At 37.1% G+C, this 142,374-nt stretch overlaps 6 protein-coding genes and 1 long non-coding RNA gene across 10 annotated transcripts; all 7 read right to left on the bottom strand.

Annotated features, from left to right (window-relative positions):
• Positions 1 to 310: 310 nt before the first annotated feature.
• Positions 311 to 3,255, bottom strand: LOC118272207 (uncharacterized). The gene is made up of 2 exons (XR_007705336.1): positions 2,855 to 3,255; positions 311 to 1,149 (listed from the first exon to the last, which is right to left on the bottom strand). It is a non-coding gene; the product is annotated as an uncharacterized LOC118272207 (long non-coding RNA).
• A 23,328-nt stretch (positions 3,256 to 26,583) lies between these two features.
• Positions 26,584 to 32,978, bottom strand: LOC118272266 (uncharacterized). The gene is made up of 6 exons (XM_035588658.2): positions 32,624 to 32,978; positions 31,745 to 31,862; positions 30,923 to 31,635; positions 30,622 to 30,844; positions 30,265 to 30,304; positions 26,584 to 30,084 (listed from the first exon to the last, which is right to left on the bottom strand). Exons 1-6 carry the CDS (start codon positions 32,694 to 32,696, stop codon positions 26,626 to 26,628), a joined length of 4,626 nt encoding a protein of 1,541 aa, XP_035444551.2. The 5' UTR covers positions 32,697 to 32,978; the 3' UTR covers positions 26,584 to 26,625.
• A 539-nt stretch (positions 32,979 to 33,517) lies between these two features.
• On the bottom strand, positions 33,518 to 38,956 carry LOC118271879 (U1 small nuclear ribonucleoprotein 70 kDa). 3 transcript variants are annotated; one of them, XM_035588130.2, is made up of 7 exons: positions 38,790 to 38,956; positions 37,403 to 37,586; positions 35,807 to 36,045; positions 34,528 to 35,056; positions 34,370 to 34,441; positions 33,955 to 34,116; positions 33,518 to 33,643 (listed from the first exon to the last, which is right to left on the bottom strand). In XM_035588130.2, the coding sequence occupies exons 1-7, from the start codon at positions 38,869 to 38,871 to the stop codon at positions 33,604 to 33,606; spliced, it is 1,308 nt and encodes a 435-aa protein (XP_035444023.1). In that variant the 5' UTR covers positions 38,872 to 38,956; the 3' UTR covers positions 33,518 to 33,603. The 3 variants fall into 3 exon arrangements, with proteins under 3 accessions (XP_035444023.1, XP_035444024.1, XP_035444025.1); XM_035588131.2 differs by having other exon boundaries at positions 34,528 to 34,975; XM_035588132.2 differs by lacking the exons at positions 35,807 to 36,045; positions 37,403 to 37,586; positions 38,790 to 38,956 and adding an exon at positions 35,135 to 35,335.
• A 7,558-nt stretch (positions 38,957 to 46,514) lies between these two features.
• LOC118272022 (3-oxoacyl-[acyl-carrier-protein] reductase FabG) lies at positions 46,515 to 47,365 on the bottom strand. Its single transcript, XM_035588315.2, has one exon. The coding sequence runs from the start codon at positions 47,333 to 47,335 to the stop codon at positions 46,565 to 46,567; it is 771 nt and encodes a 256-aa protein (XP_035444208.2). The 5' UTR covers positions 47,336 to 47,365; the 3' UTR covers positions 46,515 to 46,564.
• A 927-nt stretch (positions 47,366 to 48,292) lies between these two features.
• Positions 48,293 to 105,832, bottom strand: LOC118272021 (uncharacterized). 2 transcript variants are annotated; one of them, XM_050693953.1, is made up of 5 exons: positions 105,568 to 105,832; positions 97,935 to 98,417; positions 54,848 to 54,966; positions 51,996 to 52,089; positions 48,293 to 51,562 (listed from the first exon to the last, which is right to left on the bottom strand). In XM_050693953.1, exons 2-5 carry the CDS (start codon positions 98,085 to 98,087, stop codon positions 51,401 to 51,403), a joined length of 528 nt encoding a protein of 175 aa, XP_050549910.1. In that variant the 5' UTR covers positions 98,088 to 98,417; positions 105,568 to 105,832; the 3' UTR covers positions 48,293 to 51,400. The 2 variants fall into 2 exon arrangements, with proteins under 2 accessions (XP_050549910.1, XP_035444205.1); XM_035588312.2 differs by lacking the exon at positions 105,568 to 105,832 and adding an exon at positions 102,582 to 102,765.
• Positions 105,833 to 106,300: 468 nt separating this feature from the next.
• Positions 106,301 to 108,855, bottom strand: LOC118272111 (uncharacterized). Its single transcript, XM_035588454.2, has 3 exons — positions 108,649 to 108,855; positions 108,284 to 108,388; positions 106,301 to 106,711 (listed from the first exon to the last, which is right to left on the bottom strand). Exons 1-3 carry the CDS (start codon positions 108,793 to 108,795, stop codon positions 106,613 to 106,615), a joined length of 351 nt encoding a protein of 116 aa, XP_035444347.1. The 5' UTR covers positions 108,796 to 108,855; the 3' UTR covers positions 106,301 to 106,612.
• A 19,876-nt stretch (positions 108,856 to 128,731) lies between these two features.
• Positions 128,732 to 131,111, bottom strand: LOC118271982 (clavesin-2-like). The gene has a single exon (XM_035588265.2). The coding sequence runs from the start codon at positions 130,869 to 130,871 to the stop codon at positions 129,876 to 129,878; it is 996 nt and encodes a 331-aa protein (XP_035444158.1). The 5' UTR covers positions 130,872 to 131,111; the 3' UTR covers positions 128,732 to 129,875.
• Positions 131,112 to 142,374: the final 11,263 nt, after the last annotated feature.

Raw genomic sequence — 142,374 nt, 5'->3', positions numbered from 1 at the left:
AGTCCACCAGTGGACTGACACGGGTTGTTGTCACCATGTTGACCTGCATAATGTTATCAGATCACTGTCTCTAAGGATCTTACGAATAGCTATCACAACATAATAGTTCAAAATGATTTTCGAAATTCGTAGTCACAAGTCGCAAATCTTCAAAAGAATTTTGGAGGCGTATGCGTCGGTCCAGCTGACTGAACTAATATGTATATCAGGCAGGTATATGGGGTATGGGCTTAAATTATCTTCACAAAGGGTTCAATAACACTATAAAATGTTACACTATTTTTAAACGGTATTTTATTGTTCTACATAGTTAAAACTTAACCATCTAACAAAATTCATTTCTTCCATTTCTTGATATGCAAAGTACCTTTTAATGGTATCATTTTGGTATTTATTACTGTCGTCTTCAAGAGGAGAACAGAAAATTAACAAAATGCTTATACATATTTGAGTTCAGATTATCACTTGCTAACTACGAGCGGCATTACTATTGTACTCAGCAATCTAAGTAAGTAAAATATTTCATTGATGACCAATTTAATTAATTAATAACATTATTAACAACTAATAACAATCATAATCCCTACTTGTAAATACTAACAACAAGTACATAAAATTTAATGATTCTAGTTTTCCTATCCCTACAGTTTTTAGGCTATGACTCCACTGTCATTTGTAATATATAATTTAGGTATAGATGTGATTGAATAGGTAATCAATATGTTAAAGAGAAGTATCATTCTTACTGTTATATGGGTACTTAACCACTAAAAAGTTCTATAGATAGTAGGTATAGTATCCTGTTTTGGATTTTATTATTGAATCTTATCAAGTAACGACCCATCAATTTCAAAAATGGCAGTGGAGTTATAGCCTCATAAATTATTGCTAGACGCTTATGTCATGTTGATAATTGAGATAAGTTTTGGGAGAAGAATTTAGCAACCTTGCTTCATCATGAGGTCTGCTAGTTTAAAGATCCGTAGCCAGCCGAACGTCTCCGGCGGCTGAGCCGTGGATGTGGAAGCTGCGGGTGCAGTGGTCTCGGTGCCAGGTGCTGCGCGCTCTGGAGTGCGTGCTGAGTTTGTAGGCGACTTTTTCTCGGCCTTCTGGTTTTCCGGAGACTTTGTAATAGCTGGCGACGTCATTCTGAAAAAGGGAAGACAATGTTATTTTTATAAAATAATCAATTATTTCTCATGTATGAGTACTGGAGAAAGGTATGTTGAAGCTAAGGGAAGTAAGTTAGGTACTTTACAATACCTCTAAAGTTCAAGATTATGGTTCATAATTGTAATTATATTGCTCTATAAAATCTTGTAGTCCAAGATTAAAGTACTAGGAGTTGCTGCTTTGAAAGCGGAAAGGTTTATGTTTCATCTGCACTAGCGTGACGGGAACAATGGGCTGTTCCAGGGGTAAGCACGGGTTCACTTACTACCAAATGCTTTTTATTTGTTTTTGTATGCGACATTTAGTACTTTACTTCTCTTATCAATATACCTATATCGTTAAGAACTTCATAATGCATTAGGATGGGTATGTGAAATGTAAACTAAATAGGGTGTAAATGCCAGATTATGTATTTACATATTTTAAGAAGCAGCAATTCTTGGACTTCAGATTCTATGTATTCCTATAACATAGATTGTAATGCAGAATTTTTTGACACGTTGTCTATTCGTACAGGTACACTAGACATACATTAGGTACATTGTACATGCGCCCAACATTAATGTGTCGCGTTATAGGCGTACTGGACAACCGTGACCCGATTAGACCATTGATTGATGAAAAATAAAACGTTTTATTGGCATACTCGTACATTGTTGATTGCAATGGTAAACCACATGGCCCGATGTGTTTTATATTTGCTAGAACGCTTTATTTAGTAAGTATTATATATTCTTTCCATTTCTCCTTATAAGTCGAAGTAATCGAGATAGTTCAAAATTAGTTTTAACTGTGGAGGTCAATTTAAATTCAGGAACTTGTTTCTGTGATTGCTAGAAGCTGCATGTAAGTGAGCAGTAGGTATATTTATGTATGCATGTATACAATGTGATAGGCTTGGGACTTCTAACCCGTTAAGGCTGAGTACTACATCTAATATTATCGACAAAAAAAATAATATGGGGGGTTGAACCCCTAATTGAAAATATAGGAAAATAGTGATTTTTTGGGTAAGAATAATTCAGAAATTATTGTTTTTCTCACCAAAACATTATCAAACATATGAAAAAAGTAATGAATTAGTTAGCCAAGGTTATTAGCTACCGTTTGTCGTCTTTTTTTTGTTTCTACGACGCATACAACCTTTGATATCAAAAAAAGTAAAAAAAATATTAAAATGGCCATAATTTTTAGGGGAGGGGATTCGACCCCTTCGACCCAGGACTTTTGTCGTTAAAATTAGATGTAGTATTCAGCCTTAACGGGTTAGAAGTCTCGCCCCTATCACATTGTATATGTGTACCTAGTACTTATAATATTTCTCTTTGACCTACCATTAGAAGTAGAGCAATGACCTCGTTGCGAGGTGGCGAGGATGGAGAAATATGTTTGTGACCTATTTGGAACTCTTTCGTATCTGTAGATAACCGGATAGGCAAACACGACACAAATATTGGTACCTGTTCATATATGCATGTATAATTTATAGCATAGATACATTTATTCATTTAATATTTTTATGAAAAGAAGTGTTGGGTAATTCTGTTTCGTATTAAAATTATGCAAGATAGTTTCACGCGATTAATTTATTGTTTGTTAATAACTCTAGTGTTATTTTATGTCGTAAATGAAATCGTTTTATTATTAGTAAAAATTAAAAAAATAATATTTCGTAACTTACATAGAGATTTCAGTGCCTAGTAACTTTAGCTTTTTTATCGAAGTCTGGATTCTGGGAATAATTTCGTCCAAAAATTTTATGCACTTATATTATTCCTACGTTTAATTTGGAATAGTGCCACATGTACGATACAGCTTCGCGATATGCGCCCGCGCGTCTTTATGGGACGGCGTCGTGCACCGTGTTTAGTTTGCGACTGGCTTCATTGTTGATAGTCAGGGGCACGACTCAGACGACTCTGTAGCGAGTAGCGAGTATAGCTACTGTTGTCACTTCTCTGTATAGGATGTACCTTCGAAATTGATGTCAAATGTGTTGGCGGGAATAACGATTTCGTCAAACTCACACAGGTACATAGTAAGTGTCGTAACGTAGCGTAGCGTTATGGTGCTTTTGGGAAATCATTTATTTTTATTTATTTATTTTTATTTATTTATTTAAGGACAACCAACAAAGCATACACCAGAAAATACATGTTATAGCACTCACATAAATACATTTTGTAGTGTAGCCTTAATTAAAGGCTGCCACGGCATGCATTAAACATAGGAGTAACAAACATTTACAGAACTTATTAATGGATTGACATGTGTCAATCCATTAATAAGTTCTGTGTCATACAGCAATGTCTTACATTGACATATTAAATAATTATTGATGAATTGAAAGTAAGTGATCATGTAAATTAACGCTGATTGTTCGATGTAACTACCTTGCGCTGACCTGTGCTATCGAAAAATAACAGAAAGGATGAAGAAAAAACCTAAACATCTTCTAAGTTTCTAAGTTAAAAAAAAAACAATAAAAAAAACAATAATATACCAATTTCACCTTTATGATAATGCCCTGTGTATGGTAGACTTGAATTTATGTAAAGAGTAAGACATGTCGATATCTACGTTGCGTGAGCTTGACAGACGACTAAATTGAACCTGCATTCTATTTACAGTTGAAAAATGGCCCAGATTGGTTTTAAAGTTCTTAGCGCTAAACAACCGATATCTAGACTTCCGAGCGAGTTTGTAAGGCACGTTAATATTTATTTGATTCAGCAACCGTGGACAATCAATGTGATTATTTATTATTTTATATAGGATTTGATTAATTAGAAAATGATGTACCTATGCTAACTTGTTTTTGCTTGTTACATGTTAGTTTTATAAAGAGTTCCCCCCATTTGAATATCTGTGGTTGCGCTTTGTGTGACTGCTGCGTAGGATTGAACTGGGTCATGTTAGATACATGTTTGTTATAATAGAGAATAAATAATTAATTGGGTTATTAAAATGTAGATAATGAAATTTGTTACATGTGTTTTTCAACTAAGTTTTAATAGAATTGTTATCCGTACAATTTATTGGTTTGTGTTACAAATACAGTAGGTATGGTATCTATTTTTTAAATCTACAATTCTATTCAAGTGTGTGTAAAAACATCATACATATACGCAAAACAACTATTTAAAAAAATATTGATATTTTGCTATATAATAAATTGTGGGTACAAAATTGTAGTTTAATACTCCTATTCCATTAACAAAATTGAAATCGATTAACCAATATGTATTTTTATTTGCTCAGACAAGCTTATTAGAGTCGTTTGCTAATGTGCACATAGACATTGCATCGGCAGGCACCGATTACGTCAACGACTCGATTCTACACTAGTATTGCATTCGGGTACACATATACATACTGTACACATAATGGTGCGTGTCGCATTGAATGTTGATAACTTGCGGTACTGTTACAAAGTAAGAGAGCCGTGGGAACAACGGTTGTGGGTGGACCACCATATAACTAATAACAATAAGAACGGTTTATTTAAGGGATGGATTATGAATAAACAATAATAAAATATTTTTTATTGCGTTTTAAGAGGTCTTGTATCTAGATTAGACATGGATTTGAGTTTGATTATGATATCTAATATATAAAATTTTCGTGTCACAGTTTTCATATATAATTTATTGTGTTTATTATTACCAATTTCTGTTATTCTTGTAACGCCTCTGGTGTTTCGGGTGTCCATGGGCGGCGGCAATTGCTTACCATCAGGTGATTTGTCTGCTCGTTTACCGGCTTATACCATAATAAAAAATCTATAAACGATCCCACGACACAAGGGAGAGACTCACTTATAAATAAGTAAAGTAACAAAATAATAGGACAGCTGTACCTAACCTCTAATTAAATGTCTACAAAGCCAGTCGTAGATAACTTTCAAGTAATCAGAACCCTTACTTAGAAGGGGCTCTCTCAAGTTTAATGGCGCGGTAATGTCCACCCTGCTGCTTCAGCCAATCAAGTCTAAGTTTACTTCAGATTCCGTAGTTGAATTTAAAGATCGATTAGGACTCTTCGCTACAAGACTTATATGCTTTAGGATCCCATTTTCAAGTGAAGATATTATTTATTTTGCTTTTTTATATACGAAAAGATTGAGAAATATGAGCTACAAATTTAATCTTAACAACTTAATTTTAATATTGTTTGTTATTGATTTATTACATAATTAAATAAACATATTTAACTTTACTAACTTTAGTATATTAAATAATACTAAAGCTAGAACAATTCGACATCATGTAGAAAAGCGCGCTAAACTGAATCGACTAAATACGAGAGGTCGTTGACCTATTTCGTTCGTTCGTACGTAATCGTACAGCCTGTGGTCCTTTGAAACGTGTTACGAATTACGTACATAATATTATTGTGATTGTTGATAAGAGCACTTTGTGTAAAGTAATACCATGTAGGTTAGCTTTAGTCAATTATGTATACGTTTATATTTTTAGTAAAAACGGAATTACCAATTAGGTACCAAAACTTAGTCAATAATTTTAATTAAGTGTTGCTGTTTAACGTATTGATAAAAGTAAATATTTACTTATTGATCTGCCAACAATAATACTAACAAAGATGATATTTAAGACCATGTAGCTATGATAAGTTTTCCCTTTATAAGCTTCTTTCTGATTTATAAGTATGTAGTACAACAACACCGCATAAAACATCATAATAAAGTTACATAACCGACAACGACATAATGTAACAGCTATATTTACTATACATATAAGTATACACATAGATGTAAACAGAACGGTACTCATCCGATATAATTCGACCCACTGACACGGAATCGTGGATAGAACACACTGAGTAATAAATACACATTGAACTAAAGTGAATAATAATAAATATTATGTATTTATTGTTACCTTGGTTACTGTGCTGTGTTGGTGATGTGGGGTTTTATGGGAAGCTTGGTGTTTGCAGTGCAGGTGCGACACAGCGGAGCGAGCGAGTTGTGTGCGCGGTAAGGCGACAATGCCGCCCGCCCTACGGGTCTTTGCGCGCAACGCATCCGAACTGCGCACTACGATACCGATTCTACGTACTCAAAACGTTTTTGAGATAACTTACATAACGGGTCAAGTCGAAAATTGGTAGTGATTTTTGTTGATGTGGCAACATGAAAGTATGTTTCACGACTGAAATAGATTCTCTTTGTTTTGCTACAAGAGAAAGGGAACGCAGTTAATACATTTAAAGTTGTTGACCTAAATCTTCTATTGTAGTTATAATTTATGACAACATCGTATTCGCTAATAATTTATGATTTATCAACTTAGAAATAAATGTAGATCTAAAGCAATGGTAACGCACATGATAATCTCCACTTATCTAAACATATGGTGATTATACGACGACTAGTGTTCAGTATCTGAACAAAAACGACTAGTGTTACAGATACTCTGAACATAAAATTACACATTGACCTAACGCACCTCACATTAGCATTAAATACTTAGGTACGTTTCCGTAACATCAAAGCCAAGACTCTAATGTAAGGTTATCAGATAACTGATGTCGGTAATTACGTCTGGCTGGAGAGGATTTTACTATATTTAGTCGAGTAACAACTTGATCCTAGTTGGGTAACTAAACGAGGTCATTTAGGATAATTTCTTTGTAACCAATATGACCAGTATTTCTGAAAGGTATGTTGGTAAACAGTTATGTTCCCAACAGATAACAACTGTATAGCTACATAGCTAACAACATAGCTTTAAAGCTATACAATATATTATGTAAGTATTTATTTCCTCGCTCCAGTACCTACTAGATCACTAAGGAGCTGCGGACTACCTAGCGGGTTTACCGGGGCTCCGGTTCGAAGGGCAGGAGTAGGAACGGGGTGGTTTTTAGTCAGTAAGAGTCTGACACTACCTTTCGCCTCGAGAAGGCGGGAGAAGTCATTGGATGCATTTCCCTCCTTAAAAAAAGCATTAGATTACTAGATCGATGGGAAAACACGAGGAAGAGACTCTTAAACAAAACAACCTAAATTCTTACCTTTTTTAGCCACCCTGACGTGTAATGAGCCTTTAATATAAGTAGGACTTGTATAATAATATTGTCAATTGAATGACAGTGTGCGCGAACAGACCACGTTGATTGAACTAAATAGCTCTTTAAATTCGTATATGCCGATGCAACGAGTAAGGTAATAAGGTTCAATTAAAAATGTTCAGCGCTCGCCTCAATTGGAATTTATGAAGTTACAGGCACCCACTTAATTCAATTATTTTCTCTTGAAAGTAGAACATCATGCTCGTAGTTTAATGGTACTACATACTTAAATTCAGAGACGTCAAAGGTTTGAACATTTATCATTTTTACATACCTAATAAATATGTCAGTTATATCTTAATGAGCCTTTTAAATAAATTAATCTTGTCCCATAATACGAGCTTCTACCACACGCACAATTGTAGCTAAGAATTCTGTGACATAAATATACATATCATAGAAGACGCTCACAGAAGTGTTTATGTGCATACATTTTTATATTAAAAATGTCGTTTAGATCTGATCTAATAAGTATGCGAAATGATTCAATATCATTAGAACTTGAAACAGGATATTTAGAATGTTTATTAATTTATATGAGATTCCGATATTTTTGGCACTATTGCCGTCCACACCATATACTCCAGTTCATCCGTGATCAACACAGTGCAACAGTGCCGAAATATAGGAAACTCATAGAAATTAATAGAAAAATGACCCTTGCAACAGTGCCGAAATATCGGAAACTCATTTTTTTTACGTTTCTTTGCAAGAACTCAATAACCCAACTTACATCGCTCTCTAAGACTAAAGTTAACTTTTGTAAAGTAATACTGCGACTAGGTACCATAATGTCCATCTATTTACAAAGAAGATGGCGGAGCGACTGATTGACATTTCCGATGAATGAAGCGTTGCGGCGACTTTTACCTTGACCACACTTTACCCTGCCATTCTGTGGCAATGGCCGTATTGTCAGTGTAATTGCCGCGCGGTCAATAACGATATCAAGGAATGTTTTGATAGCGTATTTAATTTAGATAATTACTATAATTATCTCGATAATTACTTAATAGTAATTTTAGTATAAATGTTTCTAAATAAAGTATATACTTTGAAGAAACACAGCTTGCGTTTTTGTTTGGCTTCGTAGCTTTGCCGGCGTGAATTATGCCAATTATCTTTCTTCGTACGTCCAACTACCTACATGTGCGTAAAATTTGAAGAAGATGGGTTTAACAAGATAAGTAAAGGAGACAAAAACATTTTTTTGCATTTAGAAATGCGTTAAGATTTAGACGAATTTTGTGAATATTATGTAATTTACCTTCCTTAGCTCGTGCTACGAGGCAGATCTCGCGAGCCACAAGGAAGTGTCAGTGTAAATATAGCGTCGGTTAATTTTTAACGATATTTAGATCGGCGGCCCGTCAGTCTGTGGATCGTCACCAAACTTGGTCTATTTACAGATTCCGGTGATTAACGAGCTCTCCCTCTGATGTAGACAACTTTAGATGTGGCACACATTAATGTATCACGCAGTCACGCTGCATCGCTGCATTTTAATGTGAATTATGATTATATCTTTAAATTCTTATGCATTTTTTATGCGACAGAGAAAGATAAAACCTATATAGGTTCTGTTTAAAAAAATCATACTTATTTTGAACGTTGCGCGTATTCGTGGTTGGCATGTCTATATGGTCTACACTTTTGGACTATCATACTCGTAATGAAAACAGAATCATTGATTTAGATTTTATTTTTTCAAATAGCACTGTAGTAGGTTCCGTAAACGTAACGTACCCAGGTTAACAGTACGAGTTGCCTACACGCCGATGCACAAAAATAGCGAATATTGAGCATGTGTTGTAAACAAATCTCTGTCTCTGTAACATAGCTTGTCTGTCGAGTCGCCTGTCGAGCAGAAAAGCGGCCATAACATCCTTTTCTCGAAGCAAGTCAGGTTCTTTTCAACCCTTTGTAACCTTTTCACTAAGAGTTCTACGCCCGAATACTCAAACGCTACCCAATTTTAAGTGGTACTTAAATATCGTGCTATCACTGTCGTTTTATATGTCATTTGATAGTGACAGTACTACATTTGAGAGCGTCTTAAAATTGATTAGCGTTTGAGTATTCGGGCACTAGTCTACTTTTATCGACCTATAATAATATTTGCTCACTGAATAGCCGTAAAGTCGTAATTAAATCAAGTGCCCTTTTGAGAACTAACGGTACTCTACACTCAAGGCTTGCATTTAGTAAACTTGTGTCCAAGTGATGACGTAAACGTAAATAATGTACATGTTAGGTAATACATAACATATGGTACTTATAAAGGTACATTTGTGTCAAGGTAGGCGTTTAGAGATGAGCACGTTTGTAAAGTAACTGTGTAAACTTTGATTTGTATGGGTTTTTATTCTAATGGAACTGCTAGTTGAATTCTGTAATTTGTATGTATTTATAATGTAATTTGTATTTCTAGAGATTACTTAAATTACTGCTTTGCTGGTCCTGAATGGTTACCAGTGTTATTTATTGTCGAGCAAGAGTTTACAAGTGCGTAGCTACCGAGGAAGAGATTATGGATTCGACTCCTAGGTCGGGCGATTGGGCTTACTCCCAAACTCTATGCTTATATAGAACTGATAACTTAATATGTGAAAAGTTAAAGTTACATAATCATAAATGTTGCCACTGTACTCTACCTTATATAAAAACATTAAAATTTTGACTGAAATAAGTAATTCTCTACTGGTAACAGTCCTCTATCGAGCACATTTAGAACTATTCATACATACACGCTTACCGAAGAAAACTGTAAACCGTAACTTATCCATGCGTTGCTCAACCGCAAGCATTCTTAGTTCCAAATAAAATCATGAGATGGCGCCACTCAGGCACTAGCTACATATTTAAACCGAAAGTCCATTTCGTGATACTGAAAGTTGTGAAATTCGTTTCATGAAAGTGTCGAAGCGTTTTTGGTATTCACCACTGGATGGCGCTGTGAGTATTTCGTCTTGAGTTTTAGTTATATGTATTGAGATTCATTTTCGTTTTATTATCACAAAGAGTATAATATAGGGGAATATTATCATGAGTCAGTAGGATTGTAATTTTTTATTTTTATTAATGTTTATCCTTTAAGTTTTTTCATAATTATAAGCAATCATAATTCTTACGCAGCGTAGTAGTGTGTCTATAGCTGGGTACCTAATATTTTGCAGTAAAATGGTTTATGGTATGTAAATACTTATTTTCATAACGTAACGTAAAAATTGGATGTCAAATCTAATGTGTGCAGCACTTCCTACCAAATCAATCCCTGAACTTTGCTAAACACTTGCATTAAAAACCGGCCAAGTGCGAGTCGGACTCGCTCATGAAGGGTTCCGTAACAACAAGTAGATGACATAATATAAAAGTTGTAAAATAACTTGGTTTTACATAGTGTTTGTATGAACGACAAAGTTATATTTGCGGTTTTTGAAAATGTTTTATTTCTTAAAAACTAATAATGATATCTCGTTCAAACCAATTTTCGTTGTTAGTTTCCATTAAAATCTACAGCATATATTTTTTTCAGTTTTCTCACTCTCTTATTTTAAAAGTTAGAGGGGGGGGACACACATTTTTCCACTTTGGAAGCGTCTAACTTTCAAACGATTGATTTTGACGAAAAGTGGTTTTAGGAACCTTAATGTCTTTTTTAAATACCTATCCATAGACACCCATCACGGATATGTAAGCTGAAAAAAAATTTTTTTTAATCATTTCCATGTATGGAGTGCCCCCCTTTAATTTTTAAATTTATTAATTTTTATTCAAAATTCTAATAGCGGTTACCGAAATACACCATCTTACAAAGTTTCAACTATGTAGGCCCAACAGTTTCGGAAATAAATGGCTGTGACATACGGACGGACGGACGGACGGACGGACGGACAGACAGACATGACGAATCTATAAGGGTTCCGTTTTTTGCCATTTGGCTACGGAACCCTAAAAAAATCAAATCGTTCAGATATTTTCATTTGAAAACTCAGGTCTTTATGTACTTTCCTAAAACTGAGGAATATGAAATTTAATAATTAGGAACAGTGACTTTTGATGAACTTCAATGAAGAACTGCGTGAGGGGGGCTACATCAACAGATTCAGGCTTATCACCACTCTGTCAAGAGAAATGTTGAGAGAAAAAATTTCTGTAGATAAAAGACCAGTTTTTTTTTTACAGGCAGCAGTGGCGGATTAAAGGTCCAGAGCGCTCTAGGCAATCACTTTATCGGCGCCCCTGTACCAGCCATAAATGGCCATCCTAATACTAAAAATTTTAACTAGTTGTTTTTGCAATTACGATGACGTTGTATCATCAAACCCTAGACTTTAGTAGACCAGGACCCTTGTACTTACGCTAATGCTTGTAGATATAGATTGTGTAAAAGCTTAAATAATTTATTATTATTAATAAATGAAACAAAATAAGTTTTGTATATTTGTTTAATAAATAATTGTATCAATTTGCTAATTGAATGTAATATTATAGATGCATCCTTAACATTTGACGGGTGCCCTGCAAATTTTGCTATGGCTAAGATTTTAGGTTGTAATTTGGAGTCACCAGAAAATATCACACCCTTTTTCAAAGTTAATGGACAAGAGATTGTTATAATTCCAGACCCCGCGCACATGTTGAAATTAGTTAGAAATACACTTGGTCAAAAAAAGAATTATTAGATGCAGAGGGTCGAACCATTTCGTGGCAGTATATTGAAAAATTAAATGAATTGCAAGAAAGAGAAGGTGTTCATTTAGCTAACCGTCTCAAAAATCAGCATGTTAACTTTACAAAGCAGGTTATGAAAGTAAAATTAGCCGCGCAAACTTTCAGCAATTCTGTTGCCATTGCCAAACCATGAAATTGCCAGAGTTTTCAGGATCAGATGCCACAGTCGAATTTTAGTTCGATTTGTAAAGTTATCAAATCTACGTGCTACAATATTACTTAACCACCCGAAAGCTCCGCCAATGTTAACCGCCAGTCAACTGGATGGTATTAGAGATCTTATAAATACTTTAAAACCCATGGAAGCTGTGACAAAAGAAATATGTGTAGAAAAATTTGTAACATCAAGCAAAATTATACCAATAGTATCCTGTCTTATAAAAACATATAGTGCTATAAAGACGGAAACGGATGTTGGCTCTGCAACCAAAAATTATTTATATTATAATTATTGGAAGAATTAAGTAAGAGATTCAGTACAGTGGAACAAGTACATGTTTTAGCTACCACGACACTACTGGATCCGAGGTTCAAGAAAATTCATTTCTCTGACAAATTAGCATGCTCCAGAGTTATTAATAAAATTAATAATATGATTGTAACTTCAAAACAACAATTAGAGAACAATACAAATCATGAAAATCCAGAAAAAAATTTGGAAATCCAGATGAAGGAAGCAGAAGAATCTAACATTTGGGAATTTCACAACAAGTTGGTAAGAAATCAGCTGCAATCAGAAAGTCAAGGAGACGGTTTACAAGATGAATTAAAACATTATTTAACACAGCCTGTCGTCGACTTCGAAACGTCAGACCCTATCACATATTGGTATCAGCAAAGAAATTCCTTGTACGGCTCAATAACACCGATTGCCAACAAATACTTTTGCATAGTTGGAACGTCTGTTCCATATGAAAGGCTTTTTTCTGTTGCAGGCAATGGTCTCCGTATATTCTAAAAAGGTAGAAATAATTCTGTTTTTTTTCTGTGTTTCATGTTTAACCCGTTTTATTGTATTTTAAAGATTAACTAAAGATTTAAAAAAATCGTTAAGATTGATCAGTATTCTTCAATCTTTTTTTGGTATTCTTTTCTTTATTCTAGGCATTACGGTTCAGTAGCTATATAGGTTTTTTGTTACGATGAACTTGCGAGTCGCGCGCGGTTCGGATGCCGTGCGCGGCTGGACGTTAGAGAGATAAACGGTCGCGCGGGCCGGACGTTTGAGTGGTTATATGATGCACCACTAGGTTTCTTTTTTAATTCACTCATTCTTTGAGAAATACTCTAAAAGGTAATTGATACACACAAATACCACAGCGAGAAAGTAAACAATAGGAGCGTCGAAGCGCGCGTAACTGACTGACGACGACGCGACGTGACGACAAAACTTAGTTGCCGCCCCGCGCTAGCCGCGCCTCTACCCCGGCGGCAGGGATCTCCGGAATCTATTGCATGCAAAGTAACATCCGACGCTCGAGAACGATGCAACAAACGCGCAATATTGCATAATACGAGTATATCGATGCTTGTGTTGTGCAATATAATCTATTACAGATCAGCATTTAATTCTTAATCGTTGATATCTGGGGGCACGGTAGTGCCACGGTAGAGCCAAGCGAAGCGCAAGCGCAAGGGCACTACCTACCTTTTCTCGAAGCGCTTCGTCGTATTTTTGAACCTTCATAACTTGAGTTTGGGTTATACCAGATAAACAAAATTTTCAGGATATAATGTCAGTGGTAGATTTAATAAACCTCTAAAGTTTCAATTGCATAGCTCTTATACTTTAGATTTTATTGATATCTAAAATACCCCGATTTCGTCACTCACTCACTCACTCACTCACTCACTCACTCACTGATGATCAACAAAATTCTTAAGGTACTTCCTGAAGTCCTAGAAAACTGAAATTTGGTATGTAAGCTAGTATTAGTACCCAAACAACAAAAAAATCCTAAAACTTGGAACTTTTACCCCCAACCCCTTAAACTAGGGGGTGAAAGTTTGTTCGAGACTTCCGCAACTTTTGACGCTAGAGGTCTGAATGCGGCCGCGGAGGGGTAAAAATCTGAAATAGGGAAACTTAATTCCCTATTTCCTGCTTGAGATCTGAAAATTATACACAAGTACATAGAACACAAACTTTTCATCAAATCAAAACATTATCCTACCCATAAGTACTTAGATATCAATAATATTACTACACTTCACTTCGGTAATAAGTGTTTATTAATAAACCTATACTTTTGAACATAAGCATCGTAAGTATAGTATGCGCCAACGCCCGCCGCCTGCCCCCTCGTCCCCGCGCGGTAGCTAAAAATAATCGGCCCGTCAGCGAGCGCGGCACCCGAACGCGGGCAGACGCGCGAGGGCAGACGTCGTTGACGGTTGTCTCGTTGAATGAAAAATTTTCGGAATATTTCTATCTTTCTATCATAAGCAACCTACAAAAAGAAATGAAATCCCACAAAAACATTTCATGTTAAATGTTGCCAAGACGAGACCATATAGCTCGCACTGTCAAAAAGTAATCAGATCCCGTGTAGAGCCAAGTTTCTAACCCTACATGCCCAGACCTAAATCGATAAGCCCTAATTTCACACTCAAGTTACGGGGAAATTCTACAGCCATAGCTCGTACTGCGTAGTTCGTAGCGCGTAGCAGAGTTTTTACGCTATAATCTCGTAGGCGTGTAAACCTTGGACTATTCGTCATATGGGCTTGAGCTTAAAAAAAGTATAAAAGTCTATTCAATCTTCTAAACTCTTTCCGTGCGGCCAACTCGCCAGTTACGTCCAAGGTTTACACGCCTACGAGATTATAGCGTAAAAACTCTGCTACGCGCTACGAACTACGCAGTACGAGCTATGGCTGTAGAATTTCCCCGTAACTTGAGTGTGAAATTAGGGCTTATCGATTTAGGTCTGGGCATGTAGGGTTAGAAACTTGGCTCTACACGGGATCTGATTACTTTTTGACAGTGCGAGCTATATGGTCTCGTCTTGGCAACATTTAACATGAAATGTTTTTGTGGGATGTTATTGTCTTTATTTATTTAATAACTAGCTTCCGCCCGCGACTCCGTCCGCACGGATGTCGGTCTTCGCGTGGAAGTTTTATTTCTCCATTTTGAGTAACTCTGACAATGACATCTTATAAATATCTGTTGGACCCAAATACGGCGAAGCCCATAATAATTAAGGAGATCCCTCTATTGAGCTACTGCTGTTGAACTTAGGGCATTGAAAAAAATGTTTAAAAACGGACTTAAACTAACTTAAAACTAAAGAAAGCTACGAATTACGAATTTATAACAATTAAAAAAGAAACTATATTACAACCTATCCTCTATGCTATAATAACCAAGCTTAAACTAAATAATTTAAAAGAAACGACTTAAATCTAATCTAATTAATTTATAAATTAGACTTACAATTTTATTAAAAAAACTAACTACAGTAACTACTGATAATCGATATCAAACTAAACCTACGTTAAATAGTTTAACCAAAAAACCAGGAAAACCCAACAAATAAACTTATTAATTGACAAATACAACGAAACCAATTTAGAATATACGAAACAGCAGGACCACTACAGACAAATAATCATACGACTGATAATACACTTTTTCTACGATAGTACCGAAGCGCTCGGCCGATACCCAACCAAATGAATGTAACGAAACCATAGCGCGATCTATTTCGATCCCAACGCCATCTATCGAGGATAAAGACAACTTGGATTTTTTATTTATACTCCGTTCGGGCATTTTCTTTGTACTAAAAGTTTAATTATATTGATATTATTTTTTTCATACCTTTTTACTATTTATTTACTTTTTTTCGATGAATTAAAACAATAACATGAACCGAAGTCGTGTAACGATCAACATAGAATTATCTATACTCCGTTAGAGCATTTTCTTTGTACTAAATGTTTTATTATATTGATATTATTTTTTTCATACCTTTTTACTATTTATTTACTTTTTTCGATGAATTAAAACAATAACATGAACCGAAGTCGTGTAACGATCGACATAGAATTATTTATAAATAATTTATTTCTTATTTTTATTTTTTGATTTTTGAAATAAAAATATATCTATGTCCTTTCTAAGGTTCTAAACTATATCTGTACCAAATTTCAACCAAATCCGTCAAATAGTTGCGGAGATTAATGGTATAAGCATAGAATGTTCGACGTGATTCTTTAATTTAACATAACTTTTTTATTTATGAACCGATTGACATGAAACAAACACTAAATGTAAATTTAAGCATCCCACAATATATTCGTGAAAACCGCATCCAACTCGGATCAGCCGTTTCTGAGATTAGCGCGCACAGACGAACAGACAAACAGACAAACAGACAAACAGACAAACAGACAAAAAAAAAGTTAATTACATTTTTGGGTTCGACATCGACATAACAATAACCCCTGCTATTTTTTTTATTTTTATTTTCAATGTACAGACAGCACTTTTCTACGATTTTATTATATGTATAGATTCTGAGATCCCGCGCCCCTTGTAACTACGCGCCCCTAGGCACGTGCCTAGTTTGCCTTATGGATAATCCGCCTCTGACAGGCAGAGTTACAATTTAAAGCTTTCTGCGGCCAATCCCTGTCATAGATGTTGAGCTCGTCATCGTCCGTCAGAGAGGAGTGGAAGGAGGGTGAGGAGGCCTGTGCCCTGCAGTGGGACGATCATGGCTGAAATCTAAATCTAATCTAATCTGAAGTCACAATTAAAATATAGTAATTCAATACTAATTATTCAATCACAAAGCTATTATTTGAAAATGATTCAACTCCATACATTCGTTTCCCATTATCTTTAAACACAATTCTTATTATTCTAGATAGAATAATGCTAAATCAAACAATAACCTTTCAAAAATAGGTATATAATCGAATAAATCGATTATTCATTAAAATGACTCAACTTTATTATTCGGTTCCATCGATATTTACAAATAGACAAGCTACGGTACCTATAGCATTACCTAGAATACCGTTTGACGTCTCCACAAATATGGAGTCGTGGGTCATTTACATTTTAAAATGTTCCCGAAAGCTATCTCGAAGAGCTTAGGGCGACTTTACACTTGATTTATAGGCGCAGGTAACTGCTAAAAAATTCAAATTTCCCGCCGCATACTGTAGTTCTCATTTAAAAAGTTCGCTGTAACTTTGCGAAGCCGTCATAAACTCCATATATGAAGGGGCTCTTATAGCCGTGGAGTTATGGTGTACTGGTCCTAGGTCTCAGTTATCATACGCTTTGTAGAGTTTTGAGAACTTTTTCACAGCAATTAAGACCTGTAAAGTTATTGCTAGTTCATTTTAGGTTTCCTATTCTCTAGAAGAAGATCTTTCAAGGTTCATAACGTGAGCTATTTTTTTGTATTCTGTTCCACGAATTTTTCTATTAAAAATTATTACTTTCATGATTTTAAAGTACCTAAATGTTTAGTTGTAAATACATAGTAAATTATTCAATGAACTATTCCCATGTTATCGTCACAGAATTGAGACTGTATTGCATACGAGTGTATTAATTATAATGAGAAGGTAAAGCAAAGCGGATTGTGGTCGTGTTAGTAATTTATATTCGGTGTTGCTAACATCTGCTGTCTGCATATTCAAGCTTGTAATACAAACTTAGTTCAAGACATGCGCACAGACACTGATTATATTATTTGCTGGATATGACTAAACATAACATAGTAAAAAATAACCTTTTTGGTACATTATTTACGCAATTTAGGTTCCGAAATATTTAGGGATTTTCTTTTCAATTATGTATCTCTTAATTACGCTGGAATAAATCAAAACTTCAATTTTAGAACTATAGAAGGATCTTTTTAGCTGTCAATCCTTAACTACAATCTCAATTACGTTTGCAATAATAAATAATACATAATCTATTTGGCAGTATAGTCGACAACATAGACTCAGTTGCCATTAAAGGAAAAAAATAACAACATATCTATCTCTATCTAATGTGAACTTGAATGTAATTGAATCTTGTTTTATCGCCAGCTGGCTCCAGTAGTCAGTCTTGTAACATCTGTAAGATTAAGGAGCACTTCCAGCATATCTTGCGGTGGAGTTGTGGCGGCAACTTACTGGGGCCGGGGTGCAACGGGTGACTTATTAACTTACAGATATTACGTAACAACAACAGGTGCTTAGCAAAAACATTGGACGAGGTGCATTTAATTAAGTAATACGGTACTATCGTACATTTTAATGCAAGATATTGTTTAGAACAAGCTCATGTTTTATTCAGTTGAGCTATGATTTCACCCCTCTATTTCTAAGCGTTTTACTAAGGAATGTTTTGTGATTGAACTCTAAATTAATGCAAAGTGCACTTGCTACGTGGAATTGTTTATTTTTTTCTTCTTATTATGATAATACCATTGTTTTTTCTTTCAAAGGACCCTCTACCATTCTTGAAATAGATATTTGGGCAATATCACTACATTTGGAAATAAACGAACATTTGTACTGATTATTCAAGGCAATAACTCGTCCAAACTACTAATAAGTCGGGTCCGCTATTGATTAGAATGTGTGGCTGGATTGTATATGTTCAGTCCCTAATTGAGGTTGGTCCAATCCGGCCTCGGGCCTATCCGGGCCGCCTTTCAGTTCGACGTGGTAATAAAATAAGCAGTTTTTCCGATTCCACGTTTTATCTGTCGCTTCGTATTCTCCAGCGAACATTCGTTTTGAGGAAATCGAGTTCGATGCTCTCAGGAGATTTGTGCTCTGAAATTAGCTTACGCTACGCAAGTATTCCAGATACGACGCGACAGTTTTACTAGACAACGTTTCAACAGTGTTTAAATCTTTTTTATTCTAACATAATATTGTAGTCAAAAACGTAATGTTACTAGTTTACCTCACAACAAAAACAATAACACACTTTCATTATAGATTTTCTTTCACGATAATTGCGGAAATAAGCATGCTATGTGACGCAAAAATTATGTCATAACTTACAATATCGTACTTCATCATTATTCGTGACATTTTGTAATAAGTATTGAATTTGACTTATTGGAAATTACCTTATTTCATACATAATACATAGCAATCGTTCGACTGCTCGTAGGTTACCATGCCAATCTCTGTGCTCACATAAATAACACTTCTTTAAAGCCGTAATATACGTGTAGTATAAGCACATGAGCCAAGTTTTCACATAAATCAACAAGGACTTTGGAACATTTTCGTCGACGAAGCTCAGTGTCACCGTCAAGGGCTAAGGTGAAATTACGTTCGTTATTAACAAGTTAATTTGTATTTCGGAAAATTATACTACATACATGCTTCTGCCTGTGACATCACCCGCGTTTTTGGAGTAAAAGTAGCCTGTGTTGAATGTGTTACTCTAGCTAGACTATAATCTATACAGTGACAAATTTCTATCAGATCTACTTAGTAGTACGTGTGAGAGTAAAACTAACTAACAAATATACATGCAGTCATGCACTAAGGAGAGAATATCATCCAAAGGCTTTAGAGAGTCAGAATCTTACTGACTGAAAACCCACCCCGTTCCTACTCCTGCTTTTCGAGCCGGAGCCCCGGTAAACCCGCTAGGTAGTACGCAGCTCCGGGAATATACATGCATACATCCCTACAAACTTTCGCATTTATAATATTAGTAGGATATATGAAACAGTATGTATAGGTATAGGTATATGTAGATACCACGGTATGACGGTACTGCGTAAACAAACTCGATGTGATTGAGTTATAGAGTTGAACTTAAAGATTTGGTTGATTGCTCGTGTTTTGTTTATTTGTGTTGCCATCCTCTAGGGACGGACGTTCCTTTGTTTCCACTTGTTTTTATTCCTCTGAAGATAATATTTCGTGTCGATTGTACATCTTTAGCTTATGTTTTTGAGGAATAATATTGCGGTCATGTTTTTTATGTAGAGGAGATTAATAAATGATTAATTTATATTGTACTAGCGATCCGCCCCAGCTGTATTATTCATAAAAGCCTTCCTCTCTTGAATCACTCTATCTGATAAAACAACCGCATCAAAATCCGTTGTGTGGTTTTAAAGATTTATGCATACAAAGGGACATAGGGACAGTGAAAGCGACTTTGTTTTATTTATACTGTGTTCCTAGTGATATACAATTTTTATAATTATTACATGCTATAACTAATTGACTTATGTTTGTAATAATAGTGTAATAACCTGTTTTACTACACGATATCTAGAAGGTAGGTGTGTGGTTTCAGTTTTCAGAGTCATAGGACCGATAAATGGAATGTCCGCGCCAGAAATCTGAAGGGTACGGACGCTAGCACATCAAGCTACCCCCTACTGCTCATTTTCAATATATTTTCAACTTAATTACAAATACAATAAAGTTGAAATTTTATTACTTACAATACTTTTCAAAGTCGTGTTCGTATACTCGTAAAGGTATCTTGGTTTAAGTGTGGGAGAGTCATGCTTCGGTACGAATGGGTCGGCTCGACCGGAGTGATACCACGGCCTCACAGAAAACTGACGTGAAATAACGCATGCGTTATGTTTCGTTGTCCCAATTTACCCTTTTCCCATTCTTCCCGATTCCCGATTCCCTAACAACCTTTCCATTCTTAACCCCCAAAAGGCCGACAACGAACTTGTAACGTCTCTGGTGTTTCGGGTGTCCATGGGCGGCGGCGATTGCTCACCATCAGGTGATTCGTCTGCTCGTTTACCGGCTTATATCATAAAAAGGTACCTTAAACATATATGCGGTAAAGGTCTTATATCTCAGAGGTGCGATACATTGTATATTTAGTAGTCGATATGAATTATTTATACGCATACATCACCTTTTACGTGAAAGCAGCTATCTATACATTGACCTGATTGCTGAAGCTGTTTATGACTGTTATGTTTCTAAAAAGGTTAAGGTTTTATATATCAGTTACTATGATGAACTCTGTCTTTATTCCTGGTGAGATATTAAATTTTTTTGTCGATGGTGAAATCCTCACTAAGGATATGTTCCACTACCTTCGCTACCATAATTAGCTAATAAACTTATATGACAGATAGTTCATACAAATTACGTTCTATATTCAAATGTATCTAGTACATAATGACCTTGGCCCTTAGTAGTAGTGGACATCATCTTACTAATATTATAAATGCGAAAGTTTGTGTCTATGTTTGTTACTCCATCACGTCAAAACGGCTGAAGGGATCGGGATGAAATTTGGAGCAGCGATAGATTATGGTGTTAACCATAATTTACCGAATAGGCTTTTTATAAGAACGGGGGAAGCCGCTGGAAGAAGTTAGTGCTTAAAACGTTTTTGTGCAGGAATGGATAAAATACCCTATTTATTGTCTTTAAACTTAAATCAAAATTCTATTAAAGTCAAAGTCAAATCACTTATTTCAACTAAACCATGAACTGGTACTTTTGAAACGTGATCATCATCATCATTATTATAACCACCACAAAGGTCTACTGTTGAATATTTTAGGTCCAATGACTTCCAGATAAGATAAATTGGTCTTGATTTTATAAGTTAGTACGAATATTATTTAAAATACATGTAAACATGTTCCTCTAAAAGCACTCATTAAGAGTAAATAAATTAATTGGTCCCCCTTACAATTCGATACGTGAAAGTATTAAATCAAACCGGTACCATTAAATCATGAGGATCATATGAAATCTGAAAGGGTTCACTTTGGAACGAAATAAAATTTTCTACCTGAGCAATGCGAAACGAAATTGAGTTTTCAATTGGAATTACATTCACTGTATTACCCTAAAAACACAGGGCCTCATCTAATCCTAATTTGTTGGAGGATTTGGTCCGAGCGCGAAATCGTTTAAGGGCGAGAGATTCTGAGTCCAGCGGCTGAGAGGCTCTTCAAACTTCGCGTCGAGTAGGCACACTCTCATGCTAAATAAATATACAAATATTATGTGTATAGAATTATACCTAGGTAATTGTATTCGCTATCTGTTCTTGGAAGCTCATTCAGAATAAGAATTATATTTTACTAAAAGAAAATCCCATCCCATTTCACTTTCTAACTGAAATAAATCATATCAATCAACTGTTTAATACAATTCGAATTTCTTAAGAGCAGCCTTACAAAGTAAAGCCATTAGTCCGGGACTCCAAAACCAGATCCAACCCACGTAATATGTACACACCTACTTAAAAAAATCTACTTAACTTCTTAAGAAATATAGACGGTTATGAATGATAAGTAAGAAATGTTCCGTTAAGTTTTTCTTTAAATACATTTAGGCAATTCCAGTTCACTTTTACAGAACAAACACGGCTGTTGGAATTACTCTGGCTAAGTACCTGCGAGCCTATTGTTTCAACTTGGTGCCGTTTTCGTTGAGCTTAAAAGTTTTCCTGCAGAGGTTTTCTTTCTGTTTGTTATTGTTGTGTGTATAATTCGCTCGACATTTTGTCGGCAATGATGTTTGGAGGTGAAGATTGGGCTGTGCGCGGTGCGTCGTAAACACGCCTCAGGGAAATACCGCGCCGCCCGCCGGTAGCTGCGTCGTCGCCGGCAGCGCGCGGCGCCGCCTGAGACCACTTACTGCCGCCTGCTGACTAAGCAGGTGCTCATCGACGTACTTTACCTTACTTTAACTTTACTTTTTTCTTTTCCGCAATTGTTTCAGGTGTTATCGCTACCTGGCGGAGGCTGGGCCCTTCTAAATAACCTTTTATCTTAACAGACGTCGTTTAGGGACGCGTACTGATTCCGAGAATTGTAGTGTTATCTCGGGGTCTTGAATTTGGGTAAAGAAATAGGTTCTTTATTTTTATAATCGTTTAACATAAACAGAGATAGCTATTTTAAACAACACTAACAAGAATAAATGTCTATTTACACTCGTGTACTTAGTTTTATTCCAAGTTATGGTAGCATGAAATGTACCGATTACTTTACATCGCATCCCTATTTCGATAATTTCGCACGAAATACTTGAATATTGTATGAAACTGTTATATTCGCTGTACCGAAAGCTGTAAATCAATTCGGTTTCATAAAAATATCTGTAGGAGATTTACTAGATATCGGAGCCCGGCCCACCGTGGGAAATATGAAAATTGGAAATACATGCATGGCCCGATACGGCGCGGAATAAATTTCGACCCTATTTGTAAGCGAACCTCAATATCGCAAAGTGTAGTACTTGTACTCTCGAACACGTTGCTAGTAAACTACAGGGATTCAATTATTTCGATGACATTAAATGTTACTTGTATGGTACGAGTAATAATGCGACTATAGACACAATTCATAGTCATTTACATCTTTAGACGGTTTAAAGAACTATCATTAGAACTTGAGACGGGATATTTACCTTGTTTATTTATGTTCAACTGAAGTTCATCCGTGATCATGGCGCTTGCAACAGTGCCGAAATATCGGAAACTCATAGACATAAATAAACATGGTAAATATCCCGACTCAAGTTCTAATGATAGTGTTAGTGACCTTGTCAGTTTAAAATTTTAACATTATCTAAGCAATTGAATGTATGTATGTAGGTACAATGATTACTTTCGCCATGACAGTCTTAATCTACAGTTCCAGGTACAGGTAAGTAAGTATTGATCGAACAAAACTTAGTGACGGCGTTTTACTGAATTAGGCGACCGGTGTTGAATCTTTAATTCCAATTAATCAATAAAATGTAGGTTTGTGCCACTTCACTTGAAGATAAGCTCCAATCGAAGGGAAGTGTGCGGCGGGTACTCCTAAGTACTGTTCAATATAAAAGGATTAATCAGATCAAAGGTCCAAACAATTTATTTACTCAGTCATTTATCATTGATAACAATAAGCTTAGCGATGGTAAAGATGTTATCAACAATTCCAAAGAATAATTTTCCTAAGTAAATACCATTAAAAGGACATTACTTAAAACTTAGTAGAGCAACTGCCTATTTCCATGAGGTGTTAATTTATGAATGGTGGACGAAAATGTCCATGCATTTTCCTTTTGGGAAAATTTTCGTGGTTCCATCGTGTAGCATTGTAAGTAGGTACAGTAATAGACAACCTTTTATCCCCAGTCTGTTAATTCGACATGCGTGGGACGCGACCAGCTGATGCATTAACCTAACCTAGGCTTTTTGCTCCTCTTGCTATTTTCTAGTTAAAATGAAGAATTGTTTTGTTGTATTTTCTGTTGGTTAGATGCACCATTTGCAATGAGTATGAGCATTGGAACAGTTCGAGCATAAATTAATATATTTACATTTGTTAAAAACGATTTAGCATCGCTTTCTCACATGCCTTTCTTTTTGGTATAAAAATAAAAGAGAGTATTAGTTTTTCCTTGTACATTTCGCCAACGTAATGCTGAGAATCCAATCTTGTTCCACACAAGTCACTAAATGTATGAGGACTTCATGATAATTGATATTCTTGGTTCGACTTGTCACACACTTCCACTTCTGGGCATTTGTATACTCATTTAGATGTTTGTGCGACCATTAAACGTTTTATTATAAGGATAGAAAATGTATCAGGCAGTTTGCAATAGCCTTTGAGCTGTTTCCGTTAAACTTTGAAATAGTTTTTTTATGGAATAGGGACTTGATGTTTAGCGATCTTCGCTGCCCAACAACACCTGTAATACCAGAAGAGCGACAGGTGCGTTACCAGCCTTTTAAAATGGAATACGTTCTGTTCTTAAAGGTTTGAATAGTTTAACATTTTTCGTTTATAGAACAGAATCAATGAATCAGTAGATATATTGGAAAGGGTTTCTAATAAAATAAAAGGTTGTCGTTGCGGCGTGTGACCCAGTTCGGTCAGTGGGATTACAGAGAGGCGCAATGTTTTGGCCATCACAGTTTAATGTGCTCCCCCAAGTCCCTACTCATCCCGACGGTCGCCAAATAATTAGAATCTATTTTCTGTTTCCTTATTTGGACTTTTGGACTTCCACCTGCTTTATTTTAGACGAAGGTCATGTTATACGTTCCGACTGAACGGTAATGGAGATTTATTTTGTGCTTCAAAACGCTGGATTTTGTAAATGTATTATTATTTATTAGTCAAACAAAATGCTGAGTAATCTTGTAATGTTTAAAGTAAGTAGAAGTTAAAACAGTTTTAAAAATATTTGTTCTTAGTTTTAAGTGAGGTGTAATTTTGTGAGAAGTTGTAACATATTGTAGTATTTTAGCACTGTCGAGTTCCGTAGTTAGATTGCTAGGGATCTGATCGAATTTAAAGCTTACGCAATAGTTGAACCTTAACCCAAAGTCACATACAATATTTGTTATAGGCACCTGCTTGATAGTAAAATATTTGAAACATTATAAGGAAAAGGCAAAAGGCGGTAACGATGGTCGCTTAGTATTCAGCGGGCGAGTCGGCCGCGGTTGCTAACTCAGGCCCAGATTGTCGCGCAGGACATTTTTGGACACGTCGACTCGCTTTGTTTGGTTTCCCTCCTTTGAAGGACAATATTTGCTAGTTAGTTTTGTTACCTATTTTCCCTAGAAAGGGTAAGCTAAGAGGGTTGGTCAGCCGGACAGACTGACAGATTATTGTTATTTCTTTTATTTTTGACGTTTCAAAAGTAACTAAGTAGGTATAATTGGAATAAATGATTTGACTTTGACCAGTCTTTCACTGAATACGTCATAACAGCCCTATAGCTGATTAAATCATAATTTCAAATGTTTTTTAAGGGTTAGTACTCTTATTGGAAATTAAGAAAATCTAATGTTGTCTGACTGCAGTTCTGCGTGGTGACGGATCCACGATGATGGTGAGTAGGTACTTTTTCAGTACAGTACGGTATTCAATTTAATCTGAAGCAGTAGGAATGTTTTGCCTTGTCAAACTATATTGCATTGCCTACTACTTGCAGCAGCTTACGAGACAATTACACTAATCGATGGTACATTATCTGACATAGGTATCTATTTCGGGCTACCTTCAGTTTACTATTCTTTTTTAACTTATGTATTAGATTATGTATTAGATATTACTTTGTGTTACTATTACGAACTTTGTCCTAAGGAAGGACCATCGAGTTTGTTTTTAATATTGTACAACCGTTCGAATCCAACCAGTTAGTAATAGATGATGAAATGGGCTCTGCAAAATCAATTTTCTCGATAAAGCACTTCCCCTTCTCTGGTACTGATGGTACGTAAACAGGTTTGGAGCCGCACCGCACTGCCCGCTGCCAGGGCACACGTCCCACGTTATGAAATGGGAATTAAATTGTCTGTGAAGAATACAACGGGATTACCATTTATTCCTAACAAGAACCACTCCGTTTAAACCCGCTTGCTATAAATCCACTGCGTCTTTCTACTGTTTTTATACTTCGCATCTGCAATCCGAGCACCAATGTATACTAAAGCATTTGTAAGATCGCTACGACGTGCGCTGTTGCGAGCTCGTAGTTCGGAGGCATTCAGCAGTGCAGCGGGATAGAGTCTGGCACGGCGCGTACCCACGCCGGTTTGGCATAACGTAAACACGCGAAGGATTATAAATGGAAAATCTGTTTCAAAATGTTTGCATTTAATATAAAATAACAATATTATACAAATTAATCAAAATATTCATAATGATGTAGATGATGGTGAAAGTATGAAGGGTTGCCGTATTTTTTGCTGATTTGCCTTCTAAATGGGGCTAGAATGGGGTAAGCCTGTTTCTCGAACATGTAGTGGTATTTGTTGGGAGAAAAATAGTTATAGTTATGTTGATTCCTTAATTTTTGTTCTCGTTTCTGAGATGGGGGTTGTTTTATTACCGGCATACTGTTTAAGAATTGTAAATATTCATTACGCGGTGGCTTTGTGTTCATAAAGCTATTAGGGATTACTACGCCTACAAAAGGGGCCTGTCTCACTTGGTTTGTGGCTTGTATTTGATTGTGATGCTGCAGAGGCTTCAGGGTTGGGAAAACATACCCTGGTAATACTGGACTTTTCGTTTCTGTTTCCCGTTGAATAGCTTCCTGATGGATGTTATACATCCAGTAATCGCTGGATTGTGGAGCATTATTATTATCTGTATCTGGAGACACGGTTTTATTTGACATGGTTTTATTTGATGTGTTTGCCGGATCTGGCGATTCTACAAATTTCACTGGGTACAGGGCCTGATATTGTTCAGTGATATATTTTGGTTCGACCATCATAATAGATGGTTGTGGGGTGTGAGTTGGGGTCTGATTGTCTGCGTTATCCCCACCATATAGTCTCCTATAAGAGTCTCTGGTATACTGAGGTATCATGAGCGCATTGAAACTCTCGTTTGGTGGTTCTGGCTTTCCGAGAGAGTTCTTAAGTTGATTATAATATTGTGTATTTTCCATTGAGTTTAACATGCCTGTGTTACCAACCAATCTTCGATAAGTGGGCCTATCTCCAGCATACACAGGTATTGTATGCTCATTAAGACTAACGTTTGAAGTTTTCGGGCTTTCAGGTGGGTTCTTGAGTTGATAATAATATGGAGCCTTTTCCACCGGGTTTGCAACGTCTGCACTATCTCCATCATAGAATTTTCTATAATCGCCGTCGCCTTTGGGATACTTGGGTAGGAGATGTACATTGAGGCTAACGTTAGAAGATTTCGGGTTTCCGAGAGAGTGCATAAGTTGAAAATAATATTGTGCTTTTTGCGCCGGGCTTAAAATGTCTGCGTTACCAGCACCATATGATTTTCTATTAGGATTGTTGCCTCTGAGATACTCAGGTAAAAAGTTCACATTGAGACTGACGTTAGAAGATTTGCGGTTTCCAAGAGGGTTCATAAGTTGATAAAAATATTGTGTTTTTTGCGCAGGGCTTAAACTATCTGCGTTCTCCACACCAAATAATCTTCTATAAAGATTGTCGCTTCTGAGATTGTGGGTGTTTACATTCAGATTAAAATTTGAAGCATTCGGGTGTCCAAGAGATTTTATTAGTTGAAAATAATATTGTGCTTTTTGCGCAGGGCTTAAAATATCTGCGTTACTTGCACTAACTGGTTTACTATAAGTATTATCGCCTCTGAGATACTCAGGTAAAAAGTTTACATTGAGACTAAGGTTCGAAGTTTTCGGGTTTCCGAGAGGGTTCATAAGTTGATAAAAATATTGTGCTTTTTGCGCAGGGCTTAAAATATCTGCGTTACCGGCACTAAATGGTTTTCTATGAGTATTGTCACCTCTGAGATAATCAGGTAAGAACTTTACATTGAGACTAAGGTTAGAAGTTTTCGGATTTCCGAGAGAGTTCATAATAACTTGAAGATAATATTGTGCTTTTTGCGCAGGGCTTAAAATATCTGCGGTACCAGCACTAACTGGTTTACTATAAGTGTTGTCACCTCGAAGATCCTCAGGTAAGAAGTTTGCATTGTGACTAACGTTGGAAGATTTCGGGTTTCCGAGAGAGTTTATAAGTTGATAGTAATATTGTGCTTTTTGAGCAGGGCTTAAAATGTCTGCGGTACCAGCACCAAAAAATTTTCTAAAGGGTTTGTCGCCTCTGAGATACTCAGGTAAAACGTTTGCATAGAGACTGACGTTAGAAGTTTTCCGGTTTCCTAGAGGGTTCATAAATTGATAAAAATATTGTGCTTTTTGCGCTGGGCTTAAAATATCTGCGTTATCCGCACCAAAAAATCTTCTATAAGGATTGTTGCTTCTGATATTAGGGGTAAAGTTTGAAGCATTCGGGTGTCCAAGAGATTTTTTCAGTTGAAAATAATATAATGCTTTTTGCGCCGGGCTTAAAATGTCTGCGTTATCGACTTCAAACAATCTTCTATAAGCTTGATTGCCTCTAAGATACTCAGGTAGGAAATTTTCATTGAGACTAACGTTTAAAGATTTCGGGTCCGTGAGAGAATTTTTAAATTGAAAATAAACTCGTGTTCTGTCCTCTGGGTTCAAATTGTTCGCGTTATTCGCTCCAGGTAACCTTCTGTAATTGTGGTTATTTCTTAGATAATTAGGTGGCAGTTTTACATTAGGACTAAACTTTGAAGGATTTGGATTCGCCAAAGAGTCTTTCGATTGCAAATAAGCTTGATCCTTATCCGCTGAGTTTAAGATATCTTCATTACCTGGACCATATTGTTTCCCAGTAATGGTGTCCTCTTTAACATATTTAGGCAGGAGATTTACATTAAGGCTAATGTTTGAATGTTTCGGGCTAACCAGTGGATCTTTTATTTTTATTTGATCTTTTGTCTTTTCCACAGTATTTAATAGGTTTTCAAGATCTTGTAAACTTAAAGAAGGTGCAGTACTTACGTAAGTTTCAACTTCATTTTCGAGATTTAACAGGTTTTTTTCATTACTGTGTTTTAAAGTGCGTGATTCATCAAGGTAATTAGTGTTTGGCTTGTCGTCTGAAATCTGAGGGTATGGAGATCGTACTGATCTTTCCCAGAACGAACCAGGAGAATAATTATTTTCATTGAGAACGGAATGAAAGGGGACTGGACGAGATTGTTCTGTATGGAATGGCTGGTCTGATTTAGTGTCAGCGTTACGAATCATAGACGCGATCTGTCTTCCTAAGTTCGTGTAGTATTCCTCGTCAGTATTTGGTTTATTCAAATTTCTGGTTTGGTCTCCTGCATTTACTACTTCAGATTCAACACGGGTAGGTACTTGGCCGAGAGTATCAAAATTACGGCGTGTTTGCTGTGCCTTAAGATTTTGCAATTGTTTTAAAGCATTGTTGTCAAAAGGTAATGGCATTAGTGATGGTGGTATACCCCTAAAAGGTGATGGAGGTTTACCCCTAAAAGGTGATGGAGGTTTATTTCTAGGAGCACTATTATTTACTCTATGTATTAATTCTGATAAATATTTAAAATCAACATCTTTTAAATTAGGGATTTGTGGTTCATGCTTTTTAAACTTAGCTCTTTTAACTACTGGTAATGTATCTGATGCATTTGGTACATCATCTAGGTTTGCTGCCAAGTCGCTCTCGTCATCTGAGTTTGTTGGTACTTTTTTCCTTTTATCTTTCATTTTCTGACGTAGTTTTTTCATCTGTAAACAAATTGTTATTGAAATCATGTGTTTAATATTGGAATGAGCTCTTTTAAAACGCAGAGTTTTCTCTGTGTCTGCAGGAAACAAATAATAATTTGAAAATACATTCGTTTCGCTTTTGGTAACATAGTGGAAATAATTAGTGAATAACTTAGTAGTTGTTTCAAAAACACTTACGAGTTTATTTCGCTTTGCTTGCTTGAATTTTGTTTTTTTCCTGAAATAGTAAATAATAGTTTTAATTTTTGTTAGTAATGTTAAAACCTGAAATTGCCTGTAATTGCTAGTATAAAATGACACCATAATGGTCACCAACATATAAAAAACTTTAAAAGAATGATCTGCTATAGTTGTAGTATATAGTGTCTACCATTCACAATTCTTTAGTGGATTGGATAGCACACATATGTGATGCAGTGTAATTTAAAATTAATATATTTGCCATACACTGGCAGTATCTCAAAGAAATGGGAAATTGCTTTCACTTAGAATTTGATTCTGAAGCTGATCATTAAGACATAGTTATATTTGTACCCGGGTTCACTCGCTCGAAGCGTGAATTCTCCGTCATCTTCATCTTCATCATCATCTGAGTGTGTGTTCTGCTTTTCTAGTTTACTGCGTCTGCGATCCTTGGGGGGAGGAGGAGGTTCAGTTTCAGGTTCAGGTTCAGGTTCAGTTGCATTTGTAGCGGCCGTAGTCGGTGTAGTCGTTACGCTGGTCGTGGTGGTGCTATTTTCCTCATCACATTTTGTACCTTTAAGGCAGTCGTTTATATATATACATTAGGAATTAGTTAATGAGTAAAATAAAATAATAAGAGAAAAAGACATACCTGGGAAAGGGAACATAGGCGGACCCATGGGTGGCACTGGAACCATCGGGTACATTGGCATTGGTGGTGGAGGCGGTAAGCCTATGGGTGGGTAATATGGTGTATCCATATTTGGCAAGAAAATAAATGATGGCAATGGCGGTTTAGGTCTTCTATTGAATATTATAACCTTTTTATGACCATGGTCTTTTTCGCCGTCAGACCCAGATCCAGATTTCTTTCCATCACTCCCCTCACTCGAACCATCACTTTCACTCTCGCTATCGCTGGAACCGGAACTGTCGCTTGATTCGGAATCCGATTCAGAATCGAACAAACTATCATCTTCTGTAATACGTAGTAGCTTTCTTCTGAGTCCACGCACTTTCGTATTATGCTTCCTTTTCCTGCCGCGGCCGAACCGTCGAGTTTTCAATCTTTTTGTTGAACCGCCCACTGGTCTGCCATCTCCGCCACTTCTACGTGTTGGTGGCTTTTGATTATTATTTGGTTTTGTATTATTTGAATGACTTATTACTTGATTCTCAATAGTTTTAAAGAACTGATTGTAAAGCCAGTCGCCAAGTTCGTCAGTGTCCTTGGGAATATCATTAATTTTATTACCACTAATTGTAGGTGGATTGGGTTCAGTACTTGCAACGATGCTTGGCACATCGTAATTAGGTGTGGGCTCGTTGTAGTAATGCCGTCGGGCTTCATGTGTTAATTTTACACTGAAAAATGTATAGTTATTCATAAATTTTTATTTGGTATTCGTAGCATAATAGTAATAGTAAATAGTATCTCCTTGTTTAAGGAATTATAAAAAAATGTGTCAAGTACTTTGGTTCACATATTTTTGTGTCGGTATCGAAGTAGTATCCTGGATGGCAGTGACAGCCGACCACGCAGCCAGGGTACCCGTCCACGCAGTACTCGAATCTACCGTGCGGACCACATTCTGAAAATATCAATAAATTACCTTTATACTGACGATTAAATCACTACATAGTATTACAAAGTCGCTTTCTCTGTCCCTATGTCCCTTTGTATGCTTAAATCTTTAAAACTACGCAATGGATTTTGATGCGGTTTTTTTTAATAGATAGAGTGGTTCAAGAGGAAGGTTTATATGTATAATACATGCATAATATATCACCATTGCACCATGCGAAGCTGGGGCGGGTCGCTAGTATATAATATAATATGTATGTAATATACATATCAACTTGTAAAATCACTACTTATATAATTATAAGTATAACAGTACGTTATCGTGAAAGTTTTTCATGCATTACTATTACTATGGACTTAATTTCAATATCAAATTAACAGTTTTCGATTAGAGGTAACTGGTAGGTATAAGTTAAACATTTAAGTTTCAAATAATAAAGTAATGTTGTACCATTGGAATAGTGATTTATTTAGAAACTGTCTATCAGTCAGTATTGGCAGCATTGCCACGTTGCATAACCTTAGACCAAGGTAGAAGTCAGCCTTTTCAAAACACTTAAGCATACACCACAAAGCATCAAAATAAGAATCATCATCAGAGTCGTGAGGTAGGGTATCCAAAAGACTAGCAGTATTGCCACGTCGAATGACAATGCTTAACCTTTGACTAATGTAGTAGCCAGCCTTTCGGTCAACCATCCTTTTAACAATATCTTTGTAAAGGAGCTATGCACTTGGACCCCACGTCCCTAAAGTTAAATGACGTACCATATCGCACTTCTGTTGACATATAAACACCGCAGCATATCGCCAAAAAACACAACAAGACTGAAACACACATTAGAGTGGTGCGAGGTAAACTGTACACATTAGAGAATGTTATTATAAAACAAACAACATTTTTGTTATTGCTACCGAACCTATCTGAACACTTGTTTTACTAATTTCTTTTCACTTTTCACTTTGTTTTTTGGCAAAGAATACTAATTGTTGGTTTTACCATTGTTTCTATAGACGTAGCACTGAGTTTACACAACACGCTCGTCTATTTCAGAATCTAGGATATAAGTTTGAAAAATCTTAATCTGTTCACTAACAATGGCTTTATACTTTGGTGACTTATTGCAATGAACTGAACAATGGCACATTGAAATGATAAACTGGCGTAATGGACGCGAATTCTAAATCATATCAACTTTATGTATCTTTGGATGACGTCTTTTTATAATAGGTAGAAGATAGTTTATTTTGTAATTGAATTACTTATTCTGAAAATACTTTCTACTATCAAAGGTATTGCAATTTGAGTAGCAATAATTTCTATTGCACAATTGCTACGTAGATGACGTAGGCACTGTACATGCATTCGACTAGTAGAAATCAATAGAACGACAGTGGAGATATCTCCATTCTTTGACTGGGTATAAATTGTATCATAGTCAGGTGATATAGGTTACTCATTTCTTTAAAATCGTATTTATGTTAAATTCTGGCATATATATAGTAGTTTATCGAATGCATTATCTTAAACTTAGAACGTTACATAATATATACTACGTACGTCTCTTAGGCTTTAGAACTCTGACTAGGATTTTTAATTGAAATATCTGGCTAATTAATACCTATAAGATCTTTAAGTAATGAGAGAAATAAAACATAGCATTTATGTCAAAAACAATATATTAAGTATAAATAAGTATAATGTGTTACAATCGTATAAAATAATCCATAACATTTTATGATTTCTCTTAAATATCGTCGCCTAGATCCGGGATTCCTTTGAGGCCTCTGTAACAGAAAAAAAATTTTAATTACATTTTTGAACACATTTTATCATCATTATCATCTTTTTGATAATCATGACATTATACTTCATCTTTTTACCAGAAAGGACCATTGATACTTAGTTTTTTATGGAATAGTTTAATCAGACAGGGATAAATATTTTCGACTTTTAAAATTAAGGTAGCAAAGATTTTGTTCAACACAGGACTGATTGTCGCAGGATCCATAATATTTTTACCAAAAAAGTCTACGCCCACACCTTATTCCAAGGTAAAATGATGTAATTGTTCTTTAAGGGTAGTAAATGTTCATACTTGGTGCATTCTTCGGGCAGTACGCATTTGTGAGTCCTGTCATCGCGCACGTAGGGGTGTACGCAGATGCAGCCAGGCTCACAGAACGGGTAGCAGGGCCGCAGGCGATCGCGAGGGTTGTCGCACGTCACTGATGCACAGCCCGCAAAACAGCCTTCATACCTGTCAAGGTTAATACATTGAAATTAGATGAAAATACTCTTTTGAGAGGTAAAACAATAAATATGTGTAATCTATTGGTCGTTTAGTGAAGCTAAGTTTTCGTCCCAAAGTGTAATTTCTGATGAAATAACATTAAATTATATAGTCATTATTTAGGATTTTTTCAGCAGTTCTTTCTTAAATCTTAGCCTACTTTTTACAATGTTCGTACTAAACTGCAATAGAAAATGTATATTTGTATAAACTTAAGTACCTTTCATGTGGTCGTTCGCAGTTCATGGACGACTGTGGCTTCTTGTCTCTCTCAACATCTTTTCTGTCATCTCTGTAAATAAACGTAAGAAGATTAAATTAAATCATACTTCTCTCATCAACACGCACAAATCTGGATATTAGTTATGTATGACTTACAAGTATGAAATTGTATGTGGCACTTCTGAACTTTTTAATGTTTGCTGTGCATTAATTTTCTCTTCTTCGTACTGCCTTTGTCCTGGTCTGTACGGGGATGACACGTCTAATTCTCTTTGTCTATCCATGTCTCTTTGTCTATCCATATCTCTTTGCCTGTCCATATCTCTTTGCCTGTCCATATCTCTTTGTCTATCCATGTCTCTTTGTCTATCCATTTCTCTTTGCCTATCCATATCTCTTTGCCTGTCGATATTATCTCTCTGCCTGTCCACATTGTCCCTTGGTCTGTCCAATGCTGCACCAAACGACTTTGTTTCTGGCTCATCCATATACCTGTCTCGTTCTCTGGGATCTCTGGTCTCATACTCGTGTCTCCTTCTATCCCAATCCTTGGTCTCTTCTAAGGGTTTCATCAAAGCTTTCTTCCTCCAATTTCTCCTTTCATCTAAAAGCGAGTGTCTTTTATTGGTATCAACATCATCGTAATCATAACCAAGAGCTCTTGTTGCCATTGCTACGATATTATCTGTAACATAAAAACTTATTACCCATTATCTTTTTTCCAAAAAATATATACGTCACTATTTCGGTACACTACACCTACATAACAACAATGCCAGTAAAAGTAATTTCCGCATATTGTTAAACTTTTTGTGAACGTGTATCAGTTCATGGTTTTTCAAAATGGCTGCTGAATAAGTATCGCTCCGTTTCACTTTACGTCTTATTCGACACTAATCGCGGAAACATTGTCTGACAAAAAGAATGATATGAAACGGGGTGTGATTGAATTCATACCTTTATCGATACTTAATAAAAAAAAGACAACAAAGAAGATATGAATAAAAAATCTTGTATTTTTGTAGTTTTTTTCTAAAATGATAATCGGCTCCAATATCAATCAAATGCGGCTTTGTATGGAACGTTTAACAATTGCAGTAACTAGACGATGCAAAAGGATAACAATTGTTCTCTAGAGTGCACTTACCAAGAAACAAAAGAATGCTACGTGTGACGTAGGACTCTAGTTTACAGGCAATAGGTTAAAGTAATTACTGAATTACGTGCTTGTGCAGCTATATTGTATAAGGATACTATATAAAGAAAAGCGTGACAATTATTTATAAAATCTTTATTTTAGCTAAGACATTTAACATTACATCGTGTATTTAAGTCATTCGTTTGGCTCCATTTCTGAAGGCATCGTTTTGTAGGAGTTTTCTAGGTTGCAGGGCTTTGATGGGTGGTGGTGCTATGACAATATTGAAGTAATTACCCATGCGGGACACTTCGTTGCCGCGCTGTTTGAATGCGTCATCAGCTTTAGGGTTCACGTTGGTGCTGACACTGATGGGTGCACTGTTACTAATGGTGTTCGCTACATCGTTATCTACAAATTCCATTGCCTCTGTATCTGTGCGATCTGATCGCTTAGAGTGAGCTCGAACCACTCTGCCTTGGTATTTCGGTTTTTCTTGAGTCCTCTTGGCTGGCACTGGTATTCCCATTTGCGTTCTGTAATGTTATAACAATGTTAATGTTGTTTAGTATTCTACTTTTATTATTCTAATGTCGTCTACTTGTGTTAACTAATTACTGGATAAATTCTATCATGTATCAGTACTCAGATGAAAGGCTAAGGACTAACTACGATTAGTAAAGCTTTATTAATGTAATAAAACTGGACTGTCAGATGATTTACCACTGCTTGTTCGTCTGAGTCGTTCTATTACCTAGATCTGGAAGAAATTCATATTAGAACAACGAACCAAATGAGGCGATGTTTTTGACATGCGCATCAACACACTTTCTTTTTCTTCTTTTACACATAATATGATAATTTGGGAATAAATAATGTTCATAGCAGATGATTACCCATAATCAAGTAAGGACTTAGCTCTTAAACTTATGGTCTTTCCTTTGGAAGGCCAGTGGACATCTGAAGATGGTCATAATGATTATGATGATAACAATGACGATGGTGACGATGAAACCAAACAACTTACAAGTAATAAATAAAAAAATCCTTGAGTGTTAGAAGACTTTACCGAACTAGTTACAACTCGTATCGTCTTCAGTAAGTAAGCCGGTCTTACTATGTGTCAATTAGGTGAAAAGGTTCTAAGAAGGCTACTAATATTTATACTAGCGCTAACGTGTTAGGCTTTCTTTAGGAGAGTATTTTCACAGCTGCCCATTAACTGGCTTTCACCGTACTCTTGAATATATATACTTGTGTTTCTGTACTGTTTTACTTGTCTTTATTTTAATGTATTTTTATTGTGATTTATATGAAAAATGAAGAGCTGTTTACGTATTTACTGTTTCGATTGTAAGCAATGTTTTGCCTAAACATTATATTAAGGGCAGATACGTATGCAGATTGTCTAGTCAACTTTTTGTCTATTTTAATGAATAGGAATAGTAATAAGAATACACAATCGAATTTTATGATTGTTGGAGTAATTGACAAATGATCTTATTGTAATTCTGTTACAAAGAGATCTTTTGTATATTGTTTGATGAAATCACTTCGTTTGTTTTCTATATCAGTGTAATACGAGTGAAGATGATTAATGATAGAGATGCCATTTTTTATGATGTCTACGAAATCAACTTGAAACTTTTAAATCTGAAAGACCCATTTCTTATTATATTAATATATGTTATTTTACAGCATATTTATGAAAATATGTTGCATATCAAAAGGAGTATGTATAAGAACTAGTATCGGAGGGTTGGTCCTCCAAAAGACCTGAAATGCACTTGCAACACGGATGTAATTCATGGCTCTTCACTGCTAACTTACCATCAGGTGATCCATTTGCTCGATATTCTAGAAAAGAAAACTTTAAGTAACATGAATACGCACGGTGAGCAATCTTGAGGCAGCACACACTGATGGGTCCGGTCATCGCGGACGTAGGGCTCTTCACACACACACCCGGGCTCGCAGTAGGGGTAGCACGGCCGCAGGTGGTTGCGAGGGTTGTCGCATGACACCTCGGCGCACCCGCCAAAGCAGGGCTCGTACGCCTCATTCGGCCAGTAGCAAGCTAGAAACACATGATATTCCACTTATGTTATTATTCTGTATTTGTAGGATAAAGTCGAATGGTTACTGATACTAGTTGCTTTAAAACTAAGGATACGAGGGAATTAATGAAAACAACATAGGTTTTTTTCGCTATGGTATTATAAAACATTGTATTTATTATATTAGTACATCTTTTTTAATATCGATAGCTTTTTTATTTATCACTTTTTTCTCCAATTAGTAGAGAAGGACAGCTTACCTTATTTGGATAGACTGTACTTTAGCACAAAATCCGCCTCTGTAGATTATTTGTGTACAAAGTATTAAACAAAAATTCAGGTAACGGAAACGAAAGACTAGGTGAAGACTTACTTGACTTTAGTACACATTACATAAATAGCCTATAAGTGGCCACTGCTGACCAAAGGCCTCTTCTCCCACAGAAAAGATTTGGACATTAATCACCACGCTTGCTCAATGCGGGTTGGTGATTTCTAACTTATAATAGGATTTTCTCACGATGTTTTCCTTCACCGTTTCAGTGGTGTCAAAATAATTTTATCTACATATAACTCGGAAAAAGTCACATTGGTACTTGCCGTTGGTCGATTTCGAACCCAGTTCGAAACCTCGTTTGAAAACGTCATGCGACGTGCAGAAGCGGGCGTTTTAAACCTCCGGGCCACCACGACATTAGCTTTAGTATATCTACTTTAAATTAGTTATAACGCCTTTGCAACAAAGAACAATCATATTGTCTTATAACATCAACAACAATGAAAAAATATTGACTAAAGGTCAATTCTCTTTAGCCACTTTCACAGGTAATAAGTTATTGATGAGGAATAAACTTTGTTTAAAAGCTTTTACGAGATACCGAACTAACATCTTAGGTCCCTTAGGATATTTTCAAAATACATTTTCCTTTTAAATAGTGCGCAATTTCTCACATCGGCACATTATTGGGTATCTAAGGGCACTAAATCTAGTTGCGGACTAGACTTTTCCTTTTGTAGTCGTTTCCACAGGTCCATTACTGCTCCCAGGGGCGCTACTTGATATCCTTCGACTTACACTAGTCGTTCTAAACTTAGACGGTGTACTTACTACAGATAAAATCCTATGTGGGAGACTAAAGCTCTTCCTACATACATTTACACATGTAACTACGAGTAAATAGCGTCGTTCTAGTGCATAGGTATATGGAAAGTAACAAAAATACCTTTCATAATTTTGTCTTCATCTCTACACGATCCGTATTGAAACCAACTTGTAAAAATCACTAAACAAATCAAATTATACATTTCTGAAAAATTGGCTCGACACAACTGCTCCCTGCGATAATCCGTGTGTGACTATCGGCGATTGTTTTCGAAAGGTTTTTTTTCCATTGTCTGTATTGAAATCCGTTTGAAAGTTGATTTTGATGATTATTGTTATTATTAATACGTCAGAGAGATGCAGTGTGGGAGTGAGAGGTCGTCATACTATATGATAAGGGTTACTGTATGATGTTTGGTAAACACCGGGAGAGGCGGGCTAAGCCTCGTTTGATTGAATTATTGCTTGCGTTGTAATTTCTATGCGAAACGTCACGTACGGACGATATTACTCATACGTTGATGTAGTTCTATAATGATGTGGCTGCAGATATCACGCCTTTTGTTTCCGAAAACGTAGGGCAGAGGGTTCAACTATGGAACACCCTAACTTATGTTAGGTATAACTAATGAGATAGAAAACAGAAAAAACCAATTTTAGGCCTAATCGAGAAATTTTTAACACCCAAAAGGCCGGCAACGCACTTGTAACGCCTTTGGTGTTTCGGGTGTCAATGGTTGGCGGCGATTGATTACTATCAGGCGACACATGTGCTCGTTTACAAAAAAAGTGTCTTTTTAATTATAACGTTTATTTTGTCTCGACAAGAGTACAAAATGCATTTGTAACTAAGTAATCCAACAACACAAACCCACCATTACAGATAGACAGTGTACTTATAATTATTATTCCATTGAGCGGTAATACGATTCCGTCCATATTTAATCAACTTACAAATACATTAATTACTGCTACTCCCAGCAACGTTCATTTATACGGGGCTGAACGGAAAATCGAACGTGTAATTGCTTATAGATTTGTGTTCAAAGCGATATTTGATTGATACAGACGTAGCTTGGAGATCGTATATGTATATAGGTATAACATTATATGGTGGAAAGGAAGGCGTCTTAAACTATGGGATTAGTATTGTATTGTTGATAATGTAGTAGTTTGTTTATACTTATGTTTTATGGTATAAGCCGGTAAACGAGTAGACGGGTCAGATGGTAAGCAATAGTCATCGCCCATGGACACCCGAAACATTAGAGGCGTTACGAGTGCGTTGACGGCCTTTGAGGAATCGGGGATTGGGAAGATCTAAACATTTTTATAATTATTTATTTTATTGTTTTTATATTTTTTATGAGATAACAAACTTTTATTTCATATTGACAGTCAAAAAAAAAATACTTGGATCAAGCAAGAGAACACGTCATTTGTTTTTTTTAATAATGGCTGACCCAGCGAATATCGTACCATCACACATATTTATTCCATCAATATAGGTTCGTAACTGATTAATCTACTTATATACTATGAAGTATATTTTATGGCGCATTAAACTAATAATATTTCAGCAGCCAAAGGCTACGACGGATCAGCTGTAAGGTCGGTCCAAAGTTCATTCATACATTTTTGATCATTTCTCAGAAATAGCAACTAGTCTGAAGTAGTAGTCGGTTTGGCACTTATACTTACATAACTGGCGTGGGAGTAAAGGTATTTACGATGGTCATTTACTAATATTATCGATTTATTTGCTTATAGAAATTCTCAGTATTGTACCCTGTGACTGGCATCATATAAATTACATAAGATACTTGTTTTGCCTGGACAAAGATCCCTTCTAACACGGAGAAGCAATGAGCATTAATCACCATATCATATCATGCGTGCTTAATGTGGTCCTATAATTATTCTAGAAGCATTTTTATTTTATTTTTATTTTATTTTATTTTTATTTTATTTTTATTTTATTTTTATTTTATTTTTATTTAATTTTTATTTTTATTTTTATATTTATTTTTATTTTATTTTTATTTTATTTTTATTTTATTTTTATTTTATTTTTATTTTATTTTTATTTTATTTTTATTTTATTTTTATTTTATTTTTATTTTATTTTTATTTTATTTTTATTTTATTTTTATTTTATTTTTATTTTATTTTTATTTTATTTTTATTTTATTTTTATTTTATTTTTATTTTATTTTTATTTTATTTTTATTTTATTTTTATTTTATTTTTATTTTATTTTTATTTTATTTTTATTTTATTTTTATTTTATTTTTATTTTATTATTATTTTATTTTTATTTTATTTTTATTTTATTTTTATTTTATTTTTATTTTATTTTTATTTCATATTTTTTAATTACGTATTTTTGACTGCACGGTTGGTGAGGTGGCTGGGTGATCGACTACCGTGCAACGTGTAATAGGTTCGATTCCCGCACGGAACAACTCTTTGTGTGATTCACAAATTGTGTTACGCGTATGTGAACTTGTATGTTTGTAAACGCACCGACGACGCAGGAGAAAATCCTTCTGTGGGGCAAAGGTTTACTAAAAAAGTTAATTATTATATATTTTTTTTTGTTAATCTTGAACCACTTATTTAGTCTCAGACAGACGACCTAATGCTCAAATGCCTGTCAATATTAAGTTACACTGGGATAAATATCACGTATTGTCTCTGCACTTTAAAATGTAGCAGGTTCGATTTACGATTTGTAGAAAAAAAAAGTTTTTGAGAGCGTTTTAAAATTGAGTAGCCTAGCTACGGTACTACGAACGAGTGAACATAGCTATGTTCGGAGTCTTCAATGTTTGGTCCTTCTTCCATATACATAAAGGTAAACCTTTATATATCTCTATATATGTCGTATGTTTCTACGGGCCACGTAGCAAGTGCGTTGTATCGTCAATAAATTTGTCACGCGCAGTGCTGAAGGGTCAAGCGGAAAAACAAAGGTGTTAGTTTTACGGGTTATATTGTAACTTACGATCGGTTTGGGGTGACTTTTACCAAGCATATATTACTCTCACCGACTCACTCTTTGATCTACTGGTCTTGGGTGGGACTGTTCAAGATGAATTCTTGGATTTTATTTATTCGAATGTCGTGGTGGCCATGCAGGAGGTTTAAGATGCCCGCTTCTCGTGTATGAGAATACGGGTTTGAAACGGCAAGTACCAATGTGACTTTTTCCAAGTTATATGTACTTTCTTAGATTATTTAGACACCACTAACAAATGGTGAAGGAAAACATCGTGAGGAAGTCTGGGCTTATAATTTCAAATTATATTCTCCGTGTGAGAAAAGGCTATGATCAGCAGTGGCCACTAATAGGTTGTAGATATTGAAATAATTTTATGTAACGTATGCAGATTAAGATATTATGAACACCATGGCATTGATATTTCAAATATCACTTGTCGAGTTTTCCTTTTACTTTATCTTTATTAAAAGTATCGTGTTTGAGTTTATAGTACTGTATTGTTAATTAAGTAAATTATGCAGTTTGGGCATAAAATTAAAAATGTTCTTTTTATTTTAAACAGTCAATATCTACGTAAAACGTTCTTTATTTTAATGTACTTCGTGTATAAAAACCTCTATGTACACATCATGCAGTACAGGCCGCAGCAGTCTGTCAATTTCTGTATTTATTGAGGCCCCACAGTTGAATAGGTCTTTCAAAATTTCATTCAACCATTTATATTTGGGTTCACGGTCGGTCTGCTATGAATAAAAACAACGAATGAGTGCTTTTTTGTTCCGAACCATTTGCCATTTTTATTTGCGAATTAGGTTCGTATGAAAATAGGCTATCAATTTTATTTCGCGCGTTAAACTCGTATGCTTGTATGGAACCTGTTAGGATTTCTTTTCAACTACGGCTTTGCATCAAAAAATATTATGTTTCATATCAAAAATATTTGATAACAGGAATTAAACAGAACACTTTTTTTCGCAGTCTATATTTATTTTGTCAATATTTATTGAACCATATAAATAAAAGCGTAAATGTAGATAAAAATATTATCAAAAAATGCAAGGGGTAGATAAAAGGCCTATCAGTTTTTGGATATTTAAAATGTTAGTAAACACTATTTTCAAAAATATTTGAAATGCTTATGTTCTTCAAATGAATAGGTAGGAATACCTAAAGAATGTATATAGAAATGCCCACTTCTGCCCATGTCTTCGGGGAACAAGTTTTCTTACAAAGTAACTTGCTTTTAGAAACTACAACCTCCTTATCATAAGAAGCCGTTCCATGTAAGTAAAGGGAAATTGAGGTGTTTTACAGGAAGGGAGGTCGGACAGTATCCACACGAGAAAAATAGCTTACTCGATAAAATATGATTGGGAGCGATCTTCTTTATTGCTGGGCTCTTCACCTGTGGGATACGGGTTCCGTGTTTGCAAATAATCAGTCTTTTGAGGTCAGTGGGTAAGTTATGGTGGTTACATGTGTAGTGGTTCTTTATTTAGTATTTGGAAAGTCGATTATACGGTCGGTGTAGTGGTTGGGTGATCGACTGTTGTGCAACGTGTCACTAGTGATATTTTGAGTATAATGACCATTATTTGTCAGGAGTCAAGAAGGGGTGCATCGAAAAGCTTAACTTCGGTCGTGTTGGTCTGCTATCCCATCGAGTTTAGAGAGTGAGGGCACTTGTGTACCATAGTATCTCCAGCGTAGTGGGCTAGTCTAGTTAGACTGGCCACCGGGATCGAAATCGATCTGGAGATTTATTTTGAAAGAATATTGCTACGTTACATGCTACAGTTTTCTCTTATGTCGTGGGTTGGATTACAAGCACAAATCGTAATTATTCCCGAAAGACAATCTGTATTAATACGTTATCAGTGGGATTTTAAGCACAGGAGTACCCAATTATCTACTTAGCTTTAGATTGGGCACAATGCCAGACTCCTATTCTAATAACACTTAAGCTAATTAAAGACTAAGGTGTTTGTTACACAACTATTAAAAATTACTTTAACTCATTAAGATAGCCTCATATGAACTTGAGAGTGAGAGAACTTATGAAATTGAGTGTAGGTACACTGAATCTAAATAATCCGCATATTTAGACGAAAGACGCCTCGAAATTCAGTCAAAGCAACATCTCTGAGACTGCTTATGGACTCGAAAATCAACTTCGAATGGAAATGGAATTGTTATCAAGCTGTTTATTTATCTTTTCGTCGGAACGTTGTGGAATATTCTCCGTATTCCTTCTAATTAACTCTATGCATATGCATAAAGTGTTCCGAGTAGATGATGCAACTTATATATTCCCAACACGCGCAATACAAATTACAAGTAAAACGATATGCTGTCCCTTTAAATAGACGTCTTTCGATTGCACATCCCTTTCCTATCAAAACAAATATTAGCTTGTTAAACCGCTAAACTAAACTCTTTATCTTAAGTCATAAGATTCAGTTTCGTGTGTACGTCGAGCCAAAACAAGAAATGATCACCTAGGACGGCAGTGGCCGGTCTCTAGGGGCCAAGAGTTCCAATATATTTGTGCGGGTTCGGGCTGGCAACTCTTCAAGATTACTGTCAGCAAATAGGACAGGCCGACGTGCTCTGAAAAGTAGATGGCCGATAATACGACCTAGTGCAACTTCCGATCATTTCCTTCACTCCTGGGTACTCTGACACTTGGGTGGTAATTCCTTTTTGATATACCCGTGTCGAGGTGTCCGGTAAATTCGATGACCAATGTAGTTTTTATTTATTATATTTCGTATCGGTTTTTACTTTACTTAGTAGCGAATGTGGATGTGTGTATTTTCGTCGGTAATTTTTAGGTTTGAGGTTTTAAAATTTTGCTATTCGTATTATAAGATTTAGATCTTAGAGCGATATAGTTACCTTATAATTTCAGGAAACAATTTTGTTTTGTGTCAGGTCAAGCAGTTAGGTCTAATTGTTAAGGTCAACTTTGTGGGTACAAAAGGAACTATTTCCACTTTTATTACGCTAAAATCATCTTCATACCCATTTAAATACAAATAAACAACAACAAACTTAAGCTTTAAAGTTTAAATAAATCCTTTATCTAACCAACTTGCCTCGAAGTCGCATCTAACAAATAACAAATGCATCGAACTGCATATTAAACGTTATTCTCAACTAGTTACAGAGTATAAAGTAATACGTAGTAACTGTCAAATGTTTGAAGTAACGATATCGACGTGAGTCCAAGGCTTTTTGGTACATTTATGACAGACACGCGCATGTAAAGCTACCCGAAAACATTAAAATAATTTAGTGATTTTCAACCTTAACTTGAAGTGTTAAGTTTGAATATCCTATTAACAGAATGGGGTAGTTTGACGTGCTGGTGTCTACTATTCTAATCGCATGACTCCCTGTTTATACCCCGCACGTGACACGTACGACTCCTAAGTGCATTGTCTAAGCAAATTGCAAGTAAACCTTTATAAAGCGCGCTTAAAGTTTATCTTTGTATCGAGGTTGTTTATACCATAATAGCGTCGAAGATTCTATTTAGTAATTTGTTTATCTCTTTGGAATAATGCCATAGATAGCTATAGATAGGTAAGTCATTTACATTCGGTTTATAATATGCCAGCAAAGGTTTAAGTTGTGGGTGGATATAATCAGCATAATAAAATATTAATTTTGTTTTACAAGATTTGATATGTTTTTATTTTTTGCTTATAAAAACGGAGAAGAAAATCCACTTGGTCTCTTTAAAACGAATTTCGAAGTAAAGCAACATGTGGCAGAAGGAACCGCGGCACTTAATCCCCATTAAACGTGATGAGAAACCGATAAACACGCAATAATCAACAGCAGCACGGAAAGAAAGATAATTACAGCAGTCGTTGAGTCGTTGAGTCGTTGACAAAGTTCGGATCGTGCGACGAGAGCAAAGTAATATCTGTGTGAGTGGCGGCGCGTAATTGAAAGCCGCGGTTTGGCCCAATAACAATGGGACCCCGTACAGTAACGTTCGCCGCGTATAAATTAGGGAATTATATTAATCGCGTATAACGCCGCCGGTCCCCCCCCCACCGCCGCGCCCCGCCCCGCTCCTAACGAGGTTACTCTTGTTGCGGATTACGTACTTGTAGCTGGAAATTACACTTTATTACGGTTACAGTCTAGGAATCCGAGAACTTTAATTAGAACATCCTCTATGTGGATATTAACGTTTAAATATTCTACTCCTAACATTTTTACTCTGTGTATAAAATTAAGCTACACTATCTTAACAACACTAAAGAAAATACCGGTGGAATTTTCTTCCTCGTAACAAGATTTTTCTGCGAGATTAATACCGAGATAAAAGGCTAGGTAATTTTTGCAAGCATTAACGTTCCCGGCGATATTATTTATAATTTAATTTTCAGTGCCGCTGCAGGGAGCACAATCAATTTGCGAGAAGATAATGCGCGGGAAATTAACGCAAGATAACACGGTGTTAGCGACCCACCTGGGGAAGGATTACGTATTCCAGATAAGTAAATATATTGCCCTCCATTACCAGAAAAGAACAGATATTCAAGGGAAAACACTGGAATGTAATTGTCGGTGCAATCTAAACGAGCCTCAATGAAACTCGAGGGAACATCTAGCACTGTTTATCAGTAGTACGTTCTGTGGGCCTTTTGTTTATTATGAGGCTCGATACACCGCGCCACATATTTTAATATTCTTAAGCCTTTGTTCTGGCGAACATCACTGGGACATTTAAGTTTCAACAAACTTATCACAGAATATTTGCAAGCACGGAAAGTTTGGGGTGGTTTTAGCAACGTAAACACAATGAATTTCAGACACAGCGAACATGATGTTATGATGTTCCGTATATTAAGATTTTTGTATGCATTCATCAATCACAAATTGCCGGCATCGCCCAGCATGAGTCCGCAGTCGATGACGAAGCAACTTCCAGTGATACAAGTTGCTCTATCACTCGCTAGGAACATCACTAGTTCCGCTACATTTTCGCCTTTTGTTGTTTTCTTCAAAGGAGCGCTCATTTCTATTCCAGCAAACATCCTATCGCAGTCTGTGTCAGTCATGCCTCCTCTTCTAAACATTTCTGTCTTCACAGGTCCAGGATTGACAGCATTGACTCTCACTCCTCGTGGGCCAAGTTGCAATGCTGTACATTTCGTCAGCATGTCGATGGCTGCTTTGGACATGCAGTATGGCGTCATGATGGGCAGCGGTTTGTTCGACAGGATACTGGAAATATTTACGACGTTCCCCTTCGTTTTGAGTAAGTACGGTGTCGCTTTAGTAGTGAGCAGGTACGTGGCACGTAGATTCGTCGCCATAACTCGGTCGTAAGTTTCTGCTGACGAATGTGTTTCGGGCACGGAGTTTATCCCGGCATTGTTGATTAGAACGTTTATTTTTCCGAATTTATTTGCTGTTTCTTCTACTATTTTATCTAGGTCAGTGTCTGATGTTACATCTGCAACTATTAGGAGTGGTTTTATACGGTTTAGTTTCTCGCAGAGGTGTCCGATTTTATTTAGGTTGTCTAGGTTTCGTCCTACTAGTGATAGTGTGGCTGATGACTTAGCGAAGGCAAGAGCGCAGGCAGCTCCTATCCCTGAGCTGGCTCCAGTGATGAGCACTACTTTGTCAGTGAACATGGTACGAGGGCTCAGTCGGTACTGAGTGAAGTAGTGGGAGAGCTCACAATATACGTAGTGGAGGCGGCAGTGAAACGTTTCCGCATGTCATGTGCGACCGCACGGTGAAACTGTGGGGATCTAATGTCAGTTCTGACTTCCTGGTGTATTTAATTTCGTCAAGTTTACTACTATACATAGTTATGTACGGCAATTTGGTTTGTATCAGTTTTCGCCACATTGGTACTTGCAAATATAATTTTGAGCAAAGGGCTTTGGGTTTGTTACCGGACTTGGGTGTTCTATTTCGATTTTTGAATTTTCTCAGTGTTAAAACTATACTTGCAATAAAATTTGAACATTAATAAATACAATACGGTAGACGTTGTCGTTTTAAATTTCTATAAACCAAGACTAGGTTTCAACGGTCGTTTGGTATCAGGCACCGTGAACGAGCCGGTGCCGGCGATGTCCCGGCACGATAGCGGTGACGGGCCGGCTGGTTTAATCTGTTATGACGCAACCGTGCCGGTAGTGCCGGCCGGCTTATGAAAAAACCATTTTAAACTTTTTATTTCATATTTGGTGCTTTCAACCAGACGAACTGGAAGTTATTGGGAGAGGCCTATGTTTAGTAGTAGATGGACGTCTTGGTGATTGAGTGCCTTATTTTTTTTTAAACATAACATTGATTCCCCATAATTTTCTTCTGCGTCGTGGGTACGTTTTCAAACTTATAAGTTCACATAATTTGCTTTGACGTTCAAAAGTGCCTTCCTGGTCTATTTGAAATAAATGATTTTGACTTTTGACTTAAATTAAGTTTACAAAAAGTTGTTCTGTGAGGGAATCGAACCGCGACACGTTGCGCGGCAGCCACCGCATCAACCGTGCAGTTATAATATAATATCTAATGATTACATTGTAATTTTAAATACTTTTTTGCTGAAAGGTTAAAGGAGACAAATGAAATACATGTTTAATTTTCGATACAATTTATTGGAGTCATCTCGATATACGAAAGACAACATTCAAAATTTGAAGCGAATTTTATTATATTTACATCATCACTTATATCAAATCGAAACTTATCATAAAAGCTCCCTAAATTGTCTTTGGCACTTGCTTTACACTAATACGTAATTTAAATACATTTATAGATAGGGTAAAGAGAAGTTATGAATAGATGAGCGAGGGAAAAGCAGTAGATATATGTAAAGGTACGACACACAAAGACTCACAACCAAATTTTTAGATTTCCAACCATTTGAATGTGAAACAAATGTTTGCCAATTCAAGACAGGACAGGACATGCTATTGGCATACGGCCATCCTTTTGGATGCAAGGACATTTGTACACGTGTCCCAATGTTTTGAAAAGGAATTGGATGTTAGAACCCCCTCATCTCCGCAGGTGGACACCCAGCCTTAGCCAATAAGGATCGTGAGGCCAATACTTAAGGAGGGAAACGGTTTCACTCCCAAGAGGGATTTGTAACCGAATCATTTGCATATTTATGTTGAGACAACAATATTATCATTGCAGATTAGTTTTCGCTATGTGGCAGATATTAATAAATAAATTATTTCTAAAGGACCAGTTAATCTAGAGACGCGGAGTGAAGAAGATTTTGAGTGTAGAGATTTTGTCATTCATCGGACGATAATACTTTGTTCTCCAGGGAACATCTCGAGATTTTAGCGTATTAACTAATTGCATAAATGATTTTCGTAAAGTACCTTAAGATTTCTTTACGAATACAATACAATGCACCTAATGTAAAATCAGAGCAATTGAGTGAAAAAGATCTAGGTAAGTATGCATTGGTTATGTTCTCTAATGACAATAGAACTACTTGATATTAAAATGGATGATGAAAGCAGAATATTAACAGACTTCACTCGTCATTTAGGAACGCAGCAGAGATATGGGAATCGAAGATTTATTTCAAAGTGTTAAAGTTCAATTTTATTGCAACGCATAGTTCAAAGGATTTCGGTAAAATTGACCATCGAATTGGCATGAGTCAGCAATTTCATTTCCCACATTGGGTTGTATAAAATTCACGATTATGAGGCGAGTAAAATCTGTTAAATGCACTCTACCGTACACTAGTAAATATAGTCGAATAGTAGTGATAAAACACTCGTAACTTTGTACAAAAATGATGTGTGTAAACACTGGAGGGAGTGCGATACTGGACGTTTGTGTTATACCACCCTTTTACACTTAACATCTTATCGTTAACACGTACTTATAGTTACAGTCTAATTAAACTTAAGTACTTAGTAAGATACTTTTGACAGAGGAACTTAGCGGTAGGGTTGTGCGGCGAACTGAAGAGCCGCGTAAAGGTACAATCACACCAATATGCTGGGCTTACCACGGGTTCAGAGCAACACACGTTACTAACGTGGCACAGATCGTAAACAAAATGTTCCCGGTATGAAGTAGGGTAGCCCCGGTAAGGTCCGGTCGATACACGGCGGACCAATATATTAATATTTTGCCCACCGAACCGAAGAGGGGCATCAAAATACCTCGCTCACAACCATTTTTAAATCAATTTCGTCCAACTTATGAAAAATGTTTTCGATGAACTGGAAACTTTAAAAAAAGTAAATGCGCTAGTCTTACAAAATATCGCAAATTATTTTTCGCTTACATTTTAATTACACAATGTTCTCGAACAGGTACGTGTGACTCCCGGTCTTAAATTTTACATTGTTTAGTAAACAAAGGGGCTTACGTCAAAACACGAAGTTTACACCCTACTTAGTCTAAGTTACCCTTACAAATTGTGACATTGTAATCGACTACACAATAGAAAAACATACAGTTAGACAATTAATTCCTACGTAATGACTAAAATTTAGAAACTAGAACTTTTATATAAAAATAATCACATGTTTCTACAACTATCACTAGAAGCGGCTGTACATGTTAAAATTAAATTATTTACATCTACAACTGTATTCCATGCCGTACATTATACTAATTAGAAAAAATCTAGACGTCGACTAGGATCTAGACACAGAATATGAAAAAGACTACGTACATAGAATCGAACATCTAAGATTCGAGATCACAATATCGCTTGGCAATATAACTTACACATAAAGACTAGCAACCTACACGAGATCAACATTTAGAATGGCTTCAGATGTAAAATATGTATCGTTGATTAATCTTAATAAATAAGCTCACCGGATTAATTGCATACATATACGCAAATAATGCTTAAATATCCTTAGACCGACAGCCAATGAAATTATCCGTTGAAATTGTAAAAGCTTACGTATAAATGTACCTACTTAGATAATTGTATAAAGTTGGGAAATATTTTAAAATATGTCTACAAAATATGGCGATGTTGGCTGAATCAACCCTACATAATTAGAGGGCAACTCTAATTCAGTCATTAACCAGATTCAATTCCAGAGTAAATTGACTGACCCAGGATACAAACGGGTCAAGGCAGTTTATAAAATAATATCTACGATACACATGTATTTTATTCTACAAAAATAAATACAGTTTCAATGGCTGTCGGTATTTCTATGACATGTAATAGGGATGATGACTGGGTATGATAAATAAGACTCGGTAAATTACAAACACGATTTTTTTTGTTGCAATATAAAAACCTTCTTAAGAAAACGGATTTAAGTTTAGAATTCGCTAGGTCTTTGTTCAGTTTTAAAAATGCGGGAGTATGCCCCTCGGCACCATCATAGGACATTATAAATAAAGCCAAGGTTACACTAGGGGACAAATGTCCTGCGACACTTGTCGCCACCGACATTGTGTGAAGTAACGCGACGTTGCCGGCGTTGGTCGACATGGTAACATCAACGTTGCTGCGGCAAAATATGTACGTATGTCAGGCGAAATCGGTCGACTTAATTTGACATGTGGCCATTACATACCGTGGGACATTAAATTTGTCCCCTAGTGTATCCTTGGCTTAAATTATCAAGTGTTGTAAGTTTTAGTTTTCGTTAAAAACTGTCTCTTGTTTATAATATAACCTGATGTACAGAAAAGTAGTTTTTTGTCATCACCCCTATTTTATCTACTGGTGTCTAGGCATTCTTGAGATGATGTGCATCATGATCGCAGCGGCGTAGGACGGCAAAGTGCGTCATTTGGAAGGTGTTCGAGGATCGGGAGCCACGCTCCAGGGTGCCTGTCATGGTGTAGCCCATGTTGAAGTCAGCCTGCGTCACATTCGTCGTCAGATATAGCTGTTGACAAAGGAAGAAACTGTTAGACTTGTACTACACTGATAACTTACTGCTTCATGGTAAAATACAAACATTGCAAAAACAATCCCAGTAGGCAACAACCTGTCATTCGAAGATTTTATTATAACTTTCGTGAGACATACTAAATTAATTATTACGTTATCGGCTTACATGCGGCGGCGATTGTCGCGTTGCATGTCGCAGAATGCTGCTCATGAATATGAGCCTATAGCATGGCTTGAAACTAGTCGAGTTCCCCATCAAACAGTTACGTGAGTAAGCCGATAACATAATAATTGATTAGAAAATTTGTACCAATAATCGTAAGCTACTGATATCTGACAACAAGTTCAGCTCGGTTTTGTAGTAGTAGGTTAGTAGGAGATTTTTAGATATGAAGGTAAATCTGTCTGCTGTAGTGAATGATTTTCACCTTAAAGTCGGCATCAGTCCCCATGTGCTTGAAAGTGCCAACGATGTAGACTGCGTTGGCGCCGCTGATCACCATCCGGGCGTGGGTGCTGTGCCTGTAACAATTACACAGTTTCAACCAAATCTAACAAGACTACGGTAAATCTAGATTATTAAAAAGAAGAATGTCAAGACAGGCCTCGCTTGACCTATTTTAGTAACTATCAGCTGCTGAGTTGTAGTAAGCTATTTTAACCTACCAATCGGTAGATTTGCCTACCAGCGGTAGTATTTTGACATATTTTGTATGGAGCTTATGTCAAAATTCTACCGCTGGTAGGCAATCTGTCGGTAGGTTATTGTGCTAAATAAAGTCCTTAGGACTATAATAGAGATAGATACAACTTATAAAACATGAACAAGTACAGACATATATTTCGGTGTTCATAGGACAGATAATATGTGACCGTGTGACGTCACCGACCGTTTGTCACCGCGGCAAGAATTAGTTCGAGTTCTGCGCGACGGCGACGTTCACCTTAGCCCACAGCCACCTTGTAATACCCCACAGACACGAGAGATTTATCTCCGCTCGACTGCCTCATAACTACTACCCGTACGAATTATTTGCTCTACCACATTGGACACGTTGTACGAAGAAATATTGCCATCTACTTCCACGGATTTATTCGACGCTTTTACTATTATTATACGGCCAAACACGAATATCGACTTTTCGACGAAAACAAACTCGCCCACCTCCCGTAATGACATTGTCCTCCCATTGGAGAGTGAACGAGCAAACTGTCAAAGGCCTGTCAAGTTACGCAAACTAATTTGAAGAGAAAAAGTCACGTGTAAAGTTAGAAACTTGAGTCTTCCTGATGCATTTGCGAAGGTTGTGGACTCCGTATGCCGGTCACGTATCCCAGTTAGTAGGGCGCGAATCCAACACGTACCTCCTGAGGCTCTAACGGCCCTGTAATGGCCACCGCCCTATAATAACCCTGAACACTCTCGCCTCCGACTACCCACCACCAAATTAAAATCCCTTTATGCGTGCTCCGGCGTTACTTTCTTCCAACTAAACGAAATTAAATCGACGTTTCCAAAATTAGAGGCTGTGTTTGCAGTTCCGAAATAGGCACTAGTACGGAAGTTATTGTAATCGAATTGGAATCACATCGAATCGCAGACTCGGTAAAGAAGGATTCGGTCAGATAATCTTTAATTTAAACTATAAACAAAAAGATTTTACCCAAGCTTTAAAGGATGATGAAAATAACAAAGCCATCAATTATTACGAATTCAAAAGAAAAGTAAAATGATACTTTTTTACTCGATTTAAAATAAACAAAAGCCCAATTAAGACCCGCGGCTGGTCGGCAATTATGTTTTTTGTGGAAACATAATAAACGTAACTTTCAGGCTGAGGTTTATCTACATTGGAAATAGGCAAGCACGAAGCGAAGCTATCAGTGAGGAGTATCGTGAGATACATCTCATTTACGCAAAATAGTGGGACGACTGGCAATAATCGTTAACACTAACTGCTCCGTTTAACTGTCGCGTCGTAGCTTCGACGTTTTTCTCCGACCAAATTTGTTTTCCACAGTTTCCCCGGTACGAGGATACATTTCACTAATAGCTGCACTTCGGGCATCTGCGACTAATATTGTGGCTACAAACTGATATTGATCATTAGTTTGAACAGTTTAACGCTCCGCATCGACACAGCGGTTAAACTGCTGAACTTTGTATCGTTAACACCCGTGAGACCATCTAATTTATAAAATAAAGCTGTTCAGTACCCGTTAAATAAATACTTTATGTTGTAGTGGTGTGATAATAAATAGCACCTCATTCGCGCTAAGCCCTTTAGCATCCGCCATCTTTATTTACGGCACGTTCGCGCCACTTCTCAGTGCGATCGCGCGATAGTGGCGCCGACCACTTCCCGCCGTTTGTCAAACAACGGCTTAGCGCGCTCACCTGAACCACGGCGCGCCGGTTAATTGCGAAAAGCACGTTAACGTGCAACAAACATGATATAATGTTTCCTCTCCGTGGCGAAAACCTTAATTATATTTTCCACTCGAAACCCCAGTTTTCTTAAAAAAACGTTGTTTAAGATTTTTTAAAAACAACGCTTTTAATTTTTTCATTTAGCCCGCTGCAATATGTGCACCCCACTGTTTAGCGGCTTGATTACGGTAATATTCGTGTTTTTTGTAACGTAGATCAACATAAGGAAAAGTCGTACTGAAATGCATTATTGCATTAGGTAAGTACCTCGTGTTTGTGGTATGCTCGTAAAAGTGCAGTGAGGGTGGAACACGTGTCAATAACGTCTGTAGCTACATAAAACCGATGCTATTTGTGGTCATATGTGATAAATTCACTTTTATTCGAAGAGAAAGCTAAGAACATAAATGTATGTTTATTTTTAATGACTGCCTCGTTGGTCGAGTGGTCGCAAGTGCGACTGCCGAACAAGGGGTCTCGGGTTCGATTCCCGGGTCGGGCAAAGTATTACTGGGCTTTTTCGGATTTTCGAAAATTTCTCGGCAGTAGCACGGAGGAATTGTGTCCAGTATATGGCAATAGGCTCACCCCCTATTACATGGGACTTATAACACAAGTGGTGAAAAGTGGGTGTACATTGCATAGCGGCATTACGTGCCGTAATGTGCACCTCTGCCTACCCCTTCGGGGATAAAAGGCGTGAAGTAATTTCTTGTGTGTGTGTGTGTGTGTGTGTGTGTGTGTGTGTGTGTGTGTGTGTGTGTGTGTGTGTGTGTGTGTGTTGGGAACTATGTGTGTGTGCGGGCAAAAGCTATTTTTAATAAATCGTGGTTTAATGTTGTAACTCACCGCCTGGTTCCTGCGACCTCGACGACCTTGCAGCGCGACCGGCGCCACCAGCACGGCTGCAGCGTCCAGTAGGAGGAGGACGCGCTGCGAGCCCAGCCCTCCTCCGGGAACATCAGCACCTACGCACAAACACAATGTTTTACTTACATCGCCCTACTTTACTTGGCAAACTCCGCGATTGAAACAGACGGTTTATTTACATTTCCAAGTCCGCATAAATTAATTTGATAACTTCTCCCGCGTCAATACCGAGGGATTGCTCGATTGATGTTGTTTTAACAATCGTCGTATTGTTCGCTCACCAATATTTTACGAGCCCTGTCTTCAACCTAAGAACCTGAACGAGCGCTTCACGAAACGTTGAGTACGAATTAACTAAATTACAAAACTTTACAAGCCTTTCGACGGCGGGTTGAAAAATAGCTTTCTGACTAAAACTAATATTGCAGCCCAGAAACAAAACAGAGCGGAGTTGTAACGAAGTTGTTTCAGACTGGCGAGTTTACAACCGCGGGCGTAGGAGTGTGTAACCCGTTCCGTGCTCGTTTACGTTTACAGCGGGTGCTGTTCCGTCTACAGCGTCATCGATAACGTAAACGCGGAAGCATATTGCCGCCGAGACTCGTTCGGTCGATTGGCTCCTGGCATTCCGTCCTCATTTTCTTCACCGCGTCTCTGGCAATATTTTTTTTCGTAAAATGTTTTCCTGCTTTCGACAATATTGCGCCAGTTTCAAAGGGGCGGAGTCGTCGAGGATAAAATCGCTTTCACATTGAGTGAGCACACTAATGATTGAGTTCCGTGCGGTGCGGCCGGCGTGTCTCGTCGCGCGCCGGCGACGCGGGCGATGTCTAGCACGGGGACAGTCCACGTCCGCTCACCCTATCCTGCAGCCCTTTGATCAATGTACTTCACTGTTTAATGGTTTTAAAAGCATTTCATTGTTACGGATTTCGAAATGGATTTGATTTAAGCCAACTAAATTGGAATGTCTACAATTCTACGTTGTTGGTAGGGAATTGAGGTGGACATTATTCATGTCGTTGACCCGAGAATATGTAACACGGTACTGTAACTTTGATCCCTGAAAACTTGTGTACGTAGGTACAGTTGGACTTGTGTGTCAATAGAACTGTGGCCAAATTAATACAGCTGTTTAATGTTCAAAGTACGTCGGTGGCTCTGACTGCTCGTAATATAAAGCTCTGCGGGATAGTTTGAATTTGGAAAGTCACGTCTATTCTCTGTGGTGTGTGCCAACTCGCCGATGGCCATTACGAGTTTGGGGCAGATAATATTCGGTAACATTTGACATAAGCATTCCGGTAACTCTAAGCGGAACGTCCATAAACCTCTAACAACGTTATTCAGGGGAATTATTATTCATCTTGTAGAGCACTAAAGTTAGAAACGTCTAAAATATTGAGCTCAAACGCAATTATTATACGGAATATATTTGAAATTGTAGAGTAAATGGTCATCTAATTATAGTTTTTGTTTCGCTAATCATTTATTCCTAAGACCTACATCTCTTAGGGTTACATTTTTATAAAAATCACATTTCTAGCAACGCACACGAGCCTTACAATATAAAAACATTCAATAAATACGAGTAAGTATTGAGCATAATGAAGTCACATAAATTCATGCCCAATTTTCTATTAAGGCGAGGTTTTTTACACGCGACCAGACAAAAGCACTTCAGTGACACCCATTAATATTCAAAAGCTCTCGTGGCGCCATCTATCAACACCTTTTTATATGAAGCAATCAATTCGCGGCTCGAGAGTCGTCCAATTACGAAGCGATCTCGAACCGATCTATTAATTACTTGGTGACTGCGCCTGATTCTTCTATAGTTCATGTCGGTATATGAATTATATAATTATAACGTCGTGAAATAGTTCTTGGTCTTAATTAGTGTGCCTTCTAGGTGGAAGGGACGTATGCCTTCTACCATAAAAATGTAGGTACATTTTTAGGGTTCCGTACTCAAATGGCAAAAAACGGAACCCTTATAGATTCGTCATGTCTGTCTGTCCGTCCGTCCGTCCGTCCGTCCGTCCGTATGTCACAGCCATTTATTTCAGAAAATGTTGGGCCTACATAGTTGGAACTCTGTAGGTTGATGTATTTTGGTAACCGCTATTAGAATTTTGAATAAAAATTAATAAATTTAAAAATTAAAGGAACTCAATACATGGAACTGATTAAAAAAAAATTTTTTTCATCTAACATATCCGTGATGGGTGTCTATGGATAGGTCTTTAAAAAAGACATTAAGGTTCCTAAAACCACTTTTCGTCAAAATTAATCGTTTGAAAGTTAGACGCTTCCAAAGTGGAAAAATGTGCCCCCCCCCCCCCTTTAACTTTTAAAATAAGAGAGTGAGAAAACTGAAAAAAATATATGCTGTAGATTTCAATGGAAACTAACAACGAAAATTGGTTTGAACGAGATATCATTATTAGTTTTTAAGAAATAAAACATTTTCAAAAACCGCAAATATAAATTTGTCGTTCATACAAACACTATGTAAAACCAAGTTATTTTACAACTTTTATATTATGTCATCTACTTGCTGTTACGGAACCCTTCATGAGCGAGTCCGACTCGCACTTGGCCGGTTTTTTTATATGGTTTCCTCGTTAATTAACTGCTGATTCAATCCAAACTGTGGGACAAACTAATAGTGAATTTCCATTTTCTCTAATAAGTGCATGGTTGGTGAAAAGGTTATAGAAATACTATTATTTGATTTGACGAGGCAATGTAAAAATCTTCTTTCAAAATCTGCTTTAAGTACTTTAATATAGGATTGGAAATGGATTGCAAATAAAAAAATGCAGCGGAATAGCTATGCTGATTCTGAAGCCGTCTGGAGTTGCTGAATAGTTTGGCAGGCTTCCCCGACGTGGGGTGCGGTGCCAGAAGACCTCCCCGTGGTGCACCCTGGGTACGGGTGATAGTCTCCCTAACGGGGGTGATAGGGTTGGAGTGGCTATTGCCCGTAGCTAACTTCTGGACGGGGCGGGCGAACCCAGGATGGGTTCTGGAGGCGGCGGGCTTTGTGTTGGCACGAGGCCTGTGCTTCCGTGGGGACGTTTTTCCGCCCGTTTCTCTGAGTTTAGCAGAGAACGTGGTGGAGAAACAAGGGCGGTGCTCGTTGTGCATTCACCCTGCCAACGAGTAGCATCGGGACACAAGTAGTGCCTCGACTGCAGCCGTCGAAGTCGTAATCCGGGAAGAGTTCATGGTTGCATGACTTGGAACGGGACGACGGTCTTGGCTTGGTCGCCCGGACCGCGAGGAAGATAACCTCTATAAAAAATTCCTCCAATACCAAGTTCTGGTGCGCGGCGAGGGTATGCATGGCTGAGGAGTATGTCAGTCGCGAGCGCACCCCCAGCTAGGGGACCGGTGGACCCTCTAGTTGAGTACTAAATGTACACTTACCCAGGTACAGGGGGCACTGCCTGGGCGGACCGTTTATTTCCCCCATACTCGTGGGACTTATATGGAGAAGTCAAAAAATAAAACCTTTTTAAAACCACCATCGAATGAGGAGGAGAGGGCAAGTGAGGTCAGCTCGCTTGCTGTTGCTGGAGAGAGCCGGAGTGGCTCTGTTTCCCTTGGGCCCGTACGGGCCCAAGTCGGAGGGTGTCGGGCTCTGAGTCCGATACCTCATCCGCATCTGGCGCTTGCTCACTGCGCAGCGTGAGCTCGCAGCGCCCGAAAAGGGGACGTTTAAACGTCCCAGGATGGAGGAGGGTCGAGGGCCGTCCTCCAACGAGCAGGAGGCCCCAGCCCCTAAGATCCCTACGGCTTCGCGGGGAAGGGGTAAAAGAAAGGGCAGTGAAAGGCTGGTACCCACTACTCAGGCCGAACCAACGGAAGCCGACTCCTCTGAAATGGAGGTGTCTGGTGGTGAGGACTCAGTAGGCCAGAATGTTGGTGTAACTGGCGAGGTCAGCCTTCGCAAGGCGGTTATGGAGGCACTCCGTATGGTGGCTGGACAGAAGTCCCAGAACGCCCGAAACGGAGTGCTGAGACACGCGAAGGCGACTATTATGAAGGCCGCTCGGCAAAACGGGGCGCCTTTAGCAGCAGGGCGGCAGATGACCGCCTTGCAAAAAGAGCTGGGGGAGATGCGGCGGGAAATGGCCCGGTTGACAGCCTCCAATGCGGCTATGGAGGCCGAGCTTCGGTCGGCTAAGGCCGAGCTCGCCGCTGCTCGCGGAGGTCGAGGCCAGCCTTCACAGTCAACGGAGGCTGACATGATCGGCCTAGTGCGGCGGGAAATGGCTGCGTTCCAGCAACGTTTTGACGTGCTGGAGGGCAGGATCCTCCGCCCCCCACTAGCAGCGAGTCAAAGAGCACCAAAAACCTTTGCAGCTGCAGCGGCGACCAATTCTGGTCAGTCAAGCCGCTCTGCTCAAGGCCAACCGCCGGCGAGAGAGTTGGTAGCCTCGCCAGCGCAGGCTCCGGCTGCACCGGCTGCCAAGGCGCCGATAGGTCGTAGGCGCAGGGGCACAGTGAATCAGCCGGCTGTTGCCCCAACCGGAGTAGAGCCTACCCCAGTCTCAGATTCTCCTGCTGATGGCGGCCAATGGCACGTGGTTGGAGAGGCTAGGAGGGCCGCCAAGGAGGGACGAAAGCGCCGCAAAAAGGAACAGCGGCAGCGGCGGCAGCAGCGGCGCAAGGAGAAGCGCGCTGCGGCAATGCTTGTCGCCCCTAAAACCGCGGCGGTAGTGATAACGCTACAGCCGGACGCGGTTAAAAGGGGCGTCACGTACGGCGACGTCCTCGCCAAGCTGAAGGCGGCGGTAAATCCTGCGGAGTACGGGGCCCCAGACGGGTTTTCGATGAAAGTCACGGCGACTGGAGCCCGCCTACTGGAGGTCCCCGGTGCGGACAGCAGTCCATCCGCTGACGCTCTTGCCGAAAGGCTCAGGGCGTGTCTCGGGACCGACGAGGCTCGCGTGTCCAGGCCCACCAAGTGCCTAGACTTGCGCATATTGGGCCTGGACGACTCCGTAACGGCGGAGGAGATAGTGGCTGCTGTAGCCAGAACGGGAGGGTGCCCTGCAGACCAGGTGAAGGCAGGCACCATCCGTGCAGACAATTCGGGGCTACGAACGGTTGTCGTGAGCTGCCCCGTCTCAGCGGCTAAGAAAATAAAGGAGGGTCGAAGGCTCCTGGTGGGCTGGGTCTCGGCGCAGGTCAAACTGCTCGAGCCTCGGCCTATGAGGTGTTACCGTTGCCACGTGGGTCACCACGTGAGCGTTAAGTGCACCTCAGAGGTGGACCGCAGTGACTGCTGCTTCCGCTGCGGTCAGCCCGGTCACAGGGCCGGCTCGTGCTCCGCCCCGCTACACTGTCAAGCATGCGCGACAGTTGGTAAGCCGGCCAATCACCGGGCCGGGAGCAGAATCTGCTCCCCTCCTGCCAAAACCAGGGGCAAGGCTAGGCCCTCCGCCACCGCCGTCGTTCCCGCCGCCGCCACTGCAGTAGCAACCGCTTCCCCTACTGCTGCTGTCGCCGCGGCCGCTGCCGGCTGTAATGCCGCCGAGGAGGTCGTGATGGATTGTCAATAGTGACTCCATTACGCCTCCTCCAGGCGAACATCAACCACTGCGCTGCCGCTCAGGACCTACTACTCCAGAGCATGGCGCAGTGGTCGATTAATATCGCCGTGGTCTCCGAGCCCTATTTCGTCCCGCCCAGGGATCACTGGGTGGCGGACTTGGATGGCTCGGTGACCATCATCTCGTCGGCCGCCGCCGGTACCCCGACTCTTGAGGGTGCTCAAAGAGGCCGGGGTTGTGTCGCAGCACGGTTCGGAGAGATCGCTGTGGTGGGCGTGTATTTCTCTCCGAACCGAACTCTCGCCGAGTTCCACAACTCCCTGAGGGAGTTGGTTGACGTCGTCGTCGGGTTCCGTTCCCTCCCCGTGCTTGTCCTCGGGGACTTCAATGCCAAGAATCTGGCTTGGGGTTCCCGGATCACTGACACGCGGGGTAGGATGGTGGAAGACTGGGCTCTGGAGACAGGCCTAGTCGTCCTGAACCGGGGTTCTGTCCCCACGTGTGTGCGGATGCAGGGTGAATCGGTTGTGGACATTTCGTTCGCGAGCCCCGCTCTGTCACCGCGTGTCGTCGACTGGTGTGTCATGGAGGAGGTGGAGACATATTCCGATCACCGGTACATCCGGTTCGATGTTTCCGCTGAGTCCGCGGACCCACCGGTCAGACAGGCCCCATGTGGCCCGCGTTGGGCGCTGAGGCAACTGGACCGGGAGCTATTCCTGGAAGCCGCCATCGTGCAGGCCTGGGTGATACCACCGGACAGGCCTGCCGACATTAACGAGGAGGCACGGTGGCTCCAGGACGCCATGTACAGGATTTGTGACGTGGCGATGCCCCGGGTCCGTCCAGGACAGCGGAAGCGCCAGATGTACTGGTGGTCGCAAGAGCTGGCTGCTCTGCGCAGTGCGTGTGTTGCTGCGCGACGCCAGTACACTAGGCACCGCAGGCTTCGTATCCGTCCACCGGACGCGGAAGCTAGAGAGGCGGAGTTATATGAGGGGTACAAGGCGGCGAAAGACGCCCTAAAAACGGAAATCCGGCGGGCCAAAAACCAGGCCCGCCAGGAGATGCTGGAGACTCTGGACAGAGACCCGTGGGGACGCCCTTACCTAATGGTGCGTGACAAGCTCCGCACACAGGCTCCCCCGCTGACACAGAGTCTCCGGCCAGAGGTAGTAGAGGAGGTGGTCACCACCTTGTTCCCCCAATCACAGAGGGGCTACATCCCTCCGTGCATGACTCCGCCCCCTGCGGTGCCCGATGCGGGCCACAGCGACGACGACGATGACACAGCACCAGAAGTGACCGAGGCAGAGCTGAGAGTGGCGGTGCGCCGGATGGGCGCCAAGAACACCGCCCCGGGACCCGACGGATTGCCTGGCAAGGCGTGGGTCCTGGCTTCGGAGACTCTCAGGCCTCGACTAATTGGTCTCTTCAGCGCATGTTTGGAGAGGGGCCAGTTCCCGCTATCATGGAAGGTGGGTAAACTGGTCCTTGTGAAGAAGCCGGGGCGCCCTGCGGACTCTCCGTCCGCGTACCGGCCCATCGTGCTACTCGACGAGGTGGGAAAACTGTTTGAAAGAATAATTTCAAACCGCCTCGTCGCGCACCTGACGGGAACAGGGCCGGACCTCGCGGACGGCCAGTTCGGCTTCCGCAGAGGGCGCTCCACGGTGGACGCCATCATGCGCGTGAGGGACCTTACGACGGGGTCTGCAGTGTCCAGGGGTAAGGTCGTCGTGGCGGTGTCTTTGGACATCGCCAACGCCTTCAACTCTCTGCCCTGGAGCTGCATTTTGGAGGCACTACGGTATCATCGGGTGCCTACCTATCTCCGTCGTATAGTCGAGGATTATCTGACGGACAGATCCGTCATCTACCCCGGTCACCGAGGTGAGTGGAACCGGCGAGAGATGTCGCGCGGTGTTCCACAGGGATCGGTCCTGGGACCGCTCCTGTGGAACATAGGCTACGACTGGGTGCTGCGCACCGACCTCCCGAGGGCGTCAGCGTGGTTTGCTACGCTGACGATACGCTAGTACTAGCACACGGGAGGTCGCACCAGGTGGCGGCCGACTTGATGACGAGAGCGGTTGCGATAGTCGTTGCAAGGATCCGGCAGCTGGGACTCGAGGTGGCACTTCATAAGTCCGAGGCCATGTGTTTTTATGGCCGCGGGAATGCGCCACCTCCGGGTGGGTTCCAGATCATGGCAGGAGGGGTTTCCATCGGCATCGAGGTGACGATGAAGTACCTGGGACTCGTCCTCGACAGTCGGTGGAAATTCGAGGAACATTTCCGACGTTTGGCTCCCAAGTTGGAACGAACGGGGGCTGCTCTAAAGCGGCTCCTACCCAACCTCGGGGGACCAAACGCCTCCTGCCGGAGGTTGTACGCGGGGATTGTGCGGTCCATGGCCCTCTATGGGGCCCCGGTGTGGGCACCAAATTTAAGGCGACGACCAGCTCGCGCGCTGGTTTCATCCCAGAGGGTCATGGCCATTCGGATGATCCGTGGGTACCGCACAATCTCCGGGGAGGCGGCTAACCTCCTTGCCGGATTACCGCCGTGGGATCTGGAGGCGAAAGTGCTCGCGGACGTATATAGGTTACGTGCGGAGGCGCATCGCCGGGGCGAAACTCCGCTGCCGCGTCAGATCAGTGCGTGGCGGGATGAGCTCCGGCGGGATCTCATGGCGGAATGGAAGCAACGACTGTCGCAACCGAGGGCTGGGCTCGCTGTTATAGCAGCGGTAAGTCCCCTCTTTGAGGAGTGGCTAGAGAGGCGTCACGGCGTCCTCACCTACCGCCTGACGCAGGTGCTTACCGGACACGGAAGTTTCGGTAGGTACCTGTTTCGGATTCGGCGGGAGGAAACGCCCGGGTGTCGGCATTGCGTGGATCACCCGGAGGACACGGTGGAGCATACAGTAGCGGTGTGCCCTGCATGGGCTGAGCACCGCCGTGTCCTCAGGGATGTGATCAGCGACGGTGACCTCTCGCGTCCGGCTTTGGTTCAGGCCATGGTGCGGAGCGAGGGGGAATGGGACGCCGTCTCCTCCTTCTGCGAAGCAGTCATGCTAGCTAAGGAGGAGGCGGAGCGCGTGAGGGAACGATCCTCCTCACGCCCCAGCCGCCGCAGAAGACACTCCGGGCGTCGGGGATCGCGTGACGATCTCCGGCCACCGTAAGTGCGGGTCTGCGGACGGCGAGTAAGGGTAGCTCGCCGCCCGACCACAACCAGACCCGTGCGTACGGCGCGTCGCGTTCCGCGCGCGCCTCAAAGAGCCAGACCACCACAGATGGGGCCTAGTTGGGCTGATGCCTGATCCGGAGCTGCGGACAACGTAAAAGGTTACCGGGGCTCCGGCTCAAAGCAGGAGAAGGAACGGGGTGGTTTTTAGTCAGTAAGAGTCTGACACTCCCTCCCGCCTCACCCAAGGCGGGAGAAGTCATTGGATGATTTTCCCCCCTCAAAAAAAAAAAAAAAAAAAAAAAAGGCTTCCCCGACGTGGCTTATCATTGGTATCTCATTGTACTTATCAGATATTATTGCTACAAATATAGCAGTCAGAATAATTTCATTCATTTTCTGTACTCCACATACAGTGTTTACGTATAATATATATTTGATTGCATACTTTCAATTATACAATTTTAAATTCTATTCTCAGCAGTTAAGATAGAATTTGAATTAGCACATAATTTACCTTACAACACAAAAAAGTTCCATAACATAGGCCGCATCATCACTTACCATCAGGCGAGATAGCGGCCAAACGTCGGCCCATTTAACATTAAAAAAAAAACCTCACAAATCAATACTGGCCAACAACAAAATGCAGACACAAATCTCGTAATTCGAATTTTAAAATGTCGATGCAGATTCCATGGCGCGCAGTTGATAGTCACGCGCAGGCTCTCGAGTGGAGTGTTCGCGCCTCGACCCAGCAGCGTTTAGAGGCTCGCTGCCGACATGAGCAGCAATTTACTAGAGGAGCCGCCGAGCCAAGTGCAGACCGTACTTCACACCATATTTTAATAACATCTAAATATTTGCGACAGTCGCTAATGGAAGTGCTATGCGCTTGAGTTTGCGGTTTTTCCCAATTAACTTTTTTTATTGCACATTTGCGTTGCATTTTTCTTTTGTGCATACTGATAATAGGATTCGAGATTAAATGTGATTTTGTTTTCTGATACTGTTTATTCATTCAACTGCCTTTTAACACGTCTATGGTTAGGCATACAGTAGTTTACAGCATTTGGAATAAGGCATCGTATTACTATGTCATGAACATTTTGAATTATAAACCGTTATGGCTTTTTAGGGGAGAAAATCATCCAATGCCTCCTTTGCCTTGGACGAAGCGAGAGGGAGTGTCAGACTCTTACTGACTAATAACCGAGCCGGATCCTGTGTTCAATTCCTTACTACACCGATGAGACAGTCCATTCTAAGCTCATTTCAAAAACAAATCTAAATAAATTCAACAAACCTAACCTTTGGAGTCCGAACACCAACAATGGCGGAGTTGATATCATCAGCTGTCACGCACATGTAAGCCAGAGAACCTCAAGCGGTGTATTTATTCCCAGAGTGGTCCTATACAAATAGCAAAAACCTTTGCTATATACACGGGATTTATTACTTTGTTTCCTCTTTGATAAAAGCGAAAATAATATGACTGGCCGAAAATGTATAAGTGTGGCTTTATGTTATGTTATGGGGGGGGGGGGGTTGTTATGTAATTCCTTGTACTCCTAGTGTAGTGGGTTCGTCCGACGCGCTGTAATTGGATTTAGTCTGGACCCCGGAGTGCGGATTAGGGCTTTAAGGGCCATACTAATGATACAATTTTCAACTAACTACCGAAAGTTATCGAGTGAATAGTCTGGCTTTATTTGATTTTAGATCGTACGTGCTGTATTCGAAACATTGAGGTGATTTGTTTACTCTTTTTTTTTACTAAATTGGCTTATTGATGTATCGTTTTTAAAATTACATGTAGATATATTTTTTTAAATAACGTTGCGCCACATTACGATTTTCTCCTGTGTCATGGATGCGTTTACAAACATACAAGTTCACATACACATGACACTCAGACCCGAAACAACAATTTATGGATCACACAAAGAGTTGCTTCGTGCGGGAATCGAACCCGCTACATTTTGCGCGGAAGCCGGTTGCCCAGCCACCGCACCAACCGTGCCGTCAAGATTGTATTAAGTAGATGACCTTTTTTAAAAAATAAGCGACTATTGACAAAACTTTGCACAATACAAAATTGCCATTCTATAAAATAGGTTCTGCTACTTTTAATTAGTTCGTAAACTTTTTCTTTCTTTTCTAAAATAAACATTGTGTCCCACAAACACGGCCCCCATACTGTCCTATGCTGTTGATGGTATTTTGTTTTCCTAGGGATGAAGGTTTGCTTGGACATTATCATTCCTTTATATTGCGTATCTGTTTGCTCAAATATACGAGTTTGTTTAGGTCCCACCGATTGATTTATGACAATATCTATCTAGTCGACGTCTTCACGGCTTGAAATGTGATATTATCTATGACTATAGAAAAAGTTATTAATGTTTGTGTTGACAGGGGTATGGATTGTTCCTTTTTATAGTAATTTTATGTAGGTAATGTCGTTGCTAACATCAATTTATGATGTCTGCTAATTTGTGCTTCGTCCAATTATTAGGTATTCGTCGTAAACTTGGTTCATTTCGTATGAATTTGATTAGATATTATATTACTATTTACATGGTTATAAATTTATTTATATTTAGAATTGCGTAGTGTTAGATATCAATAACTCGTACGTTAACTAACTCGTTACACAGAAAAAGAAATCTAAACTTCATCAGATGCATTGTAACCAGATAGAGGCAAAACACACAGTTAACACGAACAACCAATAACAAATTAGCAAACATAGGTACACCAACAATTAATTAAAAAGTTTAAAACACCAAATAGAAACAATAACAAAACTACCTCTAAACTCTCTACCTTCAAAAGCCTTGTTATGCCATCCTTCAAAATACCCAACTCATGAGTAACTAGATAATTATGCATCTAATTAAAAGTTACGACTATTTTCTTTTTTCTTTACATGTGCGATGAAAGCATGAACTTAGGGAGGAAGTCAAGAAAACTTGGGAGGACTTGTGAGGAGTGATGCGGGTGGGAGGGCCGTGTTATCTGTGAAGTTCTCTCATTAACTTATACGTCAACATGACTACGTAAATAGTCCTCGTAAGACAGGCGTCGCACCGAGTTACTCTGGATTATTAGAACGAGTAAGTAACGTTGGTAAAACTAAGGAATTTCTTGAGGATAGAGTTGGATTTCTGTTCTGAAGGTGGAAAGTTTTTGAATGTGGTTATTCTTTACTGATTAGGGAGTAAGGCATAGAAGAGTGTGACCTTTTATAGTGCCACTGTTTTTGCAAGTCATTTATGAAATGTAAGAGTGATAGTGCCACTGTTATTATAAATTTTCTATGAAATATAAAGTTCTAACTTATAACGGTTTTACGTATCAAATCAAATCAATTTATTTGCTGAACAAAGATATAGTACATGACCACGGTCTTATATTGTTTATAGATCTCTTTGTTCTATCTAATAAGCATGCAAATATAAGGTATATAACATATAATTACTCTCACACAAATCTGTCATTAAATCAGAAAAAAACGAATCATAATAAAAAGTTACGTATTAAATGTATCATAAATCAATTAAAGTCATTATGAAAATTATTAAATCTGTCATAAATAGTAAGAAGAACTTTAAGAAATTCTGTGCGTTTATTTTACTCTTAGAAACATTTGTCACACGAATAGCTTTCAATAAGTCAGACAAAATAACAACACAAAATGATTGCCCGACATAACTTGAACGATCAACAATTAGTCCATTGAAATGTTACAATTTGAGGGCCGAATAATGCATTTCTTAGAGGACGCAATTTTATTTTTTGATCATGTAGGGGGGGTCAATAGAAGCTTAACTTGAAGTTTGTGGGGTCGCCACCCTTGTCCCCCGGCCGCCATCTTGGAAAAAGGGATGGAAACACTTTTTTTGCTATATCTCGGAAACTATGCATCGTAATAAAATTTTTAAAATCATAATTTGTAGAAAATTATTTTGCCTACAAATATGTTTATATACCTTTTTGCCCTAAATTAACAATTAAAGAAGTTATAAGTAAAAAAGTGAAAAATTTTTAACAAAATTTTCTCTTTTGCTCTATAACTTTTTTAAACACTTTATAAATAAATGGCTTCAGACCAATCTTGTAGAATATTTTTCGAGATTTTTTTTTCCCTACAACTGTTTTCAATTTCATTCATTAGAAACTCAGTTACAGCGCTCCGAAGTTAACCGGGTTCGTCAAATTAGTCCAGTCAAACAAGCTTAAATTAGGTAAGAATCTCGGAATGCGAGATGACCAGCTGTAAGTTTGTATATACTTGTATATTGATCCCCTAAAACTTGTCTCCAAACCATGGTATATATGGTAGGGTGTAAGCAACTCTTAAAATTCAGGGTCAAAGGTCCCAAAAATCGTTTTTTTTTTGCGGTTTTTTGGAAATAACTAGTTTCCTATGGGTTTTTGGTATTTGCATTTATTATCAATATTGTAGAATACAAAATCCTCTACAACTTTTGTCCAAAAATTTTTTTTATATGGTGAACCGTTGTCGAGTTAGAGGGCGGAGAACGCACGGTCAATTTTCCACTTTGGAAGCGTCTATCTTTCAAACAATTGAATTTGACGAAAAATGGTTTGAGAAACTATAACGTCTTTTTTAATGTCCTATCCATTACCAACCATCACGGATAGGTTAGCTGAAAAAAAATGTCTGATGTGATGCAGTGACCGCGCGTTCTTCGCCCTCTATCTCGAAAACGGTTCACCGTATAAAAAAAAACTTAGTCAAATTTGTAGAGAATTTTGTATTCTACAATATTAATAATGAATACAAATACCAAAAACCCAAAGGAAATGAGATATTTCCAAAAAACCGCAAAAAAACGATTTTTGGGACCTTTGACCCTGAATTTTAAGAGTTGCTTACACCCTACCATATATACCATGGTTTGGAGACAAGTTTTAGGGGATCAATATACAAGTATATACAAACTTACAGCTGGTCATCTCGCATTCCGAAATTCTTACCTAATTTAAGCTTGTTTGACTGGACTAATTTGACGAACCCGGTTAACTTCGGAGCGCTGTAACTGAGTTTCTAATGAATGAAATTGAAAACAGTTGTAGGGAAAAAATTTCTCGAAAAATATTCTACAAGATTGGTCTGAAGCCATTTATTTATAAAGTGTTTAAAAAAGTTATAGAGCAAAAGAGAAAATTTTATTAAATTTTTTTCACTTTTTTACTTATAACTTCTTTAATTGTTAATTTAGGGCAAAAAGGTATATAAACATATTTGTAGGCAAAATAATTTTCTACAAATTATGATTTTAAAAATTTTATTACGATGCATAGTTTCCGAGATATAGCAAAAAAAGTGTTTCCATCCCTTTTTCCAAGATGGCGGCCGGGGACAAGGGTGACGACCCCACAAACTTCAAGTTAAGCTTCTATTGACCCCCCTACATGATCAAAAAATAAAATTGCGTCCTCTAAAAATGTAAAGCTCATGTAACATTTCAATGGACTAAATTTGTAACGGTACGAAGTAATATATTTTAAAGTCAAAACAAAATCGACGTGTAATCTCGGATATTGGTTGAAAACAAAAGTTTTTCAACAAAAACTTATGTTCGAGACTTGGAGCTGAACTTAGCAGGAGTTTGGAAGTTTGAGCAGAGAAAGAGCAAAGCTGTAAACAAATATGACTGGTGTGGGTGTCATAGGGAGTTGACTCGAGCGAGTTGCGAGTCAATTCGAGTTAAACTCGGCTTGCGCATATTACGTAAGTAAATAAGCTACCTTAACGGCCAATTTCAATAACCTATCTATTTGTAGTTTTGCTTATTGAAGATCAACTTCGACATAAGCTCCATACAAAATGTGTCAAAACTGTATCTTTAGTAAGTAAATGTACAGATAAGTTACGTAAAATTACAATAACAAATACGGTAACGTTTTGTAATGTAATCATTGAAGTTTTGATTGAAGTCGATTGAATCGATTTAACATCACTATCAATGACCATTCACTACTCTACATGAGAGGGTTTGCCATAATACTACCTAGATTGGCAGACGGCTTGAAGATTGCAGTTTGAAATGGTTCAAATTTATCAGAGCTGAGCACGGGGGCTGATCGGGCGAGCCCAGCCTTTGTCAAATGTGTAAACTCTTAATTGGTATTTGTGGGAAGAGTAAAAGAGGAGATATACGTTTTCCATTCTAATATCACGTCTTCATTGCCTGTGACACAGGGCTTTCTTAGTAGAAGCATCTAACTTTATAAAGTCTGCATCGCTTATCTATACTTACTATTATAAAGCTGAAGAGTTTGTTTGAACGCACGAATCATTAGAACTACTATTTGGATAATTATTTTTGTGTTGGATAGTGCATTTATTGAGGAAGGCTATAGGCTATAAAACATCACGCTATGACTAAGAGGAGCCGAGCGGATTGGGTGAAACCGAGCGGAAGTAGCTAGTAAGGTATATTTGGTATTTAGCTCTTTTATATCATTAATAAATAAAGATTATTCTACCGCAAAACTATTAAATTGACAGATTACAGAACATTTTGATGAACTAGCTACTACTAGTATATGTACAGTTCCGCCGAAAATCCATATACAGACGGTTTGTGCATACGGCCGCGGCCATGAGTCCCGTGTTGAAATTTAATTAACCTGCCAGTTGAGCTGCAAACACGGCAGATGATGCGGCCGCAGCTCACTTCATTGCCTTTCATTAGGCGACTAGTCTCTACGTGTGTTTCACTAATAAACCTCGTGCCGACTGCTCTACTCATTTCTGTGTGAAACTCAATTAGTGTTGGGGATTTTTTCTCTGATTCCTGTTTTTTTAGGTGTAGAATTTAGATTTTTTTTGTATGGAAGAGTACCTACAAAATGGTCAATATAAACTCTGATTCACAATTTGAATTTAGATGGCATTTTTATTGAAAAAGTACCCAGAATTCATTAATATAGATAATATTTGTTTATTGCGCTATCTAAACATTGCTCATTTATGTATAGAAAATATCAAGTACATAGTCCAAACATTTGTTGTAGAAGGTAGACGGTGAACAGCGCTATACAATAGTAACAGATTGCTAGGCGAGCACTTAGGTACAAGTGACATTAAGCGGCCGGCTTCCCTCCATTAACTCCAACAATTTACATTGCATGTTAAACAGTGGCACGTAGATACTTAGCTACACTGCGGCAGGTAGTGCTGCAATAAGATGTCAAAAGTGTGAGTGAATACTCAACGATAAAACGAAAATTCCATCTAATTATATTATTTTGTTATTGTAGATACGGAGCTAAGCACATAGGCTAAAGATAAAGTCACAAGGGAAAAGCCTCGGATATAGGTATAAGTTAGTTCGAAATAAAAATAAAAAAGATTGCCTACTGCAGACAGATTTGTCCAAAATCAAAGCTGTTCTTTGACTATGAGAAACGAAAAAGAATCACAATATATTTTCGTTGTCACTTTCCTATAATTCTTTGGCAGCTGTGCCGTGTAGCGTAGAACAACAGAGTAGCATGTGTACCGAGCGTTTTATTTGCTGATGATATTTGCGCGGCCGCCCGCAGCCATACACGGGTAGCACTAGAAACTGCCAATTTGCAGTTTGATGACACGACAAAGGGTCGGGACGTAGTCCACCGGCCGTCCGAACGCACGATACCGATGTAACTCAATTCCAGAACCAAACCCAATTTGGTCACCAGGATTTTGGACACTATTGCTTTTTGGATTTTAACGTGGAATGGTAGAATCCAAGCATTGACAAGCGCTTATATCGCTTGTGCATTCGATTTCCGTTTGGAGAGCGCATCTGCATCAGATAGGTTAGTGGAAAACGAATTCGCAAATTTTTGAACCCCAAATTATGTAAAGCAAATGTGGGTTGGTTTTTTATTCTTCTGTTCTGTCTTGTTCGCGAACACCTGTGCCCGCGCTTCTACGAAAACTTTGATAACTGCCATTGGACGTGACCAAGAGAATTTATTGAACATATTAGAAAATAATGATAGAATTAAAAATAAAAGAATATGGATAAAGTTAGGTACTACACTTATTAATAATTTCTATCGATATCGATACTATTTGGGATGAATTATCGGCTAATGTTATTTGGAGAGAATAGGGTGCACGTTTGGTAACCAATGCATAAATTATGCAATTGCTTTGTGCATAATTAGTGAACACATCAATGGCATTAGTGTTTATGAGTAACTGTTTCATAAACAACTCGGTATTTATAGTACAGAGCTGACGCTAAGCTTTATTAGTTCGCGGCGCGCGGTCGGTTTCATACAACAGTTGAACAATACATAAAACATGTAAGTCTAGTTGTTCGCTCGCTAACAATTTCCGTTACTTCTTTTGCAGCCAACATACGAGGAAATTAAAGCCGCCAGACGTTCGCTGGCCAGACAATTGTGTTACAGAACGTTGATTCGACCAACAAATCAATTTTATACAACCGACACTTTTAATTGGTGGATAAAGAGAATAAATTGGAAGAAATAATTTCGTTTGCGGTTGATCGGGTGGGTTTGTGTAAGTTGCTAGGCAACGGGGTGTCAACGGAGATCGCCGGAGGCACGTCGCGACGTAGGGTGATGTGGCTTATCAGATAATTGACTGCAACTAGTGGTGACACGAGAGGAATTGCACGGCTCGCTCCCCGCGGAGCGCGGACTGATCTTATTTGTGTCACGTACTGAATTGACGATCACTCGATATGTAAATTGACTTAGTTCCCGAATAACCAGGTTATGTATGCTAAGTACAGAATAACTTATCAAAGTGACTGTACGTGCGTGCTATAGTTGTAATAAAGTAACGTTTCGCTCACAATTTCTTTCTCCGGAATACCACTTTCTATGTTAAATATTAGAGAATTATTTTTTACAGCACAATCCTTAGTCACATCAATACGTTTCATTTCAGGTTCGAAGATCTATGACTCTGCGTCAGTCTAGATTATATCTTTGACGATAGGTACTAGGTACTGTACCCTAAACATGACATACGAATATTAGCTTATATTATTTTCTGATGAACATAAGCTACAAGATATCCTAATGTTACTTTCGGAGTCGAGATAATCTCGTGAAATATGACACCGTATAATACAAGGGTTAATAAATCACGACAATCTTGGCATTCACATGTAAGTGAAAAAACTTGGCAAAAGTTCACATAAAGGGAATTCCTTACTGACGTATTTATATGTATATTGTACTACGTTCGTCCTTGCGTCGCGCGTCGCCATATATTTGGAACCTTTTGTACTGTGTATATTTTTTCTCCAAAGTTTGCCTGTTTAACTTAATATAAGTATCATAGAGAAGTTTAACATAGGCTTGATGTTATTTATTTCTATATACTGTTATTTTACGAAGGTTTAGATAGAGATGCACGGTACGGTGCACCTTTGTCTTTCGCCTGTTATGTTTGTGTCCCAAGTAATCTTTTTTTATATGAGAGTTCCATGCATCGGGTTCGATCCGGTCGGGAACATTACTGGGCTTTTTTCAATAGTAGCGGAGTCTGCAATTGTGACCGGTATGTGGCAATAGGCTCACTTTCCATTACATGGGACTATTATATAACGCAAATGGTGAAAAGTGGATGTGCATAGTACAGTGGCATTAAGCCGTAATGTGAACCTCTGCCTACCCCTTCGGGGATAACGTGACGATGCAGATACATGCAATAGCGAATAAGTCTAATGCTATGAACCGACTGTAATTCTAGATCCTATAAAATGTGAAATTAAACATTTAAAAGTTTTCTAGAAAGAACCTGAGTCCCTTCGTAATTATGGCAACTCAACCAGTAACAATTGAGTGTTTATTATGACTACAAACTATTTAGGTAAGCAGTATAAGCGTGTATTTACTGAACGTATTATCAGAGCAAATTACAATGCGCGGAATTAGTGTAAACGTACATTTTGTGGGTGCAATGCTTATTATTATAACTACATACATACATTTGTATTTAACAAAATACATTTTAACCACAATGTTTATTATTGTAAATTTACACAAATAATAGTAGTAAATAAGTTTATAATTACAACTAGGGTAAAATCCTATTTTATTTACTTGTATTTCACGATAACTACTCGTATGAAGAGATTTTCAATGATCTTTTATAGTTTTTTTTTTAACTCAATTAATTTATTTGAAGCAATGCTTTAAACTTATTTTAAATATTTATCTTATTGTGCAGTGTGGCTGGGCAACCGGCTGCCACGTAACGTGCAGCGGGTTTGATTCCTGCACGAAGCAACTATTTGTATGATCCACAAATTATTGTTCGAGTGCGAGTCTGGGTGTCATATATGTATGTGAAATTGTATGTTTTGTGACTGCACCCACGACACAGAAAAAATCCTAGTATGGGAAGAAATGTTTTTTATTAAAATTAAAAATATTGTTATTATAAAAGTACAGCTAAGTAATACTATACACATCGTTATAATAAATAGTGATGTGATATAGATATAAAATAAATTCGTAACACCTCCACAGCCCCGTAGGTGCGCAATCATACATCAGTGTGGGGGTGTAACTGTAACCTCATAACAAAATCAGCATATCAGAGATATTATAATGAGTGTACAAAGCTATGTAAAGCGAGCTAGTTGCCAACTAATATAGCTTCATCATGTATGCGGGAACTTCAGTGATTCCAATTCGTACGTCACAGTTGGAAGCTCTGTAGATAACTATCTGATGAGACTTGTCGATGAGTTTGTAATTAGAGGTAAGGTACTTGGCAATTTATTTGGAATAGACTTTGAAAATCTATATATATATTCTAAGATATTACCTTTTTGATCCAACAGACAAACTAGGTATAAAGTTTTGTCGGACTGTATACTAGTTTATAAGGTTTTTTAACATGTACCTCTTAACAAATAAATAAATAGATAATGAAGACTAACCTATTTAACAATGTATATGGAGTATCAGAACTGCAGAGTATGGTTAATATTAGGAATGTCACTGTCTGATTATTTGACGATTTGATGTTTTTTTGTTTACGTCGCAAAAATATGAGAGAAAAAGTACCGTACGGTATCTTGATTTCATTTTTGTTTCTAGAAATTAGGAGTCTTTTTTAGGGAACTATATAGGATTTTGGTAATCATTCAGTGACTTCTCCCGCCTTGGGAGAGGAAAGACGGAGTGTCAGACACTTATAGACTAAAAACCACTCCGTTCCTACTCCTGCTTTTGAAATTTTGAAATGAGGAGGCTGGGATGCAACATGGCTATTTCTTTTTACATTCGAAGCATAAAAATCTGTTAGCACTTTTCCTAAACCAGAATCTGATTGTGATTATACCTAATTAATTAAATCAAGTTACTTTACAATATTCGTTTCTTGTCGTAGTTGCAAATATTAAAACAAATTAAATGCAAGTCTTCTTTAAAATTAATCTGAGACGAATCAGGCAAAATAATTTATTCGCACACCGAAATAAAATCTACATTTTTATGCAAAATGTTCACTCCTGTCTGCGCCATGTCGCCGTAGCACTTGTTAATGTTTCCATCTGAATATTTTGACTTTAGTCGCTATTTTGGAAAACTGTTTAAAAGTTTACAGACCTTACTTAACATTAGTGCTGTACTTATAAAGAGTCAAACTCGTTATATGAAGTTAAAAGTAAATAAAGTATTTAAAAAGCAATAACACCGGCAAAGCATCAATCAATACAATAACTGTAATCATAATCTATTTATTTATTATTCATTTACACACATACAACATAATGGACAACACAATAAAACTGAAGTACATAGGTACCACAAAATCTTATTGTTATTAATTTATTTTTAACTGTCTTCCCAAAAAGCGGAGGTTCTTAATTTCGCGTGTTTTTTACTATAAGAGGTAACAACAAAGTGACCCGCATTCAAGTAAGCTGTAACCTTCAACCATGGCTAGTCGTAGCTTTAGTACACATGTTAAACCACAAGAATCACAACATTTAGGAAACTACATAATTGCGCTATAAAAAAAAAGAAAAAATCCTATATTTCACCACACCTAGTTGCCAAAAAATCGTCACTCGCGTCACTCCGATACCTTCAACATGGAATATTTAAAGCGCCATGAATAAAACGTCACAGCATCCATGTTTAGATGAAAATGTTATAAAAGAAACGTGAATTTTATAAATATCCGTGTGAAAGCGACCGTAAATCGGGACAAGTGGCGACAGGTGTCGATACGAGTGTCACATGTAATAACAAACACGTTATGGCGACAATAAAAACTACTTTTTTTCGCAACAATAATTGTAACTTTGCTTTTATTCATATTCGACTGAACTGTGCTTTAGTATTGGCTATTTTGTGAACATTTGTTAAATGGATTTACTCATGGACTAGTAGCTTACTGTTTTGTTTACTTTATTTCGGAAACACATAAAATATTTTTTATTTGTGGTTTCACCATCATTATTATCATCAGCCGAGAGACGTCCACTGCTGAACAAAGGCCTTAGTCCTTATTAGTGGTTTGCCATTTGGTAAATCTTAAAACTTTTGTGAGTACATTAACTATTATTTTTGGTTTCCAAACGTAATACATTTTTGGTTAGTTTCCAAACTTACTTCAACAACTGAAATTGTGAAAATAGCTAGATAAAACTATAGTCTTAGCAAGTTAAAGTTTCGTAGCACAAAGAGAGAACGATAAAATAGGGTCAACGAATGTACAAGATAGTGCAACGAAAGCTACTAAACTTGGTGGAAAAAGGAGCGAATATCAGTGTTACAAAAACGCTATAATTTGCCGTACATCATGGAACACGGGGGCGGAGCGGCCCCAGTGTCGGCCGCCTCAGGCACACAGTGTAATGCACAAAGGGCGCTAAGTGGCAGCGCGGTTCATCGATGAAACAAAGGGAAATATTACCCCGAACACTGGGAAAAATTCAGATATTCCCACACAAAGCGAAGTGGCTTGTAAGCCGTAAATGATTTTGTTTATGATTGTACTGCTCATGTTAAAAGCTACTCCGGGCGTTCGTTAGGAGCAGCCAGAAAAATATTTTTTTATTTTTGTTCATCAGAGCGTATTAGTACGTCCTTCAACGGATACGTTTTTTGCTCACATTTGAGTGTTTTACATAATAACGATATTTTATTTATGTTTTTTGTAAACATGGGTTACGTCGGGCAAAAACACCGTTGTTGGTATCATGTGTGTCAAGTTGGTGTTAATTTTAAGAACAGGCTTCATGCTAATTTTGCAAAGAAGTTTACTGTTAACTTAGAACCCAATTAGGTGTATTATCCTTCCATGCACATCCCAATTTATAATAATTGTGATTTAACCACCACAAAATTGTGAATCCAATAACCACAATATTTCCCAATAGCCCAGACCCCAACAATAACAAATTAGCCCAAACCGCACACTTCAACATCAACACATAACAATTACAATCAACTCCGGGCAAACCACTAATTGTAAGAGCAGCAATCAATACGACAATGGGAGATACAGCATCATGATTGTGCTACATGGCACTAACGACCGATTACCCAAGGAATAAAGGTGTATGTTGTTCCGAGCTGAATTTAACAGCTGAGCATAATTCAATTGTTCCAGCCTGTCGACCTGTGAAACTATATTCCTTTTACCCCCTACATAAATGACAACCCTATTATAAAGACACAGGGTGATAAAATAAACGTCATTTTTTTGTCAGTCATGATGATAATATAGGTAACGTTTTTAATGTTGATGAATAGTTTTTGTTTTGTCAGTCAATAGGTGAATCGCCTTTTGTCATAGTTTCATAATAGCCATTCAAATGCAAAATTATTGTTTATGGACTACGTGACGTGTAATGCTGAATCCCAGCGAGTATTTTAATGAAATGCAATCAATCGATGTAATGAATAGAGATGGTATCTGATACCAATTTATTGAACAAAACACTAATGAAAGCGTAACAGTAAACCATTGGGAATATATCAAACATTTATGTTATGTATTCGGAACGATTCATTCGCTGAATATAGATAAACGGGCAAAATATCGTAACATCTAACTTAAATGCGCTTCTGAAATAGGAAAAAGAATCAACGAAAGCTATGATTGTCTCTCAAGACGTTTAAATACAACATTTGGTGAGCGATGCACGTACAAACAATATCATAATAGCGGTCATCAAAATAAAATTGGGAATAAATGAGCGTCACGCGGGCGATACGTGGGCGCGTCTTATACGCGGGCGACGCCGGGGAGCGAGACAAATAGCGTTCATTTCAAGATATTGTCCGTAATGTATCGCAAAACGACCAAAACATGTTTATTGGGATTCCGCGCTCAAATCGGGGAAATGACGTAGCGTTTACGAAACAACCTCCCATTTACTATTCACTTATATTTACTATATTTATATTGTATGTAATATAATCTCCTACTTATTATAGCGTCGTCGTAGTTTGATATCATAGTTCTCCTTGAAATATAATATAAATAATATTGAGAGTACGTTTGAATTTAATAGATGTATACTCACTTAGGGCATTGAAAAAATAGTTTAACCAGCAGACGGACTTAAACTAACTTAAAACTAAAGCAAGCTACGCTTACGAATTTATAACAATTAAAAAAGAAACTATATTACAACCTATTCTGGCTATTAACCAAGCTTAAACTAAATAATTTAAAAGAAACGACTTAAATCTAATCTAATTAAAAAAAAAATTAGACTTACAATTTTATTAAAACTAACTACAGTATCACTAATAATCGATATCAAACTGGCCCTACGTTAAATAGGCTTAACCAAAAAAAGGAAAACCCATAAATAAACTTATTAATTGACAAATACAACGAAACCAATTTAGAATATACGACACAGCAGGACCACTACGTAACAAATGATCATACAGACTGATAATACCTTTTTCTACGATAGTACCGGGCTCGGCCGATACCCAACCAAATGAATTTAACGAGGCGATCTATTTCGATCCGAAATCGAAACCAACTTGGATTATTTATGTTATACTCCGTTCGGGCAGCTTTGTACTAAAAGTTTAATTATATTGATATTATTTTTTTCATACCTTTTTACTATTTATTTACTTTTTTCGATGAATTTTGACAATAACATGAACCGAAGTCGTGTAACGAGTCGACATAGAATTATCTATACTCCGTTAGGCATTTTCTTTGTACTAAATGTTTTATTATATTGATATTATTTTTTTCATACCTTTTTACTATTTATTTACTTTTTTTCGAAAATACAACAATAACATGAACCGAAGTCGTGTAACGATCACATAGAATATTTATAAATAATTTATTTCTTATTTTTATTTTTTGATTTTTGAAATAAAAATATATCTATGTCCTTTCTAAGGTTTAAACTATATCTGTACCAAATTTCAACCAAATCCGTCAAATAATTGCGGAGATTAATGGTATAAGCATAGAATGTTCGACGTGATTCTTTAATTTGACATAACTTTTTTATTTATGAACCGATTGACATGAAACAAACACTAAATGTAAATTTAAGCATCCCGTATATTCGTGAAAACCGCATCCATGGATCAGCCGTTTCTCAGATTAGCGCGCACAGACGAACAGACAAACAGACAAACAGACAAACAGACAAACACACAAAAAAAAATTTAATTACATTTTTGGGTTCGACATCGACATAACAGTAACCCCTGCTATTTTTTTTATTTTTATTTTCAATGTACAGACAGCACTTTTCTACGATTTTATTACATGTATAGATATTTATATTGTATGTAATATAATCTCCTACTTATCAAAGCGTAGTCGTATATATATCATAGTTCTCCTTGAAATTAATAATATCGTGAGTACATTTTCCAAGAACTAGCGTGCTAAAATCCATATTTTGTTGTTTTTTATTATGGTATAAGCCGGTAAACGAGCAGAAGATCACCTGATGGTCATGGACACCCGAAATATCAGAAGCACAAGTGCTTTGTTGGCCTTTTTGGGGTTAGGAATTTAAGGGACGAATTAATAGGGCCTCCTGTTTACCTGCACTCAGAAACCGACAACAACGCATGTGTTTTTCACGAGGTTTTCTGTGACCGTGGTATCATTCCTGTTAGCCAAGCATGGCTCTCCCAACTTAGAAGTTAGTTCCTATATTATTTTAATAGCAGATCATAGGTTACTAACGCCCTACGTACCTACGTACGTAACAATGATCTCTCAGCCTTATCCCAATTACTCGTATGTTAGGGCTCAAACTGTCCAACTTCGGTGGAATTTTACGAGGATCTGTTCCGATTCTAGGAAACTCCCACCAATGTTGTTTCAGGTTTCAAACGCAAAGCTTGTCAAACCTTTAATTTAGGACACAGTCACCATGTTGGTTGGGTTCCAAAGAATTTCGAAACTAAAATCTTTGGAAATCAAACTTAATAACTGTAGTCTAAAATCAATCCAAAAACAATTGTTAGGTTATAATAAAAATGCAACATGGTGAACACTTCAAAGTGAAAACACTCCCTATACAATTTATGTCTTCCATTTATGTCTCGTCCTTGATTCAGTCCGCAAGAATATTTTGTTACTCGTATGTTAAAGGGAAAGGGAGAATAAAACACTTCATTGAATAATGTAGAAACATGACTCTTTTACTTAGAACTGTTGATGTTTAAGCCATTTCACAGAATAGAATGGAAACTGACGTAATCTATATGAATGAATGGACAATAAAATATAAACATAATTATTGTTGTATTTCGTATTCTGAGAACGTATCTATGCTTTAGTAATTCTCAGTAGCTCGAGTAAGAACACTAGGTTTATAAATAGATACTAAAAACGAATACCTAAATAAAATACCCACACAGATTAACATGGAATTATAAAATATCTTTAATGAAATAGAGGCAATTTCTTATGACTTTCGAGGAAAGTACGTAGTTAATCACATCACATCCACAGCCTATAAGTGGCCACTGCTGACCAAAGGCCTCTTCTTGCACGGAGAAGGTTTGAGCATTAATCACCACGCTCGCTCAATGCGGGTTGGTGATTTCAAACTTATAAAATCCAGATTTCCTCTTCATGATTTCCTTCACCGTTAGTCAGTAGTGTCTAAATATGTTTAGAAAGTACATATAACTCGGAAAAAGTCACATTGGTCCTTTGCCGTTGGTAGGTTTCGAAACCGCACCCTCATGCATGAGAAGTGGATGGAATTAATACATTTGATTTATTAACGAACAGAATATTCCGGGAAAGCATATATTTTCGAAATGTTAAACAAACTCATAAATATACAGACATATTAATTAGAGGGCGTATCAAACCTAACGTTGAAATTGCACCCCTGTAGTATATTCGCAGCATCATAACCGCTTAAAAAGATAAACATGAAAGGAGGGTGGCGGTATTTGCTACATCAGCGGACAATCAGTCTCGTTAGGTCCCCGTTGGGCGCCAATTACAGATCGGTATTGGTCTGATTGCACGGAAAATAACAGCTCGGGAAACAAGATTTATACAGCGAACGTTTCCATCAAGTGCGCTGCCCGAATATTGGGGTTATTTCAAACAATGTGGCCCATAAAATTTTGAATTATGACTTTATTGTACTTTCAGAATTTTCGGTTGTAATAAAAATACCCTGGATTTGTCCCATTAAGTGATACTTTGTAGATAGCCTTGAATTCGTTTGTCGTCAAATCGCCTTCTCATGTAAACTATACATTCGACATTTTTGTGTTGTAAAACTTAGACATGATTTGTTGGTATTTCAAATGCTTTGTGTTGTTGAGTCACCACCAGACTACAATAGCTATTCAATTTACCGTCATGAAAGCACTTGTAATGTCGACAACATAAAAATAGAAAAATACGGCAAATAGAAGTAACAGCGAAGAGGACATAGAAAACATACTTTTTGGACCCAAAGTGCAATACCCAATAAGGTAAAATACACGATATGAATTACACTCAGTACGTTTCCTCATGCCGAAGATTTCTCTAATATTAAACCCGATCGCTAATATTTCGGACACCGAAACTCTCCCTATTAATGAGAATTTTCAAATTAAAAAGCGGAGGAATGTAAACCAGGAAGTTGGGCTGACTCAAGCTTGAATAATAATAACCCTAAATTAATTGAATTCAATTAAAGTTAAATTATTATCCTCAACCATACCATAATATATATTTAGAACTCGTTAAAATTGGGATAAATATAGTTTAGATTTGAGTTAGATGATTAAAAAGCTGTAGACTCATAATTAGTTGGAAATTCCTGCTTTATACACACTGGTATGTGTAAGATATACTGACTGGATATTTCTTAATTTTTTGATCATCCTACTTCTCATTTTCCTACCCAATATTTTTTTGTCACCATCCCCTATTAAACCGCAGCACACAAATGATATGTAAATGTACGGCCACCATTTTTCAGGGTGAGCCCGTCATAGCGTTTATAAAGTCCGATGCACACAGGAGGTGTAACAACTAATGTCCAATTTACAATTCACGCGTGTCTGTAATGTGATTTATCCGACCCTTTGTGACTCGGACCCGTATTCCGCATGGATACGTCGCCCTCAACAAAGTATGCTAAATTCATTCGATACCATTCGTTCATTCATTCGAGACCATTCGTCTACCATTCATTCACTTCAGTAATAAATGGGATCGGAATGTCCGGACTGTCGACAACTCTGTCTTTATTCTCTTACAATTGTAAGACAGTGTGAAGTTGTTATCTATATATGTATATAAAAATCAATTGCTGTTCGTTAGTCTCGCTAAAACTCGAGAACGGCTAGACCGATTTGGTCTTGAATTATTTGTAGAAGTCTAAAGAGGGTTTAAAAGCTGAAAAAATATGTTTGAAGCAGTACGAAGTTTGCCGGTCAGCAAGTATAGTAATTTAAATTAAATATTTTGGGATTGTGATGCACAGTATTGATTTATTGAAAGAAAAAAAATGTTTGTACTTATTTAATTAACACGGGACTTCGTTGCTTTGGACAAGATTTTGCAGAATTTTCACTCAAAACATAGAAGGACGTTTTGGTTAAAGTTCTTTTTAGCAATAAATTAAGGTACTTTGTCAAACTACGAGTAAAATCAAGATCAATCAATCATCTTAACAGTTCAAATAAGTTCTTGCCTGGATAGTGTAGGGCTGTGGAATTATCCTGAGCTTGGTTAAAAAATTCAATAAGCTTTCGAAACATTCCGTCAAAAAAATGTTGTACTAGTATCGTGAATGTGATGTGTGGTGAACATGAACATGGTATATAAGAGGTACCTACTCGTACATCGAACTAGCTCCCAACCCATGCACAAACGTGTCAGCTGTTGGTAACCATCGTCGCTCCCACGGCAAAACACATTATACCATTTTATTATGTACGCCGTACGTGCTTACCCGGCTTTTTTATTTCTTTCAGTGGTTTCTGGAAAATCAATACTTAACACCAATTCGTATATGTCGTTTGACGTCTCCTGAACAGTAGCGTCGTAAGTATAATGTCATATTTTCAAATGAGAGTAATAATTTATTGTTTTTCTGCTAAATCCAGTATTTTTGGCATACTTTTTAGATGTATTGGCAAATGTTATACAAAATATAGTTGTAAAATTTTTGTAATTTCTAATTATTAATTATTATTTTGTCGTAAAGTTCACCGGCCACAATAGAAAAAGTTTATACAATGTGGCATTTGGCATTTACAAAGGACGCAAACGTCAGGACCTACAAAAACCTTGTAATAGGATTAATTGTTTGTGTATTCCCAAATTTCGTTCTGGTAAAGTTTCGTCCATTTCATAGCCTTTGTGGGCCAAGTGACACAACTATTTTGTTAAAACCACTTTTCAATTATTAAAGGTTTCATAAAATCTTTAGATATTGTCACCACTCACCCCCTATTACATGGGACTTATAACACAAATGGTGAAAAGTGGCATTACGTGCCGTAATGTGCACCTCTGCCTACCCCATAGGAGATAAAAGGCGTGACGTTGCAGACATATTGTCACCATATTGTCATATTTTATTTACTAGCATATTACATTCGCGTAAGGCACGAGTACAGACAGCGCCATAGTGAATATAATGTTTTCATTACATTCTTCAGACGTTCAACGTTCCTAAATCGAGTTGAGCAAATGTTGTTACGCCTCGTTTCTCTAACTAAATAAGCATTCACTTCTCGAAAGGAAAACAGAACTTCGTAAGAAATTTTTAGGGTAAATATAACTAAAAGAAAATTGTAATACATCGCACAGATAAAACCCAGATGCCAGCAAAATACTTGGCAACGACGAACAAAGTGCTCAAACTCGTCGGCGAAATATTGAATTCGTATTGAAATGATCTTTATGAATACTCGATTGCTTCAAATAATCAGCGAATTTACTATGCACGGGTATACGGTACATCTATCTATTGGCAGATCGAATCTATGCTGATATTGGAAATAACATTAAAATTCATGGTTTTGAAAACAGACGGCGGCAATCCAAATGTTTGTTAGGCCACGCCTGTAGATTGGTATTTTTTGTGTGCCATTAATTTTATGAATGTTGGTAGTATGGCAGTTCACGAACTTAATACGGTCGTAACACACATTACATTGATTACTTATGCCATTAACGTAATGTTGGTGGCTCAGTGAGCATAAACACATTGCTGCCGCGAGTCGAGTCTCTTGGAATTAAATGTCGAGCGGTGGGTTACAGATAGTGGAGTGCTAAGATAACACTATGCAACACTTTGTTTGTATAATAAATGGGATTTTGGGATACGTTTTGTTTAGATACTTTCTTATAAGGAGTTTGTTTTCGGTTGAAAGTCAAAGTCAAATCATTATTCCAATTAAACCATAAATTGTAACAAAATACTTTTGAAAAGTCTGAAAATGTAGGTATAAAGGTCTATTTGGTAACCAAAGATAGACTAATAACAATTTGTTTGATAATGCAGGTGCAGAAACTTCGCACCTTGTATGAGATGACAAATAGTTTCTTTAATTGAACGCCCTTGCAACACGCAAAACTATTTCATGACGTGCAGAAAATATACACGCACACGCCATGAAACTACAGTAATGCAGAAAAGCACTAAATTTATCTTTAGACGTGTTCTTATTTGTTTTAGAAAGTATTCTTATAAAAAGAAAAAGGGTCAATCTCCAAAACGGATTCATGTGATCGCTCTGGTGTTTTTTAGTTATAGATATTTATAGAAATATTGTATTATGAATATCTTTTACTTTCATTTACCATTAGGTAAATATAGATCTATATCTGAAAAACGCCAGAGTACATTGATCCAAAAATACCTCATCTACGACATACTTAATTATACGAACATCTTTTACCATTATAAGATATAGGGTGATTGGTAAACAAACAAAATCTATCCAAGAAAACAAAATCTATATCAGATTTCATTCCCATAATAACTAACTAATAACAGAAACAAAAACAAAAACAAACAAAAGGGAAAATAATATAAAATGAATAAGCTATGTCTCAACAAGGTTATAACACTCGATAAGGAGAGTCGACCAGCGCCGTGACCCAACTTCCGTGTAAGAGAAACGATAGGAATTCGATTTAGTCCCTCCTCGGCCCTCAGTCCTTCCTGAATGTAAATTGAGGGTGAACTCGTCCTACTAAGATCTATTTTTAAATTACGGGAAAAAATTGTCATTGTTTTGCCCTGGCCCTTTCTTAAACGGTTATTGCAGGCTATTAGATTATTTTAGTTATCTATGAAAAAGGATTGGATATGGCCTAAAAAGATTGTTAAAACATAACATCTTTGTTAATCTTTTTTTTGGATTCCACATTTTTTTTTCTTTTCTACTAAGATTTAAACATTTACTAGTACATTGGTGTCCATAAGTAAGTATCTTTTGAAATTCTCAGACATTTCCTACAGCCAATCAAAATGCACGATATTTCTTTTCGAAATATTATGTGATGAATTCAAACATCAATGATTATGGAAATGTAATTGCCTTCCTGAAGCGATTGACGCTTGTTATTATATTCTGATATCATTTTTGCATCCTAATTCATTGCTCATAGTTAATTGCTATCTGAGATAACATTATCATTTTGTCACGACATCATTGTCGTAGTTTAAAAAGTTAACAAAATCAATCAACCAACGCTAAATTAAAACCTTTTTAAACTGGTATTAAGATCGAAAATTGCAAAAACGCACCTTAAACTCTCCTACAATTATAAAGTATAGCAATTTGTTATCAAAAGAGACCTCTCATTACCAGCTTCAGCCTCTAACTCAGAAATTCCTTAAAGAAAAATGCGACAAGAAAATAGAAAATGAAAGACTCAAGCATCATAAAACTAGCCGTCCATTTTTAAAAGCAGTTAGATTTTAAAATGGATATTATGATAATCGCCTCCTTTCTTCAGCTTTTCAAAAGGAAAATGTCTTTTAATGGTGAATTCTATATAGTAATATTATAAGGATGAAAGTTGTGGTTTTCTTATTTGACAGCGCTAATCTGTTAAACTAGCAATCGGGCTTGAGGAAAAGTTTTATATATTTTAGTCATCGACTTGTATACTTAATTCTTGAAAATAATTTGGTAAAACAAATGTGTAAGTGAAAAGTTAAATACTTACCAAAATTTTATTTTATGGTATAAACCGATAAACAGGTAGACGGATCAGGTGATGGTAATCTATCGCCGCCGCCCATGGACACTCGAAACTCGAAACACCAGAGGCGTTACAAGTACGTTGCCTTACTTTTGGGGGTTAGAAATTTAAGGGTTATTTGGGGGCCTAATTGAACCTCCGATATTGATAATGACTTATGAGTGATAAGTCGCACTGAAAATCTCTTATAAATAAATCAACTGTTGAGACATTCATATTGACACTAGACCACTAACTAATCAACCTTCCTAACACACACATATACACACCTAAACCAAATCATTAACATGAATAAATAATCAACAGTCCATTGATAGGATCATTAAGCTAACTACTGACTATCCGAGTATATCAACTGAATATTTAACAAAGGACCTATACAACCTCTTTAATTATAACTGGTAATTGACATTGTAATTATAAGCCAAGATGTCGTGTTTGACGAGTAGAAAATATTTGACTACATGGTTCGTGCGGTATTCTTTGTATGATCTACAAATTGTTATTTCTGTTATGAGTGTCATCTGTCCGTTTGTATAATGTCTTGACTCTTTGTAAAATTTGACTGCATTGAGCATGTGTGGTAATTAATGCTCAAACCTTCACCGTGCAAGTTGAGGCCTTTGATCAGCAGTGGCCACTAATAGGCTGTTGTTGTTGATGTTTGTAAACGCATCCACGACACAGGAAAAATTCCTAGTGTAGGGCAACGTTTGAAATGAGCCGACTAGGGGACTGAACACTTAACAGAGACATGGCAGCAGCACGCTGTGATAAACCTGAACCTTTTTAACTGCGATCTCTAACACACCTGCCAATCGTCGAGTTTATAGCAAACCCGTTAGACTATAGGCTTTCCATAGTCCACCGATGATTATAATCATCAAAGGCTATGTCATAATGTTTGTGAACCAATAGAACTCAACTCATGCAGGAGTAGTCATAGACCACACATACTAATTACAGAGAAGGTTCAACTGATTGGTTCTCATGTAATTTGCTCGGAGCTGCCGACCGCTATATGTTTCCCCGTAATACCCATGTCTTGAACTAAATCTTATTTAACATCTTGTACCGGCTTTACTCGTTATGTATGTTGGTTAATGTATATTATGTGTTTTAGAAGACATAGGTAGCGTGTTTAGGTGCCTTTCTATTAAAATGTAGACTGGTGTTAACTAAATAGAGAAGGTAATTTATTTAATGTTTGAATTTTGTTCGAAATAAAAGTATCACAACAATTGATATTCATATTTATTCTATTTCCAAGGTAAGTTTATGTTTAATACTTTGAAGTAATATTATTGGAATAATAACACCGGATCAAAAAAAAAAACAACAGGACTAGTTTCTCTATTTCTGTACTCTCAGTGCGTAGGTGTAGACCCTTTATTATCATTTTAATCATTACTTCTACAAATGTTTTTCTTCGTATTTCAATATTTTAACTAATTTATTTCATTATAATACGACACAAAGCGATGATTACAATTTAATCCGGCCACTGATTAAAATTCAATAAAACTACCGGTGTCGCATAAACGTATCGTAATTTACGTTCGGATTACACAACTGTTTCAACGTAACATAAATAACAGTGAAATCCAAGCGGATGAAGCAATGGAAATATATATTGTGCGGCCGCAGACAAACATGTTTACAAGATGTTTGTTTGCCTGGCAAAAGGCAAGTGAAATCAAATTGAAGTTATTGTGACTCCTCCGCATTGTTATTCCCGTTTTGTGAATGCAGCAAATAAATTTCACCCCAGCGTTTATTTTGCGGCTGACGAGGAACTTATGTTTTCAGGCAATTTAAGTTGTTCGGCTGACTCGCGGCCCCGCTACGCCGTAGCTCCGTAGCACGGCTACGACGCGGCGCATCGCTACGGGCTACGATACCCTAGTTGTGCTCGCCATTATATTCACAAAGTTTAAGTCGAACTTGTTCTTTATTTAAGATACGGATCCATGTTGCAGATGGGATGCTCATTTAGTCAACCTTTTACTTTCTTATTGCTGTTGTGGTACTGGAGACGAACTTCATTAGAAAGCCGGTTTCGAACATTATACCTAGTTACAAACTTTCTACTATTTATTTTTCTACACAATTCTAATTTAAATTAAAAAGAAAAATAAAATAGTACCCATTATCGAATCGGTGCTAATTAAGACGACATTACCTCCGATTTTCCGTAAATAGAACAAAATGAAAATAAAAGCTAGAAGAAAGTATTTTCGCAGAAAACAATTTGTAGCGAAATCTATTCCGGTACATTTTGTAGTTGAATGTGACTTGGAAATATTTTCATTTGTTGCTCGGCTGTGGCCACGTAATAGCGTTCTTTGTCGCGGAATTAGCAATCAGCCGACGGCACTCGGCAGTCGCTGAAAAAAACACAGCCTCCGAGGTTTTTCTTAATTGCTGCGCAGATAAGCTTTACGCCACAGCCCGTGCCGCACAAATTACTAATATTTATCTAACGACTCGACTAAATGAAAATATGAAAAATGCGCGCCCTTCCTCACGTAACGGCTCACTCCACTCGCCATACGCTCAACTAGAATTAACCCCTATTGCCGGCTCGAAGTGTTTAAAAATATTAAATCGCCCGCCGGAATCCTTTTAACCGCCCTATCTCGTTATAAGTGAAGTAAAACTTTACGTTTCTTCTTGAAAAAAATAAAGACTGTCGAAGTTTTCCACTTTACCGGCGTTAAAACGAACTTCGTTTAAGGACTGAATTGTATTTGGAAGTTGTTAATTCTCGTCTCCCGCGCACTTACTTAAGTAAGTCTTTCATTAGCGCTCGTCACGTGAGTTGAATTATAAGCCGCGGAGTTTTAAAGGTTGGCAAAAATTCAAAAGACAATGATAGCGTCGCCGTCCATCGCAATTCGGAAACCCTTCCCAAGCTCGGCTCCTCTGAATACCAATAGAGCTCCGCTACCTAACAACTTTTTATTAACCGTAACCGATCACATTTTTGGCCGAAGTTACTTCCATTGCGGTACACTCGAGCCTTTCTGTTGTTTCAGAATCGAAAAGCAATTTCATTTTATATTCCATTTCAACTTGTAATTTTGTTATTTCAATATTTCTAGAGCGGGCGGTAAAATAAATAGAAATACATTTGAGTTGGCTACCATTTAAATTACATTGAAATATTTTTATATCGCTTGAACTGCGTTACATCTTTATGTGCTGAAATTATCTGCATCTGTTACAGCTAACTGTAAACGTTGGTTCCAAAGTATTCTTGGAAGTAGGTCTCGTCTCGAACATAACTTAAAATTGAATGCGTTTATGCCTGTACTCGCTCTTTCGCCTACATTTGCAAATAAATGTATTCGAAATCTCTCGGCAGAAGAGAAATGTTTACCACATTCCACAATTAAGTGAAATAGTTTTCCCACAAAAGGGCAAATCTATAGGTGTTCACTGTGTTCAGTGAGTACGTGTGTCGAGGGAGGGCGTTACAGTGGTTACAAAAAGAACCTCCGTCTGTCAGACGCGACGGGTTGCTCTGTAGGACAATGAAAAACACTTTCACCCGCCGCCTGTGAATGCAAAATAGGGTAAAACTTTGCTTTACTACGAACACACGCACTGAGCTACCGATGTAAGGATATATTATACGAGCCCGCACTCGTTTATTAAATAAAGGAACTTATGTAAACCACTTTATTAGCGACAAAAGAAATAAACATGAAACATATGAAAAAAGGGCGAAACAAACACAATCTTCAAACTTTATATCTGTTCCTTTTGTTGATTTCTCTTTTATATATTTCGTTGAGGACTGTGTACTACCGTAGCCTCCTTGAATATCGAGTTCACTTCTTAAACAAATGGTTGGATATATTTCGCAGAGAGGGAACAAACATATCTCCGAAGCGAGGGTGCCCGGGAGTGGTGTACTGCCATCTGCAATTATTCAGATTGAACTGCGGGTTTCAATACTATTAATCCTTCTAAGAATCCATTAATATTGATGGGATTGAAGCTCCAATGAAAAATGTAGACGCAGTAACTGTTTTAAATGAAAAAGAAGTAAAGGGTTATTGTCGTAGAATGTCAAGGAAGGATCTTAGCGTTTTGTACGATCGTTTCCTTTGTGACTCGTTTGAGCGAAGAGAGAGAACTTGTACAAAGTATGGCGGCAGTTACAAGTAGCGTAATGACTCGACTATGTTCCGGCTGACACATTTGCTCGTTTAAATTCATGGTATCCTGCACCCACAAATAGTTTGCGAACTTTGAATGACAGAAACGGGTGAGGTGAGGTATGAAATCACTGTTCATTTGAACGCGGCCGCCTGTCTGAGCCACCCTCGTCTCCGCGAAGGAGGCATTTCCAATGGGTATTATGGATACTGAGCTGAGTGGTAGCACTACACATTATACATACAAGTAAAACTAGTGTTTAGTATATGGAAATAAAGTAGGAAATCCAAAGAGGTATTGACGTATCGAGTAACAATAACAGACACTGACGTTGACAAAAAGTTGTTTTAAAACGAGTGTTGGAACAAAAATACGGATGGATCCAACGTATTTTTAAAAAGGTTTTTACTGTAACTGAAAATGAAAGGACTGCAAATAAAAACGGAATTAGACTCGGCCAACCTGTGTCACTTCCAACAATACGATACCTATAAAACGAAAATAAGTAATAAAAAGAGTCTTGAATATCGGAAAATAATATAATTTATAACTTTGGCAAAAGTACAGACTACAGCCATTATAATACATCGCATTATACCAATAATACAATCTTAGATGAACTCAAAAATTCACATCACTTGCCAAAAGATCTCCAGACAATCTAGATTCTCGTTTTGACTTGCATTTTGATATCGTAATAATATAAAAACATTTCTTTAAAACGCTAGGAAAGCGAGTGAGGTTAAAAGTCTTGACGAATACACAAATATTAACTAAGTACAACGTTTTAGCAAATGAAAAAGTATTTGCAAAGAGATAAAAACCGCGGCTTTTAATTTAAAAATTCATGAAAACTTAGCAGCGATATTAAAAACGTTCTTTGATTTCATAAAATCAGTTCTAACTCTAAGCGAATTAAAATAGTACAAAAATTGAAGTGAAAAATATAGGAATTGAAAGCTAAGTAGGATTGGCTATTTACTTTATGAAATGATTTTATTGAAAGACCTACGTAATAGCTTTTCGCGTCTAAATTGCCGATTCATCATACAAAAATACTAGCAAGTTAATCGTCATGATGAATTGAATGAAATATGGAAAAATACGGGAACATTGTTATTGGAATCAATTGGATGGATACGCAGTGAATCCAAAATGTTTGCCGACCATTCGATGAAAACAATGAACGGCAAAGTTTTTAATATTTTAGCTCGGGCCGCAAGCCCCGGCGCTATCAGAGAGCGCACCATAATACCTTGTCTCCGGCTATGGCAGTTCTAATACTCGCAGACAAGTGGGGGTGACAGTGCCGAGTGTTTGCCGAGCACCCATCCACGTCCAACGATGGGATAATAGCCCACTCCGCGCGACACCGAGCCACATCAGATTTCGCTCGGCTTAATGAATTCCCAACGTATAAATACGTTATCGGTTTATTCTATTCGAGTTTAGACATTCGTGAAATGAAAACGAACGGACGCATGGCCTTTTGGAAAATGGGATTGTGCTTGTCTGAGTATATATTTTGTTTTAAAGCTGATTAATGCGATGTGAAAGTTTTTATAATACTATTATACCTTTGTATGGTCTTTGCAGTGAAATTAGTATTCAAGTAGTTGTAGTTAAAACTGTAAAACCGTGGAAAGAAAAGTTTTTAATTAGGCTATTCATGATTTTATAGTTCTTTCGTTAGGGGTGATAAGAATCACAATGAATGTCTAGTCAGTGTCAATTTTCTCATTTTATACAAAGGCTCCCCTTTTCCTTTGTGATCGATATCGAACACTTTCAAATGAAGTATCACAATGAAATTCCCTGCGTTAGATAGCGCATACCAGGCTAGACTATCAAAGAAACCTATCTCTGAAATACAACAAAGCGCACGGGAATAAATACCAATTTTCACCTCAAAGGGAATCTATCTGTGGCGGGAGAAGCAGCCAATCGGAAAGCAAACGCAAGGTAAATATTATTTGGAGATTTCCTCGAACACTAGTGGCGAGGGTCTGAAGTCACGTAGCCGACAGTGATTTCAATTTCGCGCGAAGAATTCTTGCAACCGCACCGAGACTCGAGCAGTGAAAGTACCGAGGACATGATGCGAATTACAGATGTGAAAAGTACTGTATGTTCAGTAAATGGCGCAAAAATACGATGTCATTACAGATATCTACGTTGGTAAACCGGTTTATGTTTAACTATCCTTTATCACTAATGGAAATAACATAAAAGGTAGTAAATGAATGCGTACATCGATAGCGACGTAATTAAAGGCAACTAGGTATAAGTTAATTTTATGTATTGTTCGTAATTGTAGCCGACGTAGATAAGGTTACTAGCACGTGACACTAGATTATTCGCCTTAAATACCTATCTACCTACAGAAAATATTATGTAATAAATTGGAAGAACAATATATTTAAAACCTAGCACTTAAACTCAGAAAGTTCCCAAATCTAAATCAAAATGTCTTACGGAAAGTTAGAATAAAAATGACACCTCTCTGAGTAATGAACTTTCCTCCAACTAAATATATACTGGTACATAGTATAATAGTGTTGGAATCGTCGCGGGACGCCTGTCTCCGGGGAATGTAGCGGCAGGCCATATTAAATCGCGCGTCGCCGACTGTACAGTGAACACGGAGCCTTATTGCGCGCTCTTTAAAATCTTCTTACTTCACCTCAACGATATTGAACAAGTTTCTAACTTAGAATGTTCGTAGTTAATTCTAAAAGTCAGCTCGTTTAGTGAGAAATCTTTGTTAGGTGTTCGCTCTTCTTAGTTAATGATTGAAGGTGTACTTTAAGTTGTTTTGACAGGCTGTATTTAGTAAGTAACTAAACTTTCATGAATATACGTTAGAAAATAGAAAAATATGGTAATAAAATTGTGTGTAATAGTATAAAATACTTCTTTAAACTCGTACCATTTTTAATTAAATAAAATATATAAACTAGAATGCAGTACAAAAGCCGCACCTCACTACTTCAGCGAAGTGCTGTAGAAAATTCCAATTAATTCTTCCCAGGTATTTGCAGTTCAACTTTAAATTTAAACTCGTAAGACCTTTTCGTAATAAATTTTCTTATTCAATATCTCGAGCTAAAGTGATGTTAGACGTAAAAAGTGTGAGCAGCTGCCGGCTGCGGATTGGTTTAGAAAGTAGTGTTCTCAAGTAGTTAGCGAGGGATAAGTTCCATGCTAGAACTTGCATTAGAGTTCAACAAGAGATGCATTTTAAAATGTCCGGCAGTCCGAACTTTAGACGAACAAAAGTTGCTTGTAACCAGCCTCGTGCTTAAGATGCGGGCTCTAGTCCAATGTTCTTTTAATTTGAGTATAAAGTAACTTAAAGTGATCGAAGACGATTGAAGCCCGTAATGAAATGTAAGTATTTTCATATGAGATTTACACACAACGTCACGCCTTTTTATCCCCGAAGGGGTAGGCAGGCACGTAATGCCGCTATACAATGTACAATTACTTTTCACCATTTGTATTCTAATTCCCATGTAATAGGGGGTGAATCTATTGTCATAGGTATACTAGTTCCGGAATACGTGCTACTACTGAGAAATTTTGGAAAAACCGAAAAAAGCCCAATAATACTTTCCCCGAACCGAGAATCGACCCCGAGATCCCTTGTCCAGCAGTCACACTTGCGAACGCTCGACCAACGAGACAGTATGGGATTTACTTAAATATAAGTAATTATAAATTACGTAATTGAGATAGTATGGGATTTACTTAAACATAATTATAATACGTAAGTAAATAAGTATCTAGTAACAAGAGAGCAACTGCCTAACCTTCACATCTCGGCTGGTTTACATCCATCATTTATAAACCCCTAAACGGATTGGGCGTGTATCGTAACGCCACGCCAAACAGGATTCATCAATCAATTTACTCGATTCGCAATAACAAGAGGCGAGTCGGTAAAAATGTTGCACTCGATACTAATAATAATGGAAACAAGAATCGGATTCTTTCTCTTACTTTACGTCGGGATGTCAAATAAAAACCGTATCGAATGGTTCGCTGTAGTATTTTTCTTGTACATATTAGAAAGCTGGTACAATCTCTTGGTAAGAAACGAAAGAGAATTAGCCGTGGCTCATCGGATGGCTAAACTGTGTAAGAATCTTTAAATGGTGCTCAGGACCGTGAATTATTGCTCTCCACGCCCCTGTTCGGACACAATTTATTGGCTCCAAGTCACCTGTGGGACGCTAACAAGCTACTGTTTAGATATTCATATTAACTTGGTCTGATTTCCACAGAATATGTATTAGCTTTGACTATTTTGTCTAGTACAGCCTAATGATAGTTTAGTGTTCGTTAGGGTAACTGAAGAGTAATACGTATGAGTAAAATATAGTTCGGTTTTGTGACTAAGACTGTCTTTTTTGTAGCAATATGCCTGAGTTACAGGCTGTAACTCCTCCATACTAACAAAGGGTTAAATCAAGCATTATTTATTTAACTTTACTTTAAAGCACCCCTTTTATATATACCCCATACTATCTATAGTGTCTGACATGTTTAGGTATCTAATCATTTATTTTTTCTATGGAATATTTATATTAGATTACGTATCATAATATGCACCTCTGCCTACTCCTTCAGGGATAAAAGGCATGACGATACGAATATTTATAAGCAATGCTTCATAATGCTTCTTATTTGACGTAAATAGAGAGATATTTAACGCATCATTCACAATAATGAATGCTGGACATTGGCACGCCATTCATTTGCTTTGTGCGAAGTTGTTTGGCCATAGTTCATGCTAGGGTGAGCCCCCAGCGTGACGCTTCTAATTGGTGACTATGGGAAATATTTATATAATCATGAGAGTCTGCAATATGGTTTCTAGATCCTTGTTTTGACATATAGCTAATGACTTAAGGGAAATGTCGATCAGAAATATGTCTTCATCATAAATAATTAAGCAATACGAATCTCAGAATGTGTTCACAGATACTCAATTAATATGCCTACTACAAAATAGTTGTAGTTTTAATCTAACTTCATTGCCGCTTAGGTAGGTAGATAGAATCGACCTTTTATTAAATTGAAGTCTAAATATTATAGAAAAGAAAGTTCCTAAATTCTTCTTAAATTGTAAAGAATAGACTAAAATGTTAAGTAAAAAAGTACCGCACATCCTTCATCGAATTTCTCAAGCTATAAAAACTTGGACAGGAAAATAAATTAGTTTTGAATACCCAGCTAACTTATTACTTAAAGTTGTAACAAAAACTCCTACACTATACCTTTGCATAGCCGAGGGTAGCTTCTATACTAATCTATGGATTATGTTAATGCGAACTTACTTATACGAGAATCGAATCTTTTTCAAAAGATACTCTTTTATTTATATTCAAATCTTTACTGAGTAGAAAGTATGTAAATCGGAAAAAGGGTATATTTACTTTATGTAGTTTGTCATAGAATTACATAACATATACAGGGTTTAGGGGCAGTATCGTTAATATATGTTTTACGGAAGTTTTAACACAAAAATGGGATGTTGTGTTGTTACGGCCGTTTTTGATATGGGTCCTCACGACGCGGAGGGAAGAGGAAAATGTGTTAAGGAGCTATCAACTTCTTTAAGAACTTTCCTTGAGACGCCATGACGCGTGCATCGAAAGTCGCTTTTGTAGTGAGAGTATCTTATAACATTCTATTTTATCATAAACAAAAGTAGTTATGAATTAAAAATGCATAACATTTACTGCAATAATTATTGTAGTTTGTAATAACTAAAAGCCTCAGTTCACTTCGCATTCTCGTGTAATCGTACAACTTAGTTCCCTGGTATGCTGGCGCTCCATTTTTACGATTTATGAAATGCCCGCATTTTATAAAAAGTCTTAAAAAAATATACCATCCAATTCCAATTTACGGAACTTTTGCTTTGAAGAATATTTTTTTCTTGATTCATCAGCATTTAATGTCAACAAAGGGATTTTAAACACTTTTAATTACAAATTAGTAAAGTCGGCATTTTTTCAAAGAGAAAAAATCAGTTTTTCTTTGTAATTATTATGCAAAGCTTAATTAACCGTGCGCAAATTAATTTACTTTAAAGAAAATTAGGGTGACAGTTTTGTCGAGACTTCCTACGAGATATTTCGTCATTATGAACATTCGCTAATTTTCCGTTTTTATCATTTTACGACGAGGACCTCCCGCTCCGTAATTAAAAATATTCTTTACGACAAAGGTAGCGAGGAATTATTTTATTACATACTTCAGAATAATATTTTCCGTCTGTTTTGTATGCAGTGAGTTCCCTCTCGATTGAAACATCGATATAAGAGCCGAGAGCTTTCCTCGCAGGCAGCTATATGTAGACACATTAGTCAGATTGAAACCTCTTTGCCAAACTTAGAATTGCAAAATAGTGACTGCAACCGCTCCCCGATGCTTTTTGATTCTAAGAAATACATTTTATTTTTGAGTATTGTGGCATTAAATATTCAATGATGTAGACGAGTACCTATTTATTAGTTTTTGATGTAGTAAATTTAAGTATTATGCTTTTATACACGCAATAAAAATGTATTTTAGTCAGAAAATGTTTTACAACGTAAATTATTCTTGTCCATAATCTTTAAAACGATCTGCAGTTCAAATATCTACACGAATACATCGGCGTAGAGGCAGTAGATTACAATTAGGTACACTGCTACTCTATTAAAACTTCGCACGTACTTTAACGAGTGTTTTATTATATTCGTGCAACATACATAAATCGTGGTGCATTTGTTTCCCTCGAGGGGGTTAATCAAAGTCGAGAGACGCTCCACGTCAGCGGAAACTAATTTGATCCAAAGTTAGCACTCGCGGACAAGTTATTTACTATACTAGTTATGATCTTAACACAATATACATAATATTAACTGAAGCCTCGAACTTTGAAATAAGTCTGCGATGTACCCACGTATAATCAAAGATGTATTTCGTAAGTGCGGCACGAGTCAACCACCATAACCGAAACTTAGTTTAAACTTCGATTATATTGGAGCTTAAGCGCGCTCTACCTTGAAATATGGAGAATACCTTCGGGTCGGTTGGTCGGGTGTATCATTTAAATAACAAGATTGCCCCATGTCCTTATAAATCGACTGAGCTAATTATGTTGCTCGAAACCCATTCTGTTTTCCTTGTTGTTGGAGGCCAATAACTATGAAATGATTGTACGTAATGTCTTCGATGTGAAACGATATCAAAGAGCCTTCAAGGGACGAACGAATGAAATTATTATAGCAGAAACATTGTGAATAATACGTACGAATGTTGTCACATTTATTCCTATTATTTGACTTTATCTCGGCCCATTCGTCGAGTCGGGCTATCGTCGGCCGCTGAATAATGTATGTGTGATAAAAGCACTCACCTTCTTGGGCTTGCCATTCTTGCGGAGCAGCTTGGCGCAGCAGAGGCCGCGGGTGTCGGGCAGGGGCGGCGGAGGCCGGCGCGACCAGCACAGCCGGCGCGGGCTGGCCGCGGCGCCCGCCTCGCTCCGAACCTCTTCCTTATCTTCACACATTACCACTACCCCCTACCACCCTACCATTACACAACCCACGAAAAATCACAACCTCCAAGATATCGATGCTTTATGAGAACCTCTGGCATTGTTTCCCCTATAAAACTACGAGCGCCGGCGATAGAACTATCTGGAATGGTGTACGTTATAGAAAATAGCGGCGATTTACAAAATCCTTTCCTCTCGGTTCCTACTTAAAGCGTTACAAAAATAAACTAGAGGAATCTTAAGCGATTAAGTTCGATAGCTTTGTACTTATAGGAGATAGTAATTTGTGCTGCACTGCTATGATAACTCTACGGAAAGCTGTTTTAACGTCCGATTCAGCATCTGAAACAAACAGAGATGCGTTCATTAATATGTAAAACGCGCCATGATCATTCAACGTCACCGAGAATGACAATGCAATTATTGCAGCGGAATGTGTAATAGGCATTATTTTGTATTGTTTACGGTTGAACCCAGTGTTAATTTATTATATTTCAACATTTTAATCATCTAACAAGATCAATGTTATTGTTTTTTAAAAGCATTCGTAGCCGCGTAGTACTTGCTACGCTTCTTATGCTACGATCATTTTCTTGGCTACGAAATTACTTCTACCACCTAAAACAACGTAAAAAATAAAATGAAATTCAATTACATATTCGAATAACTTCGACTATTTTCAACTCTAACGTCCAACAAACATGTTTGCTTGTAAAATCGACGATGAAATAAAATTTCGTACTGCTCTCAAAATAACTGCTGTTTTGATCTATGAATAAAATATGAATTCATAGTATTTTTGCATTCGTTAGTTTTACGAAGAAATATGTATAAAGTTTCACTAAAAATATAGTTTCAAATAGTTTTGTTATTTCATGTAAAATATTTCATACTTCCTTTGTTCGAAAACTTTTGTAAAATATAGAATATTATATACGGAAGATTCTAAAACCTATCACAGTTATTACAAAGTAATAGAAAAGTGATCAACAAAAGCCAACATTATACAGACATTAAAACAATTTACTGTCATTTCTTTTAAAGCAACAAACTTTACGTTTAAAGCATTTAATTTTATACACAAACTTTAGCCATTAATGTCCGAGACTGCCTATAACGTTTAGTTAAATGAACCGAAACAAAGGGAAAGCATATCAAAACAGATTTCAGAATAAGTAAAGAATAAATTCAAACAGTCGATTTGTATTTAATGACAATAAGTGCTACTTATTTCAGTGTTTTAGAAACTCTTTCATTTAAAGCAACTGTGAATTAACTTTATATCGAAATCTTCTTTACAAAATCTTCTGATCCGTGTTTTATTTAATAAACTGTAGTTTATTTTACATTGCTCTCATTGTCGTTAACTTGTTTAACTCTTTGCTAAGAAAATTGGCATCATTTTGTTACATACCGAGAACAAATTCTTTCTGGCGAGCTACGGAGAATCGTAAAACCCATAAGTTTACAAAGAAGAAGAATTTTAAAATATATTCAAGTTGCACAAACAACGAGTTCGCCCGTCTAGTACAATAAGCAACTTCGTTACTTTACCCGGTCTTTGTAACGAAGCTCGGTTCAAAATGAACTTAGACTAATTTCCATGTAATTTACGTTCGTAGGTACCACGGATTTGGAAGGCAGTCGTAAAGTAAAAATGTTACTTGTACACCGCGCCCTGATGAATATTAAACACAACACGGCTAATGAATGCGCCAACTTGCTCGACATAATTACGCCAACTCATTGAATTCTTCGCCAAACTCACCGACACTTATTTAAATTCTTAACGCTTGTTCCTAAGGGGGAATCTGTGCATCTGTCCTCCCTAATGTGTGGACTTTAAAGACCTTTTTTCTTTACTTTTATGCATATAAAATAAGTTCTATCTTAGTTTCAATTAATTAGCACTGTTCATAATATGAAGGCAAATTCGAGGGAGACACCTACATATGCACAGAGTAACTTTTAATTAAAATAAAAGCGAGGACTGAATTGGAACATGGTTCAACACGTAGATAAAACCTGCACCGCGTCGGTGTAAGGATACCTTCATTACCGAGCATAGTTCACACCGCAATTTTGGAATCATTCCAACAGCTAATATCCCATTCTGTTTGTCTTTCGAGGCAATAAAATGACTTTTATGCAAATCATACGAATTCTATACATTTTTGATGAGCCACCGACGACGCATTCGCGCCGTTTAATTAATACATTTTCCATCAAAACTTCGAAAGTTTCAAACTCGTGGATATTTTTTTATAGATTTATTTGCGGTGAATTAATTATCGCACTTCGTTTGTTTTTCATTATACGAGTAAACATCTTGATAAATATCCGCAGAATAATTTTTGACTAGACATCAGAAAATTTGTGAATCAGTGAATTAATTTTAAATCTCTCTGATTTATATTTCAGTGGTTTGATGTATTGTACCGAAAAGTACTTAAGAAGCAATTATTTTTAATAGCCTTATAATTCCTTTAAACGGAGATGGGAACGTACTGAGGATAAAATCTCTTTCATATAACCTCATTAATGAGTACAAATAAGTGCAAGCCACTAGTCCACACTCAAGTTTGTTGACATGTCGGCAAATGACGGGGCTTTTTCGTTTTTCCACTTTTCCACTCTCGTGGAGTGAGCCTCCGTCTCGACGTCGACTCCGTATAAACTGCTTTTATTATAAAATCAAGCGCGTTTCACTCAAAAAAACGATAAGTACTCTTGTCTGCCGTTTGAACAACATGGAAATGGGAGAGTGGAAAGGAAAATTAGCAGTATATTATATAATGAAGTCTACTTTATGTACTCGCTTTTGTTTACACGTGTGCCTTTGAGATAAAAGGGGAAAACCGTTTGGTTTTTATTTTATTCTAACTAAGTAGTTGTGAAAGGATTTATTTTTATTTTATTTTAAAATAGTCGTAAAAGGATTTACTGGAGAGAAATGGAATGAACATTCAAAGAACAAATTAATTAAATTGTTGGTTTATTTATTTTAATGTTTCATGTGTTCTGTACTTCTAGCTTTTATTTAATTTTCATATAGGTAAAGAGTACTTCGAAACCTTTGGTGTAGTAAGGAAAGATAATACGTAAAGATTAGTAAGTAAATTTTTACTCACACACCGGCCGTACATTACATCGGGGATAATAAAAAAATCATACATCGGGGATGAATAAAAATATTAATTGTTTATTTTTATTTATAACGTCTCAATAACAGAGTATATTGTTTACACACCATTTTAACTTGACCGTAATAAAAATTATTTATTGATATGGGGATATTCTCTGGTGTAGGTTTAGATATAAAATAAATCGTCTAACGGCCAATTTCAATAACCTATCTATCTGTAGATTTGCTTACTAGAAATACAATTTTGACATACAAAATATTTCAATACGAGTATTTTCTGTTTAGTATGCCAATCTAGGTTATTGGATTTAGCTGTAAGAGTATTTTTTGTTGCCAATTATAAAGTTTCATGCAGGTACATACGTGTGCACCTATATTGTGCAAAACGGTTCAAAGTTAGCAAAAGAAAAATTTTAAGTATGGGAGAGCCATGCTTCGGTACGAATGGGCCAGCTCGACCGGAGTGATACCATGGCCTTACAGAAAACCGACGTGAAACAACGCTTGTTTCGTTGTATAAGCGAGGTTTCCGGAGACCCAATCCCCGATTTCCCAACAACCCTTAAATTTCTAACCCCCAAAAGGCCGGCAACGCACTTGTAACGCCTCAGGTGTTTCGGGTGTCCATGGACGGCGGCGATTGCTTACTTATACCATAAAAAATTGCAAAGAAAATTAATTGCACTACAATTTTAAGCATGTTACTAATTCACTACTTTTAGTCATACTTTTAGACATATATTTAGTCACCTTCCTTGATCTTACCAGACATATTTATTATTATTTTTTTTTCATCATTTTTTTAGCATCATTGCTAAATCGGTACCGAAAGAAGATTCAAAAAAGAATCTATCTTTCACTACCGAAATCACGGTTTTAATAATAATCAGTTATTATCCGTACGGAGTTGTCTTTATCCCAGTGAAACTACATAGTAAATATTATTTCCCATAAAAAATTAAGAAAAATAATTTACTATTCTGCGCTCAAATAACTAACACAGAAAACAGCCCCCAAAGCGAATGAAATATATTTGAAATTAGAATATAATTTAAATACTAACTTGAAACAAACATAATCAAAACAAATCATAAATTATTTCTTGTTCTTAGAATCCACATCGTTAATTTAGAATCTATTTTTGGACCATTTAGAACTGTCTGTATTTCTCTAAACTATTTTGTTTTTGAAGGCTTTAATATATTTGTTAATATAAATAAATAGCTAACAATGCAGAAAAATACTTACTTGAAACAAAACATGCATTTTTGTTTCTTTTACGTGCGTGTAAGGGCATTGAAGTGAAGTGAAAATAAAAGTTAAATAAGCATCTATTTTATTAAATATGAAAGCAATCTTACCTAACGATTAATGAGTCAGAAACATAAACAATCTACACATGAGATCCACCCGCGAAAACTCAAGCCTTATATGAAAACGACTTCGTAGAAAGTTGATTGGAAAGTTTCGTAGCACGGACTACGCGACGCTACGCCGTAGCCGAGAGCTGTAGCCGCTCTGAACTGGCGCCGGTCCGACGCCCGGCTTTTATTCGAGCCGGCCGAGTCTCCCTTCCCGCCGAAACATCCCCCCAGCTCAGGCTCACTGAAATTCTCGAGCCCAACTCCTACGGGCCGTTGTAATAATGCCTCACAAAGAAATAAAGGCTCTTGAGATTTGAGCATTACATCTACTTTGTTAAACTTAATTATGAAAATATTTGTTCAAACAGACGTGTTTTCATTCGCATATCTCGTAGATGCTTGACAATAAAATAAAAACATGTTCTTTTTATTTTATTGGAACCTTTTGTAGAATATGTAAAAAGCCTTGCTATACATTTACATACAAAATCTTGCTATAGGTTTATTTATATGTAAAAATAACTTAATTAAAGGATCAGGATTACAGAGGAATTTACTTAATGCTTTAGAATTGTAATGAAATCCATAACCTCAGGCTTCTTTGTTGGAATAAAACACATAAAAATATTTAGTAGGTAGGTCTACTTTACCTAATAATACCTAAAGTTATATCTTTCTTTTCAAGCTTACAAAATATGACATGAGAATGGTAACATATTAACAAAATTTTAAAACAGAAGAAAATGAAGCACTGTTATCCTATTATCCTGGAGAGGGAGTGTCAGACTCTTATTGGCTAAAAACTACCTATTCTTACTCCTGCTTTGAAATGGAGCTCCGCAGCATGGCATTGGGTAAAAGCCTTGTTTAAACAACCGTGAATCGCTTTTTTTTAAGCCCAAAATTATTTTGGGCTTTTCTTTCTATGCTTATTTTGGGCACCTAAGTACCTGACTATTTAGATAGGTCTGCAGTTAGACCTCCTTGTTCTTGACTTTGTCCTCTAGACCTCTTATAAATGACATAGGTACCAAGCGTGGGGGTTACGGGAAACCATCTTCAGTAATGGACGTATTGCGTGCAAAAAGTTTTGATTTTGATATTTTTTTATTTGCTTCATTGAGTTGCTATTACATTTCTCATAATATGTATCAGAGGTTTAAAATGAGGATTCCTAACTAAAAGTACCTACCAATATAAACTTGACTTCTACTGTTAAAATATAGGTATCTCTTTGCTGAAAAGACCGTCCCTATGGACCGCAATCTATCATACGAGCAAAGAACACGTGGAGATTCACGCATTTGGTATTGTATTGTCCATGTGTGTGTATGTACCACACATGTATGTACCATAAATGTGACATTATTTACAATTGTTATTAAGTTATTGTTATTGTGAGTGGAATGTTTTATTTCAAATCCAATAACCTTGGCTATAAAGTACCTATACTTGGTAAGTACTTTATACTTTGTATTTGCAAATAACAATACCTAATAGGTATAGCACTTAACAATGTTTAAGTAAGTATATTAAATAGGTGGTCATCTTAGACTATCATTAGCGATGATAACTGATGATATGAACGAGCAGTTGATAAGAATTAAAACTATATCTATACATTAATTGTGTAGCACAGGTGAGTATCAGTATAATCCACCATAAACATTTGTTTTAAAACTACCTACCTATGTAGGTACGTTGCCTACAACTGGTTAAGACTTAAGACATTGAACCTTAAACCTAACTCTAGTCACAATTGTATTTCAAAATACAGTAACTTTTTAATTTATGAACCTAAATAAATAAAATGAAAATAAGCAACATTAAGATGACGACGCCAGAAAATTGTAACAAGCAAAGAAAGTAATTTCCTTTATTTATCTTCACCGCTGACTTGTGATGTCCCGGAGGTAGAGTATAGCTAGGTATACGTAAATAAATATCTGTTAACCGATTCCGTGCGGAAGTCTTTTTAGCAATCTTTAGTGCCTGGCGTCAAACAAAAATTCTGTGATGCCTCTGAGGCACCAAGCGCCAGAAAGTTTGATGATTCCCCTGGGGAATCATCCGCCATGAATTGTCACTTTTAGCTTGTTTTCGTGTTTCTACTTGCTAAAATAATCATTTGACATTGTGTATCTAACGTAGGCAGTCAGTAAATTCGTTCAGTGCGTTTAAAAGTGACGATCTGTGTGTTTTTATGGAAATGGAAGGTAAGTGACTAATTTATATTAGGGGTCGTAAACCTTTTTGCATTATTTCATGGATTTATTTATTCAAGTGTTGTAAAGAATTTATACACGTACCACTTGAGTTTGTCGCGAGGTGATATTTATTTATTATTATTTATAATACAGTGTTTTGTAGGGAAACAATTTTAACTTCACTATTTTGATGATAAAATTGTTTCTCTACAAAAGCAAAGCAAAGCAGCTTGTCTTGATTCTTTGGCGTTAGAAGGATCATTTAAGACATGTCCTAAATTGACTTTTGTCCGTCTAGTTTATCAAAATATTATACTGTGCGCCGGCGCAAACAATTATGAACGGCGTAGTTTTAAACAATAATCAACCGTATACGCAAGGAAATACGGTACTTCGTAGGCGAAGGGCCGGCGAACAGCGCACTCTTTGTACGATTTTAGGCAACAATGAACCTTATGACAAAAGCATTTGATTTTTGAGAAACATTCCAGAAAGTGGGCTGTTAGAATTATAATCAATAATAAAATGTGTCGGCAACTTGGTTTACAACCCCTGATGTCAGCTAATTTGCGAAATTACTTAAAACGAACACTGTGGGCATGATAAGGGTGACAAATAAAGACACTTTTATTTAGGGGCTCTTTTGACGAATGTCGTTTAAGCCGAGTTTTGTATGATTTAGTTTTGTATCCTCTCGGGCACCATACGCCATACGCAATAGATTTACATGGTGCCTGTGCGGCATCATCCGCACGGAAACGGTTAATATAACTCACCTTAAGATTTCTCCGTCCTACTGGTCAGGAATCACATAATTACCACAAACTAGTGTAACAGACAATTTATAACTTATATTACAAACACTAAACACGGCACAATCCAGTTTGTTTACATGAATATTAGCTAAATAAGATATAATAATATCATGTTGTGCTAGGGCGGGCTCGCAGCGCCGACTAGCGGCGACTGCGCGAAGCACTCTGTAGGGCGGCGGCAACTGGGGTCGCAAGGGTGAGCGTGGGCCTTTTCCCTCTCATTCGCACACACTTCGCCTTAATTGTCACAATACTCTATCGCGTTACGCAAAAACGACGCTTTTATCAATGACATAGGAGATATAATATTGGTACGTACGACGGAGCCCGGCTCAGCGGCCGGCGGTCGTCCCCTCCGACGCTGCGCGTAGTGGCCTTGAGTAGGCCTGATGTTTTCATCCCGTGTGCGTAATAAAGCGCTTAGGGAGGGACAAGTGACTTTAGCTGAAGGATTTATGGAGGAATCTCTAAAATTAATTCGGCCCGATTGTAACCCCGCCGCTTGTCATAACGACCAAGCTCACAGACTTAAATGTTATTTACATAATTGTAAAAGCAATACACGTTGTTGTTGCCATGATTTTAGCGTCGTACTGTTTCTTTTATTTGTTTCGCTTGAAATAAGTACCTAATAAAACTTGAATACAGTTTGAATGAATAGATGGCATGATACAATAACAATAAAAGCCTTGGAAACATTGCATTAATTCTTTATTTGCAAAAATATAATAAAATACGAAATCAATATTGAATGGTAAGTATGGTGACGAAATTTGATCACAGGAACTACATAGAAGCTTTGTGTTTAAATGTTACAAGATTCTTATAAGTACAAAATATTTAAACAAACAATATTAAATAATGTAAGTTACAATTACTTGTACTTTTAGAAGAAGCATTACAAATAATAATCACAACATTTAAATACTTAACAAATATTTAAATATTACATTTTTATAAGTAACAATATTATTTATTTTATTTTCTTAAATATTTGTGATGTAATTTAACCAATGAGCATGGGTTCTAGCTTGCCGGAAGCATGTAAGGCCTTGACGTCACTGCCGCCTCCCACACAGTTGCCATTGATGAACACTTGAGGTACCTTGAACATAAGAGAAGACAATTGTAATTACATACAGATATTTTACAAAACAACATCAAAATCCAGACTACCAAAGAGTATAATAAATATAGTAGAAGGCACTACCAACAACATTGAGAAGTGTTTATGTAGTAATAAGTGGACTAATAATTTCTAGCAAATATTTTAAATAACCTATTTAAAAACCTCATATACATAAAACTACTTCAAATGTGCAATTGGTATATTCGTTAGGTGCAACACTAACAACAACACAAAACATAGTCAAAATAGAACTAGTTTTACACATAGTTTGTCATAAAATATTGTGTCGGCATTTAGTAAAATATTTCATTCCAGTAATCAATGTAAAAATTATCAATCCTAATCAACGATTTTGTGCTCAAAGCAAATAAATTCAAGAAATAATAAACATAAAAACCTCATTCCTTTTTTGAAGTCATTTAAAAATAAAAAGTGATATAACATGCAATGGCCTGTGTGGTTAATAGATAATAGATAACTATTGATAAGTACATACCTACACATAAATAATGTGAGTTGTTAACCACAAGATAATAATTAAACATTTTAATTATGTCCAAAACTTGTTATTTCTTCCCATTTCCCTCCTAAGCATTGTATTTATTTATTTATAGGGATTAGTCACTAGTATAGCGGCCACCCTATATAAAAAAAGATAGAGCTTATCTATACTTTACATTACAGATTAATAATAATTTTAAACATAGAACATGGCATGAGTAAGCTACCAATATTAGGTGTGCCTGGGGTTTTACCTACAAGCTGTTTAGTTTTTTTATTAAGGTGATGTGCTGACTAATTTTAGACACTATGTCATACTAACCGACTCTTAACCTGTCATATGCCGAAACATGGATCCACACGAGACTCGATGTATTTTCTATTATTGTCTAATATACCGACGGCACACAAGTGGTTAATATACATATATATGTAGGTACTACCTCAGTATCAATACATAAACGTTTGGTAGTTCTTAATGAAATATCCAGCAAAACAAATTATTGCACAATATTGTGCAAGAAGTATAAACTTGCACCATTCTCTCACATTATTCTTTATTTGATTTTGCTGGACTTTAAAAGAGGCTCTCCTCTGAGTTTGTTTTGGCATTTTTTTTTTTTCAGAGTAGTCCAATAGGAAATGCTGACCTCATCTAGTTATTTTTGAGATTGACATGTAAATGTAACTGGTTGTACTTGTAACCGGTTTGCGAAAATAAATATCTTTTATCATTTAACTAAATTATAATAAGACCTAACTTTTACTTATCATGATTTCCTTATCATATAGACTTGATCACTTCACATATCATTAAAGTGACTAATGGATTTTTAGAATTACCTATGCAATATACTATTTTGAACCTACACTTTAACAACAAAATCCAATTAGACTAGAGGATGTTAGCAACATGGAATTAAAAAAATGTTTCATACTTAGAACTTTAAAACCATGGTAATAAACACCAGCACTATGGAACTGCACCTTTTAAGGACTGATGAGTAATGAGTAATACAAATAAATTAAAAAGGTAGTAAAACTTACAGTTCTGAAACCAGTGATTGAGGCCAGGTTTTCTTGGATCTCGCTACCATCATCACGCTCATCCAGCTCGTACACCTTGATTGGTTGCTTCACTTTCGAAAACACCTGGAAACAACAGTCACAACCGGTTTAAACAACTTATATTTACGTTTCTAATGCCTATCTAATGTCAATAAAAATACTGATAAACAGGATATTACACAGAAGATAGACTTTGTACTGAGAGATTAGATTCAATTTTATTTTACTCATTGCATAATAGACGCTAATTGTCGTTTAAACTTAAAAAACTTTTTAAGACAAATATGAGTCATTCGGGCTTTTAAGTTTTCTAAGAAAAATAAGAATTTGGAAATATTACTCACCTCCTTAGCCATGGTACAATAAGGGCAGTAGGATTTTGAAAATACAACTACTTTATCCTGAGAAATTGCTTGCTTGATAAATTGTTGGATATCTTGTGAACTCGCCATTTTGGAACTACGAGTAATTTTGCTTGACAAAGAGCCCATCAAAGAATGAGCTCGTAACAAAATAATATAACCTTTTTGGTGTTCAAAAGAACGTCACTGTCACTGACGTTGCCTATCAGTGACGCTGTCAATGTCCTTTGCCTCACTATCTGTAACGAGAATACTAGTATTGTTAAACTGGTACATAAAATAAATTTTTATTAGCCAATTTAATTTTTAATTTCTTCGAGATATTGATTGCAATAATAACCGTAATATTCAGGAAGTATGGGTATTATTCAATCAATATATTACAGAGCTGCTAAAGATAGACACTGAAATTAAAAAATGTGATTAACTTATCAAACTTTTAGATGGCATTTTTGCCAAACAGCGAGCCTTTGTGTAGATTTTTTAATAAAATATCAATTATTGTTAAAACTTCACTGAAGTTTATTCGTTCATTTTACGTTTAGTTGCTACTTTTAGCAAAACGAGAATATAGGTAGAATTTATTGTGGCTTAAAATACATTGTGTCAAATTAGAGCGGCAATTTTAAAAATACGTTTTCCCAACTTTACTTTTACACTTACGACTGCTCACGATCACGATTCACGACTGAAGACGCCTCTAAAATGCCGTTCGCATTGTTCATGTAGTTTATGATTGTTTAAAAATTTTTATTATGGTTATTTATGTTTCCAATAAACAAAAACTACTTCAATACGATCATAGCGTTGTATAAGCAGTCATCGAAAATCTTTGATAAAAAAAACATTAAAAAAATACACTCACCAATTTTATTGTTTGTCTTACCTACATATTACTTTACGCAAATCTTCTATAGGTAGATACAAACACAAATATTATTTTTAGGTCTACGGAGTAGTGTTTACATGGTGTTATCGTAAGTAATCTTATCTGATCTATTTGAGGGCCTATCAGCTTGTTATCTGTGCTAACAAAATGCCCAGAGCACACTCAACCTTTGTGATTAGAATGTAATAAAATATCTACGCAATATCTATGCAAGCATAGGCAATGGCTTATTTTATAAGGATAGCGGGGGTCCAAGACTGGGGTGATGACTGTCCATAGTGTCCGCTGTAGGCCAAACTTTCTTAGCTCTTCTGTAGTAAAGTACCTAATCAGGCAGTCGCTATAATATTTTACCTTAAGACCTAAAGCTGCCTAGTTGGTCCAGTTGTCGGAAGTGCGACTGCGGGTCTAGAGTAGGGATTGCAATCCGGTCCGGCGGATCCGGTAATCCGGCGGATCCGGCGTGTTTTTGGACCTACCGGATCCGGTGATTCGGCGCCGGATCCGGTGGCGGATCCGGTAAAGCAAAAAATACACGATTTCAATACCTAACCGAAAGAGAAATAAAATTCTGAGCTCAATATAAGTTCACAATGCGATTGTGTAGTCGTGTATTATTAACTTATTACTTGTTCAGTCAGAATATTTACCTGCTTTTTTTTTTTTGTTAAATTTAGAACGGAAATGTTTATGTATCTAGGGTATAGAGGGAAAGTTAATGCTAAAACAGAAACAGATTATGAGAAAATACTTAAAAAAGAAATGACTGTGTATGAAGTAGAAGGAGTAAAATGGAAAGCACATTTCGCTGATCTACAGTTACTTGATGGCGATTAGGCCAACCAGTGTTGAGGCAGAAATGGCCTTTTCTGCCGCAGGTTATATTTGTAGTGCCATCAGAAGCAGACTAGGAGATAGTACAATAAACACTATTTGTTTTCTTAGATCGTTTTTTCAGGCACAGAAATAATTTTAATTTGAATTTTGCATTGCAGAAAATAAATGCTTCTTGTTTTGTTTCTTAGGATTATGAACTGAAGTTGTTGATTTTATAAGTACAAATTTAAAAGACTGTTTTGTTATATAACTGTGTAGATTATTAATAAGAGTTTAATAGTATTATTATTACTTAAGTACTTTCAGATACTTACATAAATAGGTACAGCAATAAGTGAGAGTCAGACTGATTACTTTATTATTAAAAATAGTTTCATAATTTCATTTAGTACAAATAGTACCAAAAATTACAATTAATACCAAAAAATATAATTAAAAGTGATTTTATTTTCCATAAATACGTATTTTATTTTCTTTTTATACATTATTATCAAAACTATAAACCACTAAATACTAGGCCCTAAGTAACTTTAAAATCCGGCCGGATCCGTCCGGATCCGGCCGGATTAGCATCAATCCGGTGAATTCCGGCCGGATTGAAAATCATACCGGATTGCAATCCCTAGACTAGAGGTCTCAGGTTCGATTCCCAAGTCGGGAAAAGTTAGTATTGCTGAGCTTTTTTTCGGTTTTTTGAAAACTTTTCAGTAGTAGCACGGAATCTGGAATTGCGCCTGGCACTAGATTCACCCCTATTATATTAGTCTTAGGTATAACAAAAATGGTGAAAAGTGGGTGTAATTATTTTACAACTCTTTATTAATAAAACGTAGTAACAATACCTACTTAAAACAGTTCCTGAGCTCAAGCTCAATAAACATTAACACTCAACAACCTTATAGGTTTAACTCAACTAGCCATCTAAGTATTTGCGGTTGAGTGGATGAAGATATTCAATACTGCACGTTTTATTGCCTTCCAAACATAAATGTATAATTTACAAAAGAGGCTTGTAAATATTTTATTGTGGCATCGTTATTTTACCCGTTTATGGTTTCTAGCTAGAACAATAAATAAAGGTCTTTGTTTTTTGACGATACCTACGTTTAAAATAAAATATACAAACCAATATGTACCCATCCTATGTGTTCCTGATTTTGTAAAAAAAATCTTAAAACACGTCGTTGATTCTAAGAAAAGAATTAGAAGGAAAATGAACTATACTATGTACCTTTAATTTTTTTAAGGGGGCAAAAACATCCAATGCCTTCTCTCGCCTTGGGCGAGGCAAGAGGGAGTGTCAGACTCTTACTGGCTAAAAACCACCCCGTTCCTACTCCTGCTTTTCGAGCCGGGGCCCCGGTAAACCTGTTAGGTAGACCGCAGCATCGGATCAGGCATCAGCCCTATTGGGTCCCATCTGTGGTGGTCTGATGGCATTTTGAGGCGTGCGCAGACACGACGCGCCGCACTATGTACCTAGGTAGGCTGTACATTTAGCGCCTGAGTCACCACCTTCATATAACTATAATTAGAACTCATGACGGGATATTTACCATGTTTATTGAATTTGGTGAGTTTCCGTCATGAGTTCTAATTATAGTGTTAGTGACCATGTCAGTTTAAAAACTTATACCTTCATATAAGTACCCAAAAACTTATGTGACAGATAGTTCATACAAATTACGTTCTTAATTCAAAGTTATCTGGGACATAGCGGCTATCCAGACATTGTGAAATAGGCCCTTAATAAGTTAACATTACTATGACAAAGGCACAACGTTCTAAATTAAAAAAAAAACTACAAAAAACGTCAACTGCCAATATATTACGTCAATTTACGTAGGACTTTTTGTTGCTATTTTTTTATTTTCCACGTTTAAACGTGTTGCCAAAAACCAAAGAAAAACATTTATTATAATAGAGTAGGTTAAAGTCCTAATGTCGTGAAGCAAGATACCGCACATGGCCTTGTCTAGGTATGTAGAGTTCATAAATAAATTCATGTCAATATTATTATCGCGTGACACAATTTACACGCCGGCAAAAAATGGAGTTACACGATATATTAAGGGTAAGATAACATTTTACGGAAAACTGTTTGTGTAAACTTTCTTGTGATAAAAAGGTTTATTTTTTTTCTCTCATTATGGCCTTTGTTAAGCAATGGACGTCTTCCGGATGATGATGGGCTGATCAAAAATAATATACATATTATGAGCTAATGCTTATACAAAAAGAAATATTCATTTCTACGTCCTAGAAGTGACGTTACGTGATATTTCAAATCAATATATCTTCAAAAGTATTGGTTTCCGTAAGAAAATAAAAAATACGTGTCGAATGTTTTAAATTAATCTACAAGACGGACATTAAAATAAAAATTAGTCATCTACCCTATTGCCTACATACCTGTCCATGTCTCTTTCACTTTCCCTATTCGTTGTCATCATCAAACTTTTCTTCATAATAGCATTCGTCATACAAGTAATCTGTCTTTTCTTCGACCATTACATAATAGTGAGAACCACAATCCAGCCAGTGTTTGGGAAAAACTCATTATAATGTAATTTATCAATTATAAGAATTACTTGACTGAGTTTTTTGTGAAATTACGAACTTACGACATTTTGGTGGTACGTAGTAAAAAATTACCTTTGAACTCGGAATATTTCGTAAGTGCCTGATAGTTGTTGCCAACGCGCATTAAGCAAGCGTGATGCTTAATGATCAAACCTTCTTCGTGTGAGAAGAGGCCTTTGGTCAGCAATGGCCACTTATAGGCTGTTGATGTGATGTGTGCCTTATACTTAAGTATTGGTAAGCCGCTAAGTCACTACATAGTATAAAACAAAGTCGCTTTCTCTGTCCCTATGTCCCTTTGTATGCTATCTTTAAAACTACACAACGGATTTTGATGCGTTTTTTTTTTAATAGGCTGGGGAGGGTCGTTAGTCTATTATTTAAAAATTAGTCGCATTTTCCTTCCAGACACTATAACACCAGAACGCACGAACCGATTTCCACGGTTTTGCATTCGTTGGAAAGGTCTCGGGCGCCATGAGGTTTATAGTAAAGAAAATCAGGAAAAAATTCGAGAGAAAAGAAGGAAATCAGGGAAAATCATTGATGGCGAAATGGAGTTCGCCGGTTTTGCTAGTAGGTATATTATATTGTATTGCAGGTACATAAGAACATACTTGCTTTCGTTATGTGGTATGGTGATACTTAGGTACTTTTGGTACTATGTGGCTTTGTCACCATATACTGCCTACCTTTATTATGTTACCGGTCGTCACACGCACCAAAAATAATCACGATGACACATCTTTTTGACCACCTGACCGATATACTTATACACCTACGTTTAACAAATATAAGTACGTATATAGGTACACAGACGCATTTAAAGTTACACCAAATATCGTTAAAGGATTTTCAACTCTACAGTTCTGGAATAAAATAAAAATTCTATTGAAGTTTGAAGATTGCACCATCTTCCTTACCAACCTGCATGTATTAAACAGGTACTTAGTGCTCAGGTAATTAATAAAGGTATCCAATCTTTGGCAGAGTGGCTGTGAGTCAACCTCTTTGTAAACAACGAACACGCTTCGTCACTTTGTTGTGTTGTTAATACTTTGTCAATATTTAATTAATTACATTACATAAGTAATACTATCAAGTAGTTAATAAACATTATTTATGAGTCAATGTCACGGCCATTGGAGTTGCCTATTACACTTACTTAATTATTAAAAAAGCGATAATGAAATTTAATGTACAGCACGCGGCTTATGTAGTAATGAGTGTAAGTAGCTATGTGTTCTAATAGTTAGATACATATTTAAGCTTTTTATTAAAATTAGCATAGCTTTTACTCCACCGTCCATCTTATTTTATAAAATATTAGGTACCCTATTGTCACATTCAGACCTGAAACAATAATATGTAAATCACAGTATACTATTGTAAGAACTAACCGAGAAGTCTTTCAGTCTTTTTTTATGGTATAAGCCGGTAAACGAGCATCACCTGATGGTAAGCAATCGCCGCCGCCCATGGACACCCAAAACATCAGAGGCGGTATAAGTGCGTTGCCGGCCTTTTCGGGGGTTAAGAATTTGAGGAAAAATTGGTAAAGGGAGATAATTGAGCCTCCGGTAACCTCACATACACATTTCAAGCGTTGTTCCACGTCAGCTTTTTCTGAAGCCGTGGTATCACTCCAGTCGAGCCGGCCCATTCGTGACGAAGCATGGCTCTCCCACACTTAAAGCCTATGCGTATCACCCCTGAAAAAAATCAGTCCTTATAGCAATAATATTCAAGTTGCCCCACAAGTCATATCATCGCTTCAATTACATAACCAACGATCGAGAACAAATACACACAATATGAATTAATATGTACATACTGGTGTTATGTATCAGTAACCTTATATGCTAGCCATCTAGCTATGTACCCTGTGGCTGGATATGAGATTGCAACCACACGGCGTGCAACATTTTACTTGCAACGGTACTATGCACCGTTAACTAATTACAGAAGATCATGACTTATTGGTTTAACAAATAATTTAAAGTGTTACTATTGTACCTGTAGTAGATTTGAATAGGTTGTTAATTTTGTAATAGGATGAACTTTGCTACTGAATAAATTGGTTTTGGTAACCATTTTTCTCGTCGTTGTGCTGTGACGTCAAAATCTATGTGTTTGTTTTAATTCGACCAAAAACGATACGTTTGAATGTCAAGAATATAATATGCTTAAATAAGTCTGCCAGCCGGTTCTGTCCACATATACATCACACTCAGACCCAGAATAACACTATTCTACAGATAACTAATTTTAATGTCCATCTTGTAGATTATTTTGAAATACTAAAGACGTTTTTTTTTTTTAGAGAACAAGTACCTGCTTTCGAAGGTCCATCGATTTGAAATATTGCGGGACGTCACATCTAGGTAAGGTTTATACGTAGAAGAAAAGACGTATTTCCTCCCAGTCACTCTTAGTATTGTTATTTTCATTTTTATTTTCATACCCCGTCATTATCCCTATTGTTCCGTGCAGAATTCAATCCCGGAACACTGTGTTTTAACACCGCTCTAACAGCCACTTATCCAACCAAATGACTTGATTCGGTCAGACAGAGACAGTCCCACAAAAACATGAGCATTACAATACCTATAGACATGACGTGTGTTCCTAAATACGTTCCACACTGCATAATGGCTGACTAAAGTCTCGAAGGTCTCAAAATTGGTCCGAAATACAGAGGATTGAGAATGAATCAGTCCAAACTATTATCTCGCTTTACCTTGGCATTAAAACTGAATTAAATGTAACAATAAAAATCTTGAAAAAGCTGTGACTCAAGGTTTAAATCCTTTTCTTTGTTATCTGTAGTAAGTCAGACTAATATTCAATGAATGTGGACACAGAGACAGGGTTCCAAAAACTTTTTTATAAACATTATTATAAAGTGCGTCAGCTAGTTATCACTACATAGTATAAAACAAAGTCGCTTTTTATGTCTCTATGTCCCTTTGTATGCTTAAATCTTTAAAACTACGCCACGGATTTTGATGCGGTTTTTTGTAATAGATAGAGTGATTCAAGACAAAGGTTTATATGTATAAAATATGCATAATATATCAACATTACACCTATGCGAAACTGAGGCGAGTCGCTAGTAAAATGTTATTCATGAAATTAATTCTAACCTCTTTAAATTACTAGGACACCCTTCGGGAAACAATTTAAAAACACTTGACGTTCTCAATTCTAAGTCTTGCATAAATGGTACGCGTTTCTGAATGCAGGTCACGAAATCAACCATGCTTTCTTTATCCAAAGAATAAACAAGCGGATTCATTACACAGTTCGATTCCCGATACTTGTATGGTATAGGTTCATTGTAAGAGGATGCCTTATAGTTCTAGCAACAAGGTATTTCTAGCGAAATACCACGCGACAAGACTGGCTTCCGGGTTGCGCGTATAGAGAGGTTGTTTTGAAACCCGACGCCGGTTGCACCTGCGGCTCGTTGGTCGAATCATGCGCAGCGCAGCTTTGTACCTTTATACCTTTGTCCAATATAGTGACTCAGAGTACATAAGTTTTATATGGGGGATGGGAGCACATCTGTTTGTATTTCAGCTTGGTCCCAACATATTCGGGCTATCTAAGTAAGTATATAATATACAGGTAATATTTTACACTGCGAGCAGGTGATAGCTAATAATACCATAAGAACACCATGTATAACTTTGTGGTTTTCCCTCTTTAGAACGTATTTAGGTACCATAATATTGGTCTACTATTGTTACCTACCAAAATATGTTTACCACCTAAGCTTGCATTGTGGAATGCAATAAAGAATTGAGTATTGAGGATTAATACTGATATCTATTTTCCCTTTCAGTAACTCCAGTAACATACATACATACATGAAGATTTGTACTAAATATTAATATTAACACGTAGTATTTGAAACTGAAGCATCGATGACCCTGCCGAATCCATTGAACTTAGACCGTCATGATTAGCTGAAAGATGACGTAACATCATCAGTCGATAACTGGCCACTACTGACTAAAGGGCTCTTCTCACGCTGAGAAGGTTTGATAACCATGATTGCTCAATGCGGGTTAGTAATTCCAAACTTATTATAAAAAATTATAAGCCCAGGTTTCCTCACGATGTTTTTCTTCACGGTTTGGCAGTGGTATCTTAGAAAGTACATATAACTCGGAAAAAGTCACATTGGTACTTATCGTTGGTAGGTTTCGAATCCGCACTCTCAAACATGAAGAAGCGGGCGTCTTAAACCACCGGGCCACCACGACATGTAACATGGCGTAACGCGTAAGCGTGAATTGTGTTAGCCAGTAACTAAAAAGTAAAAAAAAATATTCACTAACACATTTCTACATAGTAACCATGTTTTTTGCTGCCTGATTTGACCAGACTCATGCTCTACTTTAGATGAGATCTTCAATAGTCTGACTCACGGCGCACGGGTTAATTGGCTTTTTAGAATCGTAGCCTCATAGGTACAATCGGCAAAGTCATTTGGTACCTGTGTAGGAAACAAATATCTATTGACTCAGTACAGATAACCGGCTATTGTTGTCGATAAATATTGATTTCGACACCAGAGACAGTACTTAGTGGTCTTTGTGTTTGACTGCAAGGTTAGCGCGGTGGCTGGGCAACCGGCTGCCGCGAAACATGTAGTGGGTTCGATTCTCGCACGGAGCAACTCTTTGTGTGATCCACAAATTCGGGTCTGGGTGTGTTGCGTATGTGAACTTGTGTTTTTAAACGCACCCATGACACAGGAGAAAATCCTATTGTGGGGCAAGGTTTGTAAGAAAATGTCTAAATCTTTTTAACCATTGGTCATCGGTCGCCCACTCAAACAGATAATGACTGCAGTATCTGTACGGAATCCATCTTTGTTTTCTTACTTGCATAGGCACGAAATGACTTGGTTGATTGTACCTACAATTGAACTACGTAATAGTTAATCTAAGGTAGCAGAGTACGTGAGTTCAATTTGTACATCGCCACAGCAATTCACTTTTGTATTTGTATCGGTAATAGTCAATTTTGTAACACAATATGTGTAACTAGATATTTACAGTAACAATCACATATCTAATTCTTTCATTACATTTTAAATTTTAGTGTAAGATGATAAGGTTGAAAATGTGTTGTTAGATCAGAGTAGCTTGAAGTGCTCTCTGTTTATGGAGGTTTTTATGAGAGTGACCATGTCAATCTTAGTCGATGTGGGGAGTATCTTGATTCTAGCAAAGCTTAAGGAGTGAGAGGACAATATAATTTTTACAAATGTGATGACCATACTTGCAATTTACTCCGATTCAATAAAGTTGTTCAATGAAGTAGGTCTATCTCCCAAAAAGTTACTTAACTTACTAAAAAATTTGTTCATTATGAACTTATCCACTAAATTCGTGTGTAAAGCTTATACTAGTTTTATTTAAATAAATCACTGCATTAAGATACACTCCCAAATAAAAGTTTAAACCATTCGTGTGCCGTACACGGATCTACACGAGACACAAAATGTTTTCTATTGTTGTCTTATATTCATATACGAGACGTTAATTGCCTTTTCATCATCTCTATTTATGTATTATCTAAGCACAAAATCAGTTTCAACAAATTGTCAAAAGAAATTATCACGATAATACAATATTTCTAAGCTAGACGGATTTCCTAGAAAGATTACGATAGGATCATCTCATGGTAAGCACGTTGCGTACGTAATGACCTTCGTTTGCCTTGACCTTTCAACTTTGGCACATAAATTATACATAATTTACATACCTACCTACTACACTACACTTACATAACTTTGATGTCAACGTTCATTTTAATAAACCGTTTTTATTATAATAATATAATTTAGAAACATCACATATAGATTAAAATTCAATATAAAAAATTAAGTATAAAATTAAAATATTGAAACTTAAAATATGTATAAAATTTAAAATCTAAGTATGGTGGGTCCGGAGCTGCGGACTATCTAGAGAGTTTACCAGGGTTCCGGCTCGAAAAGCAGGAGTGGTTTTTAGGCCGGCCTTTTAAAAAGGAATACACTCTTTTCTTGAAGATTTTAAGGTCGTATCGGTTCTTGTAGAAAACTCTACCAGAAGACAGGTAAGTTATTACAGGTGGTATGATTAACTTTTTATATATTCATTTAGTGAATCAACAGTTATAATTTACAGTACTTTGGCACAATCTGTCCATTGCTGAACCATCTTTCCTTAACATAATTTTCCTGCTGTTAGTCACACATTTCAACGAAACAATTACACCTCATGTATGTACTTAAATGACATTGCGATTTTATTTGCATAATGTAAACACCATAATATGTTGTTAAGTACAACAACTTATTATGGAGTTGTTTACTTAACAAAAACTAACTTTTAGACACAGCAAGCACGATCGCATACTTATTAGGCCAAATTTAATATAAACAAGTTATTTAGGGTGAACTCATAATTGCAATAGGTAATACATATAATAATAAAATTAAATATTGGTATGAAAATACGCCTACACACCTAATTCATTATAAGAGTACCCCTAAAAAAGTATTTTTTGCATGCTACAGACAATTTTAAATCGATTCTGTAGTTTCGAAACCTATTCTAAACTTAATGTTAAAAATCAGTAGTTATTGATTTTATATCAAGTGTTGACTGGCGGCCGCAATGTCCGGTGTTTAATTCCCTAAGTTTGACAGGTTTCTTTGAGTACTTCAATCGTTTTATTTATAACAATATTTACATCGTCATGTCTTTTACCCCCGAAGGAGTAGGCAGAGGCATTACGTCACTTAACGCTACTGTACAATGTACAATTGTACACCCAATTGTCACACATATTTACATATGAACTATATAACTTAAAAACTAACAAAATAATTATTTGATTATAATTAATGTTAGACATCAACCTCACTGTTATCATTTGATACGTCCCATGGGTTAAGTAGAAACTACAAACTTTAGTAAAATGTGCATGTATCTACTATAGTGTATCTCTTTCCCTTCAGCGAATATATGTAATGCAAGCAGCACATGGCGTGAAATTACATAATAAAAACTTAATAGTTATGCGTGTTATATCCTAAGGTCACACATAGACACATGCAATAATAAATTGTACGTAATAAACTCGGTACAATCAAGTATATAAGTACCTATATACCGTCCACACAGCTGTTACTAACACATTTTACTACTTTGTATTTTACTACTAATTTGTTCTAGTATTAATTGATATACGTAATTCAACAAACCATGAATAGCCACAATCCACGTTATCATGGAGATAATTCCTTTCAACTCGCTGAGCAAACAAGAGTTACCATAAAGTGAAACATTTCGAAACGCTAAACCTGCAGTTATCAGGCGAAATATTTCTTTGTTTTGTCCAAGATTATCTTAATTTTAAAGCGAGTCTCTTGACCTACATTATAGGACACCATATTTGTTAGCCGAAGGGATATACAGTAGTTTCGTGCTGTAGAGCATCCGCTTTTCGGTGGTTACTTGCACACCATACAATAAACAGACAGACGACCTAATTAAGGTCGCAAAGAGCGATCTGGATGCCTACGGCCTATCTGGAAGTCTTTGGGGGTGTAGACCTATGTTCAGCAGTGGACGTCTTGTGTTTGATGTAATGATGATAATGATATAATAAACAGTATAGGGCGACACATTAAAATAACGCGTACTTAATAGATACTGCATATTCCTAAAAGGAATTTCGGCAGGTAGAGTCGCACATACATTGGTCTCAAGGTGGACAAGCAGAGCAACTTATTTCATTCTCCAAATTTATCGATATCTTGTCATCAACTAATCTGTACAACTAACCTTCACTACATGTCTGAATAAAATCATGTGCTTTTAAAGAATTAGTTCATTTTTCTAAAGATTAACACGATAATCAAAGACCTAACAATAATCCAGCCGGTATTCATACAATGCAAACATTAGCTATATGCTAAGCAACTAATCCTTATACACACAACATCTTAGGAAAAGTACATATGTAAATAAAACCAATACATATAAGAATTAAGAGACAAGAGAATGACTGATAACATACAATTATAATGAATCACAGTTTAAGGTCAATGTAACACTTTTAACACAGGAAAACAGACTCTAATGCAAATAAATAACTTCCTCCTAATTGCTAATTTCGATTAGCAAATTACGTAGCGGTTTATTTTGAGATTTTACACCGTTGAACTAGTAATCTAAAACCTGATTACTAAGTTGGCTGTGGAATTGTTAAGATTTATTTTAATTGGATAGTAAAATCGGTTTACTTGCATATAAAACAGATAGGACAAGACAGCAACAAGAACAGATGACCTAACAAAGGTTACATAGAACCGAAACAGGTCGCTTACACTTTACTTATAAGTCATTGGAAGAGGTCTATGTACATTAGTGAACATTAATTTATGCCTGATATACATTCTCATAGCACTCGTCACTAATTCAGCATTCATATTTTATATATTTATTCATTTTCTGCACTTAAAAATTGTACAGTGGTAGACATAATTTGCCTTAGACATCCTCACTTGGCAACCTTTAGGTGGTGCAGAGCCTGCGGACTGCCTAGCGTGTTACCGGGGCTCCGGCTCGAAAAGTAGGAGAAGGAACGGGGTGGTTTTCAGCCAGTAAGAGTCTGATACGAGAGAGAGAACTCATTGGATGATTTTCCCCATTCAAAAAAGGAGGTGGTGCAAGGCTCAGAACAAAGAAATACCAGTGCAGAGAATGTTTGGTAGGTGCAGTTAAAACGGTAGAATTACTATCATAAAAGTATTAATATGGTTGTTGCTTAATTTATCCTGCTATGGCTGCCTATGGATTAATAATAAATACGCGAATAATTGGGGAAAACAATAACAACGGTTATAATGGGTACTCCTTTAAGGTAAAAATAGAGGTGCAATAATATTATTGTGCTATTGTAAAATAACAATAAGAAGGAAAGTCAATACATAAACATTACAGATAGCTACATAAATACACAAATATAATATTTAACTGGAACAAATATTTAAAAGAACACTCCCGTACTCAGAAACATTTAATGCTTACTTAAATAAATAAATAAAGAAAGAAAATCGACGTGATACAACGCTTGCCTTTTGTTTCGTTGTATGAGTGAGGTTACCTTTCTTCCCAATTCCCGATTCCTCAACAACCCTTATATTCGACACCCCCAAAAGGCCGGCAACGTATTTGTAACGTCTCTGGTGTTTTAAGTGTCCATGGGCGACGGCGATTGCTTACCATCAGGTGATCCGTCTGCTCGTTGACCGGCTTATTCCATAAAAAAAACTTCAGCCACTGTTATCAATCGTTTTCTTAACAAAAACATTACTAAGGAATTGTTTAAAGTAATCATCAAATGTGTCTGAGGACGGCACTTAAACACAGTCAAATACTTAAATATTGGAACAAATTGCCTGCTTTTAACGTGAATTAGGTCCCATTCTTTTTTGAACGACAACATATAATTTAGCTATTTAAATATGCAATGTTAAGTATGTTACGTTTTCAAAGGCTGATTCAGATCTTGTGCAGTCTTTTGTCTCACTTCAAAGACTACACTTTGTCTCGGATGATGAAACTTAGAACAATGGCCTATTTGTATGTTTACGGACCAGAAAACATGATCTATATGCTTGGGAGTGGAGCAGGAAGGTCGGATATGTTACTATATAATTATATTATAGTACAGTCGTTAAAATCACGCCCTGTGTTATAGGTATTTGATATGTTAGATGGGTTTGATTGGCACTTGTAACGCTTCTCGTGATTTGGGTTATGGACACCAGCAATGGACGGCGCCGGTTGCCTACCATCAGGTGATCCGTCTGCTCGTTTACCGGCTTATACCATAAAAAAGGTAGATAAATGTATCTAGTTGCTGTTTACTTCGTTGCTATAACGTATTATTTTAACTAGGACTTGGGCAATCTAAATTTTTGTATTGCCTAGAAATAAAGGAAATTACAACGGTTGACTGCATGGTTGGGCGGTGGCTGGGCAACCGGCTACCACGGGACGTGCAGCGGGTTTGGTTTCAACACGGAGTAAATCTTTGTTTGATCCACAAATTGTTGTTTCGGGTCTGGGTGGCATGTATATGTATTGTATGTTTGTAAACGCACCCATGACTTAGTAGAAAATCATAGTATAGCTTAACGTTTTCTTTAAAAAAGAAAAATATGAAGAAAAGAAAGTGTCACCAAATACAAGTACCTTGGACACAGAATAATCGAAATTAGTTACTAATTTAACGTTTTTCGACACCTTTTCCTCGATCATCAATTATACTTTCTTTTTTGTATTTATTTATTGTTATTCTGGCTTTCGTCGCAGATATTCAGTTGAGTAGTATTACATGCTCACCGTCAATTTGCATGAGCTACAGAATTGTGCAGCTGCTCCCAATTAATTCCGCATGGTGGGGCAGTTAAAAGCGGAACACGAATCATTTCTGTTTTTTCCTCAACAATAACGGGTTTTAAATCCAAAAAAAAAGTTAATTTTAAATAGAATTTGGTTTGAAATCTCATTACAATTGCGGATAAATTCGAGTTATTTTGACTCTATGGAACTACTTTAACTCAATTGATACATACATATATACCTAACTTCACGCCTGTCTCCCATAGGGGTAGGCAGAGACAATGGACTGTCGAGAATTTTGACTCAATCCTATAACAAAGCCTACCTACATCACTGTTGGTTTGGTTATCTTGTAGTATTTAATTCTACATAATCTTCTTATAATAACAGTAAACGGTCAATGACGCCTTAATAAACACAAAAAACAGAAAGCAATATTCATTACAAACTTACCAAAGTAAGTAATTTATTCAACAAAACAGTACCTATACAAGAATACATATATAACAATGTATATCTTGGAAACAAGTCTCCATATAAAGCGCAAATCTTCTTCCTATTGTGTGGAAACGACTCGACGATCCAGTCTGAGAGAAACGAGGTCAACAAATTTATTTCTGGGTACAGATCTACACTAACAGTCTGACAGCACGTTAGGTTGTCTAACTTTCATTTTATACCTAGCAATACCTATACTGAACCGTGTAGGTAGATAGGTGACTGTTTTAAAACTATAAAATATGTTTTTTTAGGTTTGCGTAGTTTTAAGTTAGGTATATTAATGATACATCGATTTACAGTCACATGTAAGAGTTGTAGTATATATTTTTCGAAAGTACAGAGTTTTGTGTAAATATGATTTCTCTGAAAAGAATTGATTTTCTGAACTTGCAACTTTGAGATTTTTTTTATACAATCTTTGCCATCATTATTATTTATAATACGGTATATGTGTAGATACCTATGTGTGTATGTGTTCCAAGTGTGGATAGGTATCACAATTTCGGTAAGTAAGTAATTGTAATTAGTTCTTTAATTATCTATATCAACGCTTGCGTCACTGTGTGAGTGAAGTTACCGGAGGCCTAATTTACCCCCTTACCAATCCCCGATTCCCCAATAACCTTTTATTCCTAACTCTCAACCGGCAACGCACTTATAACGCCTCTAGTGTTCTGGTGAACATGGGCGGCGGCGATTGCTTACTATCAGGAGATCCGTCTGCTCATTTACCGGGTTATACCATAAAAAATATACCTTTCTATTAAGTATCTAGAAATTTCCTACAATTGCTAAAGTATAATTTTTCGTAGGTAAAACTTAAAATTGACAAATCATTGTCATTTGTTACATTATAATATTAAGATAGATAATTATTATTAGTTATCATTTGAATAGAATAAATCAGATAAATATTTTAATGATATCAAGTATCTGATATGTTAATATACGATGACTAGGATATAATATTCATGACTCGCCTATTTCAATTTATAATTGACGTATCTTATCTTTTATTTATGACTTTTAAAAATACATTTAAAAGTATTAGGACACTAAAAGGAGGACCAATCTAAAAGCTCACATTTTTTATTTAGCTGATGCCCGCGTCTTTGCTCGTGTGGACGGAATTTGTGACTAATATAAGTAGCCTAAGTTACTCCTTAGTACATCAGCTACCTATATAGTATAGATATGTATTTTTTTGAAATGTCTCATTATTGCCGCATTCAGAAACATTTAATGATTACTTAAACCGTTCTTAGTAACGATTTTGTATCAAAAACAATTGCTAAGTACAGGGTTAAGTAACCACTAAATGACTCTGAGTAAGGTGGTAAGATTGACTTCTGAATTAAGCAAAGTACTATTGGGTTGGGTAGGGTATTCTAGTTTTTGGAAAATATTCATTTTTAAATGTCAAACACATAATTGGATTTTTAAATTTAAACATTAATTTCAATTAAAGTTCGTTTATTTCAGCCTTCAGACATTAGTACACCCATGATAAATCTTAATAAATAAATCTTAATGTAATTGCATGTTCTTCTCTCATCTCTACAGCGACTAAACCATCGACAATTTTCTCGTTTACCTACCCATTTAAGATACGAAGAGAAACAATTCGAATTACTCGACCTTCATAGCGGATAACTCTTTGAGCAATTACTCTGAATCATATAATGCAATCCTAGTCGTGGTGTAAATTAATCTCAAGGAAAATTGAACCTTGCGGTATGATGGGATTACAGTAGATTGTTCATGGTGCATTAACATAATTATCTAAACAATGTTCTGACTGTCCATGGTCTAACAATGGGGTTTGTTTGTTATGATATAAGTGTATGTTTTTATTTTTATATACATATGATGGAATTAACTCGTGACTCAGTCACACCTGTGTGGGCAGATTTCTAGATCTTAAGGATTTTCCTGCATCCAGAGGCGTTTCTTATTCAACTGCCCCCTCAACTCACCTGTTAAAAACTTTGACTTTTAAAATTTCTATATCTTTTTTAGTTACTTCATGAAGCAGAGCGCCTTCTATACTTACTTATAGCTCTGATTAAGTAGGTACCTACTATTTTAACCAAATTCGATTAATGTGGCTGTGTTATAAAAATTATAACCAAGTTTTAGCTAGCAATTCGCCATACAGGACTGATTTTGATGAGCTTTAATGAGAAAATAGTCGTATAAGAGATAAAAATAATCAGAAGATCTACCTACCTACTTTAATAAAAAATGTTTAAACAGAATAAATATTAAATTACAATTTCCGTACACCCGCCAAATTTTACAGCATTGCACCTAGCTAGGTGCCATTGTACGAATCAGTGTAACGCTAATCTGTAACGAACATTGCCATTGCATGTGCCAACAATATAACAACGGAATTAATCTACAGTTATGAGTGAGCTATGAGCTGCGCACGATTTCAATTCCGGTGTTTTGCCCATAAATTTAGTTCGACGTATAGTTAGAGTACACCCACACTAAAACGGATTAAATATATTATGTGTCAATTAGAGGTGGTAGGTTCCTTCCGCTGTGGTTCGTCGACGGAAGCAGCGCCACGTGACTCACATGTCCACTGCGTGTGCGCACACCCATTGTCTACACACTCCATAAACTTCGCTCATTTATGCCATAGGCGAAACAAAAATAGGGACGTAATGTATTTGAATGAATAAGCCACATTAATGTGAGCGCCATATTGTATGGGGTCGAGTAGAATGGGTCATTATTGGAAAATGATGAGTAGACCTCTGTTATAAACAACCTGGAAGGCCTCCAATTGTTTTTGGGATGCGTAATGAAAGAGATATAAATAAGAAATATTAAAACTCTACGTAAGCATCAATACCACACGCAAACTCTCGCAACTTGATGAATCCTAATAGCAGTTAAAATCCTTAAACATTGTGGTATAATGTGTATTCTAACTTATTTATGTAATCTTGTTTTAATATACAGTATAATATAGGTACTCAGCAACCGTGTCGTATCATTCCAACCCCATCCCTACAATATAAGATTAAATGATTTTAAAACGAAAATCCCTCAGACCCTTACTCTAAATTAAAAAAAAAAGTTTTCTTACCTAACCCAGGACACACTATTGTCTTGAAAACAAAACACAACACTTGAACCTCATTCATTCCCTCATGCTTCCCTCTATAAATAAAAGAACCTCCTTGGTTAACTCAAGACATTACAGTTCTCATTATTAAACATAGTTTATGATCCAGTCTCTAGACTCGTGCGCCCATCGCTTGTTGCAACAGTACACAAGACATGACGAACTGTCGGACAATTTCCGGACGATAGATGATATATATAATGATAACAATGCGGAACACAAAGCAGCTGTTTTCATTAAACTTTACGTAATCCATATTCCAATGAGAAATTTTCCTTTAGGTACTGTTATGGTGGAATGTTCTGTGAAAACTAGAAATATAGATATAGCTCACTGTTACGTGGGACTCATAACATTACTAGACAAACATTGGTGCTCTATTTATTGTATAAACTTGTATGTATCAATTCAGTATGGGTAAGTATTCGGTATATATGTGTACCAGTGTACCTCTGTCTACACTATCTGAAATTAAAAGGAATGACGTTGTATTGTATAATATTATGCTCATATTTTGGTAGATGATGCCTAGGTATAGGCTGTATACACACTCCAACTCCCAATTCTTTCTCCTCTTGGCAGGCGAAATCGAAAAGGCCAAAAGGCGTCTAGCTTTTTGAAAGTTTCCCACCGACATTAGAAAGAAAAAAGGTATAGGCTGTATGTTGCACAATTGTACATTACAGCTTAAGATACATACAGCTTAAGATACATCTTACAGCATGCTTCGCTAAATCCACTGGACTGCCTTACGGTTACTGGAGTTCCGGCTCGAAAAGCAGGAGTAGGTACGGGGTATTAGTCAGTAAGAGTATGATCTCACCTATCTTAAGACGGAAAGAGAAATGATGGGATGATTTTCCCCCCTTAAAAAAATGTTTCGCTAAATAAGAAAGAAGAATTATTATGTAAAGAATTAACAGGTTTTACTAATGGACAGAATAAGTTCAAGTGATTTATAACGATAGCTTTAATGTAAAATATATATTTTATACAGAAACTATACAAAGTCTCGCCGATCATGATTAATGACGAGTTAATGGATACGACCACCTGGTTGTTGGTTTCTTCAATGTCCACTACTTTGTAGTAAAATGCTAAAGAGCTTTGCCTACAAGCAATGTATTCAAGAATATATTGGGACCTGTAAAGGCAGTTCTATAGCTCATTTTCGAAAAGTTCTAGTATTGGGTTAATATTTTTCATGGTTGGCAAAAACTTTTTCCGACGTCGATGCCAAGAAATCATGGTTACTGCTTGCTTGATTATATTAAGTCGGTACGTGGTATTACATTTACCTCTAATGAGATATCCGCTCACATAAGTATCATAATTATATTTTTGAATGGCTTTAAAATAAATACCTTTAAGTAGTGTAAGTGATATTAAAGCTCTGATGATATGATTTACATTAAGCGTCTTGTTAAATCCAATGTACGAATGCATTGCAAGCTTCATTACTTAGACAGGAATTAGTCTGATTCAACAAATAGGAATCACTATGATTCACTATTTTCTCTCCTTTCTATTTGAGTCTGATGTTTTGAATGACGCATTGCCTAGTCGTCTACACATTAATTAGACTACATTATCAGACAAACATTACGCACTCGTATTTGGTTAACACCTCGTGAACCAAACAGTTAGCAACTACAATCTTTCCGGAGCACCACAAACAAAAATAAAACGAGATTATTACATAAATATGTCATTAATACATTTATTTTATTGTCAAATGCTTATAATATCAATACATTGTTTTGTTTCAGTCATTTCATATTCATATTTACAATCGTCCGAAATAACCTTTGCAGAGTAATCGGTTTACGAGTACAAAAACGTTTATTATGACTTTCTGTTACACAGCAGCTGCCTTCTATAATACATACATACATTTATCATACAATTCATTGTCCACTCGACGTCCACTATGTAGACTCAACGTTCCCTACGCTACACAATAAGTAATATGAGAGAGCTCTAGAAGTTGATTAGTGAGAGCCATTGGACCGTTAAAGACGTGACACACCACATAAACAGGCCCAGCACGTACCAGACGGCTGCACAGGGATCATGCTTCCAATAATTTAATACTGTTCTTTACTCACAATCGACACGTTATTAATGAGACCATCACTCACAATACCTTCCACTACCAGGACAATAGATACTTATTATTAAAATAAATCGCATCGACATCACATATTTTTTCAAAACATTGACTTAAACATAATAGTAAATGCGCAATAAGCCTCACATGGTTAAAGCAATGTAGGTCTCTACAACTATCAAGTGATATTTGAAGTATACAAATTACAAGAACTGGTTAGTAAACGGAATAAATAACATGAAAACATAAGCTAAGTATATGTATAGATGCAAGCTCATGTGGACGTAGACCGAGATCCAGCGGCTGCGCTCGTGATTCGAACGGATGCGACGAAACGAGAGCTGAGCACCGTTACCTGCGCCGCGCGCCATACCGGCGGGGGATGCGCCGACCTCATCCTCTCCCACCGCCACCAACGCCTGACTCACTACCGAGAGCCCACCAACTACTTGGACTTGACTTCCATTAGGTCGCGGCTCTAATCCGAGGCCATATAAATGCACTTCAGCCCTCGATTTCTTAATAATATTTCTACCTCTACGTTTCTAATAAGCGGTTACGCTAATCGTCTAAGCAGTCTCAATACCTTAAATTAAAAATACACTTGATATCACAAAATGCAAACCGGAGCATACGAGTGCAACGACACGATTGGTGGCGTCTTCACGGACGGAACAGTCCTTTGTGTCCATTATTACCATGCTGCAACCACTATATGCGATAGGGTCAATCTTTATCACGCAGTAACTCTGATTTCGCACTTTTTTCGTTACCGTGGAAAGAAAAGTTTGGATTGTCCTTTTGTTTGTACGCTTTGTCCAATTTAGCAGAAGGAGGGTCGTTCTCGATCGGTAGGATCGGTGTAACGGTCGTCGTTATCGGGGTGGGGTTAATGTTCTCACCCCGACAGAACTCCTGGAGCCAAAGCTCCGAGTTGTACGAAGGTCCTTCCCCTCCCAACTCTGCTGGTAGAATATCAAGTGGTAGAGCATCATGAAGCGTGGACAGATTGTTTCCATGGAGCACGATACGTTCTCGCGTTTTCGCCTTAAGGTACGGCTTGATTACAGCGAGAGCGGTTTCCACATACCAAGGTTGTCCGATGAAGTGTATACTTTTGAAACGAACTGGCATGCAATCTTGTAGACAGTCAATCATCATTTTCAACACTTTTGCTTGTAAATTGCACGATTGTTTAAACGTGAATTCAGTCCAATCAACAATAATGACATATCCGTTGGCCTGGTTTTGAATGTCGTCCAGGGTCCGTTCAATAGTGAGTAGGAGAGCTCTGAACACTGAGAGTAGAGGGCAGGCATGAGGTATCCAGTTGGAAGCGAACATGAGGAGCACACACCGGCCGCGACGGTCGCGCTGGGACAGCACGCCGGGCAGGCCATCGGCGAGCGCGCGCAGCACGCCGCCGTCCGCGGTGGCCCACAGCTCGGGGTGCTCGCGCCGGTACTGGTGGTAGCTCACCAGCAACTCAAAACTTTGTTGCACATCGTGTTTACGCGCGTACAAAAAACGCCGCAAGAAGTTATCATCCTGACATCTACTCTTGTCACGTAGGGCGAGGTTAAGGCTTTTGTCCACTGCATCCCGAAGGCCGTTAAGGGCCCGTTGCCTGTCACCGTCTGTGAGTCGTTTCCTTGCCGCTTCACAAAGGCGCTCATTTTGCATCTGATGCAGCTTCCAGTCGTATTCAGCGTACTCGTTCATGACTGGTTTTGGTATGAGTCATGCGTCCTTTCACTGGTATAACGCGTAGCTGCGCGCGCGCCGCCTGTAGCTCGGGGCCGACTGCGCACCGAGTTCGCGCCGCGCGCCGCCGCCATCGCTGCTCGTTCATTAAACCGTGTAATGCTCTGTTCACACGCGATAGCAACTTGTTCCAGTTTACTTGACTGAGTTATTTTTCATGTTTCTGTCTAAAGTGTATTTTTTACAAAATGACAAACTTCCACTTTAGTTTAACTAGAATGAATAATGTTTTTAATTTTATCACGAACGCATAAAGTAGTTTTCTTGTGTAGATGAGTATTTCAATAGATGGATAGAATAATGCTTCCTACGAATGAATAAATAATGAACAATTTTAAATTGCTGAACTGAAAAAGTATTACGAAAGTAGGAAAGTGAACAAAAACAAAAAGAAAACTCAAATATCGTGACAAAATATTGTGTAAAGCTATTCGGATATCGTGTATCTTATCGATGTTCGGTATTATATCTCTATCAAACCCTCACGGCTGTTTTGATTAGATAAACAATATCGTATTTTGTTTTAGATACGCAATGTACGTTGCAACTTACATCATAGTATATACCTATTATAGTATTCTTCCAATTGTAGCTTAAGATCACATCCCAAAGAACAAACTTCAAAATACAAAGGTTTAGTATAATTTGCTGCCGTTGTGTGTATGGTAATAAAGCCTATTTTTGGGTATAATCATTTATACTAAATAGTGCATTTTCCTGCTCTGCGGTTTTAACTACGCGTTTAGTTTGTTTTGCAGTGGTGAAACGTAATAAAACGCAGCAAAAATGTAGATATACTTTGCCTATTTTCTTCTTTTTTTGAATATGGCCAAATGGTCATTCTAAAGGACAATGACCTCTTTGACAAAGTACTTGAGCTACTACTTTAGTAGCAGTCACTTCAAGACATATTAAAGTAGAATTATACACGAAGTATGAAATCACTGTCCCGATTTACTATCCCTCCGACAAAATCTACTGGCTCCTTTACTTGTAAGGCAAGTAGACAGGTAGACGGAGCGTTTGAACGAAGCATAACTTACCCAGCCAGAGCGAGTTATAAATAAAAAAAACTGAAGGTTGGCAGTATACCGGTCAATTGGCTGGCTGGTTTCTGCGATGACGTAGCGTCGTGCGCAAGAGACGCACACACACGAGTGAGCGAGAAAGAAACATACTTTGTAACAATTATTTCTATGAAGCCTTATACGTAACGTATAAACGGATGGCCGAAAATCGTATAACGTCCGTGCTTTGTTCACTTTATCGTATAACTAGTTGCCGTAAGAGGACACTTACTGCCTATACCGCATTCGTAATTAATACGAGAGCCTATCGCTTACTACAATGCAGTTTTGATGTTACTTTAGCTGCAAATGTACCAGTTGTTCAAGTAGCGAGTGTTTGCAAAAGTAAATCTATTCAAGTTATGTTAAAAGGTATCATAATATGCAGCTTCTGTTCGGATGCACTTACAGAAATGCCTACTATATTATGATAATGTGTAGAAGGTATTTTTATTACTAGAAATATTACCCTATAACACATATTAGTGATTCTACTTAAAGTTATTAAGAACTCTATACAATTTGTAATGTAATTAGAGCGCATTGTTTCTTATGAAAGACATCAACGTCACCGCGAACCGAGCAAGAAAGAAAGCGCGTAACAAGGGGCAGTAAGCTACCTTATTTACGTACCTAAATAACACAAAGAAATATTTATCATTCTTTGTTAAAACTTCACAATCTAATATGAACCTTATTTACATTTCAGAATAAAGATGCAAATGAATTTTACTAGGAAATTAGAAATGCATCAATAAAATGATGTATGAAGAGATTGTTTGTTAAGGTATTTGTGTTAGTAAGTGCCGATAATAAGTTAAGGGCATTGACTTTTAAAAAATTAACCGTGGCGATGCATCAGTGGTCGTTGCCCCATGCAATGAGTCGGCTAGGCTAGCCGGCCACACGGCGCAAGGTAAAAATAGACACAAGTTCGTCTCAAGATGTACCGAGGTACTGATCCTGACTCGCATATGGATAAAGGGAGGTACACTGCTCCTACACTACACGACCCGTCGAGAATTTACTACAACCTTTATAGCAAATAGTGCTTTAATTAAAATAACATTACGATGGACATTCGTATACTATTTTTGAGAGACTTTAAAAAAGGATAAGGTCCTTTAAAAAATATAAAACTGTAATGATTTATACTAACACATAGTAATATACGGTGTGCATTTTTTACGACTTTTGTGTCTGATTCGTAAAAAAATACGTTTATAAACCTCACGCCTGTCTCCCATAGGGATAGATAGAGACTATCCTCTCTGTTTTCATGCATGCTCGTCGGTTTCTTTTTTGTATCATCAATGTCTTTTCCCGCCTTGAGCTAGGCAAGAGGGAGTGTTAGACTCTTACTGACTAAAAACTACTCCAGTCATACTCCTACTTTTCGAGCCAGAGCCCCGGTAACCCTGTAGGCAGTCCGCAGCTATAGGATGCTTGTCGGTTAAGGGTACCTTTAAAATCTAAAACTTATCTGTACCAGAAAACCTTTGCATAGACATGAGAACTGAACTATGTGATTTACAGCTTGTCTTATTTAATCTAAACTCAGTACACACTACAATATTTTACTATAAGATGCTAATGAAAAGTCATTTTCCGATCACGATGATAACACAAATATCCGTGCCTAGATACAACTTGCGAAATATTGACACTTTAGTTTAATATTGTGCAATATATTTTCCTTACTCATCAATAGATTACAAACATACATATCTATTATGTAGGCATGTACTGATATATACCTATAGTCTTTATAGTACTAACATCAACAGATTTTCCATTTTCCAGATTTACTTGGATACTTGGATAATCCCCAATAACCTTGCTTACGTATACATTTTGCCTACCTACCTACTATAGCTTATGTAATCCTACTAAATAAATACTACGGTAATTAAATTACTAACTTCGTATCGTCACGCTTTTTTATACCTGAAGGGGTAGGCAGAGGTGCACATTACCGAACGTAATGTCACTATAATGTACACCCAATTTTCACTTTTAGCACTTTTAGTTTTATAAGTCTCACGTAATAGGGGGTGAGCCTATTGCCATATACTGGGCACAATTCCAGACTCTGTGCTACTGCTGAGAAATTTTCGAAAAACTGTAAAGCCTAGTAATACTTTGCCCTATCCGGAAATCGGAATAAATTAAGCTGTTAGTTAGTAACATTATATTTTACTAAATTCAAACTTCTATTTTTAGTTACAAATATTTTATTATTAATAATGTTCTAACAAGGAAACTCCATTCTTATCGACGACAACAATAAATAGGTTATGTGAAACTAATGTACCACGAACTAATAATTTTGCCGGGTAATGAAAACATATGTCTAATTAACCGGATCAAAAATACAATCTATACATATAATAAAATCGTAGAAAAGTGCTGTCTGTACATTGAAAATAAAAATAAAAAAATAGCAGGGGTTATTGTTATGTCGATGTCGAACCCAAAAATGTAATTAACTTTTTTTTTGTCTGTTTGTCTGTTTGTCTGTGCGTCTATGCGCGCTAATCTCAGAAACGGCTGATCCGAATTGGATGCGGTTTTCACGAATATATTGTGGTAGGCTTCAATTAACATTTAGTGTTTGTTTCATGTCAATCGGTTCATAAATAAAAAAGTTATGTCAAATTAAAGAATCACGTCGAACACTATTCTATGCTTATACCATTAATCTCCGCAACTATTTGACGGATTTGGTTGAAATTTGGTACAGATATAGTTTAGAACCTTAGAAAGGACATAGGATAGTTTTTATTTCAAAAATCTTTAGTTTAAGTCCGTTTTTAAACTATTTTTTCAATGCCCTAAGTGAGTATACATCTATTAAATTCAAACGCAGAGCTCATTATGTTGATTTTTGAAGAGTTCCCTGGAATATCTTCTACATCTCATTTTTGAAGAGATTCCGAGAGATCGGGAACTATGTGGTTAAAACCAAAAGGAGATTGACCAATTTGTATGGGACTTTGGCTATTTTTGAACAAGCAGTTCAGCTAATAATATATGTTTGATTTAATAGTTCATATCAGTAAGAACAAACTTAGTTTTGTATCCAGATTTATATTTAGTTTTTTTTTTACATTTTATTGAAGCTGTTTATGCATGAAATAAAACATTTTTTTATTAAAATTCTTTATTAATCTGATTCAAATGTAATTAAAATATGGTCTAGCAACTGGGCAGGTGGATTAATATTTTCCTGGTACCTTGCCCAGCTCAAAAACCAAATAATAGTCATTATATGTGCACAGCAATCTACTGTTCTACGGCCCACCATGCAGTTGCAGCAATATTGTTTTATAGCTGCCCTCCCTTCAGTGTTATTCTCATATAATATATATACAAAATATGTTTTTCTACTAATGTGTCTACTATGTATTTTCCCACGCAATAAACTGCAGTTGACTGAAGGGAGCAGGAAACCTTCCAGTAGGCTGCTGGCAGTATTTCTGCATAATTCAATCGTATAGGAACCATCGCCTCTTATGTGTTAGCCATAGTAGGTAGTAGTAGTGAAGAATCAGAATCCATTGAAGACTTAGAAAAACAACACTCACAATGCAAAAAAAACAAAGCGAATAATATCTGTCATTTTGACGAAAAACACAACAGATTGACAGCACTGAAGTCAAATTCAAAGTCAACTGACTTGGTTATCATAACAAATACTAAAATAAATGTGATTTTTTATACTGCTAATTGATACAAAGTTATTAGGATCAGACATTTACTAAAATATAAATAAAATTATTGGTAAATTACATTTTTGTTGAGCAGCCTGTTCAAAAATAGCCAGTTTTGGACAATCTCCTTTGCCGGAAGTCACTATTCCACGCGAACGAAGTCGCGGGCAAAAGCTATAATTAATATATATGCCATTTCACGCCTTTTATCCCCGAAGGAGTAGGCAGAGGTGCACATTACGGCACGTAAGAATAATTAATAATCAACTTTAAAATAAAAACAATATGAATCATATTATTAATAACAACGTGTTTAATCAATGTCGATTGCAAATCAAATCACACAACGAGTTAACATAAAAATTGACCTTGGTGAGTAAACAATTGATTTTGCTGAGATTACTTACAATCTGCGTGATAAAAAACTGATACAATATGACTACCTACTGAATTCGCTTGTCATGGTAACCCTTCACAAACTTGTTTAAATAGCTAGGAACATGTTTTCCAATATTATGACTGTCATTGGAAATAATCATTGTATAATGTACGTTTAGGTTAACACGTGTCTTTACGCGTGGTAGCGTTGCGGGCATGTTGGCTGTTGTGTGTACTGTGTAAGTGTATACGTTGGCTATTGACCGCAGTTTTCTGGAATCAACATCAACAGCCCGTAAGAATCCAATATATGAACCTGGGCCTGAACTTGGGTCTTTACTATATCAAAGAACATGGCATGTTGGTTTCAAATTTAATTAATTAAACATAAACAATTCCAGATCATTATAATCTGGCCTTTTTGTAGTATTTAAATGTAATTTAATTTGTTACGAAATTTTCCAAAAATCGTAACTTTGCTACGAAAAAATAAAAAATATTTAAATCTCTATACTGACGATTCGATGATTCAAAACCAAGTTTTTAAAAATAACCTATTTCTTGTATCTTTTATTTTTACCCAACATTAGCTCATCTTTTCCTAAAAAGGGATTTCCTATCAAAACGAGGTCGCATTATCGATTGTCACAGATAATATATAAGCTGACATCATCCTTATCTATTGCCGTGTTCGATTCGTAATACAAATATCATGCTGCGTTCACACCACTTCTAAAACGAGGCATAGCGTGCCAGTAAACTGGTTTAGTAAGCATTTAATTGATTTAATTAAATGTCGAGTAAAACTCTTCTTATTTGCATAATTCTGATAAATATTGCGACTTGTTGTAGTAGACCTATAATTAGATTTTATTCGTTTATTTCGTGTAGGTACTTGTCGAGAACACGTTCAAGTCTTGGAGAAAAATCCTGGAAAATGACATATTATCTACTCGAGTTTTTTTTGCCCAACAACTGCACTTTTACCCCCGACGGGATAAGCAGAGGTGCACATTACGGCACGTAATACCACTGTATAACATACACTCACTTTTCACCATTTGTATTAAAAGTACCATGTAATAGGCGATGGGCCTATTGCCATTTACTGGGTACAATTCTAAACTCCGTGCTACTACTAAGATTTTTTTGAAAAGCCGAAAAACGGTCCGCAATGTTTTACCCGACCCAGGAATCAAATCCGACACCCCTTGCTCGGCAGTCACACTTGCGACCATTTGACCAACGAGGCGGTTAACTGCACTTATCACCTCTTAATTAAATATTAAATCTACAGAAGAAAACTAAAACAACATACACAGTAAAATGTGTTTTGTATAAGGAATCAAAAGCGAAACTAAAACATTAAATCATCCGTACAAATTCAAAGTGTTTTCTTAATAAATTCTTAAGAAAATATATTAAGTTAATGTATGCTAATGCGTTAAGTTAGGTCAATGTCAAACGAGTGTTTCTGTGACTCAGACTGCCTACTCTTTTATGCGTGTTTTAAGTAAACCTGTTCGTATACTCATCTCTATATTTTTACTAATTTATTTTATCTATGTGAATTAGGTTTGTGTAACACTAACAGACAAACCTAGTAATAAAACAGAAACACAATTGACTATTTTAATAATTTACATTGAAATTAAACAAAATACAGTTAAGTTTTTTAATAGTAAACTCTCTGCAGTAACAATTATTAAGAATAATAATTTTCTCAGTTAATTGTCGACATAATTATGATACTCATTTTATGGGAAGTTATGATATTTTTTATGGGACAAGCTCCCAAACCGCTGCAACTCCTGTAAGCCAGAATCTACAGTAGATACAACCATGAAAACACCGGAACACTAAAGTCCGTGTCTCAGGGAAATGGATAACGGTCTTGGATCCCGCAACGTAATAAATCTAGACATATTATTAGAGGCAAAGAAAAAAAAAAGTAAACGATAGTTTCCACTTACCTCCGTGAACTTATGATATTAGGGAACTACTTATTAATGTACAATCGACTTATTTGAAAGCTGGCCCAGCCTAAGGTTATTTTCTTACATACATTCAAATACATACAACATTTGCATACACATTTTCGCTCTTTACGTATCTAAATCTCTCTCTGTGTATCTAATCTAAGCTAACTCTTCAAGTTATGAATAAATTACCCTATGATACCTACATAAAACATATTTCTTAATGACTTCTAATCACCATAATCAGCATATTTGCTTTTAAGGCATACTAGTAAAGAAAACATGATAATTTTTCAAACTTAAATAGGAATAATTTCAATTTGCTGAAGGTACATAACAAGAAATCTAATTGAATCCCTAGATATTCACAGTCTAAGGTTTAAAAATAGTATCGACATGCTAAACAAACAAACATTAGTTACCATAATTTTCCCTGTATGTAGGTAAATATTACTGGAGTATAAAAAGTTGATTTCAATATTAACACACTTTCTCGATCTTTTTATTAGAATTTACATGCATCTAGATTGCAGATCACACGCACATAAATGCGTAGAATAGGTTTTTATTGATACTACCTAAGTAGACATCTACAGCCCGTTACAGTCAACTGCTAAACTTTAGGCTTCCTCTACATAAGAAGGTTTGCAACTGGTAAAAGGTTATTTTAAACTGCGACTCTCCTCTTACAATTTGGTTTGTCAGAGAGCACTGTATTGTAGCCCGGTCCCTATCAAAGGCGTACGTAGTCCCCTTAGTCGAAGTTGTTTTAATCAGTTAGAGACGGACACTCCCTCTTACCTCACCTGAGGCAGGAGTATGTTTTCCTCCCTCTTTCTCCTCTCCCTTTTCCTCCCTCAATGATCCCCGTAGTCGGCTGCTCTAACTATTCCCCAGTGGAAGGAGAAGCTGATAAATTAATGTATGTTACTCAACCCACATAATATACATGTGAAAGTAAAATTAATTAATATTCCAGAATGTCCAGAGAAGCTTTTCTCATATCCCGAACGGCGAACACAAAGTAAAATGACAGCAAAGTTTCAAAGATACGTATCGGCAACATTCATTAAAAAGAAATTAATATTAATTGCTTTCATCACGAACAGATGGAAGCACCTGATATAAGCAATTACCGCACAGAGTGAGACCGCGTAGTGTACAAAATTTCAAATGCTTCACATACTTTGGTCTTTGATCTAGATGATCGCAATACTTGGGGTATACTTAGCAACACGAACTAAGTGTTTAGAGCGGTCCACGTTACGAGGTTAGAATACATTACCTTATCTGATGTACTTAATTATGATTGAGTCAAATGCATGTGCATGCAAATGTTCATAGCTCCCGGGAAAGGAGGAGAGAGCGCGCATTCAAGCAAGGAGCGTGGCGTTGATGTGTCTCGCGTCAATACCATAGATAACATGCATTAAATAGTTTCGATCGTTCATTAACTAAATGTTACCGATAGCTGTTCATGCCGACTTTACTTTTACATACCGATAGTTACTGAGTTTCTGTTTGATGAAAGGACTGGTGATTAGTGTTGATTTTTTTATGGTATAAGCCGGTAAACGAGCGGACAGATCACCTGATGGTAAGCAATCGCCGCCGCCCATGGACACCCGAAATACAAGTGCGTTGCCGGCCTTTTGGTGGTTGATGCGTCTACGGCGTCCGTAGACTCTAAAGCTGTTTCATTTTAAAAGCATTTACGAAATCCTTAATCTTCCTTTTCCTTTTACATTGTATTGCTTGGTTTTCAAACAACCTAATGAACCTACTTCGAAATATGATCGTCTGCAAATCTGAGTGTGTCGAAACAATATTGTATGAAACACTTTGTAGAATGTTGAAAGTCACGACATCGACATTGAGAAGTCAGTTAAAAAAACTGCAAAAGTTTTTCTGTTGATGCTAAGTACTTTTGTAACTGTAGAACTATCTATTAAAATGTTTACTGCCTTGTTTGTCTACTGGCCACAAGTACGGCTGCCAAGCAAAGGTTTCCTCAAAGAGCCATCAGACCACCATAGATGGGGCCCAGTAGGGTTGATGCCTGATCTGGAGCTAGCGGACTACTAAAAAAGCAGGAGTAAGAACGGGGTGGTTTTTAGTCAGTAAGAATCTGACACTCCCTCTCACCTCGCCCAAAGCGAGGGAAGTCATTAGATGATTTCCCCCCTCAAAAAAAGAGTCTTGTGTTTTGTTGGTGTTCTCGATGTTTTGACAATTTCACAGCAAGAGTAGAGACGTATGGAATCTGGAACTATACCCGATTTAAGGCAATAGACTCGCCCTTTATTACATGTACTAATTGCACTTTCAAATATGCAACAGACACGTAAGGTTAGGTTATTGTACTAATGTCTATATACAATTAACTTTAATAACTTCGTACCAATAAATCATTAAATTCGTTTCCTGTATTCGTTAACTACATTTCGATTCCTAGTTGAACTAATTATTAGTAAGCATAAACTTGGCATTTTGCTTACATACGAGAGTCAATAAATAGCCACAAAAAGTGGCCTTCACAGGCGGTAAGGTTGTTGGGCCGGTTCTGACGGACCTGAGGCCGACACTCTGATAAATATAGGCACCACGCCACATACTTTCGTCTGATCAATAGTTAGGAGCCCCATTTTAAAGGGGGCACCACTTTTAACGTACTTTAAAAAAGGTGGTTCTCAGTTTGACCTGTATGTATGTTTGTGCGTGATTATCTCGCGTTTGGCTGAATCGATTTTGATGCGATTTTCAGCATAGTGTTTATCAGACTTTGAAAAAGGAGAAGGATGACTAAATCTTTATATTAGCCGACTTAAAAAATGGAGGTTCGCACTTTAACACGTGTTTTACGAAGGTATTGTACGCGATTAGTTCGCGTTTGAAGTCGGTTTTATTTAACGTAGTTTTAGAATTATTAACCATTCACATACGCGGTAAGCGAGTAGTAAAGAATAAAATTGTTTCTATAGCTTTACATCTACTTTTCTACAAGCACACAGATCATCACAAATGCGACAAAATGAACCTAACAAAGAATAAAAAAGTTAATGCGATACAAAATTCAGAAGTGAGAACCTAAACAATCAAACTATCTACTATATATTCAGTGGCGGATAGAAAGAAAAACAATGGCTTTCTCTCTGCAATTTAGGAAAAAGGTGGGAAATTTTAGATTGGTCGTTTATTTTTTACCACAGTTAAATTCAAAGTAGTTGGTTATAACAACTATATATAACTACTGTATATATTTTATCAAAATTAGCGCCTATTTCACCACCTTCATACAAGTACGCGATACTTAAACTTATGCTACTGATAGTTCATTAAAATGTTCTTAATTCTTCTGGTACATAACGGCTATCCTAACAATTCAAACTAAAAATTAAAAAATATCACCCGCACCCAACAATTTCACTTCAATATCTAACCAAATAATCAATAACTTGAAATTAATTTAAAATGACAGTAATGACATTGACGTTGACACGAAACGAAAGCTTCTTTCCCGCCAGAAAATATGTCAATCATCTTTTTTTTAATGAACGTGGCAACTGGCAAGGGACAAACGGTTCGTCATCTCAATGCTGTGGTTTTTGGATGAATTGCTTTATGGATAAGGTGTCAACTGTGGAATGTGAACACAATAATAACAGTACGTACTTTAATTTGGTGGGAAAAAATTGTTTATAAAGACAGTCTTGTTTTTTTATGGAATAAGCCGGTAAACGAGCTGGCGGATCACCTGATGGTAAGCATTCGCCGCCGCTTATGTACACTTGAAACAGAGGCGTTACAAGTGCGCTGCCAGCCTTTTTGGGGGTTAGGAATTTAAGGGTCGTTGGCTAATCGCCTTTGGGCAATTGTATCACGTCGGTTTTCTGTGAGGCCGTGGTATCAGCATGGCTCTCCCACAGTTGAAAGTATATCAACTATCAACTAAACGTACGTATGTAGTATAGGTATGTTAGTTTACGTACGTTGAGACGTCATATTAATTTTATGGAGGATGGATGTATAATTTCATTAGTAGTATTCCATCTATTGCGAAATCCTTAATGGCCAAATCATTAGTGTTAGCCGGTAGCCGGTAGTTAGCGAATTAAAGTTTATTGTTAGAGTTAAAGACTAACAAACTTTCCATATTTATAAAACCCAAGGCTAGCATTAATTGCGTTATCAAAATAAATCGTAATTAAAACAAAAATAATCACAGACTTTTAATTTAAACCTAATTACTGAAAATATGCTACTACTAGACAAAAGATACCGGATGGTTTTGTAACAAAATAAATTGGCACATACCTAAGTGTCT

This window comes from Spodoptera frugiperda, chromosome 5 (genome assembly GCF_023101765.2).
Source record: "Spodoptera frugiperda isolate SF20-4 chromosome 5, AGI-APGP_CSIRO_Sfru_2.0, whole genome shotgun sequence".
NCBI classification, from domain to species: domain Eukaryota; kingdom Metazoa; phylum Arthropoda; class Insecta; order Lepidoptera; family Noctuidae; genus Spodoptera; species Spodoptera frugiperda.
Note: the sequence above shows the minus strand (reverse complement) of the source record. Positions and strands in the feature narration are given on the sequence as shown.

Coding starts and splice junctions, on each gene's coding strand:
- LOC118272266 (XM_035588658.2), bottom strand. CDS start 32,696: ATGTGTGTTTCAGTCTTGTTGTGTTTTTTGGCGATATGCTGCGGTGTT. Junction 31,863..32,623: donor GTCAACAGAAGTGCGATATG/GTACGTCATTTA, acceptor TGATATTTTCAG/AATGTGGTCCGCACGGTAGA. Junction 31,636..31,744: donor ACAAAAATATGTGAACCAAA/GTACTTGACACA, acceptor TACATTTTTCAG/TGTAAAATTAACACATGAAG.
- LOC118271879 (XM_035588130.2), bottom strand. CDS start 38,871: ATGTATAATTTGATTTGTTTAGTGATTTTTACAAGTTGGTTTCAATAC. Junction 34,117..34,369: donor TGCGAACGACCACATGAAAG/GTACTTAAGTTT, acceptor TAACCTTGACAG/GTATGAAGGCTGTTTTGCGG. Junction 33,644..33,954: donor CTGCCCGAAGAATGCACCAA/GTATGAACATTT, acceptor TTTCTGTTACAG/AGGCCTCAAAGGAATCCCGG.
- LOC118272022 (XM_035588315.2), bottom strand. CDS start 47,335: ATGTTCACTGACAAAGTAGTGCTCATCACTGGAGCCAGCTCAGGGATA.
- LOC118272021 (XM_050693953.1), bottom strand. CDS start 98,087: ATGTGTGAAGATAAGGAAGAGGTTCGGAGCGAGGCGGGCGCCGCGGCC. Junction 54,967..97,934: donor AGAATGGCAAGCCCAAGAAG/GTGAGTGCTTTT, acceptor GTTTGTGCGTAG/GTGCTGATGTTCCCGGAGGA. Junction 51,563..51,995: donor GGACTGATGCCGACTTTAAG/GTGAAAATCATT, acceptor CTTTGTCAACAG/CTATATCTGACGACGAATGT.
- LOC118272111 (XM_035588454.2), bottom strand. CDS start 108,795: ATGGGCTCTTTGTCAAGCAAAATTACTCGTAGTTCCAAAATGGCGAGT. Junction 108,389..108,648: donor ATTGTACCATGGCTAAGGAG/GTGAGTAATATT, acceptor TGTTGTTTCCAG/GTGTTTTCGAAAGTGAAGCA. Junction 106,712..108,283: donor CAATCACTGGTTTCAGAACT/GTAAGTTTTACT, acceptor CTTATGTTCAAG/GTACCTCAAGTGTTCATCAA.
- LOC118271982 (XM_035588265.2), bottom strand. CDS start 130,871: ATGAACGAGTACGCTGAATACGACTGGAAGCTGCATCAGATGCAAAAT.